Here is a 125,902-nt window from a genome sequence, read left to right on the forward strand (position 1 = left end):
TGCCAAGTCCCCCAGGAGCAGCCCTTGGAGATGGCCCAATTCTGCTTCCCAGATCTCAGCGCCCTTCCACGGCCCCACAGCCACGCAGGCCCTCAGCCCGCCCGACTCACCTCAGTGGCAGAGAAGAAGGAGTCCTCCGAGGTCAGGCTGTTCTCGTCGTCCGCCCGCAGTCGCAGCGAACCCTCGGTCAGGGGCAGCATGAGCGTCCTCTCTGGGGAAGAGGGTGTGGGGTGGCAAGAGGGGCAAGGGCCAAGACGCCCACCCGCACACGCAGGTGTGCCGAGCCCGGCTCCCAGTCCTCGCCGTGTGCTGTGGGGGGCATGAGGATGAGGCAGTGCCTGGGAGCCCAGCATGGAGGGATCCAGCCCGCGGCCGCTCACCAAGGTCCAGCAGCATGCTGTCCGAGGGGAAGGTAGAGCCGAACTCCTCCTGCAGGTGGTAAGCGCGGTGCAGCAGGGCCTCGAGCTTCTCAGCAAACTCCCGGCGCTGTGACTCGGGCTGTGGAAGAACAGAGAAGGTGACCTTCAGGCCCTGGGCTCCCAGGGACCAGAGAGGGCTCAGGGGCCCGAACGGGCCCTGTGTTTAAGCACCCCGGGGGCCCCACACACTTCCTCTTTACTGCGTGTTGAAAGAATCCGATTCTGGATAATCCAAGCTATGTGCAGTCTGTCGGCCTGTTTCCTCTGCTTTTTTGATCACAGGATCCAGAAACCACTCCAGTGGAGGCTCGTGCCGCAGTACAGTCTGTTAGGTCACCTCCCATGACGCCTGCGTCCCCCTGGGTGCTACTCTGTGTTCCAGCTACTCCACTTCTGATCCAGCCCCCTGCTAACGTGCTTGGGAGAGCAGTGGAGGATGGTCCAAGAGCTTGGGTCCCTGCACTCATGTGGGAGACATGAAAGAAGTTCCTGGCTTGGGTCTGGTCCAGCAGTGAACCAGCAGCTGGAAGTTCCCTTTCCCCCTGCTCCAGATTCAAGCACACCCAGCTCCGATTCCGGCCCCGTGCATTCCTGGGCACGCTTGGTGTTTTAGGTGTCACTGGCTTCGGTGACACTGTGGTGTGGCGGATCCCTGTGGATGAGATGTGAGCAGCCAGGCAATGCGAGTATTTATGCTAACCACCATAATCACTCCCGTGGCCAGCTCAACGGAGCAGCCAGGGCAGTGCTAAAATCCACTGTAGGTGCCAACCGGGCTCCAAGGCGCAGCCCTGGGAACCCCGGGGCTGCCCCATAGCTGACGCCAATGACAGGCACAGGCCCAGCATGAGGGGGAGCAGGAGCGCTGGGTGTGAAGTGAGGGGGACCACAGCAGAGACCCAGGCAGGGGCTTGTAGTGTCACTGGGCAGTGTGCCCGCTGGTGGCCTCTGAGGCCTTGGCACTGTCCTGGGGTCCAAGGTCAGGCATGGGAAGAAAGGGGGGTACCCCTGCCATCCCCAGGGAGAGGTGGGTGCTGACCTGGCTTCTCTGTTTTCCACCACAGCTGCCAGGGCCTGCACCTGAACGTAACTGGACTCCGGGGAGGAGACCTAAGCTGCCTCCAGCCTGAGGCCCTGGGGGAAAGGAACCAGGAGGGGGTGCGGGGGAGGCGGCTGGGGCTAACAGTGGCTGGTCACCATGGGCCACCCAGAGCCAGGGAGCTCACTGCTCAGCCTCAACACATCCCTCTGAGACAGGGACCCATTTTGTGAGCAAACCCAAGCAGGCTGGGTGGGTCGGAAGCCACCAGGCTGGCTTCTCTAGCTGGGATGGCCCCCTTCACAGGACCAGCAGAGCCTTACAAGTCCAATCAAGGGGTGCAGCTCTTCCTGCCCCGTGAAATGATCGCAGGGCAGGCGACACACCAGACACACAAACACAAGCAAAAAGTGGACACAGTAAACTTGTAGTTAACGCTTTTGTGTGGGGCTGGCCACGCGGCACAGCAGGTAATGCCACCACCTGTGACACCAGCATCCCATACAGTGCCAGTTCATGTCCTGGGTACTTTATTTCTGATCCAGCTCCAGGTTAATGGCTTGGGAAAAGCAATGGAAAATGGTCCAAGTGTCTGGACTCCTACACCCATGTGGGAGACTTGGAAGAAGCTTCTGGCTGCCAGCCTCGGCCTGGCCCTGCCTTGACAGAGCCATCGCAGTGAAGCAGCAGATAAAAGATCTCTCTCTCTAACTTTGAGCTTCAAATTAAATATGTCTTACAAAGTAAATGAATAACGCCTCAATGTTTCAACATACACAACCAAAAAGGGGATGGGGACTGGTGACCAGATGAGGGGGGCACCCCCAGGCCAGCCGGGCCAGCACTCAAGGCAACAGGGTCAACCCAAACAGGGTCTCTGTGGGTCTCTCCAGGGAGGCCCAAGGACACCCAGGGAGCACGTTTGAAAACACACTTGATATCACGGATGTCCGCCCCACTAACACAGGACGACATGTGGCAGCAGGTGAAGTCACACCCTCGGCCACCCACATCCCTTATGGATGTTTAAGTCCTGGCTACTCCACTTCCTATCCAACTTCCTGCTAATGCTCCTGAGGTGCAGTGCCCGACCGATAGGGGCATGAAGAAAATGCAGTCATGTTTGGCGCACAGGGCAAGAAGCTGGTCACATCAGGCTGTAGATGGCAGACCCGGTCTGAAGAACCAGCACTCAGCGACGCCGCTGGCAGCACCTGAGTTGTACCACCAAGAGGAGTGGACTGGGCCCGGTGCGATAGCATAGTGGCTAAAGTCCTCACCTTGCACATCCAGGATCCCATATGAGCGCCGGTTCTAAACCCGGTGGCCCTGTTTCCCATCCAGCTCCCTACTTTATAGCCTGGGAAAGCAGCTGAGGACAGCCCAAAGGCTTGGGACCCTGCGCCCACGTGGGAGACCCAGAAGAGGTTCCTAACTCCTGGCTTCGGATTGCCTCAGCTCCAGCTGTTGCAGCCACTTGGGGAGTGAATCATCAGACGGAAGATCTTCCTCTCTGTCTCTCCTCCTCTCTGTATATCTGCCTTTCCAATAAAAATAAATAAATCATTAAAAAAAAAAAAGAGGGGTGGATTTCATGGCACGTGGACTCCATGACAAGCAGAAAGCTGCCTGGAGGGAGAGGGGGTGGTTCGGGCTGGCTGCCAGGTGACAGGTACATCCCGTGGTTGCCACTGGGCTCCTCTGGGCATGCGGGCAGCTGACGCCCCACGCTCAGACTAGGTTCTTTCCTACCAGTCGTGTAGTGCTGACCGTTCTCTGAGACTATCTGATCGCTTTTACAGTAACGGGATCCACTTTCCACAGTACATACAATCTGGAGAGACTACCGTCTTCCTCGGTGCCCTATCCCCAGTGCTCCCCTGCAAGTGCCTGTCTGCCCACATGCAGACCAGACACAAAGTCACCATGCCACGGCCACGCATGGGCCGTAGCACATACAAGCCATACTAGGCAGCCCAGGCATTTCCCTGCCCTTCACCCCAGCTGGGGTAGACTGCCTGGACACCTCCAGTCTGTGCCTGTGTGGCCAGCCACATCCCTGCCCTCAGGCTGCAAACGGTTTCCCAGGCTCCGCTGCCAGCTGGCTCCTGGCTCATGGGCAGCTCAGGTGCAGGGGCAAAGGCAGTAGAGGAGAGGGCAGAGAAGCACACTCCCATCCCCACAGGCCAGCCCCTGCAGGCCTGCCCTCACCTGTGCAGCCAGCCCTCGGGGTTAACACCCGACGGTGTTCCCACTCCCTGACTGGCCTCCACTGATACGCTGTGTCCAGCGGCTCCCTCGCAGGTGTCAGGGTGGGAAAGGGGCCGGCGCTTCCTTTCCTTTCCCTTTCAGTACAGAAACACGCACAGAATAAAACAGGGGCTGGCAGTGTGGCACAGCAGGTTAAGTTACCATTCAGGACACCACCGGCATCCCAGTTCAAGTCCTGGCTGCCCATTTCTGATCCAGCTCCCTGTTCACACACCTGGGAACACAGCAAAGGATGGCGCAAGTGCTTGGGCGCCTGCACCCCCATGACACTTCCGGATGCAATCACAGGTCTGACCCAGACCCAGCAATTGTACATATGCGGGCAGTGAGCAAGCAGACGGTTTCTCTCATAACTGTAGCTAAAGTCTCCTGTTCAGCTTCTCCTGGAGACCCAGGCACGCGGAGGGGTCTTGGGAGGTCACATAGGCGCCCCCTCCCCCGCAGCCCTGCCCTCAAGGGTGCCAGCAAAGGAATGCACAGCCCGCTGCTGCCATACCCCCTGGGGCTCTGGCACACTCCCTTGCTTGCCACCCACCTGCAGCCCACAGCCCAGGCAGGCGCAGCTCCATTCCCACCTCTGTTGACTCGTCGTAGCAGAGCTTCCTCATCCGCCACGACATACATGTGATGGGCTTTGCCTATGTTCAGGTGCACTGTTCTTTCCTCATGCTGGGGTACACGCACGCATGTGTATGCACACAGACACCATGCGCCTCTACAGGGCACACCCCACAAGACTGAGGCAGTCAGCACAGCGGGGACCTGGGAGCGCAGGGGCCAGACACCACGGGGCTCCACTCACCAAGCGCCAGGCAACAACACTTCATTAAAACAAAACCCCCAGGGTAGGACAATGACTGCCCCACACAAGTGCGTGCTAGGAGGGCATGGGCCACCTACCTCAGACAGGGCCGCTGACGCAGTCTCAGGGTCCCACCGGCTGTCCCCAGGCGTGGGGGTGCTGCCCCCGTCCCCCTTCTGGCCCACGCTCAGAGCCTGTTCCCACTTCTGCAGGGCCTCCTCAAATAGCTCCATGCCTTTGCAAGGTGGGGGAGAAGGGAGTCAGGCCCCCAGGCAGCGCCAATGTGGGAGCGCCCAGCGGAACCTGGGCAGTGTGTGCAGGATAGGGCAGCACCCAGGCCATGACCCGTTCACTCTTCCCAGCCACCCTGCCCTGCCCAGGCCGCTCGCCCAGCCCGCACCTTGCATGTAGAGGCTCTCAGCGTGGCCATCGCTGGTAGTTATAGACTCCTCCATCCCTCGGGCGTCCCATGACCCCAAACATGTGGGGCTGGAGGAGTTCGCTGCCGCCATCTGGGCACCACGTGGGGCAAGGTCAAGCAGTAAAGCTTTTGCAGACCCAGCCCGCCCAAGCACCAGCCCCGAGCTAGCCCAGCCACTAGGCTCACAGCCTCAGGAGAGCCAGACCCACCAACAACTCACAGAGACCACCAAGTGGGATGGGCTGGCAGCAGCCCCCAACCCATCCCACATTCTGGCTGCAAGCCGGCCTCTCACCCACAGGAATAACCACCTGCCCTGAGCAGGCTGTGGGCCCCCCAGAAGAAGGGCCATCTTTGAGCTGCTCCTGGGTCCCCACGGCAGGGCCTGGCTCGCAGCTGGGATTGGGGGATTACTGAGTGAGGGAAGGAAGGAAGGATGGATGGATGGATGAAGGAAGAAGTGAAAGACAGTAATTCACTGAACAGCTTCTTCCCCAAGGGTCACCCACACTTCCAGGCCAGTGCCAACCCCCCTTCTCCCTGCCAGTCTGGAAGCTCTGGCATGAGCCCCCAGTGCAGGTGCGCAGGCCTGCCCTCACCGAGGCCAGGCTGTGGGAGGAGCCGGAGCGCTTGCTCGGCTCGATGGAGGAGATGCCACTGAGGGTGTCATTGCTCTTGCTGCCCGGGCTCTGCACCCTGCGGCTGGAGTAGCCTGCGGGGAAGGCGGGGGACAGTCAGGGGTCACTCCAAAGGAGGGGTCCAGCTGAGAACCAGGCCTGGCCACTTCCTGCCTCATCGTTCAGCCACCCCGCCCTTCCTAAGGGGTCTAAGGGAACAGCATTTGAAAATGCCCAACTGACAGTATATTCGCTGAGAGGGGAGGGGACAAGACCAAGCAGAACTCAGTGACACAGCACAGCAGCTGCTAACGAGAGGCTGTGGGCTCACGGGCTGCCACAGCTGCAAAGACAGTTCCTCGGTGTGCCTGGGGCCGCTCTCCACCTATCTAAAGTCGTCCCTTCCTAGCCATGGAGGGGCTTTCCTGTGCCATGACAACTGGCATGCAAAATGTCCCTCCATGGGCGCCACTGCTGTCCCGTCACCTACCCCGGGACCCTCCCAGCCTTGGCAAGAGGTGGAGGGGTGTGGAGGTGTGGCCACCAGCTGCGCTACCACATCACCAGGGCAACGCAGGGTGTGGCCCGGCAAGGCTAGGGTCAGCAGAACAGCTCTCTCTCTCTCCCCTGTGAGCGCTGCTGGCTGCACGTGTTTATATGTGCGCGCGCACGCGCGCACACACACACACACACACACCCACACACACACACACCAGTCCAGCAAGCCCTGGCTGCCTGCAACTGACCCTTAGCATAGGGAAGGGAGGGAACAGGGGAGGGAAGACCCCACCCTCTCCAGGTCTGGAGCCACAGCCACAGTCTGACACTCACCAACCCCTCCCCATGCATACCCACCTTTCTTCACTGAGGGCATCTTCCTGGCCATGAGGATGGGCAGGGGCACTGTGCCCAGCTCAGGGCCCACTTGCTTCTTCCGCCTCCCGCGCCTCTTCAGCTGGTGGGCGGCCAGGGCCAAGGCCACGGTCCCGAGGGCAGTAGCAAAGAGGACCTTCCGCAGGCCAGGTGTCAACCGCAGCTGTGAGAATGCTGACTGTGGGGGAGAAGGGGTGGCGGCCAGTCATGTCTCCCTCAGGAAAGGCCAGGGCACCCAGGGACAGGGGACCCTAGCTGAGTGGGTGAGGGACACAGCAGCCTGCCCTCTGAAAGGTGCAAAGTGCCCTAGCCGAGAGGATGGGGGCGTCAGGGGTCCCTGACACCGTCTGTCACAAGGTTCAGAGTAGCCAGAGTGAACAGATGCCTGTTATGCCAGGCCCTGTGCTCCCCCCGAAGGAGGGACCAGTGGCTCACAGGGGGCACACACCCGCTCAGCAGACAGGGACCAAGCTCCAACCAAGTGTGCCACCCCCACTTCCTGAAGGACTCCTCGATGCTCCTGCCACGCTGCCCACTGGATTGGGCTGTGGGAGCACTGGATGTGGGAGCAGCCAGAGGCCTGGGTACCACAAACACTATATATGGCCAGCACAGCAGGGAATCAATCCCCATTATAGACCGAATCTGTGCAGCCTAGAGAGGCAAAGAGCAGGCCCGGCTCTCCAGGACCCCCAAAGACCCAGGGTTCAGAGGATGTACCTGTCCAAACGTCGTGTACAGGAACACGGGGATCTCAGCCACGGTCATGGCGAGGGCCTGGATCACAGACATGCCTTCCGTCCGCCGGAACGCCATGGCAGGCCCAGCACCCCCGGAGACGAGAGCCGGGAGAGTCGAGAGCTGGTCCAAGAAGCCGGCCTTCACCTGGCTGCTGGCTGGGTCTCGGGCACTGGCCACGCCCTGGCACCATAGGAACACGCATCCCAGAAGATCCCCCCACAGAGCTAGGAAACAGACGACCACGTGAGGCACAAGAACACGCACATGCACATGGCAGGGATGGCCTCAGCCGCGGCAGCCACGACAACAGCAGCCAGGAGAGAAGCCCAAGGCCACGCGGCATGCGGAGCTCACCTTAAAGCTGGGGCTTCAGGCCTCATTCTAGCACCTTCCACTCACCCCCTGGTTGGGAGTGGGAAGCATCTGCTAACCCGATCTCAGGCCAGGTGAACCTCCCAGCAAAGTCCAGACGTGTCACCCCAGGAGCGGCTAGCTCCGTCCGTCTTTCCCCCACCCCACCCCCCACTTCCCAGGGAGTCCAAAGTCACAGCGTCAGCCAGTGAGGCCGCACAGCTGGCGTGTGGCCTCCAGCCCTCCAGCGCGGTCAGGACTGGGGCCGGAAATGGGCCCTGCACAGCCAACACAGAGGACCCGGGCACCGTCCCTGGGATGTCCTGGGGCGACAGCACAAGTCCCCGGACCAGCACACAAGGCAGCTTACACAGCAAACACACACAACCTTCCCGTCCAGCTCCGGCCTGAGGGCCGACTCTAAGGTCAAGGAAAGGATTCCAGGAGACACTCCTCCCCCCTACCCCAGCCGGGGCAGCACCCTGAAGAGCCCACTGCAGCGGGGCCTACAGGCTCCCAGTCGCCCCCAGTGAGTAGCCCCACGCTCAGGACACGTACTGAGGACCTCAAGCTTGGGGACACCAAGGAGCCAGTGAAGAGACAGAGGATGTCTCCCGGGGCTGCCCCCTCGACGCCATCCCTGCAAGGACATGGCTGGAATGCAGGACTGGGAGGCGGGGCCTGAGGCCTGATGCAGCCCCTCTCCTCCCCGGCCGCTGACCAGGCCTGGGGATCTGTCCCCTTGAATCCAGGACCCCAGGGGAGAGGTCGCCAGCTCTTCCCCCAGCACGCTGACACCTGTGACGCTGTACGGGGGCTGGCCCCACCTGTCCTAACCCTACACTGGGAAAGACGATTTTCCTCGCGCCACCCCTGCCGCGGCACTCAACACCTCAGCCCCCGGCGCCCGAGACCCCACATTCCACCCCGGACCCCAGGGACGTCCCGGCCCTGGCACACTCCTCCCTTTCATCCCGAACCCTCGCTCGCACCTGGCAGGGCACTGAGCAACCCCGCAAAGGTCCTCAGGCACCCCTGGGGCAGGCTCCGACTGTGACCCCCGCAAAACCCCCAGGTGCACAGGCCCGCACCCCTGCGCCCTTCTCTCCCCCAGCCCCAGGGCTCGGTGCCTGCGCTCCCGCGGTGACCTCCTCGAACGTTCCAGGCCCGGGTATCTCTTCCCTGATCCGAGCCCCTTCTCGGCTCCTTCCGACGGCGACAGCGGCCCGGACAGCTCCGGCCGCTCTTCCAGCCCCGCTCCCTGCCGCCTTGCCCCGCTGCCCGCCCGGCCGCCCGCCGCGGCTCACCCGGGATCCCATCGCCGCGGAAGGGCAGCGTCTCCTTCCCCGGCCTCCGCGCAGCCAACCGCGCAGCCGCCGGGAGGCGTGGCCTCTAGGCGGTAGGGCGTGGCCTCGCGCCCGGTCTGCCCCCTCCTCGGCCAATGAGCATCGTTGAAGCTCCGCGCGCAGCCGCTGGGGCGTGGCCTCGAGCCCTACCTGCCTCACCTCGGCCAATGAGCATAGCCGGAGCTGCCCGCGCTGCCGCCGTGGCCTCAGACCCAGGAGGAGGATCACGTGGCCGGACCCGTCCCTCCTACTTTCTGCCCCGCCCCGTAAGTGCGGTTGAGACGCGGGGTCTCTTCTCTCTTATGATTGGCCACCGGGATTAAATTGACAGGCGCGGCTCACGAGAGGGGGCGGAGCCACCCTGAAAAAGCCCTCCATGGGGGCGCTGTAGAAGGACGCCCTTAGGGGCCAGCTCAATAGGCTGATCCTGCACTTTCAAGCGCCAGCATATGTACGCTGGTTTGAGTCCTGGCTGCTCCACTTCTAATTCAGCTTGCTGGTTATGGACTAAGAAAGCAGCAGAGAAGGGCTGGAGTCCTTGGGACCCTGCACGTGCGTGGGAGCACAGGGGTGGCAGGAGACCCGCTGACTGGGGGTGGGGAAAAAGAGAGCAGGGCACCCAGCATTCCGGGACATGGGAAGCAGAGTCAAAGTCACAGAGAAGGAAGCTGGAAGGAGAGGCAGCAGAGCCAGGTAGACAGAGCATGCTTGTCACAGCTGGGCTGCCTGGGTCCACCCACATCTCCCCATGTGACCTTGAGTGCTGTCACAGCGTCACCCTGACCACCACCACAAACACCACCCCCAAAAATACCAGACACAGTGCTGGGACCGAAGCCAGAAGGATGATAACACGCCCACTGCCCACGAGTGCTCCCTTGCTGTGTTCTGATGTGTCCGGAAAGGGAGAGAGAGGGGCGCCCCAGCACCTAGGACAGCCCCCACAAACAAGTGCCCAGTAAGAGTGAGTGGCCAAGGGCTGCGCAGACGTGGCAGGACAAACAACTGGTGAGGCAGCCAGTGACACGTGTCAACCACCAGCGACACACCATCACCAGGGGTTACCGTGGGGCCTGGCACACTGGGTCAGCATACCTTGCATCTGCCTGGATCCCATATGGACACCGGTTCATGTCCCAGCTGCTCCACTTCCCATCCACTCCTTGCTTGTGGCCTGGGAAAGCAGGCCCCAACCAGCACCCGTGTGGGAGACCTGGAAGAAGCTCCTGGCTCCTGATCAGCTCAGCTCCAGCCATTGCAGACACATGGGGAGTGAACCAGAGGATGGAAGATCTTTCTGTCTTCTCGCTGTAGATCTGTGTTTCCAATAAAAATAAATAAATCAGGCCCGGCATGATAGCGTAGCGTTTGAAGTCCTTGAACGTATTGGAATCCCATATGGCTGCAGGTTCACATCCCAGCAGCCCTGCTTCCCATCCAGCTCCCTGCTTGTGGCCTAGGAAAGCAATCAAGGACCCCTGCACCCATGTGGGAGACCTGGAGGAAGTTCCAGGTTCCTGGCTTCGGATCAACGCAGCTCAGGCCGTTGTGGCTGCTTGGGGAATGAACCATCGGATGGAAGATCTTCCTATCTCTCCTCCTCTCTGTGTATCTGACTTTACAATAAAAATAAATAAGCATTTCATAAATCAATAAGTAAATATATATATGTATGTATATAACTGCAATGCCATGAATGATCATTAACCTTTTGACCTGGGAGCAGCTGGCTGCAAGGTGGGCCCATTCACTGCAGCCTGGCAGAGCACCTCCTCTCCCCTTATGATGACAACCACTGCTCTCCCCAACTCGCTTTTGGGACTGTGATTTAGTGGGGGCCACCCACACTTCCTTGTCTCACTTCCTTCCCCTCAGCCCCACCCAAACCCTGCCTCCTCTGGGTGAAGCCCTGACCTGAGCAATGCAGAGGTGACCCCAGCCTGTGGGGGTGACTCATTATCTGGCCTGTGGTAACCTCACTGCACTTCCTCTGTTCTCCAAACTCCCAGCCCTCTGACCCCACCCCCCAAAACCAGCGTCTCCTCCTCCTTTTCACCCCACCCTTCTGGGCTTCAGCCCCAGGAACCTCCCCCCTCCCTTTTTAAGATTTATTTATTGTTATTACAAAGGCAGATATACAGAGAGGAGGAGAGACAGAGAGGAAGATCTTCCATCCAATGGTTCACTCCCCAAGCGAGCGCAACGAACGGTTCTGTGCCGATCTGGAGCTAGGAGCCAGGAGCTTCCTCCAGGTCTCCCACACGGCTGCAGGTCCCAAGGCCTTGGGCCGTCCTCGACTGCTTTCCCAGGCCACAAGCAGGGAGCTGGATGGGAACCGGGCCCGCTGGGCCTGAATGTGCCCCCGGCCATGACATTTCTGCAGTCCTCCCGACAGCCCCCACCAGCCTGATTTCAGCTTCCCAGAATGCCCAGTGGGAGTTCTAGAGGCAGAGGGCAAGTCCCCAGCTGGCGGGTCCCTGGCTCAGTGGCCCCCAGGCTAGAATCTGGAGAGAAGTGAAAGAAAAGAAGTCCCGTGGGAAGCGTGTGGAGGAAATGGGGAGACAGAAGCAGAAGCGTGCTGCAGGGCCAGGGTGCAGAAGGCCATGGGGACGGGCCCTCCAGGACTGCAAGAACCGCACCAAAGACGACGTAGACGTGCAAACTGCCAAAAGCTACGTGTGTTCTGTAGAATGTCTCTTCATCTTCATTTGAAAGGCACAGTGACCAAAACAGAGATCGTGTGTCCATTGGTTCACTGCCCAAATGCCTGTGATGGCCAGTGTTGGTCCAGGCCCTGTCCAGGCCTTTGCAGGCCCTCACCTGTCCAAGTCGGCAGTCCTGGACTGCGTGCAGGATACCCAACTCCTGAGCTATCAGATGCGTTGGAAATGGGGGTGCTGTGGCGTAGCAAGTAAGGCAGCTACCTGTAGTGCTGGCATCCCATGTGGGCAGCTGATTTCTGTCCTGGCTGCTTCATTTCCCATCCAGCTCCTTCATAAGGTGTCCAGCAAAGCAGTAGAAGTTGGCCCAAGTGCTTGGGCACCTGCACCCACGTGGGAGAAGAGGATGAAGTTGCTGGTTTTCGCCCAGTCCCGCTCCAACTATTGTGCCCATTCAATGTGTGTGTCTCAGTCTCCGAAATTCTTTCACATAAAATCTTTCAAAAAAAAAATATAGGGATGTAAAGAGAGAGAGAGATGTCTACTGTAGTACAAATAGATTTTGAAATCCTTGCACACAAAATCAAAACATCACCGTGGGCCCCATTAAAACATTGAATTATTGCCCACAAGAAATAGAACTCAAGACACCTTAGCAAAATGGCAAACAGCTTCAGCTCGGTGTGCACCTGTAGTGAGGTGTCAGGTGCACCTGTGGTCTGGGGTTTAGTCCCGATGGGAACCAGGCAGAGGCCGGCTCAGGGGCCGGCTCAGGAGGCGGTGGCCAGCGGCAGTGGGCGGCAGTGGGCGGCAGTGGGCGGCAGTGGGCGGCAGTGGGCGGCAGTGGGCGGCAGTGGGCGGCAGTGGGCGGCAGTGAGCTCCTGCGGCTTTGCCAGGCTCAGCCCGGTTCAGCCCGGCTCGGCTCTGTTCGGCTCGCTTCGGCCCGACTCGGCTCGACTGGGCTCTGCCCGGCTCGCTTCGACTCGGCTCGGCCCTGTTTTGCTTGCTTCGGCTCGACTCTGCCCAGCTCTGTCGGACTCGGCTCGGCTTGGCTCGGCTTGCCTCGGCTCGGTTCGGCCCTGCTCGGCTTGCCTCGTCTCGGCTCGGCACGGCTTGGCTCGTCTCGGCTCTGCCCGGTTCGGCTCGACTTGACTCGTCTCGGCTCGGCACGGCTCGGCTGGACTCGGCTCTGCCCAGCTCTGTCCGACTCGGCTCGGCTCGGTTCGGTCCTACTCGGCTTTCCTCGGCTCCGCTCGGCCCAGCTCGGCTCGACTCGGCTCGGCTCGGCCCGGCTCTGCTTAGCTCTGCCCGGCTCTGCTCAGGCCGTCCCTGCAGGCTCCGCCCCAGGCCGCCGCGGCCCGCCCCGCGTCGGCTCCCGCTGGGCGGCTGGGGCGGCGGGCCAGCGCCAGGGACGGCGCGGGCAGCAGGTGGGCGGGGTGCGGGCGGGGTGCGGGCGGCGGCGGGGCCCGGGGCTGCCGGCTGCGCTCGGGCCGCGCCATGGACTTCAACATGAAGAAGCTGGCTTCGGACGCCGGCATCTTCTTCACGCGGGCCGTGCAGGTGAGGCGTGGAGCCGGCGAAGTGCGCCCGGGGCCCGGATGTGCGGCGGCGGGGAGCGCCCTGCGGCGCGGGGCTGGGGATCTAGCCTCCCCAGGGAGCGACCCCCGGGGTCCCCCACCAGGCCTTGTGTGTGTTGTGGGGGGTCGCAGGGGCCCCCATGGGGCCGCCCTGCAGAATGTCCTCCATGGCTGCCCTAGCCCCCAGTGCTGTTCCCGCGGTGGCCCTGACTGGGTCCCGGGACTGAAGCCCCCGCACAGCCTGAAGTGTCAGCTGCTGCCCTGTGCCAGGGGTGGCGTGTGGCAGCGACTCCCCTGAGGACCCGCTGACCCGCTGGGCTGGTCAGGAGTCCCTTCCTAGCGGCTGCAGGATCCGGCCTGCCTCCTCTCCTTTCGCTCCTGGGGCTAAGGGACAGCGTGGGGTCAAGGGGGATGGCGTGCCTTGTGAGGTCCCCTGGCCTCTGATGATAAGGACATTGCTCTATGCCTGTGAAGGCAAAAGAGGGGCTGGAGAGACTGAGGCATCCTCCTGTGACCTTGGGAGAAAGGGGCTTGGGTTTGTGGCACCTCGGTGTCCCAGTCTGTAAAATGGGAGGGGCCGTCTTCCAGGCCGGGTGGGCTGAGCCTGGGACACTGTCCATAGGGAGAAGCAGGTGGTGGCAGCTAATAGGGTTACCTGGGCTGCACGTGACCTTGGGCCAGCCTCCGCCTGCCCCCCAGGGCTGGGCGTGGGCCTCTGTAGGATTTGCAGGCCTGCGGCTGGCCCCTGTCCCTGCTCTGGTCATTGGCTCTGTCCCCAGTGGGCCTCCCTCCCCGGACACCAGCCAGTCCCTCAGAAGCCCATGCATGTGGCCCTGTTTACTAGCAAGCACCCTGGACCTGGTGTCCCAAGCCTTGTAGGCCACCCTTTCCCCTCTCCCCCCACCCAGTCCCTTCCCCCTGGGGAGTGTTGCTATGGCAACCGCACTGTTGGCCTCTGGAGAGAACCTGATCCACCAGTTTGCTGTGGGTGCCCGCAATGGAGCCTGGCTCCGCCCAGCACAGACAGACCCACAGGGTCACTACACACGGGTGGCATGGCTGCCCCGGCCCTGGCTGCAGGGTGGAGGAGGGAGCCACAAGCTTTATAAATAGAGGCTTTCTCCTCTGCACGCCCACCCCCTGCTGTTGCCATCCTGCAGGGAGCAGGCTTGGACCCTTTTCTGCCTGCCAGGAACAGGGAGGCAGGGGCCCTGGAGGGCACCTGCTGAGGGGGCAGCCCCTGGTGGGAGTGCCCGTTGATTCTGGGGTGTCTTTCTGGCCTGGGGGTTCAGGTACTGAACAGAGCCTGGAAAGCCAGAGCGTCGTGGTAAGTTGTGGCACTGGTGCAGGTGGCAGCAGCAGCAGGCCACAGAGGGCTGCAAGCCTCAGGGCGGGGTGCGGATACCGCTAGTAGCAATGGCGGTAATAGTAGGGTGGGGAGGCAGGGTCAGGAACCGAGGGGCTGGAAGGGGCTGGGAGGGGCTGGGAGAGCCTGGATTTCCCAGTGTTTGGGCAATGCTGAGGGGGCAGCAGCCTCCTGAGTGCCCAGGGAAGGGCTTTAGAGGCTGGGGGTGGGGATGTCCCCACACTGACAGTATTCTCTTGGGTGAAACTGAGGCATAGGAACGCGGGTACCACTGGAAAGCCTGAGGTTGAGATGAGTCTGGCTTGGGGGCGATGAGGTGCCATGGAGTCCATTGGGGGCCAGGCAGGCCTGGCCTGAACGGAGCCTGCAGCCTGGGCCAGCTGGCCCCAGAGGGGGGGGAAGTGTGGGAGGCAGGACCCTGTTTGCCCCTGTGCCCAGCCCTGCAGCGAGAAACCCAAGCCCTCTCTGCTCCATAATTGATGGTGCTGAGCGGCCTGGCTCTGCTGGCTGCCGTCTGGACTCCCTGCGGCCTTGGGCTGATTCATGCTGTGAGGCCAAGTACTGTGTCCTTCAGGGAAGGGTCCTCAGACCACACCAAGCCCACCACCATCGGGCCTGGGGTGGGCGGGGGAATCTTTATCTGGCTCCTGCAAGTCTTCACCCTTGTGGCCATGTATGGGTGCTGCTGCCCTTGGTGGTACCCTGTGACCTCCTGGGTCCTGGGTGTGCCCTGATAGGCTGGTGGCAAGCCCAGACCACCCACCCTCTTTCCCTCCCCAGGTGTTCCTGCCCACTAGCTGTATGTGCGTTGGTGGTGCAGGAGCCCAAGGACTTGAGCCAACCTCCACTGCTTTCCCAGTCCGTAAGCAGGAGCTGGGCTGAAAGTAGAGCCACTGGGACTAGAACCAGTATCCAGGGGATGCTGGCACTGCAAGACATTAAATGACCTTGTTGAGCCAGCATGCCGGGCCCTGGGGTGCTAGGTGCGCCCTGAGCCTGTGGCCCAGGTGCTCTTGCTAGCCCCAGCTCTCAGCTCAGCAGAGGAGCCCCACCCCCATCCAAGGTCCCAGAAATAACTCCAGAATCCCACCCCTCCTGCTAAGGGAGCCCCGGGCCTCCCTCATATCCCTGTGTCTCCCAGAGGTCCATTTCCCCTACAGGTGGTACCAGATTGTGGGGCCAGCTGCATGCTCAGGGGGGAGTCAGGGAAAGGGGTCATGATCCCAGGCCCAGGTTCAGCCACGGAGGGCTCCCCAAGGAGCACCCCAAGGCCTGCAGCAGGCCTGCCAGCCTTGGGCGTGCCCTGGGAATCATGTGCAGGCCAAGATCCTTGACTGTCACCTGCCTTCCAGTAGGAAGCAGGGTGCGGGGGACAGAGGAAGCATCCCCTTTTCCCTCCTCCTGAGCCCCTTCCACCCCGCGCCCCAACAGTTCACAGAGGAGAAGTTCGGCCAGGCAGAGAAGACGGAGCTGGACGCCCACTTTGAGAACCTGCTGGCCCGGGCAGACAGCACCAAGGGCTGGACTGAGAAGATCCTGCGGCAGACGGAAGTGCTGCTCCAGCCCAACCCCAGTGAGTGTGCGCCAGCCGGGGCTGGGCTGGGGAGACTCAGGGCTGGGCTCCCGGGGGCTCAGACCGTGGTCTCCCCACAGGTGCACGCGTGGAGGAGTTCCTGTATGAGAAGCTGGACAGGAAGGTCCCCTCGCGGGTCACCAACGGGGAGCTGCTGGCTCAGTACATGGCGGAGGCGGCTGGCGAGCTGGGGCCCACCACCCCCTATGGTGAGCAGGCCTTCCCAGGGGACCAGCACCGTCCCCTGCCAGCTGTTCCCACCACCTGCTGCTGCACCTCCAGGCTGAAGCTGGCGGCTGCCTCCCCTGAGCTCATTCTGAATGTGTGAGGGGATGAGTGAGATGTAGCTTTTCCCGATTCCTTGGAGAGCAGCAACCCAGGCGCTCCAGGGATCTTGTTTGAATTTTTTGGGCATGTAGGTCGTGTACTGTGTAATACACCTGCTTTGGGGGTAACAGTATTTGAGCTTTTCTTTTTTTAAGATTTTTATTGGAAGGGTAGTTACAGAGAAAAAGATAGACAAAGAGGGAAAAATCTCCCGTCTGCTGGTCCACTCCGCAAATAGCTGCAATGGCTGGAGCTGAGCCTTGGGCCGTCCTCCACTGCCTTCCCAGGCCACAAGCAGGGAGCTGGATGGGAAGTGGAGCAGATGGACACGAACTGGTGCCTATAGGGGATCCCAGCGCATGCAAGGATTTAGCTACTAGGCTACTGTATTGCCCCTCCCCCAAAATCTTTTTAAAATAATCCTGTTCCTTTTATTCTGAACCTTAGCTTCCCAGGGCCCATCCTGGCATCAGCATGAGCCCCTGCATGGTCAGAGAGGACTGAGACTCCCGCAGCCACTGGGGCTTGGCCAGGAAGTATGGGAACGGGACCCACAGCTGGAGTTGAGGGGATTGGTGCGTCCGCCCAGCTGTCACTCCAAGGGTGTGCAGGGCGCTGCCCGGCTGAGGGTGGGCACATAGCTCGGACTGCCTCGCTCCTAAGTGTGCTCTGGCCAGGCCCCCCCCCGGTGGCTGTCCCCCCACCCCCGACCTGCCTGCACGGCCACTCTGGCTCAGCCATGTGGGTTCTGTGAGTTCTCTGCAGGGCAGGAGGGCCCGTGCGGAGCCGCAGCCGCCCTGGAGCCCCGCAGGCGCATCCTGCACCCGCAGCCGCCATTTTCTGGAGTAGATGCTTCTCCCTTTGCTTTTGGCCTTTGATCCACTCAAAGTTCAGAAATGGCATTTTTGGCAATCGTTACCCCCCCCCCCATCTTTTTTTTTTTTAAGATTTATTTATTTTGGGCCCGGCGGCGTGGCCTAGCGTCTAAAGTCCTCGCCTTGAAAGCCCCGGGATCCCATATGGGCGCCGGTTCTAATCCCGACAGCTCCACTTCCCATCCAGCTCCCTGCTTGTGGCCTGGGAAAGCAGTCCAAAGCTTTGGGACCCTGCACCCGTGTGGGAGACCCGGAAAGAAGTTCCTGGCTCCTGGCTTCAGATTGGCACAGCACCGGCCGTTGTGGCCACTTTGGGGAGTGAATCATCGGATGGAAGATCTTCCTCTCGGTCTTTCTTCCTCTCTGTACATCTGCCTTTCCAATAAAAATAAATAAATCTTTTTTTTTAAAGATTTATTATTATTGGAAAGCCGGATATACACAGAAGAGGAGAGACAGAGAGGAAGATCTTCTGTTCGATGTTTCACTCCCCAAGTGAGCCGCAACGGGCTGGTGTGCGCCGATCCGATGCCGGGAACCAGGAACCTCTTCTGGGTCTCCCACGCGGGTGCAGGGTCCTTGATTGCTTTTGGGCCTTTTTTAAGTTTACTTATTTATTTTTTATTTGTGAGATAGAGAGGTGTTTCTTTTTCTTTAAAAAATTTTTTTAAATTATAAAGTCAGATATACAGAGAGAAGAGACACAGAGGAAAATCATCTGTCTGATGATTCACTCCCCAAGTGGCCGCAATGGCCCGAGCTGTGCTGATTCAAGGCCAGGAGCCAGGAACTTCTTTCTGGGTTTCCCACATGGGTGCAGAGTCCCAAGGCTTTGGGCAGTCCTGGACTGCTTTCCCAGGTCACAAGCAGGGAGCTGGATGGGAAGTGGGGCTGCCAGGATCAGAACCTGCGGTCATATGGGATCCCAGCTCATGCAAGGCAAGGACTTCAAGCGCTAGGCTACCACGCCAGGCCCAGAGGTGTTTCTTATATCCACTGGTTCTTTCCCATCCAGTATTACAACAACTGGGTGGGGCCAGAAACTCCAAGTCTTGCCCACAGGTGGCAGGGACTCATCGTCCCCAGCTGCCTGCCTGGGTGCTGGCGAGTAGGAAGCGGGGTCAGAAGGTGTCAGCTTGGGTCCCAGGCACTGTGCTGTGTGGACAGGGTCCCTGTCTGCCCCCTGCAGCTCAGGGCAGCTTCCGCATTGGTGTTTGGTGAGCTGCTTTGTGGGACCCAGTCCCCACTGGACACCCTGCTGCTCAGCAGCCCACCCCCTGCTCAGCCGCGCCCATTCCCCAGGAAAGACGCTGCTCAAGGTGTCCGAGGCCGAGAAGCGCCTGGGAGCGGCTGAGAGGGACTTCATCCACACAGCCTCGCTCAGCTTCCTCACGCCGCTTCGCAACTTCCTGGAGGGGGACTGGAGGGCCATCTCGGTGAGCGACCCGGGCCACCTCCTACCTGGCACCCTCAGCTGCCCAGGCTCTGCGCCATGGTGTCTTACCATTCCCACTCCTCCTCCCCGCCCCCAGAAGGAGAGGCGGCTTCTACAGAACCGGCGTCTGGACCTGGATGCCTGCAAGGCCCGGCTGAAGAAGGCCAAGGCTGCCGAAGCCAAAGCCACGGTGTGTGTCCCCGTCCCTTCCTGGAGCTGGGGTATGTGGGGGGGCCCAGTGTGGCATGCCTCTCGCCCTGCCCTTTCTGAGGGGGCTGGACTAGGCTAGCCATTCAGGTGTTCCCTCTTGGTACCTACCCCGAGAGAACTTTGGTGGCCCCTGAACTCAGGGTTGGGGGTTCCCCGCAGGGCCCAGCTAGGTGCAGGCTTCCTCTCTCCCCCAGCAGTAGCTGGGATTCTCGCATGCCATCCAGTTCCCTGGATGCTCCCCACCTCAGCCCGAGCATGGCTGCTGCTCACTAACTCCGCCACCTACTGCTTCACTGCTGGGCCCCCACCTCCCCGCGCTCAGTCCTCCTCCCTCTGCTGGCCCACGGAGACCTGTTCAGCCTGACCAGGTCTAGGGACATGGCCTGAGAGAACGGACCAGGAGGGGAGCGCAGCTCCGAGGCCAGGCTGCAGATGCTGCAGGCTACGTGCTCATTCCCCAAGGAGGAAGGCCCCAGTCTTTGTCCTCCCAACCTGTGAAAAGCTGTGGAGCCCTAGGTTGCCCAAGGGTCTGCAGAGCCCCTAGCAAGAGTGGTCGGTGCTCAGGTCTGACAGCTGTGTGGAAGCCAGACGAGGGCAGCATGGCCAGGGTGACCCCACGCCAGCAGCCGCTCCTCCACCAGCCAGGCCTGCATTGGCACCGCCTCGCCCCTGCCTTCTGTTAGGCCAGGCTGTCCACTCTAGTTAACCTGTGGGCAGCCCCCAGTGTTTTGCAGCCACGTGTACGTGCCGGGGCCTTTCACGCGGGCTGGAGGGCACTGTGTGCCCTTCGTCCACCCGTGTTCCCACTCTTCCTGCCGGCCGGGACTCCTCTCCTGCCTGCGCTGTGGACTAACTCTTTGTTTTGTTTCTTTCGATCTGCTTTGGGTAACATGGCTCAGTGTGAGGGAGATGTGAGTATATGTGTCCCACGTGCTGTGCCGCTTCTGGTCTCCCAGGGACACCTGCCACAGTCCAGGCCTGGAGGCCTTTTGCAAGCAGCTGGTCTCCCCGTAGAGCCCCCGCTGTGGGGAGTCTGGTTTGGGGGTGCAGGCCTTGGAGCCTGGGAGGCAGCTTTTTGCAAATGTTGACAGCCTGTCTGTCCATCCATGCATTTGTCCCCTCTCATTGTGTGAGCAAGGGCCTGGGGCGGGCGGCTGTGGGCGGGAGCCTGTGGGTCTAACTGGGGATGGGGCACAAGGGGCCAGTGCCATGTGCTCCCTGGCACGCCCACCTGCTGGGGCCTTGCTTGGCCATTCTGAACCATTACATGTGCCTCATCTGCAGGTAGCCAGCCTGGGCACGGGGGTCCGCACGGTGTTGGTCCCACTCCCCCATGTCCTGGGGCTGGGCCTCTGCAAGCTGCCCAGGGAGACCCCGGGGCGGCCTCCTGGCCTTGACCCCCAGCCCCGGCCCCAGGTGACCCCCTCCCCTTCCGCTGAACTCTTCCCTGCCAGACGGTGCCCGACTTTCAGGAGACTAGACCTCGTAATTACATTCTCTCGGCCAGCGCCTCCGCGGTAAGCGCCCCGCCCCGCCCCGCAGGAACCTGGCACCGCCCACAGGCTTGGGAAGCAGCCCCTGCCTGTGTGCCCCAGCGCCTCAGCATGCTGAAGATGGCACCTTGGGCAACTGCACACGACAACCCTCTCGCCTCCCTGGGACGCCCGAGTGTCTGCCTAGCACTCCCCCCTCCATACCCCCATCTCCGAATGCCTTCTCTACCTTGTAGCCTCCTAGGCAGGCGATAGGAAACAGGTAGCCAGCTGCTCTGCAGCACTCCAAGGGTGTCAGGGGAGGTCTGTGCAGGCATGGGTGCCTGGGTGGGGCCGGCACACTGTGAGGGCCTGGCCCCAGACACGTGCTAAGTGGTAGGGGCAGCAGTGGGCAGGCCTGGCTTGGGGAGGTGTCAGCCTGGTCGGGGTCCATGTTTAGCTCTCCCTCTGCCTGTTCCACTACACTGCCCCTCCCGAGTGTGCCTGGAGTCCCTTGTGCAGCCACTCTGTGCTGCTAGGCAAGGAGCCGTGTGTGCAGGCTGCTCCCCTAGGGGGCTTAGACGGTTGGGTCTGCCGTCTCCTGAGTTGTGGCTGGGGAGGGGGGTCTTTCTCCTGTAGGACACTGCCCACCCCCCTCCCCGGGCCGAGCGGAAGGAGCAGCAGCCTGGAGGGTGGCGGCCGCCCTGTGGCTTGCTTTGGCCACTGGTCCCCAGTGTGACCCAGGCCCGAGGCTGCCTTTCCCTGCCGGAGGACAGACAGGTTCACACACATCCCGCCAGGATTCTCAGAGGCCCCGCCCAGACGAGCGGGCTGATGCTGAGCAGCAGGACTCCTCCAGCTGTCTCCTCCCTGCATGCGGCATGCCAGCCCCCGCTGCCATGCCCGGCCTCGTGCCAACCCCAGCTCCTGGGCAGGGCAGGGTGGGGTCCCTGGGCCCCAGCTGCCTCCCTGCTGACTGTGCTGTGTGGTCTCTGCAGCTCTGGAATGATGAGGTAGACAAGGTGAGTGGGGCCTGGGCTGCTGGGAGTGAGGGGTGGGGGCCCAGGCATGCCTGCCTGCTGCCAGGCTGGGTGCCAGCCTGGGTTGGCTTTGCATGCGCCAGGAGCTACTGCTGTCCCTCTCTGCCCGAGCCCCCTCTGCGGGGAGTCACCCCACAGCACAGTCAGCCCTTGGGGCATAGCTGGGCATGGGAGAGGGAAGGTCGGCTGCCATGGCTGCCCGTGGGAATCCTCGTAGGACACCGATGTTCTGCAGGGCTCAGGGTTTGCGGGGCACAGGGTCCGCTCGAGCCCTGGGTGGGAAGCCGGTGTCCCACGGCACTCATCTCGCGCTGCCCACCCACCCAGGCTGAGCAGGAGCTCCGAGTGGCCCAGACCGAGTTTGACCGGCAGGCAGAAGTGACCCGTCTGCTGCTGGAGGGAATCAGCAGCACCCACGTGAGTCTACCCTCCACCCCTGACCCGCTCCCGAGTGGGCCTGCCACCCAACACTGGGACGTTGGGCGTTCTCGACCCCTTGGGGGCCCCCCTCCCCACAGGCAAACCACCTCCGCTGCCTGCACGAGTTTGTCAAGTCGCAGACAACCTACTACGCACAGTGCTACCGCCACATGCTGGACCTACAGAAGCAGCTGGGCAGGTGCAGACAGGACCCGGGTCCCCAGGGTGCATCGGGTCAGGGTGGCTGGCTTTGTGGGGGAGCACAGGGACGGGGCAGGACCATCTCACCTCTGCCCACTCTGCTTCTCCCTCCTGCTGCCAGTTCCCAGGGTGCCATGTAAGTACCTGGGGAGATGCTGGGCGTGTGGGACACCCAGGGATCTGGCTCCTGAGACGCCCACCCCACCCCCACAGATTTCCAGGCACTTTTGTGGGCACCACAGAGCCAGCATCCCCACCCTTGAGCAGCACCTCGCCCACCACTGCTGCAGCCACCATGCCCGTGGTGCCTTCAGTGGCCGGCCTGGCCCCTCTGGGGGAGGCCGCACTCTGCCTGGAGGAGGTGGCTCCTCCGGCCAGCGGAACCCGCAAGGCCCGAGTACTCTACGACTACGAGGCAGCTGACAGCAGTGAGCTGGCCCTCCTGGCTGATGAGGTGGGCCTGGGGCAGTGGGGCAGAGGGCTTGCTTAGCATGACCACTAGGTGTCGCTGACCCAGGTGCTGGGGAAGAGCCCAAAGGGCGGGCCAGGTTTGAGGCTGAGGAGTGACAGCCCAGGCGTGCACACACACACCCCAGGAGGACTTGCCCGGCTGTGATTGAGCTGTGGCCAGGGCCTGAGCTGGCCTCTCCGCCCTCCACAGCTCATCACGGTCTACAGTCTGCCTGGCATGGACCCTGATTGGCTCGTCGGTGAAAGAGGCAACAAGAAGGGCAAGGTCCCTGTCACCTACTTGGAACTGCTCAGCTAAGCATTCCCTCCCGGCCTGGGCAGGAGAGCACACGGAACAGCCCAGCCACCCAGGCCCCTGGTCATCTTGCACAGAGGGAACCAGAGGCCCTTCTGCCAGTCCCGCTTCTGACCTGTGGTTCTGGAGCTCGGACCCTGCCTGTACCCCAACACCCCAACCCCCCCAGCTCCTGCTACGGAGGGAGGGGCCCTGGCACTCAATGGAGCAGCTGTCAAGCACCTAGGAAGTTGGGGGATGGAGGGGCGAGGGCATTCTTGTTTGCCAAATGCTGAGAAGGAAAGCGGCAAGGCTGCCAGTGCTCCCCAGGAAGGGACAGCCCCCGGGAGGGGACAGCCTGGCAGGAGACAGGCTGGGTTGGGCCGGAGCCGGCCCCTCCCCCACCTCACAGCGCACGCCAAGCTGGCAGCTGCAGCCTTGGCCTCTTCACTTTTTACCGGATGTTTTTACTTCTGCCTGTCTGCTTGCTCTCAGCTGATGGCAAATAATAAACCATCCTCCGTGTGCAAGTGGCCTGGGCTCCTGTTGGGGACGAGGGTGTACACGAGCAGGGAGCCAGGGCCTCACCCAGGACCTGTTCCTTCTGGCTGATGGTGACACTCAGACTCTGTCGGCTCCCAGAAGCACGGGCCAAGGCCGGGGCTGTGTTCAGGGCTCTGGGATGCTTTCCTGTTCGCCCTTACCAGGCGTGCCTGGGCCTCTGCCCATGGCCTTGCCCAGCACACACAAGAGGCGTGGTCTCCTTAAGGCAGCAAACCAGCTGAGGGCCTAGTAGGCACTCTAGCCCAGGCAGCCTTGTCTGAGATGCCTGCCCCTGGAGAGCCAGGTCCCCAAGCTATTAATAGAGATACCACATCTAGTGACAGGCACAGCCAGCTGAGGCAGGACCTGGGCAGGCCAAGGAAGGGAACATCCCAGGCTGGGGAGCCTACCAGCAGGGCTCCAAGGCACCATCACACAGCTGTGTATGAACAGCATTTATTATCTGTATAAATAGACCACAGTGTTACCAAAAAACCGCAACAACAGATCCTGGAAAATGTCTTTCTACTGAGGCCCCAGCTCGGCTCTGGACGGCTGGGACTGGGGCTGGCTGCCCTGGCTGGCAGCTTGAGGAATGTTCCACGGAAAGGACCGCCCCTCCGTGGTACCCGAGAAGGCCGAGCGAGCACAGTGGACACGTGGCTCCCATCCTGCTGCTGACCTCTTTATGCATTACAAAAATAACTTCAGCAGGCGGGTGGCAGAGTCCTGGCGACTGTGGGGAGGGAGGTGGTGGGCAGGGGCTGCCACCCTATCTCTGCACGTGCCGGACAAAGGCCTGCACCAGCTGGATGAGCGGCTCCTGGCTCTCAGGGCTGCCCTTAGAGGCAGAGGTGGACTTGCCTTGTGGCGAGGGCAGGACGCCAGCAGCAGGAGAGCTGGGAGCTCCACGGCGGAAATAGCGCGAGAGGCTGGAGAGCAGTGTGCTCTGCAAGAAAAGGCCACCTGCTGAGGCCCAGCCCCCCCCCCCACCCCGCCTGGCCCCCTGGGGCTCCTCCCGTCTGCCCAGACCTACCAACTCAGAGCTGAGCTCCTGCTTCATGCGCTGTTTGTCACGAGGGTGCACAGCCGGGTCCCGGAGGTAGCGCATGGCCTGGGAGATGAGCAGGTAGAAGCAGTTCTCCATGGTGAACATCAGGAGGGACCTGGGAGCAGAGCGCTGTCAGGGAGGCCCGGCTGGCACAGCCCCTTAGTCAGCCCAGAGGGAGGCCTTGCTCACTTTAATGTCCTCGTGCCTTCTGCCTGTGTGCCGAGCCCCACAGCCTGGGGCAGGGGCTCCTTCTTCTTGTCCAGCTGGAGGAAGAGAAGCAAGCTGAGAATCCCAGCTCAGTCATGGCCTGCTGACAGCGTGCCCGACTTGGCAGGGCCTGTGCTAAACAGCTTCCCTGTGACCTCATTTCCTCCTCACAGTGACTGTTACAGGAAGGTTGTCAAGTTCATCTTAGGTAGAGCAGCAGGAAGGCTGGATAAAGTGCGCAAGGTCCCTGGGAAGGGGGAGCCTGGCAGGCAAGGCCAGGTGGGGGCCTGCATGCGGCAGCCTCGGCTTACCTCCCCGAGCATGTTGAGGGTCACGTTCACTGTGGCCAGGAGCGTTCCAAAGGAGGGGGCCACTTCCGAGTCAAAGGTGGGAGTAGTGAAACTCAGGGCAAAAAGGAAGTTGTATTCAGCAAGATCCAGCGACTGCAAGGTGAGGAAGCAAGCTGCACAGCCTGGCCGAGCACCTGGGCAGGCTGCGCGGCACAGGGGCTGTGGCATGGCGGGTACCTGATCCAGCAGGATCTGGCAGACATCGGGTGTGAAGTGGCGCAGGGCTGCCAGGGTCCTGCTGAGGATCTTGAGCAGGCCGTACTGGACTGCATGCAAGGCGTGCTGCTCCGAGGCTTCAGGGTCGGCGGCAGGCTGCTTGGAGGAGGGGCAGGAAGGGGCGGCAGTGGAGGCAGTGGGGGGCCGCTGAACTCGAGGTGCAACTGCTGAGGGAAGGCCATCCCCATTTTTGTTCTGGGGAGAAGGAAATGATGAGGTGAAGGCCAGGGAGCTGGCGCGAGCGGCCTGGGCGGCCCCGGGGTGAGGGGTGAGGGGCTACTACCTGCAGGTAGTGCTGCAGCATCTTGCGGCTATGCAGCAGGGAGGTGCAGGCCTGACACAGGTAGCCAAGGTTGACCTGGGACAGTGGGGAGAGAGCGCTCTAATGGCTACAGCCCCAGGCAAGCCAGGAGACCAACGGAACACATCCCTCCACCCGCCCTGGCTCCCGGGTGCTCCTCCACTGCCTCTTCCCCTCCAAGCACTCCAGCCTGCTGGCGCTGGGCAAACCCCGGATCCCCAGGGCTCCAGCCAGGACCGACTCCCTGCGCCTCAGAGTGTGGCACACACCAATATCCTAAGGAGGGAAGATCATGTCTTCATATGACAAAGAAACAGAGGCTCTGAGGGAAGTGAAGTGAGTCAGCCAAGCTCCCTGGGCCAGTAAAAGTCACAAGCCAATGCCCAGGGCCTCTATTCCCCACGGTTTGAAGCCAGGTTTAGCTGGCACAGGCCCTGCTTGCGAGTGAGCCAGCTGCCCTGCATCGTGAAGGGAAAATTCCAGCAGGGGGAGAACAGGGACAAGCAAGAGCCAGAAACCAAACCCTGCGTGCTTGCCAAGCTAAAGACCCCTGGCTCAGGAATGACCGCTAGCCCAGACCCACCGGAGGGGCCCTGGGCATGCCCACGGCCTCCCTGCTGTCGGAAGGACTCCTGTCTGAGGCCTTACCTGGATGTCGCGCATCAGCTGTGGCAGGTGGAAGTGCCACTCCTTCATGAAGCTGGACAGCTGCAGGATGAAGCCCACCGTGTGGTCAGCCTCCTCCAGGCAGGCCAGACTCTGCACCGTCCTGACTGCATTGAGGCACTGGGAACAGAGGGGACATCAGGGAAGGATCGGTAGGTCCCCTCAGGCCCCACACACGATAGTGGCTGTGCAAGAGGTGGCAAGCCTGGGCTCCTGAGGTTTCAGAGCTGACCTGAGCCCAGCCTCTCGCTCAGCAGATGCTCAAAGGCACCTCAGAGAGGAAGGCACACTGGCCCACAGCCCTGGAGGGGGCAGCTGCTCACCTGCAAGGTTCGCTCCTGGTGGACACCCACGAAGTCTAGTGCCTCAGTCAGGAAGTTGTAGCGCAGAGTCTTAAGCAACCGCTCCATCAAGGACATGGACAGGCGATAGACCCCCGGCCACGAGGGGGCATCCAGCGACTTCCGAGAGGTGCTGGGTGCCTAGAACAGATGGCAGGCAAGTTCAGGATATGGCATCAGAGAGGCCTAGCCAACACATGTAATACAGGGCCTGGACTGGGCATAGCCACGGCTGGTGATGGACAGGGCCAAGAGGGGTCCAAGGCCAGCGGATGTAGCACTATGAACATGTATGAACGTGGACATGTCACTGTCCTGCTCTGGCCCTCCTGTGTCTCCTCTTCAAGGTAGCTGCACTGAAAGACCACAGGCTCCATTCTGGGGTATGCAAGGAGTGGGGGAGACGGCTCCTGCAAATGTGGAGTGGCCTGTTCAACTAAGGAAAAGCAAGGCACACAAGAGGCTGGGCACAGAGGCTCCAGCTAGCACTCAGTCACACGCATGGGGCTTAGGAGGAAGCAGGGAGGACAGCTGCCCTGGCCGCGGGCTGGTCCCAGCACCCGCTGCAATCTGGCCTGGTACTCCTTACGGCACTCCTCAAAGCTGTGCCTGGGGACCAGCTGCCGCTGTCGGTAGCCAGTGTCCCTAGAGAGAGATCCGCCAGGGGACTGGAGAGATGTATACCCAACAAGCTGAGGTACCCTTGGGCAGGTGGGAGCACCAGGGGAGGGGCGAGCATGGCCCCTGCAGCGCAGACGTCAGGCCTGCTCTCACTAGGACGGGAACTCACCGAACCATTGGAGCTGAGCTGGTACACACTGACGAGAGGCAGACAGATGCTCTGTGTGACACCAGCTCCAGCCACGGCCGTGGCTCCCTGCGGGGGGAGACAGTGAGCCAGAGCCCGGGGCTGCCGGGGCTCCCTGCGGGGGGAGACAGTGAGCCAGAGCCCGGGGCTGCTGGGGCTCCCAGGCTCGGCCCTCTGGCCCCTGGCTGGCCTCTTACCTGCTGGGTGCGAGCCAGTGTGAGGAGCAAGTGTAAGGCTGCCTCTGCAAAATGCAGGTTCTGCTTCACTCGGAGGCTCACCTCCAGGGCGGTGAGCAGGCTGGGCAGGACGGGGAGCCTGCGGGTCACCTGCAGCCACGAGTCCCCATCCTGGTCCACCTCACACAGCTCTTTGGCCAGATGCAGACCCAGAACACACACCTGATTGAACCAGAAAGGAAATGTGAATTAAAAAGGAGGCGAGCAAGGTCAGTCCGGGCTGGCTGTCCGATCCTCCTGGTCACATAACCCTGCCTGTGTCATCCTGTCAGCAGTTCTGTTCCCCTGACCTGACATTCCACTCTGGCAATGTTGGCCCCTGTCTCCTCAGCCACCCCACCCGGCCCTGCTGCAACCGGAGGACCCTCACCTTAGGCTGCAAACCGCAGCCACACACCTTGACCCCTCCTGGAGCTGTGCACATGCTTACATCTGTCTTCTGTTATGCAAAGCACAACGGGCTTTATAATTTATGATATTTCATTTAAAAACAATGCTGGTTGGAATCAAATGAGCTAATGTCAAGGGCCACGCGTCATGACTTCTAGCTCCACAACCACACTTGAGCACCACATGCAGAATGGCCTCTCAGACCATGGAGGACAGCTCGGACCGCTCTGTCCTGCTGAGCACTGCCAGAGCAGCCCAGAGGCTAGCCCCTGGAGCTCAGCCCTCTCCCTCCGGTAGCCTGTCACATTTAGTCCCCACACGTGTCTAGCCTGCAGAGGAGCTGCCACACGTTCCTCTTGCTCTCCGCTCCTTCCCGGGACCCTCCACCTGCCCTATGCCTCCAATCATCCAGGACTTCCCCAGAGAGGTACTTGATCCTCTCCAGACCCAGGCAGATCCTAAGCCTAGGTTCTCCCAGCACCTGTCTCCACATGTCACCCTGCTACCTGGCTTGGCAGTCCCTAAGCGAAGTGACTAAGCTGTCTTGCTCAGTGGTCACCCAGAACCAGCATGCTGGGACACGCCCTCACCCCGTCACGCTGGTCTCTGTGCGGGGGCCTCGCGCCATCATCAGTCTCCATGCTGTCCTTGTCCTCCGGGGCGCTGCCCGCTGCCAGGCCATGGCGGGTCTGGTCCAGGAGTGCGATCACCTCTTCCTGCAGAGTCCCGCAGACATTCAGCACCAGCTGGGAGTACTGGGGGATGTCACCAACTGTAGGGCAGGTGGGGGAGGGGACAGCCTCAGCTCAACAGGCCACCAGCCAGAAACTGGGCTGCAGCAGGTGCTAAGCAGGCTGGCTGGCTCATGTGTGGGGAAGACAGGTGGGAAAGAAAAGGAGCCCTATGGGGCAAGAATCCCAAGAGTGAGAAAAGTCCCAGAAGAAGCATGCGGTCCCGGCCAGGGCGGCCCAGCAGGCTGGCTGCTGGCAGGCTGGGCTGCCGCTGCCCTCACCGTGTAGCTCCTTCATTTGCAGCACAGTGATGAATGCCGAGAACACCTTGGCCTTGGTCCTCTCCAGGAGCCGTGGGTCTGCCTGCAGCACTCCTTCCAGGATCTCCGTCAAGGGCCCAAGGATGTTGTCCACGGGACCCAACTCTCTGAAAGCGGTCAGGTGTGGCGGGGATGGGATGGGGCAACGATTCAGCCCTGCTCCATCCCAGGACACCCACCTGGCTGTTTGCATGCTATGCTGCGAGGGAAGCCCATGGCAAGGCAGAGGCACGGGAGAGGGCCCTGCCACGGCGCTCACCTCTTCCACTGCCGCAGCAGGATGAGTAGCAGGGTGCACATCATGGAGCCGAGACGCAGGCAGTTCACCGAGGTGGGAACCAGGAGCTGGGCGATGACAGAGCAGTTACCACAGCGTAGGGAGACACCTGGCCCAACCAAGACAACCCCAGGTAGGCTAATGTTTCAGCTGATCATTTTGTGAATGAAGCTGTCAGGACCCAAGGCCTGCTTGAGTGAGGAGAGTGGCTTCCTGTGGGTAGACAGTGGGAGGACTGGGCTCTGGCCACTGGGCATCTGTGGGGTTCATGCTTTCTTCCCCAGCAGTGAGCGCTCAGAGATGGAACACGGGGCAAGGGAGGAGGCTGGCAAGGCAGCAGCAGAGCCCTGAGCTCACCACCTGTGCGGTGGCTGGCCTGTGAGAAAGAGAACATCCCCCAGGGACACTCACTAAGGCTTTGGTCCCATCGAGCACATCAAGAAAGAGCTGACGGCGCACTGTTGAGTCGGTCAGTTGCATGACATCTGGCTGCAAGGATCAGAGAAAGTATTACTGTGGAGACGACGGTCATGGGATTTCTCGGCATTGAAGCTCTGGTCAGAAACAAGTCCCCCTTCATTCCTGTCCTTCCTCTGCTTATAGCACTTCAAGTGCCAACGGGTCATCATCTCCAGCTCGAAGCCCACTGTTCAGCCTCCACTTCCCCGGGTACTGGTTCCACCTGACTGGGGCCCTGGGATCCAGGCCAGGCAGCTATGGCCGCCACCCTCACGCTCACCTGAGCCCCCTCTGGACCTCTGGGCCTGTGAGTCTACCTGCCTAGACGGTCCTGCTCTGTAGCCTGCCCAGGAAGGCCTCCTCAGAGCAGCTTTCTCCGACTGCCTGCTTCTCCTGCCTCACAAGTCTACTGGTGCCATACCTGGACTATTTCCTGCCCACCAAAGGGTCACAGTCTAAAACCATACTCTTCATTTATGAATTTGTTCACCATTTATCTCCCTCACAGGAGGTTGTTATTACATGAAAGACAAATAGAGACAGAGACTTTCCACCTGCTGGGCTTCATTCCCAAATGCTTGCCATCACCCAGAGCTGGGACAGGCTGCAGGTAGTGACATGGTAAGCAGCTCACTCACAGTCATTCAATGAATACATGAATGAGTCATTCATTGATATTCTCGATCTAACTAGCTAGGCTTCTTAGGGAGAAAAAACAAGGTGGAAGTTGGAGAGCTACAGCTTGGAAGGGCTGCCTCCAGAACGGGTGACGGTGCTCACAGCCTGAGGCAGCCCCTGGGACCACACTCCCCACCCATCTCTCCCTCCTACTCTCAGCAGACACACAGGTGCAGATAGTGGCCCTAGTCTTCTTCGGGGACTGAAGTCCAGGTGCTAGAACCAGCGAGAACAATGACTCTCTCAGGTCCTCAGGGGCACACAGGCCAGAAAGGCCATTGCTGGGCAATGGCACGAGTGGCAGATGGAGCGGGAGAGCATTGTCCATCTACCTGAGGTCCAGAGGTCGTTAATGAGGCTTTTGTAAATTACATCTCCACACATCCAGGAGTGTCCTGTTGGAACTGACACCTCTTGGCAAGGAACCAGCAATATTGTGACTCCCACGGTCATGCCTGATTTGCCCTCCCCCTTCAGGAGCTGTGTCCATGGGCACCCCACCACCTCACGGCTAAGAGACCGGGTGACTCACGTGGCTGGCAGCAATGATGAGCAGGGTCCGCCAGGCAGACACCAGCAGCTGGTGCTCTCCCCAGGAGGTGCAGCTGCTGCCCTCGCTGGCAGCCGTGTGGATGGCCAGGGACTTCACGTACCCTGACCAGTAGGCAAAGCGTTTCTCACCGGAGAATCTTTTAAGTGTGTCTGTTAACGACTGGTCTAAGGAACCCCTGGGATGCCGAGAGGAAACAGAACACATGGTGAGGGTCCTACAGCAGACAGGAGCGTGAGGGGCACAGACCCTTGCTGAGGCAGGGAAAGCAACCTCACATGGGCTTAAGGCAGCGGCTCCAGGATCACCTCCAGTGAGGGGGTCACACTTCTTGCTCAACATAATGGGTTAGGCTGAGGCCCTTCCAGGGTTCCTCCTCCAGGAAATCCCGGTCACAGAGAGCTCGCTTCACAATAACTCTTTCTGACAATCACAAATGCCATCAATGGATTGGCCAGGACTCACTGGCCCTCCACAAATGGATCCAAACCAGCTCTCTCCTCTGCCCTGGCTCACACAGCCACGTGCCCAGTGGTAGGCCACTGCTGTCTCCCCCACTGCCCGACCTTTACTGAAACTCTCCCAAGATCAAAGGACTAACTTCACGACATAGTAGATCTCCAAGCAAATGATCTTCATGATGAGGGCACAGGTTTCCAGGATGCTGGGCTGTGGAGGGAAAGCACAACAGTCAGCATGTGGTGGAACCTCGGGAAGGAGCCAGCTGCAGGGCCACACTGCCTCCGAGCCACCCGTCAGATCAGAGCAGACCACTTTCTTCCCAAAGCAAGACAGCACATGGAGAAGCCGCAGGCCCGGCCCTGGGCTGGCTGGGCAGGCATCATTCTGTCCACCCCCGCCCCAGCCCGGCTTTCCCCCAGGGACTCGCAGCAGCTTCCGGCATCCCCTGCACCTCACCTCCGACGTCTCTGAGGGAGGGGGAAGGGTTCCAAACAGCGGACTTGTTAAATTTTCCCAAAACTTGGGCCTAGCAAAAAAAAAAAAAAACACATCTTGGAAACCTCGTCATTTTCCTCTCCTGCAGGCATCTCCCCGTTTGCAGCCACTCTGGTGGGCATCTCCCCGTCTTTACCAGTCACAACCCCCACGTGGCCACAGGGGCCAGCTGTTCCCACACACAGGAAAGGGGTCCCACAGACAACATGACATTTCTCCTCTTAGGAAACAAACCTACTTCTACTGCACATCTTTGAAAGACTCCCAAGAATGGGGAACACAATGACGGCAGACTCCCAAAGCTGGCCCTTTAAAGATTTAACTATATATGCATGTAAGCGCGTATGCATACAGCAAGGCAGAGAGAAGTCTCCCACCCATTGGTTCAGCCCCGACACGGACACACGCCAGGACTGGGCCAGCTCAGAGCTGGGACCTAGGGACCCAACCCAGGCCTCGCACGGGGATACTGAGCCATCACCACTGTCTTTCAGAATGCGCCTCAGCCAGAACTTAAACGCAGGGACTCCACTATGGGCTACAGGCATCCTAACTGCCAGGCCAAACACCTCCTGCCAGCTTTGCCTCTTGTTCATCTTTCCCTTTGTTCCTGTGAGGCTCAAGGCAACAACGTTGAGTCTAGCTCAACAGCTGTGGCCACTCTCACAGGCATGTACTGTTTATCAATGAGCTTTGGGGCGGGTATTGTGGGACAGTAGGTTAAGCTGCCATGCGGTATGCCAGCATCCCATATTGGAGCTATCTGCTTCCAACCCACCTTCCTGCTAACACGCATGGAAACAGGAGATGATGGTTCAAATGCTTAAATTCCCAGAAGACCCAGGGAGGATGTCACTAGCGGCTGGCTTCGGCCTGGCCGAGCCCCAGCTGCCATGGTTATTTGAGGGGGTAAATCAAGGGATCCAAGGCTTCTCTGTCTCTGTGTCACTCTGCCTTTCAAATGAATGGACGAATGCTGTTCACACCAACCCAGCAGCCTAAAAGCCAGTGGGTTTTCATGGGCTTGGGAGAAGGCGGGAACACAAAACCAGTTGAAGAGGAGACTTATTGGTACCATGATTTTTTTAAAAAGTGTAAAACTCTCCTATATTAAACTAGACACCTAGTGCTTTTTAATGCATGTTGTGAAAAAAACTATGACCCCAGACCTCAGAGATGGGCAGTCCTACCGACAGTGAGCAGTGGGCCGAGCCGAGAGGCAGACCTACTTGGTTCTGAGGACCAGCATGGCACTGTCCCGACGGTCCTGCCACAGGGCATGCAGGAAGGCAACAGCTGCACGTTGCAGGAGGGGCGGGCACCAGTATCGCCCCTGTGGCTGTGTGTCGATGAGCTCCAACACAGAGTGGAGACAGCTCCACTCGCCCAGGCTGAATTCCTGCAAGGGAGTAGGGCAGGCTTCAGTCCCACAGCAGCCACCACAACTGCACCTTCTGGGAGCCAACCCTGGCTCCATTCGAGGTGTACCTTGGAGCCGTCACTGCCGTCCTTCACCTCCAGGTTGAGGAACAGCTCGATGAGGCCTGGCTGGGTCTCCACCGCCACGGTGAGGAACTCCAGAATCATGACTTTGATGCGCATGTCCTCCAGCTTGCTGTGCAGGCGGATCAGGAAGGCATCACGAATGGCTGCTGCGTCGTTGCCCAAGCATGCGTACACTGACATTGGGGCCACCTGGGGGAGACCAGGACACACAGGCTTAGGGCTATTTCAGGAAACCTCAAAAAGCTGCAGCAGAAGGGCCCGGAGAGCCACAGGAAATGACAGGAAGACCCAGGAGTCAGGCTCTGGGCCAAACAGGACATCATCCCCGAGAGCAACCAATGGTGTCCATATTCATTAAAGACACAGCATCAATAGAAAAAGGCACTCAACCTCTCATGGTTAAATACAAGGTTAAAAAAAAAAAAAAAAGACAGAAAGAAATACCAGGTAAACCATGAGAAACTGTTTTGCCTACTGGCAATGTCAAAAAACTGTTGCTGTCACAGTGGCAAGGATATAAAATTTGGCATCAAGAACCTGACAGCTGTGATCCTTCCTGGAGGGCAATTTGCAGAACTCTAACAAGAACTAAACTGTCACTTATGTCTGTCCTTGAGCGGCTGTAAATAAAAGCTTACACGGTTCTAAGGTGTGCTGCAGCACTGCTTCTAATGAAAGCAAGCGGCCGGCACAGAGCAGGCCGTCTCCCTTCCACAGCAGCCACGCAAGCGTGTACACACACAGCACTGTGACAGCAGCAGGTCTCGAAACACTCCACGCCACGGACAGCCGTGCTTGTCAAGAGAAGTGCACACGGGCCCGGCGGCGTAGCCCAGCAGCTAAAGTCCTCGCCTTGAAAGCCCCGGGATCCCATATGGGCGCCGGTTCTAATCCCGGCAGCTCCACTTCCCATCCAGCTCCCTGCTTGTGGCCTGGGAGGGCAGTTGAGGACGGCCCAATGCTTTGGGACCCTGCACCCGTGTGGGAGACCTGGAAGAGGTTCCTGGTTCCCGGCTTCGGATTGGCGTGCACCGGCCCGTTGCGGCTCACTTGGGGAGTGAATCATCGGACGGAAGATCTTCCTCTCTGTCTCTCCTCCTCTGTATATCCGGCTATCCAATAATAATAAATCTTTAAAAAAAAAAAAAAAGAGGAGTGCACACACAAACTCCTTTACTGAATGCAAGCGTATACATAAAAAGAGCAACCTGGAGCTATGTGTGCAGGGGACCACAAGGTTCCTCAGTTTGCTGTGTTACATTAATCTACAACGTTCAACTAACCATAACAAGTGTGCATGCCACTGTAATCAAAACACACACGGGGGTGGTGTCCATGTTACTCCGAGTCAGCCTCTGGGGTAAGGTCGTGAAACGTGTAAAGCATGAAAACGCGCCCCCCGAAGGTCTTCCTGGTTCAATGGGACCCTACCGTGGCCAGACGCTTCAGGAGCTGAATGGCAAGTCGTGGCAACGCAGGGTCATGTTTGTGGTAGATGTACTTCGCCAGAACAGCAATGAGGTTGTTTCCGTGGGCACCTAAAGCAGCAGAGGATGCAGGTGAGGCTCAGGGCTGCCTGCTGCAGGCTCCTGAGGCAGTCCCTCCAAGAGGCTCACAAGGCTGCAGGTACTGGCCCTTGTGTACAGGGGCCACAGTGAACCCTGGCAGCCATCTTGTGCTTTTACCAGGAGCAAGGGCAGAGTCAGGATTTGGGAGTCAATAGTCAGATCCAATCCATTAACAGCAAAGATACACTTCAGAGAAAACAGGTACTTAAAATCTTCATTTTCATTTCTTTCTTTAAAAAACAAAACAAAAACAGGCCTGGTGCCGTGGCCTAGTGGCTGGAGTCCTCACTTTGAACACGCCAGAATCCCATATGGATGCCAGTTCTAATCCCGGCGGCTCCGCTTCCCATCCAGCTCCTTGCTTATGGCCTGGGAAGGCAGTCGAGAATGGCCCAAAGCCTTGAGACCCTGCATCCATGTGAGAGACATGGAAGAGACTCTGGGCTCCTGGCTTCGAATCGGCCTAGCTCCAGCCATTATGGCTGCTTGGCGAGTGAATCATCGGACGGAAGATTTTCCTCTCTGTCTCGCCTCCTCTCTGTATATCTGACTTTGAAATAAATAAATAAATCTTAAAAAAAAAAAATATTTCAAAGGCAAAGAGAGACAGCTGTTTCCACATCTCACAACAGCTGGAGCTGGGCCAGGTGGAGTCAGGGCCCAGGACTCGATCTGGACTCCCACAGGTGTCATCATCCCAATGACTTGGGCCACTCCTAGTTGCCTTTGAGAGCGGACATAGCTGGACTCAAACCCAGGGACTCTGATACAGAATATGGGTGTAGCTAGTAGCATCTGTATGGAATGCTTGTCCCCCAAACACACACTCTTAATCAAAATAAAACTTTCCCTGCCTTTGCTCCAGTGCCATTGTCATGGCCCCCTCCGCACCATGAGAGCTGAGTGGAAGAAGTGGGAGCGCAGCATGAAGCGCCACAGGAGGACAAGGGGACCCGGGACGACATCGCTCACTGTCCTGCATTGCCTGCCTATTCTGAGAACCCACCTGGCTGCCCCTCCTAGGGTGTCTCAGCACATGACATCCACACTGCACCCCCGTCGTGGCCTAGCAGCACATGTATATCAAGCCCTCTCTGCAGCTGTCTGGGCCAGAGGATCAAACCACAAACAAACAAGCACGGAAAAATTTCCCCAAGGAGGTCCTCAGGAAGTACTGTGGATGTTGAAACACACTGCCAGAGAGCTGTGCACACGGGCAGGCGTGGTGCTCGCTGAGACACAAGGACATACCGTGCTGCGTGAGCGCCTGCTCCAGGGGGGACACCACGTTGGAAGGAGGTTTCAGCCGAATGACGTTGTTGGTGACGGAGAAGGCCAGCTTCACAGTCTTGATGAGCAGCTGGCCCTGCCCCTGGCCCTCTGCCCCATCACTAGGTTGCCAAATGGAAACCAAAGCCAAGTCAGACAAAGGACCTCATTGGCAACATGGGAGTGCCTATGATTTAGATTCCAGTAACAACCCCAGACCGCGACAGCTTTGTTTGTCAGGGCCCCATGTGACCATGTCAGTGTAATCGACTCCCCCAGCTACGTGCAGCCTACACAGGAGAACTACCTTCCAGAAAGAACAGGGTCATCTTACAGAGCTACTATGGCAAGTTAAACTACACTGGAATTCTAAGAACATGCAGCCGCAGCAAAGGTGGAAGGGAGCCCACCTTCGGGGCTGAGCAGCCATCACCACGTCGATGGTGTCCACGCCGATGCCCATGATGTTGACAACTGTCTGCCCCGCTTCTGTGTAGGCCAAGCTGCAGATGCAAAGGGACTGCAGGCTGGGCGCGTGGCTGCAAGACAGAGGTGTGGTCAGCTACGGCGAGCTGCCAGGGCCACAGCCGCACAGCTGGCTGGCCTGGGAAGTGCACCCAGGACAGGGCTCCTGCACCTCAGCTCTCTCCAGGCAAGAGTTTCTGGGCCAAAGGTCATCCCAGAAAGCAACATAAATGCTCAACCACTAATGGACACACGTACTGAAACAAATTGGGATACATGGACACACGTACTGAAACAAATTGGGATACACCAAACCAGTAAAACAAGACCTATATGTAGTAGCCTAGAAACAGTCACAAAGCAGTCAAAATCAGTTGCCTTCAGGAAGGCATTCTGCACTGAATGATTGTGCCAACTGGGCGTAAAAGTCAGAGACAATGATGAACAATGTGTACACACGTCCAGGCTCATTCCCACTGTATTTGTTCCTATCTTTGCACAGTGAAAAATAACCAGACCAATGGGAAGCAAACCATAATCCTGTAATTACTGAGCTCTGGCCACTGCCAAGTGAGTCTTTAAGAAGAAATGGGACGGCTTCACCCTGCTGGAGCCTGCACCTGACCCTGGCGAACCCCGAGCATTAGCAACCGCCTCCTCATTACCTGCTGTGGAGCTCTGGCTCATGGCACAGGTTCAGGATCGCATGAATCAGCTCCAAGATCAGGCAACCTGAACTCAAAGAAAGCCCCAAGGAATGATGCGGCCCTCATCCCAGGAAAGGAAGCCAAAGCCCCAGGCCTCCCCTGGCCCGCACCTTACCGATCTGCTCCCTCACACCGTGAGAGTTGTAGCGCCACTTGTGGTAGCTGGGAAGCATCTCTTTCAGCACAAACATGACACAGGGCACGAGTCCTTGACTCTGGGTACTACCAAGCTGGCCCTGTAAGAAACCATGCTGTGAGATACTCTGTCATTCAACATAGATTTTACCCCTAAACACCGACGAGTCCAAAGGAAATCTGGGCAAACTATGACCAACAGTGAAAACAAGGACTGCCTTACATCACTGTGGCTCAAATTGTGGGTTCTGGAAAAAGCAACTAGAAAGAAACGCTGCGAAAGGGGACTACTGAAGACGGGCAGTGAAGAAGTCCCCACAGGACTGCTGGGACTGAAGGATGCCAGCTTGGCTGTCAGGACTGTCAGCTGTCCTAGCCTCAAGCCCAGCATGGGTACCAGCTCCCTAAACTCCTCCTCCCAACAGTACCTGCCAATGGCAGTTTGAGCTTAAAAATAGAGACTCCTTGTTTAAAGGCACTCTGTCTCCATCTTTGTCTCTTCTCTCTTTGTAAGCAGCACTGTTCTGCAAGCACAAAGTATTCTGGTGATCTTCACCTGACTCTCAGTCAGCAAGGTGGGGCCCCGATATCAATCCTATGTGAGAGACTCTGAGGTTATGCAGCTAGTAAGCTGCCTTGAAAATCCTGGCATTGAAGCTACACAATATTTTTCAAGCTAAGTTATGATACACGAATTAATTACATGAGCAGCTTATGTTCACAACTTAGAAAAAAAAATAAAACCACACACTAAGAACTGCATGGGAAATGTCAAAGGGGCTGGAACTGGGGTAGTGGTTGAAGCTACTGCTTTGACACTGGAATCCCATACGGGTGCCAGTTCCAGTCCCATCTACTCCACTTTTAATTCTAGGCCCTGCCAATGTGCCAGGGAAAGCAGAGAAGAGGCGCAAGTGCTAGGGCCACTGCCACCCATGAGGGGGACCCAGATGGAGTTCTGGGTTCCTGGCGTCAGCCTGAACACGCTCCAGGGTTGGGACGATTTGGGGAATGAACAGCAGATGGAAGATCAATCTTTAATTCTCTACCTTTCAACTAAATTCTTTTCTTTAAAAAAGTGCATATTAGGGCCCAACATGATAGTGCAGCAGTTAAAGTCCTCGCCTTGAATGCACCGGGATCCCATATGGGTGCCGGTTCTAATCCCGGCAGCTCCACTTCCCATCCAGCTCCCTGCTTGTGGCCTGGGAAAGCAGGTGAGGACGGCCCAAGGCCTTGGGACTCTGTATCCGCACAGGACACGGAAGAAGCTCCTGGTTCCTGGCTTTGGACTGGCTCAGCTCCAGCCGCTACGGCTGCTTGGGGAGTGAACCATCAGACAGAAGACTTTCCGCTCTGTCTGTATAACTGCCTTTCTAATAAAAACTTAAAAAAGAAAAAAGCGCATATTATAGAGGAAATGTGATTCAGACACTTGGCTTCTGAAGCATGTGTGCACACAGGGATCTAATATAGAATGGCTTTTAGTCAAACTATTTGCTTCACAATTACCACACTACCCATATGGTTCTTCAGTTGTACCTCGTAAGTTTCTGAGGACTGAATGAATTCAGCTAGGCAGGACTACAGAAGCCAGTGGCCCTTACCACATGGAAGCTGTTACTGTGACTTCCAGGCACACGAAAGCAGGAGCAGGGGCCAGGAAAAGCCTTCAGAATCTGTCCAGGCCGTACCTTGACAAGAGTGGTGACCAAGCGCAGAAAGGCCATCGTGACCCCGTACTCGCCCTGGGGCTGCTCGCTGTTCATCAGGAGGCTCCCGTACCCTCCGGCATCCATGCCCTCCGCACTGAGAGAGACCACAAGGCAGAGCAGAGAAGGATGGCTCAAGGCTAGGCGTCCAGAGAACAACCAGTAAAATCTGGGTGACTGATGGCCCAGTCAGCATGAAGTACATGCTTTCGTGATGTACAACCGCCAGAAGTTTCAAGTCCAAGAACCGGGCTCTGTGTCTCACGGCACGAGAGGACACGGTGAGAACACTGAGGGGAAATGGGGTCCCACGGACAGGGTACGTACAACTTGAGCCCGGCCGATGCCCTGGGCGCCGCCACAGCAGTTCCCTAGGCTGGAAAGAAAACTCGCACACACCTAAAGTGGCTTCAAGTGAAAAAGAAACGTCTCTCCCCTCAGGCTTTGACAAGGAAACCACCAGAGCTGCCCCAGGACAGCGGCTCTGGGCTGTGTCCTCTCTTCCCCTTCACCTTGTGCACACTCAGCACAGAAGAGATGGAAAGAAACTTCTCTGAAATGAAGTTACGCAGAGCTGGCTCACCTAATCATTTGACTCATGTTGGAGACAGGCTGGGCCACAAAAGGTAAAAAGCCTGTGTGACGAAGATCGGTCCAGACCTAGGAAGAGAGAGCACAGCGTCCTCACAGCTCCGGGCACACAGCACGGCCACGCGTGGCGGAAGGAGGGCCTACGGGCTCACCTTTGCTGGGTTCCGAGCCGCCAAGACAGTCAAACAATTGACACAAGAAGCAATGACATCCACAGGCGGAGAGATCACTGCTGTTAGCCTGGTTGGAGGGCAGGTCATCAACAAAACAAACAATGCCATCGGTTCCAAGCATCTTTCCATTCTTTCTTCCCGAGTCCCTCCTCCAACAGGGACATAAACCAGTAAAGAAGGGGTGGGCTCTGAGCCAAGTGACTTGTGATTGCATCACATGGCACAGGGCAGATACCAGCTCCAGTCCCACCTCCCACTCCCTGCCACCAATGGAGACCTGGGTTGCATTTCGGCGCCCAGTCCCTAGCTTCAGCCAGAGCATCTGGGCAGTAAATCTCCTCAGAAGCTCTCTGTCCCTGACATATACAGAGATAAAAACTAAACACGCAAGCCAACAGCTGTCATGCCAGAGCTTGCCAGCGGTGAGCACACTAGGACATGAGCCCAGCGACTGAGGGCAAGCACTGTGCTCTGCCGGGGGACTCACCGCTGTAGCAGCATGTAGATGCGGGACGTGATGGGCAGGAGGCAGTCCGCTATGGAGAGATCGGTGCTGATGACCCTGTGCACCAGATCAATGATGGGCTTGACCCGCTGGCAGTGCTGAAGCACATCTGGGGGAAAGACGGTCTAGGACTTAGGGCAAACTGCCCCTATCAGATTATGGTGTAAGCAAAGCCAGACAAACCCCAATCTTGTGGCTCCGAACTTCTGACATTCTTCCACTCGGCCCTCGTCCCTCCCGTGGCCATGCCTCCCACAGCAGACCGCACCTGCAGTGGACACAACATGCAGCAGCATCTCCATCTCACAGGTGAAGAGGGTCCAGCTGCTGTATGAATACTCCCAGCGTACCAGGTAAGCACGGTCATCCAGCATGACTTGGCCCACGGTGCCCTGAGGGATGCGAAGGTTGGTGGGACCACCTGAGTGGGGAAGAGAAACAGCTGCACCACCTGAGGCCAAGCAGAAAGAAACGCTTCTTCCTAGCACCAGACAGCCATGTTTAAACACACAGAGATCCACAGACCCTTTCTGAGGAGCTAAAGTTCCTACAGCTGATTCCACTGAAACACCTGGGGAAGCTGAGCACAGAGGGCGGCTCTCCATGGCAGTGACAGCCCCAAGAGGCCCATCCAGGGGGACAGCCGGACCAGCCAGCCAGTCATGCTGACAGGAGGAGCAAGAGTCAGGCTGTGGGCTGGCATCAGCACGGTGCCTTCAGCTACCACCTCAGATGCTGGCACCCTGTATCACTGCCTCTTCAAGTTTCACTTGCTCCACTCCTAACCCAGCTCTCTGCTAACGTGTCTGGGAAAGCAGCAGAGGATGGTTTCAGTGCTTGGGCCCCTGTTGCTCTGACTTTCCAATGAAAATAAATAAATCTTTAAAAAAAAAAAAAAGGTGGGCAGAGGGTGCTATGGTGTAGCGGGTAAAGCTGCCCCATGCAGGCCAGCCTCCCATACGGGTGCTGGTTCAAGTTTCCAGATGCTCCACTTCCTATCCAGCTTGTGCTGATGGGTCTGGGAGAGCAGCAGAGGATGGTCCCAGACCTTGCCCCACCCTGCACCCACCTTTGGAAGAAGCTCCTGGGTCCTAACGTCAGGCCATCGTGGTCACTTGGGGAGTGACCAGCAGATGAAAGGCCTCTCCTCTATCTCCCCTTTGTTTCACTCTGCCTTCCAAATAAACAAACCCTGACACATAACAAGCAAGCACGAGGTGGCCTTGTCACACACCTGGAACACACAGCGCAAGGTGGGAACCCATTCCTCACAGAAGGGAGATATCATGACCTTCTTCTAGAACTTCATCTGGCATAATCTGTTCTGAAAGTTTTTTTTTTTTTAAAGAATTGTTTATTTTATTACAAAGTCAGATATACAGAGAGGAGGAGAGACAGAGAGGAAGATCTTCCGTTCCATGATTTACTCCCCAAGTGAGCGCAACGGGCCGATGCGTGCCGATCCAATGCTGGGAACCAGGAACCTCTTCCGGGTCTCCCACGCGGGTGCAGGGTCCCAATGCATTGGGTCGTCCTCGACTGCTTTCCCAGGCCACAAGCAGGGAGCTGGATGGGAAGTGGAGCTGCCGGGATTAGAACCGGCGCCCATATGGGATCCCGGGGCATTCAAGGCGAGGACTTTAGCCGCTAGGCCATGCCGCCGGGCCCTGTTCTGAAAGTTTTTAATCACTTTTTTTAAAAAGATTTATCTGTTTTTATTGGAAAGGCAGATATACAGAGAGAAGGACACAGAAAGATATTCTGTCCTCTGGTTCCCTCCCCAAGCACCTGCAATGGCAGGAGCTGCGCCAATGCGAAGTTAGGAGTCAGGAGCCTCTTCCGGGTCTCCCATGTGGGTACAGGGTCCCAAGGCCTTGGGCCGTCCTCGACTGCTTTGCCGGGCCACAAGCAGGAAGCTGGAAGGGAAGTGGAGCTGATGGGACACGAATCAGCACTCACATGGGATCCTGGCGTGTGCAAGGTGAGGAATTTAGCCACCAGGATATTGTGCCAGGCCCCCTGATTCTGTTTTTCTGTGGTTGACTTGCTTGCCCATTTCTCAGGCTGCAGGGTGAGCACATCAGCACACGCACACTCGGGCACAGTGGTCACGGTTCAACACTGACTGGCCCATCTGCAGTGAATCTCCGTCCCTTTCGCCACGAGCTCCCTGCTGGTCCCATCCCGAACCCCAGACACCCATCAACTTCCTGTCTACGCCAAGCACTGCATGTGAGCAGTTTGGCATAGTGCATGTCTTTTCCTGACTAGCAGATTCACTTCACGTCTTACTGTAAATCATCTCACAATTTCTCAGGCTGAATAATATTCCATTGTACGTACATGCCACATTTTGCTTAATGATTAATCTGTCAATGGATATCCATTAAAAATTTTTTTAAAAATACTTATTTTTTTTTGAAAAGCAGATTTTCAGAAAAGAAAGGCAAGTCTTCTAACCACTGATTCATTCCCCAAATGGCTGCAAAAGCCAGAGCTGAGCTGAGCTGTAACCAGGAGCAGGAGTCTCCTGCACTGCAGGGAGCCAGATGAGAAGCAGAGCGGCTGGATTAGAACCGGCGCCCCTATGGCATGCCGGCACTACGAGGTGAATGATGAGTCTGTTGAGCCACTGTGCCAGCCATCCTTTTTAAAATTTAAACTGTATATATATCCTACTACCCAAAAATATCACACTGGGGAACTATCTGCCCATAAAAAAGGTACCAGTACATAACAGGGTCTGAAATCCAATGGGGTTTTTTTTTTTTTTTTTTTTTTTTTTTTTAAGATTTATTTGAAAAGCAAAGCCACAGAGTAAGGAGAGAGTGAGCAAGAAAGAGCTCTTTCATCCTCTGATCCTCAAGTGGCTGTAATGGCTGGAGCTGGGCTGGTCCAAAGCCAGGAGTTTCTTCCAGGTCTCCGATATTGAGTACAGGGGACCAAGGGCTTTGTACCATCCTTGCTACCTTCTCAGGCTATTGGCAAGAAAGTGGGTCAGAAATAAAGCCTTTGACAACCCAGTGTCCACATGGGATGCTGGGCCACAGGTGTAGGCTTATTCTGCAACAGACCCAGATAATATGGTATTATCTATGGTGGCAAAAACCCTGCTGCTTTAAAGTTCTTTAGGGGATAATGCCAATTCAGGTCCCAGCTTCCCCAGTCCCGATGTAGTTCCCTGCTAATGCACCTGACCTTGGAGGAGGCCTTTCCAATTTAAACAAAGAAGGAAAGAAATAGTAAAGAAATAGGAGAAAGGACATATACCAAATTCTCAATATTAACTGAAGAAGACAAGATTAAAGAAAGTCCAAGTTTTAGAAACATATTTCTAGGTCAATTACCTTGTTGCAACAAACAGTGTAGTGATATTTTCAAAAGTAAAGAAGAAAATCTCACTCATCAGTCAGCACACAGAGCAGAGGAAGGAGCAGCAGTGATGAGGCTCCCACCAGGGAACCTTTCTCTTACCCAGGGGATAAAGGAGTTTGGGCGTCTGCCGCCGCCAAAGCGTGCCGTCTTCATGCGAGAGGACATCGTGGGGTTTGTGCTTATACAGTTCATTGTAGAAGGACATCTTGTCCAAGAAACTGTACACCTGCCACGGTGCAGAAACACACAGTCAGACCCTGGGCATGGACACAGAGACAAAGGCCAGGTGCTGCTGGCTAGAGCATGTTTCTCTGGGGAAGCCATCCGGACGGTGGGCCTGCCCCTGGGAGCAGCTGTCTCCTGTCCACTGCACAGCCTTCACACGCCCAATGACACACGCCACACATCATTTAGCGACCACCCCTCAGTCTTCCATCTGCTGTGTGCTTCCAGCTGTAGATATACCACACGCACTTGGCACAACAGGGAAGATGCTTCTGGGATAGCCACATCCTACATTACACAGCATGAAAGTTGTTATCCATTTCTGCTTTTAATTTCTTTTAAGATCTATTTTATTTTCATTTTGAAAGGCAGCATTACAGAGGAGAGATAAAGAAATTTCCCTCCAACTGTTTAATCCCCAGATGGTCACAACAGCCACAGCTGAGCCAATTCAGAGCTAGAAGCTAGGAGCTTCTTCCAGGCATTTCCCAGGCAAAGCCTCAGGGCTTTGGGTCAGCCTCGCTGCTTTTTTAGGTCATCTTCAAGGAGCTGGATCAAAAGTGGAGCAGCCGGGACATAAACTGGTGTGTCCACTTGGGATGTCAATGTCGCAGGTGCAGGGTTATCCTATTACACCACCACACTGTAGGCCCTGGTCTCCCAAGGGTTAACTCCACAGCTTAGCTTGTTTCTAAAGGGTAACAGGATGGGCAATCTTGGCCTAATGCATTTTAGCCCCTGGCTTGACTGCAAGTTACTCTTCCCGGCTTCCTCTTTGTTAAGATGCCCCCAGGGGAGCTGAGGAGTTGATTGAGCATTGGGATAATACTGGGAGGGACTAGGCAGACTATAAAAGATGCAGGCTGACCCCAAATAAACGGCATTCTGTTTACAAGAGTGACCCACTGCGTGTTGTCTTGTGTGTTGTCTTTTTGTAACCCTAAGTCCCTCGGCTCCGCTCAGGTTACACGGTGACACGGGCGTTGCCGACACCACACCAGTCCTTCTGTTTCTAATTCTAACTCCCTGCTAATGCAAAACCCTACAGGCAACAGTAAACAGCCCAAGCACTTTGGTCCCTGACGCCAACATGGTGTGAGTGTCAGACCTAGATTGAGGTCCAGGCTCCTGGCTTTGACTTGTCCAAACCCTGCTACATATTAGATATTTGGAAATGACCTAGTGAATTGATTTTCCTCTGCCTCTTATATCTTTGCCTTTCAAAAAAAAAAAAGGAACCAAGGCACTACATTTTTACATTTTAACATCCCTCATTCAGGTTCAGACTAACTCTTGCATTAACAAAACTTCAACCCGGAAGGTAAAATGGAGTCCTAATGAACGCTCCCCAGTACCTCTCTGTTCCCTTTAAGGCACCCGCCCGCACAGCTTACCTTTTTGGCAGTGGACTTTCCAGACACGAGGGCTCGGAGTAACTGCAGGAGCGGGGAGAGGAGGTGAGGAAACATTCCACACACGCTGTCCAGGATGATGCCGAGGCCAGAGGTGGGTTCCTGCGGAGGGAGGAAAGTCGCTGTGGGTCCTGCCGTCCAGCAGTCACTACTCCCTCAGGAACACAGTCCCCTTTCCTATCCACTGGAAAAGGACATTAGACAACTGCTTGTCAGGGTCCCCACTCACTGTCTAAGAAGATAGCACTGCTGGGGTGGACAAGTGCCACCAGCACACTCATCTCCTATACCAATGTGGTTACATTCCCAGCTCTACTTCCAACCCAGCTTCCTGTCAGGCAGCCAGGGACGGCTCAGGTCCTGAGGGATTCACACATAAGCCCAGGCGCAGAGCTTCTGAAGGACCCAGGCCAGGCTATTGGGGCATGTGAGGAGGGAGCCAACAGCACACACCTGTCTGCCTTTCAATTAAAATGAAAATGGAGGGACAACACAATGTCCCACTGAATGACGTCTATACTAAAATCAACATGCACTCAACATACCTGCACACAGGCACCCCACACTAGCAGGTCCCCTATGTACACACAGCCACTCCTCAGGAAAAAGAGAGCAAGACACACAGGAGCACAGGAGTGCAGTGCCGCCGAGCACAGGGAGAATCAGACCTGCTCGCCAGCCAGACCTCAAGGCTGTGGTCACTGCTAGGACCAGGGCCTGGTGAGAATCACTCCTCTCCCAAGCCGAGTCCTCACTCACACATTAGAATACTCTGAGGACTGGTAACATAGCTACAATCCTTTAGGAATTTTCTTTTTAAGATTTATGTATGGGCCCGGTGGTGTGGCCTAGCGGCTAAAGTCCTTGCCTTGAAAGTGCCGGGATCCCATATGGACGCCAGTTGTAATCCCGGCAGGCCCCGCTTCCCATCCAGCTCCCTGCTTATGGACTGGGAAGGCAGTCGAGGACGGCCCAGGGTCTTGGGACACTGCACTTGCATGGGAGACCCGGAGGAGGCTTCTGGCTCCTGGCTTCAGATTGGGGCAGCACCAGCTGTTGTGGTCACTTGGGGAGTGAATCATGGAACGGAAGATCTTCCTCTCTGTGTATCTGACTTTCCAATAAAAATAAAATAAATCTTAAAAAAAATTTATGTATTGCCCGGCACGGTAGCCTAGCGGCTAAAGTCCTCTCCCTGTACACGCCAGGATCCCATATGGGTGCCGGTTCTAATCCTGGCAGCCCCACTTCCCCTCCAGCTTCCTGCTTGTGGCCCGAGAAAGCAGTAGAGGCTGGCCCAAAGTCTTGGGACCCTGTACTCGCATGGAGACCTGGAAGAGGCTCCTGGCTTCTGATTGGCTCAGCTCTGGCCATTATCGCCATTTGGGGAATAAACCAGCGGATTTGTTCCTGTCTCTCGTTCTCAGTAAATCTAATCTGCCTTTCTTCTTTAAAAAGAAGAAAACAAAAGTGGTGGAAACAACAACTGGTTAACTGGTTAATGACGTGGGCTGGAGACTGATGTCAGGTGGAAATGGCTCCCGGCTGGGTGGCCCTGGCTGAGCGAGCCACAGCTCCTGGCCTCACCTCTCACCACAGATTTTCTTGAAGCTCCACGGGGAAGACACAGAGTGTAGCACATAGTAAGTGACAAAAGCGCTGGCCCCAGGGGAGTCACAGCACACCCCACCACACTTACTGTTCCCCAGAAGAGTTCTGGAAGAGAAGGGTCTGCCAAGACTTCACAGGCTGTGTCGATCACATCCTGTTGGAGAAGGGGAGAGAAGAGTTCACTTTCCCTGGCTACATCAGTCTACTTTCTTGTTCAAATAAAACCACCAATAAACACCTTGATATGGTATGAGAAAGAATTCTGAATTTATAGGGTTCACACTTAATCAATCTAGAATATACGCACTGTTGGTTAAATGACCACGTCAAACCCACCTCTTAGAACTTCAAATTTTGTCTATAAATGAGGACAATAAAAGCAGGTAATATTCTGCTTTAGCGTGTGAGAGTGAGACATCAATTCAAAATGCTACACAGCAGGGACAACCTCATGGTGTGGTGCCGGGGTCCGTGTGGTGGATGTGGAACACAGGAAGGTGTGAAGAGCATTGTTCCATTGCAGCAGGGCAGCAAGGAACTTCCCGCTGAGGCAGGGCTCCGGCCGGATGTCGCTTTGACCACCTGAATGCAGCCCGCTTCCCATTGCTGGACACCGGACTTCCCCACTGAGTCTCCAGTAATCTATCTAGGCACTGTCTGCCCCTGCGGAGTTAACGTGTCGTATCTGAGTGAGCTTGAAAGTTGATGTTGCTGATATTCGCTTTTAGCAAAAAGGTTTTTACCAATTGCTGTCACAGCTGCCTTCACTGGCAATATACTGACCAGGGTGTTAACTCCCCCTTTGATCCTATGCTAACCAGAGGCACAGCAGTTACCTTTGCTCAGAATCCTCTTCCCCTATTGACCATATGCTAATCAAGGATGCTAACCCTCCAATGTAGAGAAAACCCTTTCTTTCCCTCCTTCCTTGATCTTCAGGTCCTGCCTCCTGGACACATTTCTCTCCTTAGCTGATTCTAGAGATACCTGCTGATACTTTGCCTGCCCTAAGTGAAACATACGGCAGAATTAGCCATAGTAACACCCACTTGACCATGACATAAAAAGTCTGAGCCAGAGTGACTGATTCTGTATAAATAAAGCAGACAGCTTTATTGCATCATCCACTATCATCAAGGAATCCTGGTGGTCTGTCTCCTTCCTTATTCTCTCTTTGCGCCAACTCCACGCACCCTTTGCGAGTTCCGAACCTCGGCGGAGCTGGACTCCGGCAGTGTGGTTGAGTTAACTCTGCTGTGATTCATCCAGGCCCAGCCCCAGCTGCTGCAGCCATCTCTGGAGTGAACCAGTGGATGTAAGGTACCCTCTCTCTAACTCAAATAAATAAAGCTTTGGGCCTGGAGCTGTGGCCTGGTGGCTAAAGTCCTCGCCTTGAACATGCCCCAGGATTCCATATGGGCGCTGACTCTAATCTCGGCACCTCCACTTCCCATCCAGCTCTCTGCTTGTGGACTGTAAGGGCGGTCAAGGACGGCCCAAAGCCTTGGGATCCTGCACCCGTGTGGGAGACCTGGAGGAGGTCCCAGCTCCTGGCTTCGGATCAGCACAGCACCAGCTGTTGTGGTCACTTAGGGAGTGAATCATCGGACAGATGATCTTCCTCTCTGTCTCTCCTCCTCTCTGTATATATCTGACTTTGCAATAAAAGTAAAATAAAATAAAATAAAATAAAATAAAATAAAATAAAATAAATAAATAAGGCTTTAAAAAAAATAAAATAAATGCTATGTAGATCAGGGTAATCCCCTAGTCACCCAGTGGCTAAGACACCCAAAACCTGCATAGGAGTCCCAGGGCTTAACCTGCCCAGTCTCCTGGTTCCTGCTAATGCAGACTCACGGGGTCCCTGGTGATGGCCCGGGGGCGAGCTCTGGTTATCACTCCGGAGATTTGGCTTCCCCAGTTCCTGGTTCAGGACGCTAACCAGACCACTGCAGGCACCTGCGGGTAAACTAGCAGACAGGAACTGTCTGCCTATCCCTGCCTCTGTCTCTCAAAGCAACACATTAAAAAAAAAATTCAAAGCTATGTAAGTCAAAGGCATTACTAGATTTTTCTCAGCAATAATGGGGAAGCTTTCTTCTGCCAAGAGCCACTTGGATACAATAATATTCTTTGTGGGCCACTTAGAATTATCATCAATTAGGGGTTGGCATTCTAGAGGAGCAGGTTCAGCTGCCACCTGTACACCACATGGACAACCTTTCAACCCCGGCTGCTCCACTTCGGCCCTCACTCCCTGATGATGCACCCAGGAGAGCCATGGAGCAGAGGCCACTGCTCTCACACGGGAGACCCAGGGGAATCTCCTGGCCAGGCCAGGCCAGGCTGTAGCAGCCATCGGCAGCTCCCAATTTTGAACAGCTCAGCTCTGAGCATTGTGGCCATTTGGGCAGTGAATCAGTGGATGAAAGATCTCTGTCTCACACTCCAGAACTCTTTCAAGTAAAAACAAATCTTTTGAAAAAAAAAAAAAAAAAGGAGCTGAATTAAAACATGGCTACTATGCTTCAATCTGTGAGTTCACAATCAAAGGAAAGACACTGAAAAAGTAAATGGGGGTAAACATCTTTTCTATAGACATGTTCCCATGGGCCTGGCAAAGTAGCCTACTAGCTAAAGTCTTCACCTTGCATGCACTGGGATCCCATATTTGCACTGGTTCATATCCCAGCTGCTCCATTTCCCATTCAGCTCCCTGTCTGTGGCCTGGGGAAGCAGTCAAGAACGTCCCAAAGCCTTGGGACACTGCACCCGCATGAGAGACCCAGAAGCAGCTCCTGGCTTCAAAACAGCTCAGCTCTGGCTGTTGAGGCCACTTGGGGAGTGAACAAGTGGATAGAGGATCTCTCTCTCTGTCTCTTCTGTCTATAAATCTGACTTTCCAACAAAAAGAAATAAATCTTTAAAAGGAGAGAAAGAAATGTTCCTATGAGCAGACAAAACACAAAAGACAGAATTCAAACAGTGGTATTCTTGAGCCTAGGAATTAATAAACTTAGACAATGATTTTTAATGGCTGCTAACATGACGAATGTCATACACCAGTCTCAGTAATGTCTTATTTTTACAAACTGTTACAGAGGGGCCAGGTATGACACCCCCCTGAGATGCAGGGACCCCACTGAGCCCCAGCTATTGCGGAAGTGTATTTATTAGCTCTCATAACACAACAGATGTACTGTAAATGAAGCACAAGCCTGCCAACAGCAGATACACTGTGATCCCACTTGGAGCAAATTATATTTATGAGTGTGCATTTCCTGGTTTTTCCAAATGAATACGTATCACATATATAACACCATGGAAATGAACAGCAATACCCAAATACACAGGCGCAGGGAGCTCCTATAGGGAGCTCCTGCAGCCAGCCTCAGGAGAGCCGGGCACTGACCTGCTGATGGCCCAGGGTGTGCAACTCCAGCGAAGTCAGGACGAAGGACAGGAGCCCGTAGACACACATGCATGCGGTGCTGGTGGTGCACTGTAAGAGCAGAGGAGGCAGCAAGTCCCTCTCCACCCACAGCACCTCCCAGCACATCCCATCACACAGGCACCAGGCTCATCCACAGGTGGCAGAGCAGCTGGAGCTTTCCAGCGATCCTCACTGACTCACAGGATCAGAACCCAGATGGATAAGAAAAGAAAGAACCACAGACATTACAACACACAACGGTAAAACCAAAAGTACTTCCAAAGGATCCAAGCGAATGTGGTCAAGAGAAGCATAACCAGCAGACATCGGTGCTGAGCAGCGCGCTCTGGGCTGCCTCCCGACACCCTTGGTCCAACACGTACACCGGCCCAGCCACCCCATCTGTGCAGTGTGGGCAGTCCTATGTCCACCATCACAGCACAGATAAAGTGCCCATTCCTCAGAGTTGGCCCATCGCTCCCACCCAGGCCCTAGCAGGCACAGTTATGTTCTGTGGAAGTCACCTGCGACACCAGCATCATTGCTATTGTACTAATGTCCACGGTTCTGTCTGCCCCTTCTCATCCTCAACCTCCAAGAGCTGTAGACTCACATTATTTCCCCCACTGGCAAGCGAGCGGAGCAGTCGGGTCAAGTACTGGAACACATTCTGTTGGATGGCAGTGCCTCCCAGCTTGCGCACCACAGCACTGCATTCTTCTGGCTTCAGGGTGTGACGGAGCAGAGCCCAGGCCAAAAGCACTGGGGCATGATGGGGAATGTCCCCAAAGGTCAACATCAAATGGTCCATGTCCTAACAAAAGGAGAAAACACATTGGTGTCTCTCAACAAGAAGGGTTCAGATTGCTAAAGCAGGGACAGGTACCTGGTGTGGCATTTGGGACACTGGCAGGGGTGCCAGCCTCACACAGTAATGGGTTTGAGTACAGGTCCTAACTCCCCATTATGGCTTCCCATCAATGCATGCCAACGCAGGTCATCAACGGCTCAACTGCTGGAGTCCCTGACACCCAAACAGATTCAGTTCCTGGACCCATTGTGCATCTGGCCCAGCCCCCGCTTTCATAGCATTTGTGGAACTTCTAGATGGAAGATGTCCATTTCTCTGCCTCTCAAATCAAGAAAATAAGTAAAAATTTTTAGAATCCCTCAACAGGATTCTCTATCCATCACTCACAAGGCCTTGCTCTCGGACTGTGCTAGCTCCCTCCTCACACACCTGCAGCCACGTCACCAATAAACCCCGCTAGACTCTTCCCTTTACCATCATAAATACATATTCAAAAGGAGACAGTAGAAATTTTGCCCTGCTCCTTCCTGAATTTTCTGACTTGCCCTCCTTTTCTTCCTGATCACCCCATCTCGATGCATTTCCCCTTTACTCACAGGTGCCACCCATGCAGACAGGACCCAGAGCTTTGTCCTTGCACCGTTCTCCATGAGCGCCAGTGCTTCCCCACCCACGGAGCCACCGCCTCTGCTCAGATGACTGACAAATGAGGTTTCCCACCACATCTAAACCAGCTAATCCTGTAGAACTCAGTGTCTCTTTGGCCTTCGGCAAGAACGTAATTATGTACAAACAATCGTGTGACACAGTTGTTCCCAATTCACCTGGCAAGTCAGTCCGTCCCGAGCAAACTGGTGTAGCTCCCTCCTGTCATCCAGGGCACACTTATGCAAGGACTCGATGTCCATGCCTTCCACCAGGATCAGGGCACTAAAGTAGCTGGGAAGGAAAGCGGGACCATGGCTGCAGGTGCTTCCTCAGCCTTGGTGGATAGACACTCAGCTAACACACAACACTGTCCTCTCACCTTCCCCTTCAGGAAAGTATTAACATGTTGTTCAATACTGCTTTTTCATAGACAGGCTTCTAAATCCACTACCTATTTAGCACTGGCAGCACATCTGACCAGCCACTTTGCAACCACCTGTTAGTCATATACAAAGCTCTGTCGATCACAGTGGGCTGAGCTAGCCAGCACTGTAGGTCTCCACAGCCTCCACCCCCACAGAACCCAGAGAAAGTCTCTGAGTTCTCAACAGGGAAATGCAGCTTGCCTAAGCAAAGAGGGAACAAACTGGGGACATACAGGTGTTGATAAACAGAAAAGCCTGAGAGACTCAAAGTCCGTAGCCTATGGCTGGCACCAAGGCACAGAAGGTATAGCCACTGGCTGTACTGTTGGCATCCCATTTGGACACCAGTTCTTGTCCGGACTGTTCCATTCATGATCCAACTCACTACTAGCCAGAGAAAAGTAGCAGAGACGGCCCAAGTGCTTGGGTTCCTGCCACCCACGTGGGACTTGGAGGAAGCTCCTGGCCTCAGTACAGCCTTGCTCTGGCCACTATAGCCATCTGGGGAATGAAGCCATGGATGGAAGATCTCTGTGTCCCAAGGTCTCATGAGAACCTGCACGTCTCAGCTATCGCTCCCTTCTTAGCATCCACACAGTGCCTTGCCTGTAATAATTGCTCAACAAATTCATCTCTATTTAGAAGAAATTCAGTTAAAGGAACAAGACGATAGCTCTTTTTTTTGAGAGTTTTGTTCCTTGTATGATGCAACATGCTGGCACACCCATTTCTTTTCTAGCTCACCCTTTCCCCTTCATCCATCGAACAATCAACAGCACCAATGCTCAATGTTCAGTTCATTTGGACTTACCCAATCCGATCGATAAAAGGATCCATAGTCTCATCCACTAGATGCCTGTTGATTTGCCGACTACCAAACCCTTGCTCTTTAAACATCTTGGTGAGTACCAACAGGTCACTGGGTGACATCTCAAAGTAGGCGTAATAAAGGAAGATGATCTCCAGCAGCATGCACTGTTCCCGAAGGCACTGAGCAAACCAGCGAGACACCTGACGCTCAGTCTGCACAAGTGGAAGCGAAAAGGCCGAGGTAAAAAGCACATATGAAAACGTTCAAGTTATATTAAACAATACATACGGTAACAAAAATGAAAAAAAAAAAAAAGACAACGGAGTGAAAAGGCAGTTTCTGTTGCCCTGTAACCACCCCCTCCAAAAGCAGCCAATCCTGCCTCTTTCACCATGCCACGTATTCATGCATCAATGCAAGCTAAATCCCATCCACCTTAACCACAGGTACCTATACTACATGTACTACGTGGCAACTTACTATTTTCACTTAACAATATCTTGAAGGTTACTTCTTAGAACAGCAGACTCACAATTTTCTTCTTTTATTCCTTTCTCAGCTACACGGTAATCCATTGTAATATTTAAGCCAGTCCCTTTGTCACTTATAATACTACATGTTACCGCTGTACATAAAAGGCTATAATTATTTTATTCATCCCGTTTGGATGCACATTTAGGTAACTGCCAAACTTTCATTAACAGAATCATACCATATAACTGATAGACAAAAAACTAGCAACACATAAAAGATCCCAACAATATTGAGCTAGCTAATATTTATACACTAGTACACTCCACTACTGCCAAACATACATTCTCTTCCAACACAGAGGGAATATTCATTCACCAAGAAATATCAATTGTGGGAAAGCAAATTTTTAAAAAAATATTACAGGGGTGGGGAAGAGCTGACATTCTGTCACAGCAAGCTAAGACTCCGCCTGTTGCACTCTCCTCCCACATGGGCACCAACTGAAGTCCTGGCTGCTCCACTTCCGATCCAACTCCCTCCTAATGCACCTGAGAGCAGGGGAGGATGGCCCAAACCCTCGAGTCCCCGTGCCCACGTGGAAGATCCAGGAGAAGTTCCAGGCTCCTGGTTTCAGCCAGGCCCAGACCTGGCCGCTGCAGCCATTTGGGGAATGAACAAATGGATCAATGTTATTGTGTGTCTATCCTTTGGTCACCACCTTCCACATTGGTTACTGCATTTTATTTTCTATTTTCAGTTTAAAAAAAGAGAGAGAGTATTTATTTGTTCAAAACTCAGAGTTACAGAGAGAGGAAGAGGCAGGAACACCTCCCATTTGCTGGTTTGCTCTCTAAATGGCTGCAATCCAGGGATGCACCAGGCCAAGCCAGGAGTCAGGAGCTTCTCTGGTTCTCCCACATAGGCATGAGAACCCAAGCACTGGGACATCACCCAGTGAGTTAACAGGGAACTAGATCAGAAGTGGAGCAGGCTGGGTCTGGAACCAGTGCACATATGGGATGCCGGCACTTCAGGCAGGGGCTTTACCCACTATGTCACAGCACTGGCCCCTTTTAACACAATCTAAAGTTCAATTATTTTATTTTATTTTGCTTTATTGTAACTGCTTTTTTAATTTGCAAAATGATTTTTTACAGAGAAAGAAGGAAGCAGAGAGGTCGGTTTTCAATCCACTTGTTCCCTCCCCAAATGGTCACAACGGCTGCAGCTGATCTGATCCAGAACTCAGAGCCAGGAGCTTTGCCCAGTCTCACACATGTGAGCAGGGGACCAAGGCTGCAGGTCATCCCCCACTGCTTTCCTAGACCATAAGCAAAGAGCTAGATGGGAACTGGAGCAGCTGGGACATAAACCGGCGTCCAGATGGGATGCCTGCACTTGCAGGTGGAGGATTAGCATGTTACACCACCACACCGGCTCGAAGTTTAGTCATCTGAGATACTGGATTGATTTAGGAAAGTTACCACCTTATTGCTGCTTTCCTCTTGCTGGTAAATTTTCTGGGAGGACATCAGAAATCTATATTCTGTATTTTTTTTCTTGAGATTTATTTATTTTTATTACAAAGTCAGATATACAAAGAGGAGAGACAGAGAGGAAGATCTTCCGTCCAATGATTCACTCCCCAAGTGAGCGCAACGGCTGGTGCTGTGCCAATCTGAAGCTGGGAACCAGGAACCTCTTTCAGGTCTCCCACACGGGTGCAGTGTCCCAAAGCATTGGGCCGTCCTCGACAGCTTTCCCAGGTCACAAGCAGGGAGCTAGATGGGAGGTGGAGCTGCCGGGATTAGAACCAGCGCTCATATGGGATCCCGGCACGTTCAAGGCGAGGACTTTAGCTGCTAGGATACAGCGCCACGCCCTATATTCTGTATTATAAATCATTTTTCCTCTCTATTAAATATTTTAACTAGCTTTTTTGTTTTGATTGGCGTGTTTTAATAAGAATGTGTTACTACTCTCCAAACAAAAAGAGATTTCATTATAACCTACATTTAGAAACTGCCTTAGGATTTAGCATTAAAAAAAATCAGCTCTACTCCACACACGTAATCAGGACTGATGACAGGAACAGGCAAGGAGGCACAGCAGGTTAAGCTGCTGCCTGTTTAGCCTTCATCCCACACTATGGTGTAGGCTGCAGTTCCAGCCACCTGTCTCCAAATCCCGTTTCCTGTTATTGCGCCTGGAAGGCAGAAGACGACAGGTGCTTGAGCTCCGAACCGCGTGGGAGCTGCTCTGGCTTGGGGCGGGCACAGCCCTGGCCGCTGCGGCCATTTGGTGTATGAATAAGCAGTTGGAAAATCTCTCATTTGCATTCCAAATAACCAAACACATATTTTGTAAAAACCAGAAAGTGACTAGAAAGATGAGATCTTGGGGTTTAGAGTTCCATTAATCACTAAAAGAAAATACTTCGGTAAGGAAAGGATAGGAGCTGGATGAACAAAGCCAAGGCAAAAAAGTCCACAGGAACCAGGCGCTTCAGTGCGGTGCTCAGCTGAGCTTGATGTGACAGACTTACTGAACAGCCACTGCACCTACTGTAAGGGGGTGAACGAAGCCCACTGCACCTACTGTAAGGGGGTGAACGAAGCCCACGGCCACACAGTTTTGCTCGAGCAGCCCCCACATACCATGAGGGTGCCGTGGGTCTCCCACGTGGGTGCTTCAGTCTGACACAGCTCTTCAAACTGCTGTCTATATTTTGAAACCAGCTCCTTCTCCAACTTATCAACACAGTCTGCGTATTCGACCTTAAAAAGAAAATCAAACAATAACATACGTGGAATAAAAGGTAAAAGTCACATGATTATGGATAGCAAAATTATTTTCAGTGGCTGAGTGACAGAGGGATGAAATGACCTTACCCTATACGGGTGTCGTTCATCTTGGAAATAAGTGAGAAGGTGTAAGACGCAGCGCAGAACACAGGTTCTCTCTTCATAGTAGTAATCTGCAATCTGGGAGGAGCCAGGACGGGGATCAGTCCCTCGCCCAGCACAGAGGGGAACTCACCTATACATTTCCTGGTGACCACCACACCTAATTAAAAGTGTACATGGAAAAGTCAAATTTATAAAAGCAATCGCAAATATGAAACACAATAAATTAGGCCAACAGAAGCAATATATCTTCACAGATCAGGATATAAATCAAGTGATATAATTATTATTTAAGAAGCTCCAAAAGTTTTTTCCAGGATTTCTTAGGGCACAATGACAAGCAAAGTACCTGAAAACAAATACAAAAATATCACTACCATACATTCTACTGAAAAAGTTGCTGGCGGAAGAATGGGAAATACAGGACCCGGACAATCAAATTAATCCTGTTGGACTGAAATATTCCCAAGCCCGTTCTCATCCAGTTGCGGAAGCAGTATGCTGGGCAGGTCTCTCGGCTGCAACCAGTGCATCCAGCGGCTTGCTTCACAGGGCACCAGGAAGCTTCTCCACAAGGAAGCCAGCACTCAAGTAACACAGGTCAACAGGCCACACAGGTGCACAAAGCAGGTTAAGAACTTTACCTCCGAGAATGGAAACGGGGCCCGACACTGACCTTCAAGATTAAAGTCTGGCTCTGCCGCTCATCCTGCAGCACCACCTGCACAAGGAGAGAACTCTGAGAAGCCATCCTTCAGGTGAAACCTCCTACGCCAAGCAGTTCCAGCCTGGCAGCTCCTTGCTCAGGACCCTTAGCATAGGGAGCCTACGTCCCTTATCAGAGAGCCGGGGCTTGACTGGGCTCCTCCTACATGCACGGGGACCCTGGACTGAACCTCTGGCCCTCAGCTCCGACCACAACTGGACCCCCGCCTTTCTAGGCATTTAGTGAATGCACTAGAGCTTCCAAATGAAAAATAAAACTCAGGTGCGGGCATGAGTGTACAGCCTGCAATGCTAACATCCCGTGTGAGAGACAGTTTGCATCCTGGCTAATCCACTCCTGACCCACCTACCTACTTATGGCCCTGGAACAGCAGCAGAAGACAGCTCAACTCCTGAGGATCCTGTACCCTGAGAAGCTCCTGATTCATTCTCCCCAAAATGCCCCTGTTACTGTACTCTTCTTTTTTTTTTTTTTAAGATTTATTTATTTTATTACAAAGTCAGATACACAGAGAGGAGGAGAGACAGAGAGGAAGATCTTCCTCTCTGTCTCTCCTCCTCTCTGTATATCTGGCTGTAATAAAATGAATAAATCTTTAAATAATAATAATAATAAAAAAACCTGAACTGTGTAAAACTCTAGATTTTCCAAACCATCAACAACAAACAGAGGTGCCCAAAGTGCTGGGTGCAACCACAGACCTTCAGCGAGTCCCGAGTGCCCCTGTAATCCTCTTGAAGGTAACAGTGAAGTAACTGCACACTCTGCTCTTCATCCAGACCCTGAGGCACACAAGTGAAAAACAGCAATTCAGCTCAGAAATCAGACTAGGACTCAAAGCATTCTAAACTCTGTCCTCTGAGATGAGCACAGAACCTCAATGAATACAATCCTTGGAAAGATTTCACATAACGTAACAAGTTTAACTCAAACAGGAAAAGAGCCAGTGAAGTGACCCACAGTTACACCTGCAACAGCTGTGCTCCTCTGCCAAGTCCGGAGGTTCAGCTCAGCGACCAGTGCTGCGGTGCAGTGCATCAGACTACTGTGAGCCAGACATCGCAAACAAGGGCACCCGTGGAGGTCCTGGCTGCTGCTCCCATCCAGCTACCCAGTCACGGGCCTGGGGAGGCAGCAGAGGACGCCCCAAGTCCTGGGCCCTGCACGGCCATGGCTACCATTTGGGGAATGACCCAGTAGCTGATACTTCTCTCGGCCTCTCCCTCTCTGTCACTCTGACTTCAAATAAATAAAGCTTTCTTTATTATTATTTTGAATTTGAAAGGCTCGTTCCATCTTCAGACAATGAAGGAAACTGTGCTGGTCACTGAGTGAGTCCAGCAATGCGCCCGTGATCGGTGCAAGCGTCACTAACATGCTCAATGTAACCCGCCAAGTCGCAATCAACTCAGTTTTCAGCAACACTAAGAATAAAATTCTGCACGTTCCCTGCAGTAATGTCTTAAATCTGAGCTGATTTTTACTTACCAGAAATTTGCTGATCCGTAATCCCAGCTCTTTCAGGGGAGAGGCCACGTCCTTATTAGCTTTCACTTTTTCAGCTGAACTTGAACTACAAAACAACAATCATTTTCTCACTCTCATTGACTCGGGTTTCAGATAAGTCGCACTTTTTCCTGTTCTTTCAGTACTTACAAAACATTAGATAGCACAAATTCACCTCTACTTTAAAACACAGAGTTGGTTAGCTGTAGCTCATAAAAAATATGTGGTGGGTTTTTTAATACTCTAGTCATGTATATTATTGTATGCATTTTAAACAAAAGGCCTTCAGGCATCCCAGTCTTCATGTGCCAAAGAGTCAAAGGCACAAGAAAATACTACGGGGTGGGCTTCGTGGCGTAGTTTGTAAAGTCATGACCTATAATGCCAGCATCACACTGGGCGCCTGTTCACATGCCAGCCACTCCACTTTTTTTTTTTTTTTAAGATTTTTTCATTTTCATTGAAAGGTATATTAACAGAGGAAAGGAGACAGACAGATCCTCCATCCATTGGCTCATGTGACTACCAGTTAAGCTGAGCCAATCCAAAGCCAGACACTTTCTCCAAGTCTCCCACGTGATCACAGGTGCACAAGCACCATCTGCACTGCTTCCCCAGGCGCTCAGCGGAGAGCTGGATCATAAGTGGAGCAATCAGGACACAAACCAGCATGCAAATGGAATGCTGGCACAGGCAGGGGGAGAATTAACCTGTTGAGCCAGTGCGCAGGCCCCCAGCTACTCCTCAGGTGGTGGCAACTGCCGGAGTTGAGCTGACTCAAAACCAGCCAGGAGTCAGGAGCCTCTTCCTGACGCAGGTGCAGGGTCCCAAGGCTTTGGGCCGTCCTGACTGCTTTCCCAGGCCACAAACAGGGAGCTGGATGGGAAGTGGAGCAGCCGGGATTAGAACTGGTGCCCATATGGGATTCCAGTGCTTTCAAGGCAAGGACTTTAGCTGGGCCCGAGTTTATCTACCTTTCAAGTAAAAACATATCTTAAGTATTGTTTTTGAAAGATTTTAGTGGCTAAAATCTTTTCCTTGCATGCCCCCAGGATCCCATATGGGTGCTGGTTTGTATCCCTGCTGCTCCACCTCCCATCCAGCTCCCTGCTTGTGGCCTGGGAAAGCAGCCGAGGACGGCCCAAAACCTTGGGACCCTGCACCCGTGTGGGAGACCCGGAAGAGGCTCCCTGGCTTTGAATCTAGCCATGGCAGCTGCTTGGGAAGTGAATCAATGGACGGAAGGTCTTCCTCTCTGTATATCTGTCTTTCCAATAAAAACAAATAAACCTTAAAAAATTAACAATAAAAAATTAATGATAAAATATGAACAATGATAAGAGTGCCTAGATATGATAAAATAGTGGCTATCTTCTTTCGTGAAGTTACTGATTTCATCAAGGTAGTGATGTAATCAGGGAAAGGGCTAATACAAGAACAGAAAGGTCATTAGCCTAAGAAAATCAAGATGAAGGTAGAAAATTTAACAGATACTCAGAAACCAGACATGAGAGCAACTTGGGACCCTCATGCAATCAAATGGCGCCTGGAACACACGGAGATGAGTAACGCTAGCTTTACAAGTTGTGTTCTCTTCTGAACCCCTTTTTAAAATTAGTGTTTTCGGGCCCAGTGGCGTGGCCTAGCGGCTAAAGTCCTCGCCTTGAACACTCGGGATCCCATATGGACGCCGGTTCTAATCCCGGCAGCTCCACTTCCCATCCAGCTCCCTACTTGTGGCCTGGGAAAGCAGTCGAGGACGGCCCAAAGCTTTGGCACTCTGCACCTGCATGGGAGACCCGGAAGAGGTTCCTGGTTCCTGGCTTCGGATCGGCATAGCACCGGCCGTTGCGGCTCACTTGGGGAGTGAATCATTGGACGGAAGATCTTCCTCTCTGTCTCTCCTCTTCTCTGTATATCTGACTGTAATAAAATAAAAAAAAAAAAAATCTTTAAAAAAAAAAAAAAATTGGTGTTTTCTTCTGCTCATTAAAAAACAATCTATATATTTATTCTCCAAAGCCTCTCTGATCTCAAGAAGGCAGACGAAGCGAAGAGGAAGGGAGCTGGCATTATGGTACAGCAGGTCAAGCTGTCACTTCCCACAGCAGCAGCACCCCATACTGGTTCAAGCCCCAGCTGCCTGCTTCTGATCCAGTTTCCTGCCAACACACCTAGTAAGGCAATGGAACTGTAATAGGGTGTAGCCATCGATGGCTGACACCTGCCTGTCAGGTTAATTAATAGCGGTCTGCATCTTACCCCTCCTACCTCCTCTCCACCATTCAAGTTAACTGAAGGCGAACCGCACACACACAACCCCTTCCAGTGTTCCTCACCATTCAGAACACCTGACAAGCTGAAGCTTACTCTGCAGGCTCCAGGCACCCGGCCCCTCCTGTCTCCATTGTGCTAGATCGGGTTAATTAGCTGCAGGAAAACTTGGGGCTCTAGTAACTCCCTTCCTGTCTCCTGCACGAGGAAGCTGTGTCCTGTATGGCTCTCACCCAGACCTGAAGACGAGAGCTTAAAAAATCCTGACTTCAGGACCCGGTGCAGTGGCCTAACAGCTAAAGTCCTCACCAGGATCCCATATGGGCGCCAGCTCTAATCCCGGCAGCCCCACTTTCTATCTAGCTCCCTCCTTGCTTGTGGCCTAGGAAAGCAACTGAAAACGGCCCAAAGCCTTGGGACCCTGCAGTCCAGATGAAGCTCCAGGCTCCTGGCTTCAGATGAGCTAAATTCTGGCATGAACCAGTGGATGGAAGATCTCTGTTTCTCCTTCTCTCTGTAAATCTGATTTTCTAACAAAAAATAAGTAAAATCATCTTTAAGAAGAGGTCTCTGCCATTCATATGGAAGACCCGGATTGAGTTCCAGCTCAGCCATGGTCACTGAGAGCAAACCAGCATATGGAAGAACACTGTGCGCTCCAATAAAAATGCCATAAGCAGTCACCATGCTGAAGGGTGTCAGGCACACCAGGGGCTCAGGATACTAACTGCTACACAGAAAATCCACAGTAAACAGCCAGCATTCAGTCCTCACACAAACACGGTGGAGTTTAAATAACTAGGAATTTCAGTTGAATATTTACAAAATCCTGATCACCACATATAACATTACTAATTGGATTTTTATAATACTGTATTTCACGAAGAAATTTTACTCCTTCAATAGATGGGGGAAAAAGCCCTACTGTCCTCCACTGGTAACCAAACGGCATCCTGACCTCCTCACGCAGGGACAGCAGGAAGGACACCAGGACAGCCTCCTCACGTAGGGACAGCACCCCAGGACAGCCCACTCCATGCCAGGTTGCCCGAGGTGGGAGTGGGGGGAACCCTAACCAGACACGCAGAAGAGCCTCACCTGGGTAGTTTGTAGTAAGAAAGCCCCTCCAGCAACCGCTGCCAATGTTTATTCAGTTCTGCCTCAATCTGATTCTGAAAAGAAAAAGGTAATTATGTAGGTATCATTTTCATCAGACTCCGTGACCATGCTCTTGAAGTCTTTTTAATATGCATTTGGGGCCCGGCAGCGTGGCCTAGCGGCTAAAGTCCTCGCCTTGAAAGCCCAGGGATCCCATATGGGCGCCGGTTCTAATCCTGGCAGCTCCACTTCCCATCCAGCTCCCTGCTTGTGGCCTGGGAAAGCAGCCGAGGACGGCCCAATGCATTGGGACCCTGCACCCGTGTGGGAGACCTGGAAGAGGTTCCTGGTTCCCGGCATCGGATCGGCGCGCACCGGCCCGTTGCGGCTCACTTGGGGAGTGAACCATCGGACGGAAGATCTTCCTCTCTGTCTCTCCTCCTCTGTGTATATCTGGCTGTAATAAAATGAATAAATCTTTAAAAAAAAAAAAATATGCATTTGTCCCTCAGCTCAGAATCCTTTCCCAGACACCAAATTATTAATGATTTAACGTTATGTGACAATCCTGATAAGTACACCTTCTAGTGGTTGTACAACATTTTACCAAGTGGCTAGACAAAAATTCATCTGCCATTCCTTTCATATTAACTACTTCCACTAACCGTAATTCTTTATTCACTTATATAATCCTGAGCTTTCTAGGTGGCTCTCGGCTCCGCTCACGATCTAGCCTCCTGCTATTGCACCCTGGAAGGCGCAGGTGAGGCTCGCGTGGCTGGGCCCCTGCCACCCATGTAGGAGACGTACATGGAGCTCCAGCTCCTGCCTTTGGTGTGATTTAGGCTCAGCTATGTGGACAACTGAGGACTGAACCAGTGGATGGAAGATTTTTCTCTGTTGCTTTGCCTTGCAAATAGATGAAAATAACTTTTTCTTAAGTAAGGCTTTAAAGCAGATGTAATACTCACAATGTCAATTATAGTAAGCACAGCAGTAACTGAACAGCTCTGTAAGCACAGAGAGAAGGTTTGCAACTGCTCATCTATCCCCAGATGGCCACAACAGGCCCCTCCCTGGAACTGAAAACCACCCCTGGTCTCCCACGTGGGCAGCAGGCCCCAAACACACGGGCCAGCACCTGCTGTCTTCCTAGACATATTAGCAAGCAGTTGAACGAGACGGAGCACTCAGACCTGGAACCAGAGCTCCGACACAGGACGCCAGTGCTGCTGGTGGCTGCAAAAGCCTAGGGGCCACAAAGCCAGCTCCTGGACGTCATCCTGACACTTATCCTCAGAGGACAAGGCCACCCAAGGACCGCTGGGGAAATTGCCCTCTACTGACGATATACTTGCAGGTGCTCTGTGAGGCACAGTAGTTGTAAGCTGGAGGAGGCCAACGAAGGAAGAGCATGATGAGTCCTCCAAGTACTGGCCAGAGCGCAGGCCTGAGGTGGCAGCAAAGTATGCATATCTGCTCTGAGAGCGCGGACGACCAAGAGAAATGCCACCCATGAGATTCCATTCTTCACAGATAGAGGCTCCAGAAATGCCAGCAGCAAAGCTGGGTCAGGGTCCCACGCAGCTGAGGCCGGCAGTGCACGAATGCTCCCCGGGTCATGGCAGTAAGAATACACTTTCCCAGGCCTGGCGGCGTGGCCTAGCAGCTAAAGTCCTCGCCTTGAACGCCCCAGGATCCCATATGGGCACCAGTTCTAATCCCGGCAGCTCCACTTCCCATCCAGCTCCCTGCTGTGGCCTGGGAAAGCAGTTGAGGATGGCCCAGAGCAATGGGACCCTGCACCCAGAAGAGGTTCCAGGTTCCCGGCTTCAGTTCGGCACAGCACCGGCCGTTGCACTCACTTGGGGAGTGAATCATTGGGTGGAAGATCTTCCTGTCCTTCTCTCTGTATACCTGACTTTGTAATAAAAGTAAATAAATCTTAAAAAAAAAAAAAAAAAAAAAAAAAAAGAATACACTTTCCCTTCTGGCTTCAAAGCCAGTGCAGGTAGCTCTGCAATACAAACGGCACAAAACCCACAGAAGCCACACAGGGACGCCCCCTTACCAGTTCTCTCAGAGCTGACCTTCCAAGCAGGATGGTCCACAGCTCTCTACTGCTCCTGAAAAGGGAGACAGAGCACATGTCATTTTACACCTACTACATCTACTCCCTACAAAGCAAGCAAGTAATCATTCACATTTAAAAATGACCATGGAATATAATTCTCTTAACATTTTAGAAAGGAATTCTGTGAAAATGTTCTGAGAAGTTTGATGACCAAAATAAACTAAGATGCAAAATTTTAATCTAAACCAAAGAAATGTATTGAAAAAACAGACAACAGGGGCAGAGTCCTGGCTGGTGAAGCCATCGCTGGGTTGCCTGCACCCCACGTCACTGCGGCCACCTCAGATCCTGGCCCCGTGCTCTTCCCTAGGCTCCTGCTAATTGCGCCCTGGAGCACGAGAGCTGACAGCAAAGGCACTGAGGCAGCACCCCCCCCCTTGGGAGCCTGGGGTGCCCTCCTCGGCCTGGGGTGTCCTCCTCGGCCTGCAGCCTGGGGTGTCTTCCTCGGCCTGGGGTGTCCTCCTCGGCCTGCAGCCTGGGGTGTCCTCCTCGGGCCGATCCAGTGCCAGCTGCTGCAGGCAGCCACAGGGCATTTCCCTGTGTCACAGTCTGTCTTTCAAATAGCCAGATAGAAAATTAGATAACCTTCAAAAGGAAAGAAAACACCTGCTTATCTAACTCCTCATTGCCATCTTTAAAACAAAGAAAAGTTTGTTTTTTGTTTTTTTATTTGAAAGGCAGAGTTCCAGAGAAGACAAAAGAGAAATTTTCCATTTACTGCTTCTCTCTCCAGATGGCTCAAGGAGCCAGGTCTGAGCCAGGACTGGGACAGGACAAAGCCACAAGTTTGGGACTCCATCAGTGTCCCCCTCAAGAGTGGCAGAGCCCACACATTTGGGCCACCTCTGATCGCTTTCCCAGGTGCACCGTCAGGGAGCTGCACTGGGGGTGGAACAGCCAGGCCTTGAACCAGCATTCCCCTGTGATCACCCCTGACAGAAGCTAACACACTGTGTCACACCAATTCCAGACAATACACTAGAGTGTGAAGTGCAGAGGGATGCCATTAGATACCATTTCTTTTTCTTTTCTTCCTATTTTTTTTTAAATGGTCTGTGTTGTGGCGTTAACAGGTTAAGCTGACGCCTGCACCGCCGCATTCCCTTGGCTGATACAGGCCCGACTCCCGGCTACCTCACTTCACAGGCAGCTCTTTGCAAACGCAGCTGGGAGAACAGCGGAAGATCGCAGAAGTGCTTCAGTCCCTGTCCCCATGCAGCAGACTCAGATGAAGCTCCTGACCTCAGACCTCTGGCTTCTGCCTGGCCCAGCCCTGGCTGCTGCAATCAGAGGGGGATTTTTGTCTCCCTTTCTCTGTAACTCTGTCCATCAGATAAATAAAACCTTAATAAAATAATAATAATAATGGGGGCCACTGCTATGGTGTATTTGGTTAAGCCTCTGCCCACGATGCCAGCATCCCACACAGTCAGATTGGAGTCCCAGCTGCTCCACTTCTGATACAGCTCTCTGCTAACATGACTGAAGTAAGATGGCCCAAGAACTTGGGCCCCTGCATCCATGTGGGAGGCGCAAAAGCTGCTCCTGGCTTGGCCCTGGCACATCCTGGCCGTTGCATCCATCTGGGGAGTGAGTCAACAGCTGGAAGCCACTCTGTGTCTCTCTTTTTGATCCTGCCTTTCAAATAAACAATATTTTAAAGTAAAATTATAAAGATCAGATAAAGCTCTGGCCATTTCCATTGAAAAGGCAGATATACAGATAGGAAGATCTCCTGTCTGATGATTTACTCCCCAAGCAGCCGCAACAGCCAGAGCTAAGCCAATCTGAAGCCAGGAGCCCGGAGCCTCTTCCAGGTCTCCCACACGGGTGCAGGGTCCCAAGGCTTTGGGCTCTCCTTGACTACTTTCCCAGGCCACAGGCAGGGAGCTGGATGGGAAGCGGAGCAGCTAGGACACAAGCCAGAGCCCAGATGGAATGCTGGCAGGAAGGCAGGGGAGCCTGCAGTCCTGGCCACTCCCGAGCCAAGGCTGCCACAGCTCTGCGCACTTCTCCAGCACACTGAAAGGTTCTTTCCTTAAACCAGGCACTGTGCAGCGGTATAACCTAGAGTCCAGTACAGAGCTGAGTGGACTGCTCAGCCTTGGGGCCTGAGATAGGACCCTGGACCCCACAGACCCCAGTTTACATGTGGGTGGGAGGCCATCAGACTGTCCCACAGACTTGGAGGGTCCCGACTGCGGCAGTGGCCCTGGGATGCAGCTCCATGGCTGCACGAGGGACCGGTGCCCAGAGCGGGGACTGGCACTGTGGCATAACAGATTAAGCCTCACTTGGGTGAATGCAGGCACCCCATATGGGTACTGGGTTGAGTCCCAAGTGCTTGGGTCTTTGCACCCATGTGGGAGACCCAAAAGCAGCTCCGGCCCAGCTCTCACCATTGAGGCCACCTGGTGAGTGAACCAACACATGGAAGATCTCTCCCTCCGCGTACGCCCTGTAACTCAGTCTTTAAAGTAACAATAAAATAACATAAAGCAAAATAAAATAAAACACAAGGTTCACCAAAATGCCAATATTCAAACTAACTTTCAGACAAATCAGGCACAATCTTCCCCAAACTGAGTAGCTGAAGGCAGACCTCGTTTCTGATCAGGGACCAACGTGTCCTAACACATAAATAAATGCCTTTTTATACCAGGGTTGGCGTCACTGTTGTTTCAACACTGCTTTTCACGTTCAGAGAAACAAACGGGCTGCAAAAGAAGTGACTTGGCTGAGGTCAGCTCACGCAGCTGCCTCTTGGTGCCCACCCCTTGGGCATTCCCTGCAGTGCTGATGCAGGCCACACCACGCCATCACGGAGGGATGCAGGGACGCCCCCTTCCTTCTCGCAGGCAGGAGCACCCCTCCATCACCCTGTGGGAACCCCACCTTCTCCACTGCAGACTCCCCCGCCCAGTTCCAATGACCATAAAACAACAGCCACAACAAAAACACAGCCTGGGAAAGACAGGTGCCGTGGCGCCGGAATCCTGAGACACACCAGAGATGTGGGACACCACAGATCCCGCGGGAGGTGGAAGAGAGCAAAGAACGAGATCCCCCCCCAAAAATGGCTGGGATACCACGAGGAGGGCTGCAGGAGGGGCAGGCAAGGGACAGCAGCAGGGGTGCGGCGAGGGGACCGGGGCCACCATCTCCCGCAGCTGGACACTGCTCCCTGCAACCTCCAGTATCGCCCCTGGCCGTCCCCACACAGCCCGCCCGGCGGCTCCGGGCAGCCTCCGGCCGTGTCTCCCTCACCCCGAGGCGGCCACGGGCGATGGTCACTCTCCCATGCCGGACCACCCGGGGCGAAGCGGGGAGAGGTCCTCCCGCCACCGCGACGCGCCGAGGTGAGGGAGCGCCCGGGGGGTGGGCGGGCAGCGGGGAAGAAGGAAAAAGGAGGGCGCCCAGGGAGGAGAAAACGAGGCAGGGCGCGAAGGGCAAGGGCTGAGGAACCGGCCTCCCCGGACAAGTACCCTCAGATCCCGGCGCGCGAGGACCGTTTGGATCTAGCCGCCCTCCAGCCTCAGCTTCCCGTCCACGAAACCCTGGGCTCGGCCCGCCACATCCCTGTCCCCACCGACTCCCGCTTCCGTCCGGCTTCCTCCCAGCACCCCGCAGCCCACCGAGGCCACCCCGGTGCCGCACCTCACACTGTGCCCGCCGGCGGCCGCCGCCATCTTCGCGCGCGCGCGCACAGACACACGGCGCCTCGGCCCCGCCCCCGGATGCTGTGCCCACGTGATCGGCCGGCCGCCTCCAGGTCGCGCCGTGTGGGCGGGGCCTTTCCGTCACGTGATGGACGGACCTGTTCAAGATGGCGAGGCCCGGGGAGGGAAGGGCTCGGCCGGGGCGTGCGCGCTCTGGATCGTGAGCCAGACGGAGGAGGAGTGGAAACGCTTTCGCCGGAGGGGCCGGCGGTGAGGTGTGACCGCGCGGCAGCTTCTTTCGCCACAGGGAGTGTGAGCTCTCAGCTCTCGAAGCTGGAGCAGGTTGCCAGCTGGGTGAAAACGGCCGCCTTCAGCTTGGCGGGAGCGAGCAGCCCCGACTGCAAGGGCGTCCCTGGTCACCCCGGCTTCCCCGCAGGCCCGGCCCCGGAGTGATGACCCGGCAGTGCCCCCCAGCCCCAGAGCCCGCCGCCCCGCTGAGCGGGTCGGTGCTGGCCGAGGCAGCCGTGGTGTTCGCCGTGGTACTGAGCATCCACGCGGCCGTGTGGGACCGATACTCGTGGTGCGCCGTGGCCCTGGCCGTGCAGGCCTTCTACGTCCAGTACAAATGGGACCGGCTGCTGCAGCAGGGCAACGCCGTGTTCCAGTTCCGCGTGTCGGCCAACAGCGGCCTGCTGCCTGCCTCGGTGGTCATGCCTTTGCTCGGGCTGGTCATGAAGGAGCGGTGCCAGGCAGCAGAGAACCCTGCCTTCGAGCGCTTCGGCGTGGTCGTGGCGGCCACGGGCATGGCGGTGGCCCTCTTCTCGTCGGTGTTGGCGCTGGGCATCACCCGCCCTCTGCCCACTAACACGTGCGCCGTCTCGGGCTTGGCGGGCGGCGTCATCATCTACATCCTCAAGCACTCGCTGAGTGTGGGCGAGGTGATCGAGGTGCTGGAGGTGCTGCTCATCTTCGTGTATCTCAACATGATCCTCCTGTACCTGCTGCCACGCTGCTTCACCCCCGGGGAGGCGCTGCTGGTGCTGGGGGGGCTTAGCTTCGTCCTCAACCAGCTCATCAAGCGCTCTCTGACGGTGCTGGAGAGCCAGGGGGACCCCGTGGACTACTTCCTGCTGGTGGTGGTGGTGGGCGTGGTGCTGCTGGGCGTCTTCTTCAGCACCCTCTTCGTCTTCATGGACTCGGGCACCTGGGCTTCGTCCATCTTCTTTCACCTCATGACCTGCGTGCTGGGCCTGGGCGTGGTCCTCCCCTGGCTGCACTGGCTCATCCGCCGGAACCCCTTGCTCTGGCTGCTGCAGTTCCTTTTCCGGACCCACACCCGCATCTACCTCCTAGCCTACTGGTCCCTGCTCGCGGCCCTGGCGTGCCTGGTGGTGTTGTACCAGAACGCCAAGCGATCCGAGTCCTCCGAGTCCAAGAAGCACCGGGCTCCCGCCCTGGCCCGCAAGTACTTCCACTTCATCGTAGTGGCCACCTACGTCCCAGGCATCGTCTTTGACCGGCCGCTGCTGCACGTGGCCGCCACCATCTGCCTGGCAGTCTTCCTCATCCTGGAATACGTGCGCTACTTCCGCATCAAGCCCCTGGGTCACACCCTGCGCGGCCTCCTGTCCCTCTTCCTGGACGAGCGGGACAGCGGACCGCTGATCCTCACGCACATCTACCTGCTTCTTGGCATGTCTCTCCCCATCTGGCTGGTCCCCAGACCCTGCACACAGAAGGGGAGCCTGGGGGGTGCCCGGGCCTTGGTCCCCTATGCCGGCGTGCTGGCTGTGGGGGTGGGCGACACCGTGGCCTCCATCTTCGGCAGCACCATGGGAGAGATCCGCTGGCCCGGGACCAAGAAGACCTTCGAGGGGACCATGACGTCGATATTTGCCCAGGTCATTTCTGTGGCACTCATCTTGATCTTCGACAGCACCGTGGACCTGAACCACGGGTACGCGTGGATCCTGGGCTCCGTCAGTGCCGTGTCCCTCCTCGAGGCGTACACCACACAGATAGACAACCTCCTTTTGCCTCTCTACCTCTTGATATTGCTGATGGCCTAGTTGGGGTGGGCAGAAAACAGGGACTGACCAAGGTCCCCATGGCAACCAGTCATGTGGGCGGGAGGAGCCAAAGAGCAAAGAGCAGGTGGGGTTTTTCCGTGGACTCAGATTGAAAATAAAATTTAAAAATCATAGTAATAAAGCCAAACCCTCCCAGTTTTAGTATGGCTGCAGGTTAAAGGGAGGAGGGGGCCTTTGGAGCCCGTGCAGCAGCTCAAGTGTCTAGTCCTCCACCTGCCAGCACCAGCATCCTGTAGGGGTGCTGCTTCCTGTCCCAGCTGCTCCACTTCCCATCCAGCTCCCTGTTGATGTGCCTGGGGAAGCAGCAGAGAATGGCCAAGGCCTTGGGACCCTGCACCCACATGGGTGACCCGGATGAGGCTCCTGGCTTCAGAGCGGCTCAGCTCTAGTCATTGCGGCCATTCTCTCTGTAAATCTGCCTTCCAAATAAATAAATCATTACAAAAAAAAGAGTGGGAGAGTGTTCAAGGATAGGACAGAAACTCAGAGGACAAGGACCTAAGTGTACCCAGGCACTCTTTGTTCCCTCATGCTCTGTGGCAGCCAGAATGGACACTTGAGGCAGTAGGACCTAACAGTTACTTCCGGTTCTGGTGTGTCCCTCATGTAAGCAGAAGCCCCAAGAGACACGGCTTCTGCTCTGTGTGACCAGGGGTGGGTGACGGGACCCTCGGAGCCTCGGTTCCCGAGGGGACATCAAGGACAGGCAACCCCTCAGCGTGAGTGGCACAGAGTTCCAAGGAAATGGGCTCTGCCGGATGAGCAGGTGGTGGGGAAGCGTTGGCTGTTTGCCCAGAGTGGTCACTATCCTGTCAGAGCCCAGGGCAGTAGGAGCAACTTTGACTTTCTGGCTTCCTGAACAGGAGGAGGAGAGAGCGCAGGGGTTTGAGGGGCTGTCAGTTGACAGTGCGGACAGCCTCAGCAGTGCCCACTCCATGTTGAGCGGCCCACCCATGGCCCTGACTCCCTCCGTCCTGTCCAAGTCCCAGCAGTCTCTTCTGCCAGAGCAGCACTCTGTTTGGGTCCAGGAGTTTTTCCTGTGAGACCAACAAGACCCCCCCAGAGGGCTGTGGTTCCTGGCCTTGCTTTCTTGGGGTGGGTCTGGGTCCCCCAGAGCTGACACAGAGCAAGGAGTTGGTGTGATGGTCGCAGAGGAGCATTTACGGCAGGACTCCTGAGGCTGGGCAAGCTTCCTCTCCTCACCCAACCTGGCAGGGACAACCAAAAACACAGCCCCTCCCCCCCCCCAGTGCCAGAAGCTGGGAGCAGAGCTCGGAGGAGCTGGGAGTGGCAGCCACCACCACAGCCTTTGCCTCAGAGCCGGGGATCCAGACATTCCCTCTAGGGCTCCGCGGGGACTCAACAAACCAGTCCCGTTACTCAGGATGTCCTCTGCTTGCCAAAGAAAGTGTCTCTGTTGGTCAAAGGGCACCAGCTTTGCCCAACCAGCTCCCTGGGTGGCCTCATCAGGGCCTGGCTGTGGCCATGAGTGTACGTGGATCCAATCAGGGGGATACACTCAGACTATGGAAGCCAGGCAGTGAAGGAGGCCTGGGCCCCAAGGGAGGGAACTCCAGGCTACAGGGGTGCCAGGACGGGGGCTGACAACGTGGCATAGCAGCAAAAGCCATCACCGGGGACCCATCCATACAGCACGAGTCTGAGTCCTGGCTGCTCCACTTCCCATTCAGCTCCCTGCTGATGCACCTGGGAGAGCAGCAGAGAATGGCTCAAGTGCTTGGACCCCTGCACCTACAAGGGAGACCCAGAAGTTAGGCTCCCAGCTTCGGATCGGCCACCTCTGGCCGTTGGGGCATTTGGAGAGTGAACCTTTCTGTAAATATGCCTTTCAATAAAAATCTTTAAGAGAATAAAATAATGATTAAAAAGAAGATTCACTTATTTTTTTAAAAGAGTTATTTATTTTTATTATGAAGTCAGATATACAGAGAGAAGGAGAGACAGAGAGGAAGATCTTCTGTCCGATGATTCACTCCCCAAGTGAGCCGCAACGGCCGGTGCTGCACCGATCCGAAGCCAGGAACCAGGAATCTCTTCCGGGTTTCCCACACGGGTGCAGGGTCCCAAAGCATTGGGCCATCCTCAACTGCTTTCCCAGGCCACAAGCAGAGAGCTGGATGGGAAGTGAAGCCGCCAGGACTAGAACCGGCGCCCATATGGGATCCTGGCGCGTTCAAGGCGAGGACTTCAGCCGCTAGGCCACGCCGCCGGGCCTAAGATGCACTTATTTTAATTGGAAAGACAGAAAGAGATCTTCCATTCACCCATTCATTCCCCAGATGGCTGCCAGAGCTGGCCTGGTCCAAAGCTGGGAGCCAGGAGCTGCTTCTAGGTCTCCCATATGGGTACAGGGGCCCAAGTAGCTGAGCCATCCTTTGCTGCTTTCCCAGGCCACAAGCAGCTGCATGGGAAGTGGAGCAGCCAGGACACAAATGGGTGCCCATATGGGATGCTGGTGCTTGGGTGCTGGCAGGAGGATTAGCCAGATGAACCATTGCACTGGCCCCCAAAATAAGCTTTTAAAAAAGAAAGAAACCTAAGACCTGGGCCCAGCGTGGTAGCCTACTAGCTAAAGTCCTTGCCTTGTATGTACCAGGATCCAATATGGGCACCGGTTCATGTCCCAGCTGCCCCATTTCCCTTCCAGCTCCCTGCTTGTGGCCTGGGAAAGGCATAGAGGATAGCCCCTGCACCCACATGGGAAACCTGAAAGAAACTCCTGGTTTCTGGCTTTGGATCAGCTCCGGCCACTGCAGCCACTAGGGGAGTGAACCAGCAGAAGGAAGCTCTTTTCTCTCCGTCTCTGCTTCTCTCTGTAAATCTGCCTTTCCAATAAAGATAAATAAATCTTCAGAAAAAAAAAAAAAGAAATCCGAGAACCCAAGAGAATCTGTCAGTGGCTTGGAACCTCAGTGTTGGCCCTCAGGACCAGTTCCCAGCTCCATAGGCTTCGGATCTGGAAGTTACTCAGGAGACTGGATGCTCATGCCCAGACAGGACTGGCCCTGAGCAGCCCTGCACTGGCCCCGTTGTGGGACAGGTGCGGAGACCAGTCCTGAGGCACAGCCCAGTCTGAGACCGGAGATTAAGATGGGCCACACAGAGCGGGCACGGGAATCTGAAACTCACTCGTGACCTGGGGCTAATTCACCCTGCCTGAGACCGGAGAACAAGCTGGGCCTTGCAGAGCAGGCACAGGAACCTGGGGCTCACTCCCGACCCAGAGGCTGCTCACCCCTCACCCAGCAGCAGACAGGGGAGGAATCCGGGCCTGGATCAGGCTGAGCCTGCCGGGCCACCTGACAGATCCCCTCCCCTTGCCTGAACTCTGCTGCCTCCACCAGGGAGTGAGACCTGCGTGTGTGTGGATCCTCCGTGAGAAAGCGACGCAGCCCACCGTGACGTCGTTAACAAAAGCAGGTGTGCCACATCGGGCTGGGGTGCCAGCAATGGCTTCAGCAGGTGGCAGGCTGCAGAGCAAGGAGAGAAGCAGCCAGAGAAGCTCAAGTTTATTCTTCGCTCTAGTGGGGAGGGTGTGTCGGGAGGAAGAGAGAAAAGATCTTGGGGGAGGGAGGAAGCTTCATCTCCCGTGGAGTCCGCAGGGCTGAGATGGCTCAGATAGTCCCAGGGAGGTCAGGGTCGGAGCAGACACTGTTGTCCCACAGCTTTGCTCAGGAGGGGGCAGGCCCCAGCTTCAAGGGCCCTTAGGTGTACAGTGGGGGGAAGGGCAGCTCAGCTGTTGGCTGCAGCCTGCAGAAAACAGAAAAGATGGCCTGGTTACTGCTCACAGCCCCCAGCCTGGGGAGGGGACTGTCAGGGTACACATCACCCACCTGCCACCTACCAGTTCTTGGCGCTCCAGAGGGTGCCTGAGGCCTCCATGAGGTGGACGGTGTAGGCCTGGCGCGAGCGCTCAGAGAAGTTTTGCTCACTCTTATGCACCACCTCGCCATGGATTAAGACCAGAGCCCCTGTGGGAACACAGGCACTGAGAGGACCTTCTCATCCCTAGAGTATCCTGCTGTCTCCATCACAGCCCTCGCCCCACCCCCACACCTGCAGGTGGCTCCATGAAGGCGGTGCCAGGCTGCACTGTTTAGAGCACACATCTCTTCACTGGGGCCTGAGGCCTTAGCAAGGGCCATAAAGTTTGCCCTGCGCTGGTCAGCCAGCGCCCTAGCCCAGCCCTGGGCTCCACACACCTTCCATAAGGCAATTCCACAGCAATTCGCTCCTTTGCCCCGAAAGCAGCCCGTGGTCAGCAGCCCTCCTGGACCCCAGCTGGCCCAGGGCTTGTCAATGCCCATGTTGCCTCTCACCTTCCCAGCACCCTCTGTGTGGCTTCCCCGCCTACCTTTGCACACTGGCATGGGTACAAACAAACTTTCGTCCCATTCTGGCTCTGACCCAAGGAACTTGGTACCTGTGGGACCCCGCACCATCCTCCTAGACACGCCACCTGCAGGCCCAGGTGGAGCTGTCAGCCCTCAGCAGGAGGGGCTGGGGCTGGGGCCGGAGGCTGGGCAGGGAGAGAGCAGGGGTCCTCACCAGTGTGTGAACCCGGGATGAACCAAAGGCAGCCGTTGTCCAGGGTGGCGTCCTCCAGCGCCAGCCACAGGCCCAGCACCCGGCCCAGAGGTTCCGTGTACAGGAAGGAGGCGTCCTGGTGGGGGGTGACTACACAAGACCACCTTGGGTGAGGAACGGTGGGGGGCGGGGGGCTGTGCTAGTGCCCCCTCACCTCGGCCTTGGGCTCTCAGAGCCGTCCAAGGCCAGCTCCCCCCAGGCAGCATCCAGAGGAAGGTCTCTCCCCTAAACTGCTGGGATGGGGGTGCTTCAGGCCTTTTGGGAAAGGAATCTGAATAGATTGGAGTGCGGGGTGCAGTGTGGGGTGAGAGGGCGGGGTAGACGTGTGGCCATCCCTCCCAGGGACTGCCCGCAGGCGGAGTGCTAGGGGGAGGGCAAGATAGGAAAGGGCCTCCTGTGAGGGGTGAGCTCCCTGCCAGCAGGCATGCATGGCCCACGCAGACGTGGCCCACCTGCCTGCTGGGGGTGGGGGTGTAAAAGCATCTCTGTGCATCCAGAAAGGTTTGGAACCAGATCAGCAAATTCAATTCTGAATTCGTCCTCCAGAGAGTGTGTTTAAAAGGCAGATTCCCAGGCCCTATAGATCCCTGTTGACTCAGGCCCTCCAGCAATGGGGCCCAGGAATCTGTATTTTGAAAGGGAACTATCCATCTCCCCAAGCACTAGGCCAAGCGCTCCCGGGCTCTCGCAGGAGAGGAAGGCAGACCCGCTGCGCCTCCTCTGACCCACAGTCCTTAGCAGGTGCTTTTCCTCCCTCCAGAGACCTGACGCTCCCCACGGCAGTCCCCGAGCTCCCCCAAGGCCTTGGCAGGACCCCTCAGCAACTCCCAGCTCACCTTCACCGCCCAGGTGAGGCTGCTGCAAGAGAAGGGAAGAACAGGGTGAGGAGAGGAGTTGAGGGGCATGGGGAGTATGCAGGAGGTCCAGTCCCAATTGCCCATCAGGTGCCTCCTGGGTGCCAGGCCCAGGAGGGACGCCAAGAGCCAACCATGCTGCCCACCCAGGAGCTTGCAGTCACTGTGGGTGACAACGCTCAGCAGAGCCAAGTGAGGGCGGAGAAAAGGCCACAACACAGACTTCTCAAAGGATCTGAAGGCCTCGTGAAGGCGATGGCACTGAGCTGGCCCTTCAGTACTTCCGTAGCCAAGAAAGAGAGGCCAGAGCCCTGGGTGGGGGTGGAGTCTTATCACCAGCTCTTTTTAAGTTATTGGTTTCATTTCTATTTGAAAGCTGGAAAGAAAAATCTTTCTCCTCTGTGGGATCAATCCCCAAAAGGCCTGCAGCAGCTGAGCCTTATCCAGACCAAAGCTCCATCCCAGCCCGCCACGCCAGTGGCAGGGGCCAGGTGCTGGAGTGGTCCCCATCCCAGCCCACCACACCAGTGGCAGGGGCCCAGGTGCTGGAGTGGTCCCCTCCTGCCTCTCAGGGTGGACATCCGTGGGGAGTTGGAATCCCATGGAGGGAACAGCTGGGACTCGAATGCCCAAGCAGTAGCTTCAGCTCAGTGGTAAATACCCATTCCCTCCCACATACAAGCTTTCACAGAGCACCCACCAGAGGAGGAGGCCCACTTTACCAGCTCTGCAAGAATCCCAGGAGCTTTGGGCAGGAAGAGGGTACTATGTCCATTTTACATAAGGTGAATCAAAGGCCTGGGAGAACCACATGCTCACCTTAAAGATGTACATGCTCTGCACCACCACCGGCTTCTGGAGGCCCAGACTTCTGGCCACAGCCTGGAAGGAAGCAGAGGTCATGTCCAGGCTGCGCACCTGCCCACACCCACATCCCCTAGCAACCCCCATTCCTGCTTCGCACTCACCTGCACCTTGGGGGAGTGTGTGATGCTCTTGAAGACTGGGTCGTGGGCATGCAGAGCTGTGGGGCAGAGCTGAGCTGAGGCACCAGCTTCAAGCCCATGTGTCCCTTCCACACCCAGGCTTGGACATTCGTATCTACTTGCTGTGCATCCAACCCCCCGCTTGTCTGTGACTGGTTGAGGGCCCACCCATGATCTTGTTCTTGACACTTCTGGTCCGTCTGGAAACCTCACTCCAGCCCGCCAGCTCCTCACCCCTCACAGAGGGGCTTGTCCCTTATTCTGTGTAACCTCATGTCACCACTTCTTGCCTGCTAGCCTCCATTTCCTCTGGTGTAAAATGAGGGTTACAAAGACAGTCCTGCGCCCCAGGAGGTGGGAGGGAGGCACTGCTGTGGCAGTCAGTCATGAACTAGGAGCTTCTTCCAGATCTCCTATTTGGTGGGTGCAGGATCCCAAGGCTTTGGATCATCCTCCGCTGCTATCCCAGGCCATAAGCAGAGAGCTAGATGGAAAGTACAATAGCTGGGACATGAACTGGCACTTGCATGGGATGCCAATGCTTGGAGGTGGAGGATCAGTCAGCTGAGCCATTGCGCCAGCCCCTCAAGTTTCAAAATCAGCAGTTTGGGTGGGCTTTGGAGGCCGTGGTAAACACACCCTATGGGACACCCACACCCCCTGTTGGAGAGCCTGGGTTCATGTCTGAACTGTGCCTCCCACTCCAGCTCCCTGTGCGCCCTGGGAAGAAGGCAGGTGACAGCTCAGCTAGGTGACTCCCTGCCACCTGTGTGCGAGACCTGGCTCAAACACTGGGGTGGACCAGCAGAAGGAAGCTCTCTGTGAATGTATGTGTGTGTAGCTTTGAAATAAAGAAAAGATAAAGACATTTAAATTGTTGGAAAATAACCAGTCAACAAAATTAATGACAAATTCCAATCCTTTAAAAAAAAGAAAAAATAAAGAGGCAGAAGAGGACAGGGAGCATGGCACCATGCCAGCCCCTGTGGGAGGCACCCCACCGCCTGGGGCTTCCAAACTAGACCAGGTGAAGGGGCCCTCCCCCTGCCCAGGGCGGGACCTCCCAGGGCTATGGTAGCACCTGCAGGAGACAGACAGGTGTAGGGACCTGCCCGCTAGAACCGCCGACTGCCTGCCCTCCAACTGCGCATGGGGCTTTCGGTAAGGCCTCTCCAGGGCCTCCCGTCAGCTCCGTGCTACCCTGGCCCCGACTCACCATGGCCGATTTTGTTGATGGCTTTCTCCGGAGGAACCAGGAATTTCCCTGCGGCACAAAGCACAGGTAAAACCAGGAGAGGTGGTCCAGCCCTTGGAGGGTGGCAAGTCCCAGGTCCAGCCCCACCCACCTCCTCACCCCACGTGGCTCCCACCACATCTCTGCTCCCCTCTCCTCTGCACCAAACCTTTCTCATCAAAGACACATTTCTCAAAGAAGAATCGAATCTTGTCTCCGCTACTTAGGAAGTAGTCCTTGTCACCCTGTTGGGGAGAAGATCATGGGGACAGGGAGGGAATCCAGGGCCAGAGCTGGACCTGGCCAAGAAGGGGAAGCTGAGATGCCCCCCTCCTCTGCCTCCCAAGGGGCTCCTCAAACTTGCATGCAGGGGCTCAGGCCGTGAGCCCCCCACGCCTGGCATCACAGCCAGAAGCTAGCAATGCAGCGTTCCTTGGACTCCTCTGATACTGCAGGGCATGTACTCTTTGGCTTCCAGTGGGGTTAAGACCACGTGAACACACCAAAAAGTGAAAATACTGAAGGCCTGGCAGTGCGGCATTGTGGGTAAGACCACCGCCTACAACGCCAGCACTTCCTATGGGCGGTGGTTCAAGTTCTGGCTGTTCCACTTTCCTTTCTCTTTTTAAAAAAGATTTATTTGTTTTATGGGATGGAAAAAGCCCAAATCCTACCCTGCAGGAGCCAATGTCATCAGAACAACGGCCAGGAGCCCTGAGTGGTCCGCGGAAACAGAACAGTACATTTCCTTCGGGAATTGAGAGAGGAGCTTTCTCTGGTGCTTACTTAGTTTCAACTTTGGATCCCACCCTCTCTTGCAATGACAATCAGGGTCGCTCCAGAAGCCCCCCCTCAAAAAAAAAACCGGTTAGCCTGGACTCACGTATACCTTACTAGGTGGGACACAAAGATAAGTTACTCCTCACTAAGGCATTGAAGATTTCTCTGCACACCCCTCCTAAAACTGTGCTGCTCCTCAACTGTTGACATATGCCTTGTTATAAGCCAACATGAACTATCCCCAAATCCACCAAGTTCAGTCAAAATTATGCTTCAACACTATAAACTACTAAATAAAAAAATGAAAATAGACACGAGACAGCTGAATAGTACCCTATAGCCATTTTAAGGTGTATAGCAGCCGGTTGTGTATGAACTACAATTGAAATGTCAATGAAGTAATCACAGGATGTGGTTAAGATTTTGCATTTTCTACCCGGCGGCGTGGCCTAGCGGCTAAAGTCCTCGCCTTGAAAGCCCCAGGATCCCATATGGGCGCCGGTTCTAATCCTGGCAGCTCCACTTCCCATCCAGCTCCCTGCTTGTGGCCTGGGAAAGCAGTGGAGGACGGCCCAATGCATTGGGACACTGCACCCGCGTGGGAGACCCGGAAGAGGTTTCTGGTTCCTGGCATCGGATCGGTGCGTACCGGCCCGTTGCGGCTCACTTGGGGAGTGAATCATCGGACGGAAGATCTTCCTCTCTGTCTCTCCTCTTCTCTGTATATCTGGCTGTAACAAAAGGAATAAATCTTTAAAAAAAAAAAAAAAAGGCTGATGATGTTCAAGGCGTGTTAAAGCTTTCATTTAACTGTGTAGGAGGGAACCAGTAAGACATTACAGCTGCTCAGGCGTATCCAGGTGCCATACATATGACATATGTCTAGTTCCCAAATGCCTGCAGCTGTGAGAGCTGGGCCAGGCCAAAGGCAGCAGCCTGGAACTCCATCCAGCTCTCCCACATGGACTGCAGGGGCCCTAACGCTTGGGGCATTTCCTGCTGTCTTCCAGGTGCAAAGTAGCAGGAAGCTGGAGGAGGAGGTGAAGGGAGCCGGGATTCTTTAACCATGTATCCCAAAGTCAGACACCAAGTGGAATCTGAACCGTCACACATTAGCCTGGCCTTATTAGAGTTTGTGCAGTTTACAGATAACTCAATCAAGGTGGACCCACGTGAAAGGGAGATTGAGGCAGGAATGTCATTTCTTTCTCTTTTTGAAAATCCATTTAAATATTTTTTTTGCAATTTCCATTGTGAATTTTGAATTTCACCATTTTTCTTAATATTCGTCATGAATTTCGACTTTCACCGCGGACCAGGCACAGGGCTGGGTCATTGCCAGTGTTACTCACCAAGGCACACACACCTTCTCACCTGGTGCCCATCTTAGTAACCAATATTCTCTGGAACATTTTGGCAGGTGGCTGAGGAAGTACAGACTCGGTGCCTCAGCCCTGGAGCCCTTGGTGACCTGGCTCTGCACCCCTCACCTGCAAAGCGGCTGTGCAGGCGCAAGAGGCCAGCTGGCTGGGGGAAACCTGTTTCCTGCAAGACACCTCACCTGCTTCGTGGCTTGCAGATCCCCTCATGTCCACCAGATGGCAGTAGCTCCTCGCCCTGAGCATGAATTCAGTGAGTATACCTGGCTGCCTGCACATACTCATGAGTTCAGACCATGCAAAATCCTGGTGTTCCATCTATAACTGTACTGAGTCTCATCACGTGGCCTAGGAGGTTGCTGGGCCTTGGTGGGGGCAAGAGAGGAATCAGAGTTGCTGGTCTGATTGGGTTAAGATTCACACAGGCAGCCCAGCTGGCTCTGGGTAGCTGGCCACAGAGCAATGCAGCTGAGCAGTGAACAGCATGGACTTGCAATTGGATGAGTCTGATGCCAAACCCTGCCTCAGGTGAGGGGAGCACCCTGGTATGGTGGGTGAAGCTGCTGCTTGGGACATCGGCCTGCCACATGGGATGCAGGTTTGACTTTGAGTCCCGGCTCCTTTGCTTTGGATCCAACTCCTTTTTTTATTTATTTTTATTGGAAAGGCAGATTTACAGAGAGAAGGAGAGAAGGAGAGAGAGAGAGAGAGAGAGAGAGAGAGATCTTTCATCTACCAGTTTACTTTGCAAATGGCTATGATGGCTGGAGCTGAGTCGATCCAAAGCCAGGAGTTCCTTCTGGGTCTCCCATGCAGATGCAGGATCCCAAGGCTTTGGGCCAACCTCAACTGCTTTCCCAAGCCACAGGCAATGAACTAGAAGGGAAGTGAAGCAGCCAGGACATGAACTGGCATTCATATAGGATTCTGGCACTTGCAAGGTAAGGATTTAGCCACTGAGCCATCGCACCGGGCCCTGGATCCAACTTCTGAACCTGCTAATGCACTTACAATGGCAGAGGATACGGCACCTGCCATTGCACGCAGTCATTGGGTGCAGCGCAGATCGGGCCACATCCACCAGCACATACAAGGGCCAAGACTGGGGGACAGACTATGCCAGGTAAGGGCCTAACACCCACTGGCACGCATGAGATCTGGGTCTGGGAGTGGGCCTGGTGAAGGAACTAGGGGTACTCCCCTGGTGGGCTGCCGCTCTTGCTGGTGAGCACATAAGTTAGAGCTGAGTGTTGGTTAGGCCAGGCAAGGCTGCTCCACTTACCAGCAAGTGTGTGAGTTGGCTTTGGGGAGACAGATTGCACAAGACCACAGCACACTGGCATAAGCAGGAGCCAGGATAGGGTACAGGCCATGCCAGGCCACAGGCTATCACACCTACCAGTTTGCATGAAAGCCAGGGATGGGGTAGGGCTAGGCTGCAGCACACACCAGTGAGACTTGGGACTGGAGATGGGCCAGGCTAGGCTGGAGTATCCAATGGCAAAGGCCAAGACGGCGCATGGGTTATGCTGGGCTGGGTCAGAGCAGTCCCTGGCACATGCGAAATCTGTGGCTGGGATCAGATCTGATGGGCGGCTAAGGGAATGTCCTGGCTAGGCAGTGACTCCCGCTGGTAAGTGTGAGAGCTAGAAGAGGGATGGCAATCAGGGCTGGACACAACTGCAATATCCCTCAGCATGACTGTGGACTGGGCTGCGCCAGACTGGGCTGGGCTCCAACTCCCTCTGCTGCTCACAAGAGTCAGGGTGTTTTTATAAGATAGGCTGGGCTAGGTCTTGGCACTCACTGAACTATGTGAGAGCTGGGTCTGGGGTTAGGCCAGGCAGGGCTGGGCTGTAGCATCTGAAGGTAACACCCAGAATGGGTGTGGGCCAATCGGGCACAGCCACTGTACCTGCCAGGACAGGAGGAAGGGCAAGAACCCACCCATGTACATGAGATCTGTGACTGGGAGGTGACTTGATAGAGGAACTTGGGGAACTCCTCCGTCAAGATGCAGTTCCTGAAGGTGGATGCAAGAACCTAGTCTGGGAGCAGTCCAGACCACGCCAGGTTATAGTACTTGCCAGCATACTTGTGGATCAGGTCTGGGTATGGGCTGGGCTGGGACAATTTATAGCATGCACTGGCAGATATGATAACCAGGAAGGGGAGCAGGACAGGCTGTGTTGGGCCACAACACCAGCCAGTTCACATTAGAGCTGGGACTGGGAGCAGTTCAGTCTGGGCTAGGCTATAGCATCCACCAACATCAGCTGGAACTGCAAGCAGACCAGGCCAGGCCAGGCTACAGCACCCACCAGCAAATGCTGAGGTGAGCTGAGCCATGGCAGGCTGGGCTGCCACACTAACCAGCACATGCAAGACCCTGGGTCAGGAGGTGAGACCAGAAGCAGGGCTCTGGGGGCTCCCCTGCTGGGCCACTGCTCCCACTGGTGAGTGTGAGAGCTGAGATTTGAGGCTAACTATGTTGGGTAGGGTTACAAAACCCATTGGCGTGCATGTGAGTCGGAATAGCAGAAGAGACAGGCTGGACTGAGCGACCGTAGTCACCGGGGCATGCGTGAGCCAGAGTGTGGGCTGCTCGGACTTTGTCGCAGCATCCCAGCTGGCAAGTGCTGGGAACAGGGGAAAGTCCTGTCAGAATGAACCGCAGTACCACCTGGAAAGTAGAAGATCTGGGACCGGAGGTGGGCCTAGCTGGAAAGCTGTGGGCACCCCTTTAATGGACTGCAGTTCCCACCAGTAAGCAAGAGAACCAGGGTTGAGGTGGGTCTGGTTGGACAGGTGGTGGACTGGAGAGTGGAGTCAATCGGGCTGAGCTAGGCTGCAACACCCAGTGACGTGTACAAGAGCCAAATGGGATGCAAGACAGACTGGATCAGTCTGCTGTACATACTAGCATGTGCACGAATCAACGCTGGGGGCAGGCATGGTGGAGGTTATTGGAGGTCACTTTGACTAGGCGGAAGTTCCCACTGATGTATATGAGGGCCAAGTGTGTGGCAGGCAGTGTTGGGCTTGGCCACAGCATTCATTGGTTTGCATATGAGATGGGGCTGGGACAGAACTGACCGGGCAATTGCAACCACCATTTGTGTGTAGGCTGGTGTGGGTGACAGATTGAACTGAACTCTGCACTGGCTGGCACACATAGAAGTCAGGTCTGGGGTCACCTCTGGTGAAGTTTCTTTGGAGATCCCCAGAACTGGATCGCGGGACTCAAAATTCCAGCCATGGAGTTGATCTCCAACCATCTGTGGTCTGACCATACAGTGCATGTGTCAGAACTAGGCCTCCTTGGTTGCTGAAGGGCTCAAGGGCTCCGACCCTTGCCACCACCTGCGTCTCAGAAGCAGCCTCCGGACTTGTGGATCAGGCCAGGGACTGGGTTCCTCCATCCCAGACCACTGTCCATCCTGGCTGCCCCAGGGACCTACCTGGACTCGAAGCTGCTCCTCTTCTTGAGTGGAAAATTCTGTGCGGCAGTGGAGAGGGACGTCCATCTGGGCCACTATCTGGCTTATCTGCTGCCGCAGAGCCATACATTCTTCTGCAGACAGGAAGTCTTCGAGTACCAGGAACCCATCTTTCTGGAACTTCAGGGCAGGAAGGAGCCTCAGGCTTTGGCTTGCCCTGGGGGCTCCCCAAGACCCACCTTAGGGGAGAAGAGATGCCCCCCAACTCAGGGGGTGGAGGTTGTTTCTCCTGGGTGAAGAGCAGTAACTGCTGGCTGCTTGGATCTTAGGTGAGAGCAAGGGGTGGGGGATGGCAGTCCTCACTGTGTTACATAGAACAACCTGACTCATTTATCCCATTGACAGGTGTCATATAGTAGTCGTGGGGGACCAGTTGTTCCTGGTCTGTAGAGTTGTGGCTCATTGCAGAAGTTAAAAGTTTGAGGGAGACAGACACACAGAGAGACATATTTGCCAGAAGCAACAAGTGCTCCCTAAGTAAATGAGGGTTCCCAGAGAATCCATCTGTCACCTCCACGGGGCTGATTTTCTCCCTTTCCAGTGTTTTCTCCCCTTGACTGTGACAAGCTGACCCCAAGGTAGTAGGGGCCTTCTACAGACTGGCTCCCCCACTTCTGTCCATGAGGTGGAGAGGGGAGAGTAGCAGGGTCCTCTGGGGGTCAGTAGTTGACTAACATTTTCCATACCCCTCTCTCAGGTGCTGAAGCGCCCCTCTTCCTCCCCCTGGCTTTGAGTAAATCCTATTGTCTTGACACTATTTTTCCCCAGAGGGCTAGAAGTTTCCAGAAACATGCCCAAAGTCCACCCTCTTTGTCTTTCCCACATGGCCTGGGTTCCTGGGCATGAGGTGGTTTTAGGCGCTGGAGAGACTGTTAGAAGCAAAGCCAGTGAGTGGTAGGCTGTCCATGGGGAGACAGCGTTGCATCCCTTGTTGCCAGGCCAACACTGTCCTGGGCTGGGTCCAGAAAAGCTAAGGGCAGGGGCTCGGCTGACCCCGCCAGGAGGGGGAGCATTCTTGGGGGAAAGTGACATTTAAAGGACATGGGGACATGGCATGGAAGGGGAGAGTGTCGCAGACGGAGGAGGGAACAATATATGTGAAAGCTCCTGCTGCAGTGCCCTGGGTCCAGCAAGACAGCAGGGCTAGGGCAGGCTGGCCTGGGGACAGAGCGCACCTGCCAGGTTACAGGAAGACAGCAGGGCTAGGGCAGGCTGGCCTGGGGACAGAGCGCACCTGCCAGGTTACAGGAAGACAGCAGGGTTAGGGCAGGCTGGCCTGGGGACAGAGCGCACCTGCCAGGTTACAGTAGAAAGCCCGTGTCTTCTTTTCCAGAAGCTACTCTGAGGATCCCTAGCAGAGCTTGAAAAGCAGCCGTAGCAGTAATGGGGTCACGGGAAGGCAGCCCATTGGCCCACCGCAAAGCACTGAGCCTCAGCCCCAGTAGGAACTGGTTCTCACTTCCCACTGGACACTGTGGGGCATTCACAGCCACCCACCACGGGCCAAGGCCCTGCTCTCTTCCCAGGCAGGGCAGTTGTGTGCTGCTTGGGTGATCAAACTAGAAAGGACTTCCTTGAGACAGTGCCACCTGCTATGCCACCTGTAGCAGCCTGCTCAGGGAGACTCCAGCAGGGGCCCAGCCCACGAGTTCTCAGGCTTAGTGAACAGGCGAGCAGGGCCATGTGTCTTTGTATTTGCTGGGCCCTGCTCCCTGAGGGGACTGCAGGGCACCTTCAGGGGTCACAGTGGCGCCTGTGTTAGAAACTGCCCAGTAAGACAAGGGCTGTGGTCACAAGATCTTGAACTAGATAGAGATTCTTGTATCTGGGAGACCGTATCAAGTCCCAGGGCAGGAATTTAAGGGTAATAGCTTTGAAGTCTGGGTCACTCCACCTTCGGGTGTTATATAGCCTTTCACGTTGACCGACCTCCTCACGGCCAGGGCCAGGGCTAGGCTGGCTGATCTGGACACCCTGGGGCAGTGTACAGAAATTCAGGGTTGACTCAGACCACAGGCTTCTGGCTAACAGTGGGTTGTTTGGGGGAGGCGCTGCTGGAGGATGAGACGACCCCTCCCCACCAACCTGACTGCCCCCCAGCACCGCACCCTGTAGTTCCCTACCTTCTCTAGCTGTGAGGGGCTGAGGTGAGCCATTGCAGGCAGCGCTGGGTGCTGTGTCCAGGAGGAGGGGAGGGCAAAGTTCAGGAGAGGAGATGGACAGGAGCCTGGGAGGTCCAGGAGTACTTAACCCTTTCCTACCCAAAGAACATCGTTCCTACTCTTCACCCCATTACACACACACACACACACACACACACACACACACACAGAGTGCGGCCTGGGCTCCCTGCTGGCCTGTTGGCCTGGATTTGCTGTGCTCTAGCCCCATCCTCCACTAATCCAGGATTAGCCTTCTCCTGCCTCCTTCCTGGAACCAAACAACTCCCTCTGGGGCCCTTTCCAGAAACCACTCGGGTTTACCGTGCCAGGACTCCTGCTAGCTCGGACAGCCCTGCCTGGGCAGATGGGGTGATGGGTGTGGGGGCCATCATCCGTGTCTCAGCTGGCTGTGATCCTGAGGGCTGTCTGTCTGCCCTCTGGGGTCCCCTGGTGTCACCATGTACAGGGGGTGGGAGGCAGAGTGGGCCAGGGTGATGGGGGGCCAGCAGGGCAGAGCTAAGTGAGTCAGAGCAAGGCAGAGAGCCTAGGGCTTTCCTAAAGGGGAAGGGGAGGTGGTGGGAGGGGAACCAACTGGCAGAGCAGCGCAGGCACACTGCCCTTCTCCCACTCTTGGGCTCTGGAAAGCCGGCTGCTGGCCTTCCCAGAAATGACGGTGTGAATGGCGAAGGGACAGTGTCTCCAGGACACAGGAGCCTTGGCCCCAAGTCAAGCCTTATTTTCTGGGCCAGGGCACTGGGCGGTGCTTTGTCATAGCTTCCGGAGAGGACCTGGGGGAGGGGCAAACCAGGGGACGGGGTGGGGGTGGGGGGGAAGGTCGGAGGCCTAAGTCCTGCCCAGCTGGTTACAACTCCTTCCAATGCAGCACTCTAAAAGACGCCCAGAGGGTGCCAGCGACACAGCCAGGCAACAACCCCCACCCCCAGACCCTATCCCAAGGCTAGTACGAGGCAGGCATGGGTGGCCTGACTTGCCCGATCTGTGACTTGGGCAGAAGACACCGGAGAGGCTCGCTGCTGAGGAGGACCCTGGCCTGGGGCTGGCTCTGCCACCCTAGTGCCCACAGGGGCTTATCTGTTGTGAACATGTGGTGTTTCAATGTATCTCGGTGCAAAACCGTTTTCTTTTTAACACGCTTCTTTTCCACGCACTTTTTGAAGACTTTTCACCTAGACTTCAACAAACTTCTGGAGCCTGCCCACGTTTTCCAAATTGCTATGATCAACAGAGATCATGGCTGGGGCTTCAGGCAGGGGGAGTGTGTCGTGTACGTGTGTACACGCGCGCTGAGGGGGACGGTCATGGCCTGGCCTCCGCTGTTTGTTCAGCTTTGGGAAGTGGGTGGGTGGTGTTCCCAGTTGTTTTTTCCAAAAGCTAACCAGTTCCAGACCCAGCCCTCCGGCTCCGGGTGCTGGGCTGAGGAAGAGCGGGGGCGGAGGCTGCTGAGGGGGCAGGAACAGGCCAGGCGAGAGGGGATGCCCTTCTCCTGGGGTCACTAAGGGCAGGGGGGGGTCTTAGAGGCAGGTTACAGGCCAGCTGCTCAGCAGCGGCAAGGGCACAGAGAGTCCTGGCCCAGGTCCCCAGCAGGGAAGGGCAGGCTGTGGTTTGTCAGAGGTGCTCAAGCAATCTGGGCCTCACTGCTTGGCCAGAGGCAGAAGTGCCTCACCCAGGCTCGGTGGCAGCAGGCTCCGTGTCGGAGAGAAGCTGTAAGGTAGCTGAAGGCCCCTGCCACTGCTCCACCCACTGCCATAGGCATCACCACTGCTTGGGGCCAAGGGCATCTGAAGGCAGCTCTGCCCACTCCGGGTTTCTGCCCGGGGCTCCAGGACACCCTGCAAGTCCCTCAGGACCTTGAGCGAGGCCAGGCCTTCCTCTACTGACCCTCAGTGTAGGCCTGCCAATCTGCCAAAGGGGACATGCAGACTCCGGGAGGGGGTCTGCCCAGGCTCACGCATGGACTGACTGGGCTGTGAACCCCAGAACGCTGCAGGGAGGACCCCTATGACACACACATCTCCAAGGCTCTTATCTGTCACACATTTATTTGATATTTGAACCAAGTCTGTGAATTCAGACCCACGCCTAACGGATGCTCTGTGGCCGTCACTGGCTAGTGTGTTATTCTGAGGATTATATCCAAGGACACGACGCAGGAAAACACACAGATGGACGGACGGACGGTGAGACAATAGACGCTAAAATGGGCCTTAGTGTGCGTGTGGTTGATCTAAGGCGGGGACCCCTCCTCAAGCGGGGACCCGAGTGACTGAGCTAAAGCAGGGAGCTTCCTGTTTCCCCCCAACCCCCGGGCCCTGACGGGGAGCAGGTGCCACGTGCAAGAAGGCCAGGTGCCTGGGACGGAAACTGGCTTGGAACCAGATGAGGCAAGGCTGTCCCCCTGCCCCGGCAGTGACCACCTGTGCCTGTCCTGCTTCTGAGCACTGTCTGTGAGGGTCCAAGTGGTGACAGGGGGCGAGTGGAAGCAGAGGGGGCTGGTGGTGGCACTGAGCAAGCCCAGGATGCATGGGGTGGGGTGGGGGCAGGGGACAGACCCTGGCAGAAGCAGCTCCTGTGTCTCCTAACACTGTGTGTGTGGAGATGGGGCAGGGTCGGGGGTGGCGGAGCACCGTCCATCCTGGGACCAGCCACCCCGAGTCTCCTCCCTTCTTGGCAGCTCTAGAACATTCTGTTGGGCTGACAGCCACAGAAACGGGTGTCCGCCAAGACATGGACGAGAAGGAAAACAGGACGCCAAAACTGTGCGCCCCCTCCGCAAAAAACCCCAATAACAACGGAAAACAAAAACAAGAAATCCCCCGCCCAGGAGGAGGAGGAGGAAACAGACAGTGCCTGGAGCACCAGGTCACGGCCAAGGGGAGACATCCTGAGCCCACACCCCACCCCGGACCTTCCACCCCACCCTGGGCCTTCCAACCAGCGCCCCCCCCACTGGCCTATAGTCTTTATTTTTTAAGTTTTTTTTTTTCTTTTTAATACCCAAACTATCCATTTCCAAAGCTTAAAAAAAAAAAAACATAATTTTTTACTTAAAAAAAAATCAAAACCTCTATGAGGCCAGCCCCCGGCCCAGCCTTTCCACAGGGGGTATGTGTTGGGGGGATGTCCACCTGCAGCTGGGACCCTCTCTGCTCGATGCATGTGACGCTGCCTCGGTGGGAAAAGGGAAACAGCCCACGCGCGTAAGCTCAACGGTCTCGGGAATGTACAAGTTACCCAGAGGGCGACAACACACTGGGAGGTGGACAAAAATAAATACTCTGAGCTCAGGGGGAGGCCCTGATTGTCCAAATACTGCTAGTCTGATCAGATCTCTGGGCTCCCCAGCTGGCGCCTGCCCTGAGGTGGGGGTGGGGGCATGAGTCTTAGAGGGAGCAAAGGGCCCAGCCCCTCACATCCTGTCCTCTGGCGCCTGGCCCTGTGAGGCCAAGACTGGTGGGGTATCCAGGAGCCTGTCCAGCAGCCGTCGGGGCCTGGCTGCCCGGCCCGAGGCCGTGACCGAGTCCTGCCAGGGCTGCAGGGGCTCAGGCCTGCTCCTTGTCCGCCCTCCAGAGCCGCTCCTTGACCTCGGGTGGCAGCGTGTTGAACAGGTCCTCCTCCACCACCAGGCCACTGCGCTTGAGCAGCGGGCACTCGCCCAGCTCCACGGGCAGGCACTCGAGCCGGTTGCCCCGCAGCTCGATCTGCGTCAGGTTGGTTAGCTCGCCCACCCGTGAGGGCAGTGACTGTAGCACGTTGTTGCCTAGATGCAGTGCCCGCAGCTTCCGGCACTGGAACAGCTCCGGGGGAAGCGCCTCGATCTGTGGGGAGAGGCAGAGGGACCGAGAGTGAGGTGGGGGCGGGGGGCAGCCAGGCCACAGTCTGTGTTCGCCTCCCCCAGGAAGCCTTTCCTCCAGCTTCCTGGGGCCCACGCTACTGACTCTGGCCTCTGCTGCCTCCAGCCTGTGGGCTCTCAGAGGCTGACAGGGGTGGCAATACCCAGGACACTGAGAGATGAGGCACAATGCCTCATCGTTTCCCAGGCTGTTGGGAAAGCAGAGGGTGCACTCATGTAGCGAGAAGTAGGGGAACACTCTCTAATGGGGGTGAGCACCGCAGCTGTGCTGTGACTCCCTCCTGGAGTCCCAGCCACCATGGGGCAGGCCACACCCACATGTGTCTTCCTCCAGGCAGGCCCCCTCTGAGCACTAACACTGTGAGGTCCCTGGAAGGATGCTGTAGGCATCCTCCCATTTTACAGGTAGGGTTACCAAGGCCCTGAAGACACTAGCGGTGGGTGCACAGCACAGGCAGGATTCAAAACAGTGTGGTGGAGCCAGAGACTTGGGGCCCTTTTCCAAGAAGGTGCTGCGGAACCTGTATACAAGCGCCCAAGGGGGTGCCTTGCCTACCACCCCGACTTCCCTGCTGAGCTGAGCTGCAGCTTGCCTGGATGCCAGCCTTACTTCTCCGTGGGGACACACAGGCCAGGAAGCGTCTCCTGTCCCACAGCTCCCCAGCATGGCCACACATGTCCTTTGAATCTGTCCCTCTGTCCCTGAAGGTGTAAAGCCACTTCCCATCACCCCAGCCCACCCGCCCGACTTACTTCTTTCCCTCATCAGCACCCAACCACCTGGTATTTCACTGCAAGCCGGCTTCAGCCAACACAAACACACCCGCCTTGGCATCTGGTACATGCTGTGAGCCTGGCTCCCCATTGAGCCACCCTGAGCCCACCTCCGTGAACACCCTACGTGCTGTGAGCCCGCCTGTAACAGGGCACCTGGCCTTCCTTGGCCACCATCCCTACCCTGAAGGCTCTTGGCCTTCGCTCTTTTCCCCCTCCCTGGCGAGGTGGAAAGGACCCAGCAGCTGCTAGGAACTAGAGAGGGTGCCACCTCAGGCTTGGGTAGGTTTAAAGTGGTCCTCTGATGTCCCAGGGACCCCAGACAACTGACCCAGGACACATGCTCACCTCTCTAAAAACTTCTCACCCCACCTCTCACATTCACCCCAGGCCACAGCAAGAAGGACCTCTGGGAGCTGCAGGAGGTCACTTCATTCATTTACTCATTCCTTCATTCTCTCCTCCATTTGCTCAGCAGCAGTGTGGGGAACCTGTTAGGCATAGAATCCAAGAGTCCAGGCAGCTGCCACATGGAGATGCCAGGGGTACCCATCCTTGGGGGGGAGTCCACAGTTCAGGGGCTCGGTTCACTGCCCCTCTGCAGCAGGAACCTCTCCCCCTGCCCCAGCTGGAATGGCCTGGACTCTCAGCTCCACCTGGCTGCCTCCTCCCCTACCTCTGGTCCCTCTGCTACCGAGCACTGGGTGGCCCAGGGAGCTCTGGCCGCACCATATGGCCACTGCTGCAGCACCGTGGGCCTTGTGCTCTACTGCCCACTCTGCAGCCAGATCCTATGGGGTCCTTCGAAGCCATCCGCCAAATCCGTGAGCTGATCCATGCAGGAGCGAGTGAGCACCTGACCCACGCAGTGGGCTTCGGCACATGTGCTTTGAGGGCTGCAGGCAGGTCTCCTGCTGCTCCCCACCCACCACAGAAGCCAGGGCACCTGAGAGGGGAACGTGGGGTGGGGGGAGAGCTCTTTTCCACAAAGGCCTCCACAGCCCAGGGTCAGGACAGGACATGATTCAGCAGCTGTGCTAAACGTGGCATCCAGAGGGTCGCCTTCCTCTGGGACGGAGGCTGTCGCCAGCTGCCTTCCTGAGGGGTGACCTCAGCCACCAAACGTGACACTCACAGGCGAGCCTGGTGCTAGAAGCTGGGGGTGCTGGACAGGAAGAGAGCTAGCTGGAGACTCGAAAGACAGCACAGGCCCTTTGGGGAGGAAAGCGTAACTGAGCCCACCCCACCCCAAGTCACCAGAGGGGTGCATTTGGGGCTTCCCAAAGGTGGCTTCTCCTCGGGCACTCGGAATTCCCTCCATGGGGGAAGGTCACAGGGCTTTGCTCAGACCCCGTGGGAGCCAAGCCCCCAGAGTGCATGCAGGCGGAGAAATGAGGAGCCCTGGCTCCAAGGAGGAGACAGGTTGGTGTGCAATGAGAGGCGCCAGAGTAAGGAGGAAGGGGGCAGGCATCGAGGTCAGTGGAGAAGGGGAGTGGCCTCAGCTCTGCAGGGTGCATGGGAAGCAGAGGATGGGGGCAGGGCATTTCAGGTGCCCCTCTGCAATCTGCTGTGCCCAAGCCTGCCACAGAGAGCTCCACTGGGATGATAGGTATGTCACATAACGTCACACCCCAGGGGCTGCTGCTCCAGTAAGGTTGCCCAACCTCCCAGGTCTAAGGCTGCTCCTGGCATGCATGCCACTGCAGCAGTCTCCCCTCAAACCTAGGACAGGAGGAGGCACCCCGGGGGCTGGGTTTGGGTTATACACAGGAGGGCAGACCACCAAGCCACAGCACTACCCTGCTCTCCACTCCAGCCCACCTATCTCTGCAAGAAGCACTGGATGGGGGCTCTGTCCAGCCCCTGACAAGAGCCTGGTGCACACGGGCACCCCGAGGGCCTGGCCTTCTACACCCAGCCCCTCCCACAATAACAGGGGTGAAAACCCAGGCCCATCAAGCCCCCCTCTGTCCTTCCCCATCCTCAAATGCAGAGAGAGCAGCAGGCATGCGCAACACGGTGGGCCCAGACTGACCCCTTGACTAAATCCCACAGAGGCCGACGGGAGGAAGACTCCACAACTCCAGGCTCCCCTGTGTCTGCTGGCTGGCACTGGGAGAGGACCATCCACTGGCCTTGGCCCTGCCCCTGCCCAGCACCCATGTGGCCCAGCGTGTTCCTGGGGACAGGCCCCCCGGGCAGCCTGTGGCCAGCACAGCCCTCGGGGGCTGGGAGAACCCTCCCTCTGAGGGTGGTGCCCACTCACGCGGTTGGCGGTGACAGCCAGGTTCTGCAGGCTCTGCAGTAGGCCGATGTCGGCGGGGAGGAAGGTCAGGTTGTTGTGACTGAGGTCCAGGTGGCGCAGCTTGCGGCAGTAGAAGAGCTGCGTGGGGATCTTGTCGATCTTGTTCCGGTTCAGGTAGAGGCGCTCGAGGTTGGTGAGGTTGCCGACCTGGATGGGGATGTAGGCGATGTGGTTGTACCAGAGCTTCAGGCAGGTGAGGCGGTGCAGGTGCTGGAAGCTGATGATCTCCTCGATGGTCTTGAGGTTGTTATCTTTGAGGTCGATCTCCTGCAGGTTGTGGAGGCTGAAGATGGAGTGCGGGATGCGCTCCAGGTCGCAGCGGATCAGCTCCAGCTCCGTCAGGTTCACCATCTTCTTGAGGCTGTTGAGCACGATGAGCTTGGTGCCCTCGTTGTTGATGGAGAGCTTCTGCAGGTGCACGCCCACGTCCGTCACCACCTGCGGCAGCTTGCTCAGGTTGCTCTTGAGCCGCAGCACCTTGAGGCGCTTCAGCTCGCGCAGGCCATCAATGACGATGTAGCGGTTGTTCTCAGCGCTCAGGTTGCCCGTCAAGTGCAGCTCCTCCAGCGTCTTCAGGCTGTAGATCCACAGTGGGATCTCCTTGATGTCTGTGAATTTGATGTGCAGCGCCCGCAGGTGCTCGCGCAGGAAGGCCAGGGCCGGAGCCTCGATCTTAGCTGCCGTGTGGTACAGCCACAGCTCCTTGAGGCCCGTGAGCTGGGCGATGCTGGGTGGGATGGTCACGTCCGGGATCAGCTCCAGCTTTAGCACCTCCAGCTCGGCCAGGTCGAACACAGTGTCCGGGATGCCGCTCAGCATGAACAGGTGCAGCTCCAGCTTGTCCTGCGCGTTCTTGGTGAGCCGCTGCCGCAGCTTGTCCAGCGTCCACTCATTGTTGAGGTTCAACTGGCGCAGCTTGTTCTCGCTCACCTCCGACAGGAAGACGGCGAAGCGCTTCGAGTAGAGCGGGTCGTACTGGTCGATGAGGTGCAGCATGAAAGCGAAGTCGTTCTTGACGTCAGGGATGTCGCTATAGCTGCTCTCCTCGCGGATCGACTCGAATGAGTACTTCTTGAGTGAGCGCCGCAGCATCCACCACAGCGTGTACATGCAGATGAGGCCATAGGAGATGACCAGGCTGATGTAGAAGGACGCGAGGATCTTGAAGAGCGTGGCCAGCGGGTGGGCGCAGCGGTAGGTGCGGTAGCCTGTCAGGCTCTCAATGTCCACTGTGCAGTCCACGTCGAACTTGATGTTGTGCACGTAGTAGACGGTGTAGCAGATGATGAGGATGAACTTGATGACCTTGATGATGGTCTGCCGCATGTACAGGCGGTACACGATGTCGCCCTCTTCCACGTGAGTCCGGAACTTCTTGACTTTCTCGAACAGCGCCTTGGCCTGCTCGCCCTCCTTCTTGTCCAGCACGCCTGTCTCCGAGCGGTCCACGATGCCCTGCTCGATCCGTGACTTGGTGCGCTGCAGCATCGGCATGGTGGCCTCCACATCCTCACTCACAGTTGATGACTTCTTGTCAGCGGAGCCGTTCATCTTGCTGAAGGCTGGCTTGGGGTCGCTTTCCTCCACCACCGTCTCCGACAGGGCCCTTGTGGTCCAGGGCGAGTCGAAGCACTTGAGCAGGATGGACACAAAGTGCTCCAGCTTTGAGCTGGTGCGCGGGAACTTGAACCAGAAGTTGCTGCAGGCCAGGAAGATGAGCGTGTGCAGGAGCACCAGGTATGGGAAGTACTTGGCGAACCAGTGCAGCCGATTTTCGTAGCACACAGCATCCACGTAGTTGTACTGGTGCCGGTCCAGGTCGTACTTGATGCCTGTGGGGCCTGTGTCGGGGGTCGGCACGATCGTGGAATTGGGGTAGGCGGGCTCTGGGCTGGGGGCTGCCCAACTCCGGAAGGAGTCATTGCAGGAGTCCTTGGTGACCCACTTACAGGGCAGGCAGATCATCTTGTCCTGTGTCACCTGCAACGTCCCTCCAAAGACAGCAATCATCAACATGACGATGGATATATAGTCGGTGAACACGTCCCACCAAGGCTTCAGGATCCGGTATGCTGGCTGTGTGTCTGCGAAGTAGCGGAGCTCTGTCACCGGGATCATGGTTCACCCTGCAAGGGATACGGGGGTTGAGGGGGAGGGAGCAGGTGAGCACGAGGAAGGAGATGCAAAAAGCCCACCAGCATCCAGACATGCCATCTGGCCACTCCATGGGGCAGCCAACCGCCAGCCCTCCTGTAGTGGCTGTGCAGTCACCTGCTGGCCAGGAGATCCGGCAGTAATGGGGGTGTAGAGCACGGAACAGATTGGGGGGGGCGGATCTGTGGCACAGGCCTGCCCTGCCTTGAGCCATCTGGTGGTAGCGTTTGGGGTCCTGGCTGAAGTCACCCACCTGGTGAGCACAGAGGCTTATTGAAATGCCTGTCCACTGGGGCGTTCTTGCAGGGTATTGGTGAAGCAAATGTAGGCATGCCTCTCCATGCGTGCACACAGGCACACATATGAGCATGTATGTATAGGGGCTCCGCGCGTGGGACAGACAGGAAGGTCACACAGCAGCCTACTGGCACGCTTCCCTCCACACCTGTCCCTGCTGTCCTACCTGCCCCTCCAGGCCTGTCCTCTTTGGTGGGAAGTGTAGGAAGGGACAGGACAACAGGGCTGCCTCTGTCCCTGCACTCCCATGAGAAGCAGGGCAAGCCTGGGAAACTCTGGGTCAGAGGCCACAGGCAGGAAGGGCAGCCCAGGTCACGTGGGATGCCTCTGGTCACCCAGCCTGCAGCGTTGCCCTCACAGCACCCTGCAAAACCATCTCGAGGGAGGGGGAGAGACTGTGTATTCCCAGGGGAACATCTGGAAAACCAGATGTGGGCTCCAGGGGGCCCATTTCCCCATGTAACAGCCTCCAGGCCTCCCAGTGCTTTCTTCTATTTAAAGATGTATTTGTGTTTATCTGAACGGCAGAATTACAAAGACAAAGAGGCTGAGAGACAAAGAGGCAGAGATAGAGATCTTCATCTGCTGGCTCACTCCCTAAGTAGTGCAATGGCTAGAGCCGGGCTGGTCCAGAGCCAGGAGCCAGAGGCTTCCTCTGCATCTCCCATGTGAGTGCAAGCGCCCAAGGACCTGGGCCATCTTCCCCTGCCCTCCCAGGTGCACTAGGAGGGAGCTGTGGAACAGCTGGGACCAGTGTGGAACCAGTGACCATATGGGATGCCAGCGCCACCAGGGGGTAAGCAGCTTTCCCTGCTACACCATAGCACCAGGTCCTCCTGAGTTACTTTACTTATTTATTTATTTTTAAAGATTTATTTTTATTGGAAAGGTAGGTACATAGAGAAGAGAAAAGACAGAGAGGAAGATCTTCCATCCACTGGTTCACCCTCCAAGTAGCTGTGATGGCCAGAACTGAGCTGATCCGAAGCCAGGAGCCAGGAGCTTCTTCCAGGTCTCCCACGCGGGTGCAGGGTTCCATGGCTTTGGGCCGTCCTCAACTGCTTTCCCACGGCACAAGCAGGGAGCTGGATGGGAAGCAGGGATGCCGGGACATGAACTGGTGTCCCTATGGGATCCTGGTGCATGCAAGGCGAGGACTTTAAAGGCTAACACGCTGGCCCCAAGTGACTTCAAAAGCACAATTGTGCTTTTACCTTACACTGATTTCCAAGCCAGTCTGGAGCTTTGAGCCATGTGGTGAATTCCCATATTCCTTGGGATAGGGGCCAGCCACCTCTAGTTCACTGGCATTAGTGAGGACCACAGCAAGGGGCTCTTTCTCAATGGGATCCTCTGCTAATGCCATACACCTCCTGGCCCAGGCTGGCCAAGGACGGGCTGGGTGGGTGGGAGCGACAGTCCAGGCCCATGATGGGGAGGCAGCACCGGGACCTTCAGGAGCAACCACAGCAGCCACTGGGGACCAGGACGTGGGGCATTTGTGAAATCTCTCTGATGTCTGGGGCAAGAGCTTCTAAATTGAGACTAGTTTCACAGACAGGGGAGCAAGCCTGAGGTCACTGCTGCCCTTCCTGCCCCTCACTCCTGCTGGGTTCACGCCTCTGCTTGGGCCTTGCCTGGCACTTGCCTGCAGGCTCACCAGAAAACCGGCCCAGAAGGCCAGCTTCCCGAAGCTCAGGTCAAGGCAGGGCCAGCAGACAGCACCCACCACTCCTGCCTGGGGCCAGCCCTCCTGGGGAGGCCAGGGCTGCGGCCCGCCCCACAGGAAGGCCTGGGCCCTCTAATGACAGGCTGGGGCTGCACCCCACCCACACTCTGAGGAAGCAGAGCGGTGCTCAGCGGCCAGAGCCCGTGAATCACGCAGCTGGCTGCTAGGCTGCGACGCGGGACACCATTTCCTGGCTCCCAGAGTCCTCCCTCATCCAGGGCGGGGCCCAGGCACTGGAAGGAAGGAGGTGCCTAGTGTGAGAGGCAGCCTGCCCCAAGCCACCCAGGTGGTGTGGGTGGCTGGCCCTGGGGACAGGGAGTAGTGTGTGTCCAAGCAGGAGGGCGGAGGGCAGTCTCCAGGTTGTCCAGGGTAGGAAGGACCTCACCCCTTCCCCATTCAGTCCACTCTCAAAGCACACCCTTAACTCCCTTCCACCCTGAGCTGGGTGGGGGGCAACAAAAATGACCACCGAGTATGCCTTGCCTTCAGGGCCCCTGGTACAGACGCAGAGCCTGGGTTCCTCATGTGACCATGAAGGGCCAGGGTTGGATGTAGGCTCGTGCCAAGGCCAGCCGCTGTGAGGGTGACCCGTCCAGGGCATTCACCCGCTCTCCTCTGCTGTGTGATTCTGGACAAGTTGTGGCCCTTTTCTGATCAGGTTTAGAGAACACCAGGGGAGGAGCATGAGCAAAGGCAAGGCCAGGCTGAGACAAGGTGCTTACACTATCAGGGCGGCCTGCTGGGCGTCTCTCAGTGAGGAAGCAGGGAGGGTCTGGGCTCTGGGTGGTCTCACCCAGGCACTCTGGGCTCCTGCTGGGTCAGTAACTCCCAGGGTTGTGCTTAGAGTCCCTGCAATGGAGTGTTCTGATAGTGTTTTGCTCAAGCAGCCTGGGCCCCCTCCTGGCCAGGCCATGCTGGGGGCGGGGTGCCTGCAGGGTGTGGGCCAGGGTGGGGCAGCAGTTTCAGGTGGATGTGGCCTAGGCTGTCCCTCTTCCTGCCCCAGGCAGGGACCTGCCCAGGTGCCTCCACACCCAGCCTAGAGCAGCTTCCTGCTCCGCTGGAGGACCCCACCCAAGAGCCTCGCAGGAGCAGAGGTGCCTGCTGTGTGCAGGCCTGTGTGGTTTCTCGGCTTGCTTTGCACTGTGCTAAAATGCCCATGAGCCATCATACTCGCCTCACACAGAGCACATTCGTGGCTGTGTAGCTGCTGTCGCCAGGGACACCCATCTCCATCTCTGCTTCCGGCTCCCCTCCGTCAAATCTCCCTCCTCAGGATGAGGGTGGGAGCCCTGAGCGTGGAGCCCACAGCCCCAGGCCCTGGGACTGGCTTCTCTCCTTTACAGCTAGACTGTCATTCTTCTCTCAGGCCCATGGCATGTGCATGGGGGACCGAGAGGGCAAAGGAGGTCCCACCTATCGGCTCTCCTGGGCACACCCAGGGCGTGGCCAGGGAGCAGAAGCAGGTGCCGGAAGAGGAATGGAGAGGCGCCACATCCCAGGGAGTCCGGGCTGCTCTCTGCTGGCCAGGCTCCTGGGAAAGTGGCAGGTGACAGCTCAGGCACTTGCCCACATAGCAGACCCAGGCAGAGCTCCAGGTTCCTGACTGCAGCCGGTCCCAGCTCCAGCCATTGCAACCATCTGGGCAACGAACCAGTGGATGGAAGATACCTCTCCATGCATCACTCTGCCTTTTGAATAAAATAAACAAATCTAATTAAACAAACTGGAAATGAGGCAGAGGGCAAGCAGCACAGGCCTCTAGCCAGCCTGGGTCTTCCTTCCCAGTCCCCCTCACAGCAGGGTTCTGGCCCCTCCATCTGCCACCGCTACCACAGACACTCCATGTCCTGACCACTGCTACCACCAGCCAGCAGAGATGGCAAGCTGGGCAGCACTGCCTGGTGAGACCTCCTCGGTTCCTGACCATCACACAGGGACGATGACAAGTGCCCACAAGGACCAGAAAGAGGGCTACAGGGGGTCTTCAGGCAGGTGACAGCAAGTCTCACATAGCAGTGACGGTATGAACAAAGGAAGGCTGGGGTCAGTCTGGGCTCTGCCACAGGTGAGCAGAGTGGTCCTGGGCAGGTGACACCACCTCCCTGAGCCCTGGGTCCCCTGCACCTGCTCCCGTTCCTTGATGCTCTTGTGACCGCAGCCAGGTGTGCCCAGCAGCGTGAGGTCGGGCCTCTGTGGGCAGCTTCCCTCACCTCTGGCTGAGGGTACAGACAGGCCGCTGGGCTCAGGGCTGGAGCCCGGGAGTGGAGTGAGCAAGAAAGGCAGAGAGTGGAAGCAACCCGGGCCTGGCTCCCTGGGTGATTCAGCAGACACCTGGAGAGTGAGCCGCAAGTGTGTGAAAGGCAAGGAAGCGGGAGGCCATGAGGAGCCAGGTTGGGCTGGCACAGAGGGGGCCATGGAGCACCCTGCAGGACGTGGCATGGGACAAGGTAGCCCTTCGATGGCGCCAGGAGCAAGCCAGACGTGCACTGGTAGGCACAGCCCCACTGCGATAAAGCAGCAGCTGACACTTCCTGCACCAAGGGGAGGGACTCTCCTGGAAGGTAGAAATCTAAACTGCCATTGTAATTTTTAACCAGCGCTGTGCACTGTCTCCATGTCTGCAACCCACAGCCAAGGCTGTCAGACGAACAATGTGGCCTCGGAAGGCAAAGAGCAGACAGCAGCTCTCAGGTGGTCAGCTCTGTGCAGCTCAGTCGACGGGGGCAGAGGGAGGCCAGGTCAGGTCACTGCCACAGGTGACAGGGAGTTGGGACCCTAGACAGATGGCAGGGCCTGAAGAAGGGGTTGGCTGAGAAAGGACTAAAACCATGTATGCCCCCTACCCCTCCCCGCCAAAAACAGGAAGAAGAAATAGAAAATTTGGAAACAATGACCACACCCACTTTTCCCTAACCCTTGACCCTTCCCACCCTGATCAATTACGTTAACATCATCTAAATTTTTTTTAAAGATTTATTTATTTTTATTGGAAAGGGAGATACACACACAGGAGGAGAGATAGAGAGGAAGATCTTCCATCCAATGACCACAACAGTTGGTGCTAAACTGATCCGAAACCAGGAGCCAGGAGCCTCTTTCAGGTCACCCACACGGGTGCAGGGTCCCAAGGCTTTGGGCCATCCTCAACTGCTTTCCCAGGCCACAGGCAGGGAGCTGGATGGGAAGCAGGGCTGCCGGGATTAGAACCGGCGCCCATATGGGATACCGGCATGTTCAAGGCAAAGACTTAAGCCGCTAGGCCACCATGCCGGGCCACAAAATTTTTTTAATTAAAAAAAAAACAAAAAAAACAAACAAAAAAAAACGTGTGCGTTCTGCTGTCCCGTGTGAGTTCCTGCCTCAGTGGGCAAGAACTCAACTGAGGGACCCAGGTGCCCTGGGGAATGGGGCCACTTCAGGCCCCTGCCAGGCTCACTATGGAGAACCCAGGATACGGAAGCAGAGGAGCGACTGTAGGACTGGGCTCGGCCAGAGAAGGAGACAGCAGATATCAGGCAGATGCCGGGCTAGGGAAGGCTCTAGAAGGAGGATTTTGTCACCTGCAGCGTCTACCCATGACATTGGGCAACTGCTCACTCACTCAGGAGCCAATGACAGAATACCTTACGCAGTGACGCAAACGTGACAGCAAACTACTCAATAACATGAAAAAAACATGCAGAGTGCATGATGAACACAAAAATGGAGGAAACAGGGCTGGCGTTGTGGCTTCTGCCTGCCGTGCTCGTCTCCCATACAGAGCACTAGTCCAAAACCTGGGCGCTCCACTTCCCGCCCAGCCCCTGCTTGTGGTCTGGGAAAGCCGTCCCTCGGCCCTTGCCCTACCACTCATGCGGGCGGCGAGCAGCTCTGGCCTCCTGGGTTCAGCGTGACCCAGCCTTGGCTGCGGCTGCCATCTGGGAAGTGAACCAGCAGATGGAAGATCTCTCTCGATGTCTCTCTGGGTGCCTTCTCCCTCTCTTCCTGAATTCTGCCTTTCAAATAAATAAAAAATAATTTTTGCTGATAGAGGTGTCTGTACATGGCAGGGGCAGGGCAACAGTGACCCTCAGTGAAGTCGTGGCAGGTGGCAGAGCCACCCCAGTAAGAGGTTCAAACCTGGGGCAGGGATCAGCGTCGTCCTGTTTCCTGGGCCCCACCCTGAGTACCCTCCACCAGCAACACAGGCCTTGAGGAGCCAGCCCCAGGACGACCCAGGATCTGCCCAGAGGTGGGACAGAGGGGCGTATGGCCGGGTGAGGCGGGGAGGAATAAAGGGCTCTCGCCCCAGTGGGGGTACAGTGGCCATTTACAGCCTGATGATGTCAGCTGTGGTGCTACAGCTGCCCACATCTTGAGTCTGCGCCTTGCTGGCTTTGATCCAATTGTGGCCGAGAAATCCTAGGCTGATCCTCCACCTCCAAGTGCGAGTATCCCATTTGGGCACCACTTCGCGTTCCAGCTGCTCCACTTCCCATCCTGCTGGTGCCCTGGGACAGCAGGACAGCCCAAGCCTGGGGACCCTGAGAGATCTGGATTGAAGCCCAGGCTTCTGGTGTCTCAGCTGTGTGGAGTGAGGCTGGTGGACAGAAAACCTGCTTCTCTACCTTTTAAAGCTAAAAGGAAGGAAGGAATGGAGAGAGGGAGGGCGAGAGGAAGGAGGGAAGAGAGAGAAGACCTCTGGGGGGGGGGGGGGGTAGGGCATTTAGCAAACAGTTAAGGCCCTGGCACCCCCGATGGAGAGCCGGGTTGACAACTTGGCTCCCACCCGATGCTGGCAGGCAGCAGCAGCGGCTTTGTGGCTGGGCTCCTGCCACCCACCCACCCACAGGGAAGACCAGAACGGAGTTCCTGCCTCCTAGGATGAGGCCCGTCCAGGTCGGTGGGGAGGGACCAGCCGGTGGGAACGCTCCTGTCTGGGACTCTAAACAGCCAACTTGAAGCAGTGTGACAGCAAATCCAAGAAACAGGGAGGAGACATCATGTACACACAAGGCAAGGGAGGATACACACCACGCACAGGAGACGGGCACTTGGAACACATCAGAGGGAAAACACAGCCCCGGCCAAGGCAAAATCGTGAACCCAGGCAAGGAGGAAGCGTTTCCACCAAATGGCTAACACGCAGCCTAAGTGCAAGCAAGAGGCGAAACATGCGAGTGGCAACTCACAGGGAAAAAATGCGAATGGAAATTCATGCCTAAGAAAATTCTTAGCCTCGTTAGTAATCGAGGAAGGCCAATTCCCACACTCAGATGCCAGGGACGCTGCTCCTGGCCCCTGGTTGGTCAGCGAGGACTGGGAAACTCCCCGGGGGGGGGGGGTGCACCTCCCACAGCCTGCAGGCTTGCGTGACACTCCGGGCTGTAAGGCTGGTTCTACCAGCTGCCTCCTAGCGAGGCAGAGGGCAGGCCGCTGGCTCCCACAGCGGAACGCTCCCAATCAGTTAGGGCTAACCCCGACATAGCCCCGGGGACCAGCTGGAGGGACAAGGCAGAACCAGACAACCTGCGGAGGGAGGACAGGGGTCACATGGGGGGGCAGCGAAGGGACAGCCTAGGGTACAAAATCCACCAGATCACTTCAGTAAGGAAGGGGTGGAGGGAAGGCAAACCCATGGCTGTGCTAGTGCTGGCTTAGTGCGGCTGTCGGAGTCCAGCACGGTGCCTGTGGCTCACGCAGGCCTGACGGGGTGGGGTTCTGGACAGAGGCGTCTGTTCTGCCTTTACGCTTCTCTGAGCACCTAAACACCCCATCACACAGCCTTCACAACACCTGGCCAGCACACACAGCTAGGCCCCTGAGGACACAGCAGCGCAGGGGGCATCCCCTAGCTCTGGCCTGCTCCTGCAAAGGTGGGTGGGGGCTCAGAGGGCTTGGGGGATGGGCTCCCATCCAGCTTTAGTGCTGGGGCAGTCCAAGGAGCCAGACAAGCCTCTGCTTCTGCAATTATTCATCTTCTATATTTTTTAAAAGCTGTTTTACCTATCTGAAAGGCAGTTACAGAGAGACACAGATCCCCCAAACGTTGATTCATTCCCTAAATGACCTCAATGGCATTCACAGGGAGCCGGGCTCTCTCCCACTGACTGCGGGGAGTCTTCAACCATCCCCTGTGGGTGAAGTGGGTGAAGCCCCCACCTGCTGGCATCCTGTACGAGTGCCTGCCCCACCTCTTCTGATCCTGGGAGAGCACTGAATGGCAGCTTGAGTGTTCAGGGCTCCTGTTGCCCACACCCAGGTAGTACTCCTTCCACACAGATCCCTATGCAGTGAGGCAGGAGGTACCCAGGACCCGTTAACTACAGTCCCTGGAAAGGACACGAACCACATGACCCAGGGATGGAGCCATCGCTACAGCAGATCCTCTAGGCTTTGAATTTCCCATACATAAGCAACACTTCTGCATTTTCTGGAGACACAGTGTAAGTACTTCAGAGCAAACACACAGGACCAATCAGTAACTAGGGAACTAGCCTTTCCACTCAGTTTCAAGCTTTTTCGCTAGTTTACTGGTTTCTAAGTTCTTTTTTTTTTTTTTTTTTAAGATTTTTTATTTTCATTACAAAGTCAGATATACAAAGTCAGATATACAGAGAGGAGGTGAGAGAGAAGATCTTCCGTCCGATGATTCACTCCCCAAGTGAGCACAACAACCAGTGCTGTGCTGATCTGAAGCCAGGAGTCAGGAGCCAGGAACCTCCCCTAGGTCTCCTGCGCGGGTGCAGGGTCCCAAGGCTTTGGGCTGTCCTCAACTGCTTTCCCAGGCCACAAGCAGGGAGCTGAATGGGAAGTGGGGCTGCTGGGATTAGAACCGGCGCCCATATGGGATCCCGGGGCATTCAAGGCGAGGACTTTAGCCGCTAGACCACAGCGCCAGGCCCTGGTTTCTAAGTTCTATTAATGTATCTGAACGGCAGAGACAGAGAGTTCTTCCATCTGCTGCTTCACTCCTCAAGTGACCTGCAGCAGCCAGGGCTCCACCGAGTCTCCCACATGGGCAGCAGGTCCCCGAGGACCTGGGCCACTACTCGCTGTCTTTCGTGCATGTTAGCTGGAAGCTGGACCAGAAGTGCAGCTGAACTTGATCTCAGGCACAATGTGGGATGCGGGCATCCAAGGAATGGCTTCACCTGCGGTACCACAACAGCACTCACAGGATGCTGGCAGCCCACAGGAGGTGCCCAGGTGTCCAGCCGCGCTCCCTGCTAAGGGCCTGGGAAAGCGGTACATGATGTCAGCTCAGGGGGCAACCCACACGGAGATCACCTGGAAGTTCTCGGCTCCTGGCTTCGGCCCAGCCCAGCTCCAGCTGTTGCTGGCATCTGGGGAGTGAACCAGAGGATGGAAGATCTGTCGCTCTCTCTGTAACTCTGCCTTTCAAACACACAAGTAAAAAAATGTAAAGTAACAAAAGCATATCCCCTAAGTACGTCCTCTTAAGCAGGCCTCAGAAAGCATCAAGGTGGCTCAAGTTAATGGGGTTCCTGCTGCCCACACGTGGCCCACATCCCCCAGCGACTGTTCCTGCCTCCCAGCTTTGCCCCCAGCTGCTGCAGGCATTCGGAAGATCAACTGGCCAATGGGAGCTCTCTGTCCCTCCAACAGACACACAAAAAGATGAGCAGACCTAGCTATGGGCTGAACCACATGGAGGCCCCTGGACCTCTTGGAATGCTGGAGAGAACAGTACCCTCCCCCACCTATGGCACCCCACACTCACAGGGGCCCCTTTCTGCTGCTGCCTCTGACGGCAGGGAGCCAGAGATGCCCCACCATGCCGGCAGCCCACAGGGGGACCCTGCCCTGCTCCATGCCTGCCCCGACCCTACACGGGTGGCAGGATTTGGCAGCTCCCACACCTGGGTGCCTACAGGTGGCAGCGGGTAAACAGGGCACAGAGGGCCTTTTGTTGAGGCACAAACAGAGCCGCAGGGAAACCTTCCCAGGCGGGGGTGGGGGGAGGCAGGCGCCCTCTCCATGCTACAGGGCAAAGCTGTCCCCGCAGCACTGTCCAGGGAAAGGGGTGTGTGTGGGCAGCCCGCCACTCCCAGCAGGCCCCAGGCCCTGTCTCCAAAGGGCTGCAGGCTGGCCCAGGGCCACCAGCTTCCTCTGGTCCCCAAGGCGGAGGGGAAGGAAAAGGTCTCACCCCTCATCTGGCACGCACGGCACCCCCCCTCCCCCGCGGGACACTGCCTGCCCGCCTGCGCCCACACCCAGCCGGGTGAGTCAGCGGCTGCGGGATGGGGGTGCTGCCTGCCTGGGACTGACCCCCTCACTTCCTGAGGAGAGGCCCAGGGGAGACAAGGGCTGTGAGGAAGCATGGGGTCAGCTCCTCTCTGATTAGTGCTGGGACTGGGCTTCCCAGACAGGCTGGTCCTTGTGCAAACCTGTCAGGGTGGGGCCTGCCTTCCAGATGGGAGGGTGACAGCGAGAGACCCTGGCCACAGAGTGGCCCGGCTCACCCTGCCCAGCACCCACCACGCGCCAAGCATGTCCTGTGTCTTGGTCCAACCTACATACAGACCAGTGAAGCAGCCCTGCTTCGCCAGGGTGGTCCTGGGCAGTCACTTGGCCTGGCCAGGCTGTGGTTCCTGCTAGACAGCAAGCCAACGCACCCATTCCTCCTGGGGTCCAGCCCAAAGCTCTAGGACCAGCCGGTCAGTCATGGTGAGAGCCCGAACGCTTCACCAGCCCCTGACCAGCCGGAGATGGAAGCCCAGGGGAGGAGGCCACACAGCTGGAGGTGGCAGAAGACACACCCTGGGGCCTGGTGACTCCAGGCAGGTCTCCAGTGCCCACAGGTGCCCAGGTGCTTGGAGAAGCCCGTTTCCTGAGGGGTGCATGCCCAGATCTGCAGGGGCCCTGGCAGGCCTGACCCTGGGGCTGATCTCCCCGGATGTGTCCCAAGGGAAGAAAGCTCAGTTTGGTATTGGGTCCAGCGCAGGGGGCCTTGGAGACAGGTCCCGACCTGCCAGGACTCCAGCGCTGCCTTCCTAGAAGGTTCTGAAAGGTGGGCATGGGCACCCTGGATGGGCTATAGGCACGCTGTGCTAAGGGCCCCGGGTGGGGAGGGGGTTTTGAGGCTGTCTGATTCCCAACTCCCCACCATGGGCATGCTGTCACACTGGCCCGGCGGCACGTGAAAGCCGTGGAATTTTACAGCCCGTTTCTCTGGGGGAGTGTCGCGTCAGGCAGCAGCAACACCACAGAGGGCGATTTAATCCTGAGGTTTTAAAAGCCCTCGAGAGAGCGGGAGACGCTGCAGGGGTGTGAGCGCAGCAGACAGGCGCGGGGAGGGCCTGTGGTTGGAGTGAAAGCCCCGCAGCCTGGCCGGGGAAGGGTAACTGCTCACCCCCTACACACACACACCTGTGCAAACGGCACTCAGTTACTCACAGCATCATATAACCCCATCCTGGCCGGCAGCTCAGCCCTGCTCCCACCCTCAGGGGCATGGCTGGGGGGAAGATATGGTTCCACCACTCCCACCCGTGCCAGAGGAGCATCTGTGAAGTGCAGGTTCCCAGGCCCAGTTCCCCAGACCTGACTCTGCCACACCCCCACAGGCTGAGAAGAAGCAACAAGGAGGCCACGGGACAGGGAGGATGCAGGCCCTCGAGCACAGGCAGCTGGGTTCAAGGCTTGGGCTCCAAACTGATCTCCATACACAAGGCTTGGCAAGAGTCAGACGGCACGAGTCAGACACTCAGCCCCAAGAACAACCTGGGATGCCAAGACTGCTGGGAAGGAGGGAGAAGTTGGGCATCCAGCGTGGAGGGGCTGATGCCTGGGGCTCCCTGCCAGGCAGTGTCCCATGGGGCAGAAAGGGACCAAAGGGCAGGAGAAGGGCGAGGCAGGACAGCAAGCCTAGAAAACACCCGGCGAGTTGTCAAGTTGTCAGCAACTTGGGGAGACCTCACGCCCAAACCTGGCCCCACGCTCTCCCAACTGCCAGCCTGACCCTGAGGGTCCTGACCAGCTCAGGGCAGAGCTGCCCCTTGTTGTCTCCTGACACCCTGCCCATCCTCTGGGCTCAATCCTCAACAGAGCTTTGCAAAAGGACCAAGGCCAATGCCTCCTGCAGGCACAGCAAAGGGCAAACTAAGTCAGGACCAGCAGAACTCTGCAAATCAGGCTGGACCCAAGGTGCTTTCTCCCAATCGTACTAAGTGGGGCCCAGTGGCCTCCGAGCCATCAATGCCCAGCTGCCCAGCGGGGGTGATCATACTTCTGGTCTTCCCCAGGCCGGGTCGCAGCTCCTAGAACCAATGGGAAACTCCTACAGGGCCACACAGGAGTCTGCTAACCCCATGCAATAAACAAAGAGAGCCAACAAGATCACACCAGGCCCTTCCTGTGCCCCACACTGCTGCGAACACTCATCCCCACCTGGGCACACAGCCCTGAGCAGGAGGGAGCTGGCACAGGCCAGCCTTCTGCTCACTGGGGATGCAGGGACACCCTGAATGGAATACAAGCAAGCAGCAGGCGGGCAGCCTGCACGTGAGCCGGCGTGTGTCAAAGTCGGCAGTCACACACACACACACACACACACACACACGGCGGTGCTGCCCCCACCTCACCCATTCCTGGTGACCACAACGGGGACCCAGCAGATTGTCCAAGGGATGCTACCGACACAAATGTCACTGAGACTACCAGCTGTGCCACGAAGGTCTCAGCCTCCTTCAAACCCTGCCGGGGAGGCTAGTGTTCTCCTTCCTGGGCAGGGGTGGTCGGTGGGCGAAGGGCGTAGAGAGCTCTGAAGGGCAGACCCAAAGACGCCAGGCCACAGCCCCAGCAGCCTCTCGGTCTCAGCCTCCGCTCTACACTTCCCGAATGTCCCATAGTGAACATCAGGGAGGTGGCAATACGAAGGGCCACGCCAGGTGGGACTGTGGACCACATGCAAGTGCCTCAGTGACACCAGCACATGTACGTGTGTACTTGTTCATTTTTTAAAACGCACTTATTTGAAAGGCAGAGTTACTGAGTGAGAGAGAGAAAGATCAAGAGCTCTTCCGGGCCCGGTGCCGTGGCCTAGCGGCTAAAGTCCTTGCCTTGAACGCACCAGGATTCCATGTGGGCGACGGTTCTAATCCCGGTAGCTCCACTTCCCATCCAGCTCCCTGCTCGTGGCCTGGGAAAGCAGTTGAGGACGGCCCAAAGCCTTAGGACCCTGCACCCGTGTGGCAGACCCATAAGAGGTTCTTGGCTCCCGGCTTCAGACTGGCTCAGCTCCGGCTGTTGCACTCACTTGGGGAGTGAATAATTGGACAGATGATCTTCTTCTCTGTCTCACCTCCTCTCTGTATATCTGACTTTGTAATGAAAATAAATACATATTAAAAAAAAAAAAAAAAAGAGATCTTCCATCCGTTGGTTTACTCCCCAAACAGCCAGGGTAGGGCCAGTCTGAAGCTAGGAGCTTCTGGCTCTCCCATGTGGGTGCAGGTCCCAAGGCTTTGGGCTGTCCTCTACTGCTTTCCCAGGCCACAGGCAGGGAGTGGCTGGGAATCAAACTGATGCCAAGATGGGACGTCAGAATTTCAGGCAGTGGCTTTTGCCCACTATGGCACCACACTGGTTCCAACACTCTACAAGGGATGTAGTGCTAACCCTTTCGGTGAGATGAGAAAAACCAAGACTTGGAGAGATACCAAGAATGGCCAGCACACGACAAGTTGGACTCACATCTGGAACCAGCTGCTGTGCCCAAGTCCTGACCAGCACACTCTGTACCTTGAGGGCTCCTCTGCCCAGTGATCCCACGCACGTGGGGAGACATACTAGCCCACCTCAAGAGACACCCCATGCTCAGCTTAATGCATTCAGGCTTTGAGAAGGCCACTTCCCCAAACCATCTATCCACTGAGGCCAGGGAGAGTGCAGTCCCACAAAACACACTTTGGGAACTGGCCGCCTGACCCGCAGCCCTGGACTAACAGGGCCTGGGGCGAGGAAGGCAAAGCAGGCTCATGCGGAAGCAGTGTGAGCACCCAGGGAGAGCCAACCAGGCACAGAGCAGCCGGCCCTGTCCCCCACCACCCCCAGCCCCACAGGGAGAAGGGCAGAGCCCAAAGGGGAAGATGCCTGGGGGTGCCAGACGCTGCGGCTGGCAGGGCGAGGCACGGTGCTTACCCTGCGGCCGGCTGTGCTATCTGCGGGTCGGTTGTCGCGGCTGAGGCTGGCCCACGTCTGTCTGGGCTGGGTCCTGGCATTCCTGTTGCTCCATGGACACTGCCTGCCTGTGAGAAAGCGAGAGTGCCCATCAGTGGGCCTGTGTGTAACTGTCAGGGCTGTCTGCTGTGCTGCCAATGGCCTGTCTCTGAGGCAACCAGAGGGCCTGTCTGCTGAGGGGGTGCCCAGTTGGCAATCACAGTGTGGGAGACATCCAGTGCTCTGTTGGGGGTCCAGGGAGGACTTCCTGGAGGAAGAGGTGCCTACTGAGCATTCCGGCAGGGGAAACGGCACCTGTCTGGCCGAGACTGCAGGTAGCAGCTAGGGAAGATGTCATGGCTCAGAGTGATCAGGCCGAGAGGAGTTCCCCAGGGCAGCAGGTGGCCCAGTCAGGCTCCCTGCCCGTCTATTCACACGTGCACTGAGTGTCGGCTTCAGGTCAGGAGGCCATGCTGGGATGGAATGCCAGGCTGAACAAGACGGCCAGCAGGTGCAGGGGGTTGGGGGGCACGGGCGGGGCAGACACTGGGGACAGCTAGGTATTGGGTGGAAGAATGCCACGGCCAGACAGCAGGGCAGGCCACAGACCCTGAGCCATTCTGGGAGCTAAGGGTGGTTTCCACCCTGACAGAAGGGGAGACACACCAAGTGTCCAGTGACTCCATGTGTGATGGGAGCCAGAAATGTGACGGCCAGGGGTTCTTGGAGCCATCCCTAGCCTGGCCCAGCCCACTCTACCCTGCTCTTCCCACTACCCTCAATCAGGCTGGACCTCTGACCACCCCTGGCCTCTGGCTGCCTCTAATAGTTCTACCATGCTAACTGTGCCCACTACCCCACCCCCCATGGCAGCTCAAAGCGGGCCAAGGGCCCATGTCTGCCCAGCACCACTGCTGCCCACTCCCCCACCCTGATGGCTGCAGGAATGAATGAAGGAAGGAGCCAGGGATGGAGAAGCCATGTGCTGGGTGGCATCTGTGCCTTCAGAATGCCCAGACTGCCTGCACCCATCAGCCTGGGCCTCAGCGCCCCCCCAGGCCAGCTCCCAGTCAGGTCTGGTAGCAAAGCAAAGCCTGGCCACCACCCTCAACTGGGACCATTCAGGAGCCCCCACTTCCCAGAAAGGCCAAAGTTGGCCAAAAAAACTGGTTTCCGGGTGGGTGTGAACAAACTCATGTGATTAAGTCTGGGGTCAGTGCACAGAGAGACGGGGGCAGGCAGGAACATTTCAAGAACCCAGTCCCAGAAGGTGAACCAGCTCACTGGGCCCCTGGGAAGGGGGCTCCTCCTCCCAGCCTGGAGGGGGAAAGCCAGGGCCAATGGCTTGGCCAGAACACCTGACCTTCACTAAGGCAATGGCGGAGAGACCGGGCCACTGCCACTCCCCTCCGCTGGCCACAGGAAGCACGGGCAGCAGCTGCCCTCCTCCCCCTTCCCACCGTGCCTGGTCGGGCTGGCAGCCACCCCACCCTTCCAGCCATGCCCCACAACCCCCCGGCCCATCTCTCCTGCCCAAAAAAGGCAACCGCTGCATCGGCCAACAACCAGCCCATCTCAGACCAGGCCGGTCTGGTCGAGCGAGGCGGGAGTGGGAGCGAGAAGCGCGGGGACCCCAACACCACCACCAGCAGGAGGGGAGACCCCCGGCCCACGGGAGCCAACCACACGGGCCCCCAGAGAGGCGGCTCTGGGGCCCATCTGTACGCCAGGATCCCCGGAACCCCAGCCCAGACAGGCCCCTTCCCCGAAAACTACGTCAGGGCCCCCTGTCCACGCGGGATGCAGAGGAGGCAGGGGTCCCGGAGAGGACGGGAGGCCGGACACTCAGCAGGCAGAGAAGCTGAGGGGTCTTAGGATCCAACGTGGAACCTCTAGCAAAGGGGGGCGTGCGTGTGGAGGGGTGAGGATCCGGGGGGCACCGGGGCGAAGGGGGGTTGCTGGCACTAGGGAGTCGGGGCGGAAACACCGGGGCTGCGGGTGCCGGGGTGCCTGGCGGGGGGCTCGCGCGCCGCGGCACCGAGCAGCGGCCGGGGGGGAACCCCCGGGGGACCCAGAGCGCGCAGGCCGCGGGCACCGGTCGGCCCGAGGCGGCCGGCGGCGAGGACGCCCCGCTTCCCGCCGGCCTCGGGGGGCCGGCCCCGCCGGGCACAGCCCGAGCCGCCCCACGGGCGCCTGCGGCCGGGCGCGCGTCCACGGCGGGCTCCCAGCGGTGACAGCTCGCGCCCGCTTCCCGCCCGGTCCTGACTCACTTGGGCTTGCCGCAGCGCTCCGCCCAACAGGCCGCCCGAGCCCCGGCCGCTCCGTCCCGCCGGCCTCCGCCGCGCTCCCCCGGCGCCTCCTTTTGTTTGTCCCTCACTGCACCACTCAGCATCCTCCGCCCCGGAAGTGACGTCACGCCGGGCGCGACCGCTGTGGCCAGGGCGGCGCCATCTTTGTGAGGGGAAATTGCTCATTCTACCCGGCTTCGTGTCCGGCCGTGACGCCGCCCTGTTGCTTTGGGGCGGAAGTAGTGGAGCCTGGGGTCGGCCCTCTTAAAGGGACAGGGACGGCCGTAACCTTCGGGGCGTGCTTGGGGACGGCAGGTGAAGGCGGCGGTGGTTGACTAGGGTGAGTAACTGGTACCGGAGCGTTGCTGTGTCCTGAGACGGGGTGCAGAGAGCTAGGCGGGCTTGACTGTGCCGGAGTGCTGGGTGCCTCTGATGCTGTTGGTAGACGCGGAGAGATTGGGGTGCCGCGGAGAGGCATTGCGCGCGCTGCCCTGCGCCAAGCAGCCCCCGATCCCTGGCCAGTTCCTGCTGCACCCGCGTCCCCTTCCCACGATCGCACCGACGGGAGGTGCCCAAGGGACGGCTAGTTCGGGTGTGGGTGGTGTGGGTGCCCGCAAATGTCAGCCCGGGGGAGCCGGATTCTGGGGAATGAGCATCGCTGGTGGAAGCTGGGTGCCGTCCTGCCGGTGCCCTAGCTCGTCTCACTCCCCACGGAGAGCACCACGAAGCTTCTATTTGGGTCACCCCGCTTGGGGCATGGCGCGTGTTACAGGTGGCTGCACGCACCGACCAGACCTGGGGTTGGGTGGGAACCAGTCAGGGTGGGCGGTGGAAAGCAGTGGGCTTGCAGGGCAGAGGCCAGGCTCCCCCATACACCCACCTGCAGAGCAGGCAGCCCCCTTCCCCCAGCCCCATTTTACAGGTGAAAAAAAGAGGCCAGCAGAAGTGGGGGGAGTAACCCCAAGGCAGGAGCAGGATGTACGGGTGGTCCTCACCTAGGCCTCACTGTCCTGCTCCTGGGGGTGTGGGGGAAGGTGGCCCTACTGTGCTGGGCTGAGGACCTGGTGGAGGGACAGGGTGTGTTCTGAGAGTGTGACAAGTACTACACAACACCAGCGGTTGGCACCTTGTCGGGCGGGGGAGACGGGTTTAGGACTCAGCCTGGATGGGGCCAGTGAATGCTTCCCCAGGAAGTAACTTTATGCATGTATCTTAGAGTGTTTTTATCTGAAAGGCAGAGACAGACACACAGAGGTCTTTATCCACTGGTTCTGTCCCCCATGTGTCCACTGGGGCTGTAGCTAGCCGCCTGTAACCCATCTCTACCTCCCACACGGGTGACAGGAACCTGAGCCCTCGGACTTTCACCTGCTGCCTCCCAGGGTGTGCGTGGAAGGCGCCTTTTAAGTAGAGGCTGTGCCTGGGGCCGCTCAGGGGCTGAGGGTCAGTCCCAGTTCTGCCTCACCAGCCGCGCAGGGGCTGAGGGTCAGTCCCAGCTCTGCCTCACCAGCCGCGCAGGGGCTGAGGGTCAGTCCCAGCTCAGTCTCCCTGCCCCTCACCCCAGCATGCCTCCCTCTGTTGCAGTGGAGCAGGGGGTGGGGAGGGGAGCTAAAACCCTCCTCACACTGAAGCCCCTCTCTAAACCCATTCTGTTGCCTGTGCAGCAGTGCCTGCCCATGCATATGGCGTGCCGGGTCAGGCCTGGCATGGCCCGTGCTAGATTAAGCCTATACCTGCCTCGCTGGCATCCCGTATGGAAGGTGGTTCATGTTCTGGTTGCTCCACTTGCTATCCAGCTCCCTGCTAATAGCCTCGGAAGCCATGGAGACTGGCCCAAGTTCTTGAGCTGCTGCACCTGTTGTGCTGGATTTTGAAATCCCCAGAAAATCATCAAGTCTGAAGTCGATGCTAAGGCATAAAGGTGGTTTATTCAGGTTAGCCTATGTCTCCCAGCCACCTCCCGCAACAGAGCAGGGCTGGGCGGGGGAGGAGCAGCCGTTGCAGGATCCGCAGGGAGGGCCAAAAAGAAGGAGAGAGAGAGAGCCCCCAGGTTGAACAGCCCAGGGTTCTTATACATTTCAGGCTATTTAATTATACAGTCATGATTTGGCAGGTTTCTATTGGTGGGTTTGAAGCAAGCAACTTTCAAAAGGTACAAATTGATGAGCTGTAGGGCGGTGGATCTTATCAAACACCAGGGACCTCCTTCCTGAGGAGTGGTCTGCCTCCGTGACCTGCCGGGTGTCACGTAGACTGTCAGGCCTGGAGTTCACACAGCCCCCAGCCAAGCCATTAAGGCAGAATCGCAAAAGCAAAAAACATCCAGGTGCTTCACACCCACATGGGAGACCTGGAAGAAGTTCGTGGCTTCATATGAGCCATTTGCTTGAACTCTTTAACGATTTATTCATTTTTATTGGAAAGTCAGATTTACAGAGAAAGGAAAGACAGAGAGAAAGATCTTCCATCTGCTGGTTCACTCCCCAGTGTGGGGCCCAAAAATAAATAAATCTTTAAAAAGGGAAAGCAAGTCAGGCCCTTCACAGTAGCCTAGGATCCCACATAGGCGCTGGTTCTAATCCTGGCAGCCCCACTTGGGACACAGGAGGACTTGAGGGGGTCTGAATTGCAGTGGGGACACTCTATGCTGGGGGAGCTGTGATTTCTCTCCTTGAGCTAAATAGGGGCACCAGTACCTGCAGGGAGGCTGTGGTGAGGGCCAGGGAGTTTAGCCCCTGGGGGCCCGGTGTGCCAGGCAGGTGCGCTGTGGTTCACCCAAGGGCCTGGGAAGATGCAGAGACAGAGGCAGGGCCAGGAGATCAGAGGGGCATAGGCAGGGACACAGCCCTAGCCCAGCTGGGCAGGCAAAGGGTTTGTACGTCTCAGGGGAGACGGGCCCTGGAGCCTGCACCGTCTGGGTTCAGGCCAACTCCAAAGGCCAGGCCAGGGTGGCTTTGGACTTTATCCAATGTCAACACAGGCCGTTCCGCTGAGCCAGCCTGCCACGGGCTGGGCACGGCTGTTCTCAGCCCCTGCGGGATTGTTGATCAGGCACCCTGGGGCTCTGGCCAGGCAGGTGACGGGTGGCTGCCCAGGCTGTGTTTGGGGAGGCCCCCGGCCCCCGGCTTGGTGGTGAGATGACCTAAGCTCTCCCGTACCTGGCTGGCCAGGGTGGAAGGGTGTGTGAAGCCATGTGGTGCTGCTGCCCAAGGCTCCTGCCCAAGGACTTGCTTTTACGTAACAGTAATGCCGCCTGTTGAACATGGGCCCAGGTCTGGCTGGCCAGGTGGCACACCGCGTCCTCTCCTCATGTTATCCATTTCTGGCCCCAGCCCTGGGAGGTCAGGCTTAATCGTTTGCCAGAAGTCACGTGGCTCGCAAGTGGCTCCAGTCCTGTGTCTGACTCCAGAGCCTCTCAGCCTCATTGACTTTGAAGAGGCAAACTCACCCTGAGTGAGAAAGGTGGGGCTGAAGGCAAGAATGAAAATGTCCCAGAGGAGGCTACCTGGCCACCATGCCTCACAAAGCACCCTCAGAGGTGTCACAGGACACTAATGGCACAAATGGTCAGATACAGGCAGCCAGCACTGCAGGTAAAGCTTACCACCTGCAACACCAGCACACCATCTGAGCACTGGTTCAAATCCTGGCTGTGCCACCTCTGATCCAGCTCCCTGTGGGTGCACCTGGGAAGGCAGCAGAGGGTGAGAAGAGGTGTACTTGGGACCTGTACCTGCGTGGGAGACCTCGAGGAGGCTCCTGGCTCCTGACTTCTGCCTGGCCCAGTCCCCTCCCCCCCACCCCCGCTGTTGAAGCTGTTTTGGGGGGTAGAGATATTTTTGTCTCTCCTGCTGTCACTCTGCTTTTCTTTTTTTTTGTTCATTTATCATTATTATCATTTTTTTATACAGTTCGGTAGGCTCCTGGCATTTCCCTTATCCCAGCCCCAATTCCCACCCCCAGCCTAGTTCCTCTATATCATTACTAACATATAGTTCTTTTTTCTTTTTTAAAGATCTTATTATTATTATTGGAAAGCCGGATATACAGAGAGGAGGAGAGACAGAGAGGAAGATCCTCCATCCGATGTTTTCACTCCCCAAGTGAGCCGCAGTGGGCCGATGCGCGCCAATCCAATGCCGGGAACCAGGAACCTCTTCCGGGTCTCCCATGCGGGTGCAGGGTCCCAAAGGTTTGGGCCGTCCTTGACTGCTTTCCCAGGCCACAAGCAGGGAGCTGGATGGGAAGTGGAGCTGCCGGGATTAGAACCGGCGCTCAGATGGGATCCAGGTGCATTCAAGGTGAGGACTTTTAGCCGCTAGGCCACAGCACCGGGCCCTAACATATAGTTCTTCATACACAGTTATATGTCCATCACTGCGGGCTTGGACAATGGCAGAGAGTCCAGAATCCTATTGTCAAGATATAGTAAGCAGTTTCATTATAAGTCCATCTTTGTCTGGAAGTAGAAAGGCATACTGCATTGTATCCTCACATCTGGATATTAGTCTCCATTTCACAGCTACTGTACATCTCCTCAAATAAAAAGTCATAATACAAAATCAACAATAGAAAGAAAAATAGCAATTTACAATGCCATGATGTTAAATAACGTGTTACTAGATATGACAGTCTCCATTACACAGCTACTATACATCCCCTTAAATGAAGAGTCACAAAACAAAATCAACATCAGGAAGAAAAATGAAATTAATAACACCAAGAAGAGGGGCCCGGCAGCGTGGCCTAGCGGCTAAAGTCCTCACCTTGAATGCACCTGGATCCCATATGGGCGCTGGTTCTAATCCCGGCAGCTCCACTTCCCATCCAGCTCCCTGCTTGTGGCCTGGGAAAGCAGTTGAGGACGGCCCAATGCATTGGGACACTGCACCCGCGTGGGAGACCCGGAAGAGGTTCCTGGTTCCCGGCTTTGGATCGGCACACATCATCCGGTTGCGCTCACTTGGGGAGTGAATCATCGGATGGAAGATCTTTCTCTGTCTCTCTTCCTCTGTGTATATCTGCCTGTAATAAAAATGAATAAATCTTTAAAAAAAAAAAAGAAAGAAAGAAAGAAAATTAAGAACCTTCTTGAAGAAAATGATGCTACTCTATGATCTATGAGTCATTGAATGATTTAATCAGAAGAAAGTGTTTTGAAGAGATGAAACTAACAGAAAACATCAAATCCCATGTGATATAGTTTCCGCTGATTTTTGTTGGTGAAGTGTGTCTCTTCTAGACAACAAATAGATGAGTTTTGGGTTTTTTTGTTTTTTGTTTTTTGTTTTTAAATATTTATTTATTTTTATTACAAAGTCAGATATACAGAGAAGAGGAGAGACAGAGAGGAAGATCCTCCATCCGATGATTCACTCCCCAAGTGAGCCGCAACGGCCAGTGCTGAGCCAATCCAAAGCTGGGAACCAGGAACCTCTTCCAGGTCTCCCACGTGGGTACAGGGTCCCAAAGCTTTGGGCTGTCCTCGACTGCCTTCCCTGGCCACAAGCAGGGAGCTGGATGAGAAGTGGAGCTGCCAGGATTATAACCGGCGCCCATATGGGATCCCGGTGCATTCAAGGTGAGGACTTTAGCCACTAGGCCACTCCGCCGGGCCCGAGTTTTGTTTTTTAATCCAGTCTACTAATCTATGATGTTTAATTGAGCTTAAGCCATTTACATTCAGGGTTAATATACATGGGTGGTACTTCGGTCCTGTCATTTTAGGAATGGGTTGTTCATTGGTTAGTCTTCTGTTGTCGTTTTACTGGGATGTTCTTCCCATTTGCCTTTGGTTTTGGTGGGTGCTATTCCTCTTCTTTGTCAAGAGAATTTCTTGAAGTATCATTTTTAGGTCAGGTTTGGAAGAGGCAAATTCTTTTAACTATTCTTTAGTGTGGAAGAGTTTTATTTCATTTTCTAAGACAAAAGAAAGCTTTGCTGGATATGTTATCCTAGGCCGACAATTGTTTTCTTTTAGAATCTGGAATCTGTCACTCCATTCTCTTCTTGCCTGTAGAGTTTCCTGTGAGAGATCTCCTGTGAGCTTAATTGGCTTTCCTTTATATGTCAGCTGATTTTTTTTCATGTACACATTTAAGGATCTTTTCCTTATGTTCAATTGAAGAGAGCTTGATGATCATGTGTCTTGGTGAAGCTCTCTTTTGGTCAAGTCTGTTGAGAGTTCTGTGCCCCTCCTGGATGTTGTTTCCCAATTCTTTCTTTAGATTAGGGAAATTTTCCTTTATTATTTCATTAAATAAAGTTGTAAAACTTTCTGCACCTTCTGGGACTCCCATAACTCTTACATTTGGCCTCTTAATAGTGTCTTTCAATTCTTCAGTACTTTTTTTGGCCTGATCCAGTTCTGCTTCCAGCTTTTTGTTTGCTTCCCCCTGATGACAGGAAATACCTTCCAATTCTGAGATTCTTTCTTTTGCTTGCTTCATTCTACTTTGGAGACTCTCCACTGTACTTTTAATTTGCTCTACTGTGTTCTTAATTTCTGATACATCAGCCTTGATTTGCCTTATTGCTTCCTTAAATTCTTTGAACTCTTGTATGTGCTTCTCATTGTTGAACAGAAGCTTTAAAATGAGTTTTCTGAATTCTCTGTCCCCTATTTTCTCGATGTCTTTCTCAGTTGACTCTGGGGTTGGCAAAGGGTTTTGCTCCTTTGCAGGAGAATTTTCAGTAATATTCATTGTGCCTTTGTCTCTTCTTTTGCTCTTGGTCATTGTACTTCTGGTTAGCAGTCTTCTCCTTGGGGCAGGTTTCTAAGCTCTGTCACCCACAGGTCTACAGTTTGATTTGGTACACAACTCTTTGCTTGCAGTCAATTGTGCCACTCCCTCCAGCGAGTTCCAGGTCTGGGTTCTTATGTTAGATTTCCACAAAGAACTCCATAGCACCAACACCTGGCTCACCAATCTCCACCTCCTGTGATACTGTGCTGTGGTTGCACCGTTGTCTCTGCAACCTTTCTCCCACTTCTGGTTGGAGCAGGTCCCAGGATTAGAGAGATACCAGGTGTCCTATATAGCTAGGTTGTTGGTGGCACTGATCTTGCCAGAACCTGTTGGACGTTAGGTCTGGGTGCCACACGGGCCTATTTTGACCCGTACGATGCCACAGTCGGTATTATTTTCCTGTGGGACCAGTGCAATCCACTGAACTCATTGAGTTCTTGCGAGCTCAGCACATGCGCAGTTCACTGTTGTGGCCTGCAGTCCTAAAGCTATTGCCTCAGTGTGCAAAATGGCACCTGACATACCACTACTTCAGTTCTTGATCTGCTGGCCATCAGATCCGAGGATTACCCAGACCTGTCTTGAGTGGAACCTGTAGAATGCCACGTTGCAGTTCACTGAGTCAGAAATGAGTTCACTCCCAGCTCAGTGTATGCTCAGTCCTTTCCCTTGCCTTTACCTGCTTAGGCAAAATGGTGCCCAATTCGGCTCTAGGGGGCTGACTGGGCTGTGAAATCCACCCTGTTCTCGCACTGTCCATCTGGGATCTGCTGCTCTGTCCCTGCTCCTGGTTACATCAAACAGACCAGCAGGACGGACAGTCCTTTGTCTGGTTTCACTTCTCAAACTCCCGGTGAACAGCCCTTCCCTCCACCAGAAGTTCCGGCTGCTGGTGGAGTTCAAATGACCTGTTAGCTGAATGCTGCTGGAGCATTAGTCACTGCAACACCACACCGTTGTGTCCGCTGCTTTCCTGTGTCTGTCAGTCTCCAGGTGCCCCTCTGCTGTTGTTCTGTCCTTTCCTATTTCCTGGAATGTGTCCTCTCTGCTTTATCCTGATTAAATGTTTCTCCGTCCGTTTAAATGTGTCATATTCCGCCATCTTGATTCTCCTGTCACTCTGCTTTTCAAATAAATATATCAATGTGAGAAATATCAAAGCAAACAAATAAGTAAATCTCTCAAAATGCAAGTGGATTGGGCCCTCTGCAGTGAGTCAGTTGGCTACCCCTTCAAGCACCAGGATCCCATAGAGGTATCAGTTCAGGTCCCAGCAGCTCCACTTCCCATCCAGCTCCCTGCCTGTGGCCTTTGGAAGCAGTTGAGGACTGCCCAAAGCCTTGGGACCCGGCACCCACATGGGAGACCCAGAAGAGGCTCTTGGCTCCTGGCTTTGGATCAGCTCAGCTCTGGCTGTGGCAGCCACTTGGGGAGTGAACCAGCAAATGAAAAATCTTTCTCTGTCTTTCCTTTCTCTGTAAATCTGACTTTCCAATAAAAATGAATAAAATCTTAAAAAAAGAAGAGAAACGTGACTCAGCCTGCCGTGGTGAATGGAGACTCGGTGGCTTTTCATGGACTCACAGCCTTGTGCTCCTCCACCCCAGTTCAGTTCCTAAATTTTTTCACCACCACAGTGATACCACACCCTGAACCCATCAGGAACTACTTTCCTTGAGTTATTTCTAACCCCCAGTCACCACTAATCCTCTTCTTCCGGATCTCCCTTGTGAATGCAAGGATCAAACACTCAGTCATCTCCCACTGCTTTCCCAGGAAGCTGGATGGAAAGTGGAGCAACTGGCACCCATATGGGATGTCATCATTGCAGACCGTGGCTTTACATGCTGTGCCACGGCCCTGGCCCCAAAGGCAGCGCTGTGTTTGAATTTCATAAAGATCAAAGAATTGCGAGCCCCAAGGAGCGTGATGAAATGTATCATCATGGTGGGCATTTGGCAGCGCCATCTAGCGGCTGCCCAGGATACCTCCATTTGAGTTCTGCCTCCACTTTCATTCAGCCCCTGGGCTCCTGCCCCTCGCGTGGGGGGACCTGGCCAAGGCCGTGGGCTCCTGCACCTCACTTGGGGGGCTCTGGCTGAACCCCTGGGCTCCTGCCCCTCGCGTGGGGGGCCCTGGTTGAGCCCGTGGGCTCCTGCCCAACGCGTGGGGGGCCCTCGCCACATGGGATCCCGGTGTGTTCAAGGCAAGGACTTTAGCCGCTAGGCCACCGTGCCAGACCCACCAAGCTGTTTGATGTAACCTGGGTATTGCACCCCACTATCAGCAGTGGCTGAGCCACACAGTGACCCCATGTGGAAGCTGTTCCCAGCTGATGGACATGCGGGTGTTTCTAATTCATTACCTCTTCCTGAGTGTGTGTGGTCCTCAAAGATCAACTTCCAGAACTGCTGGGTCAAGGGATAAGGTGTGGTTACTAAGATGCTAGTGGGTTGTGGCACCAATTCTGGGGACCCAGTGATCCCCATCTCGGCCCATTCTACTTCAGCTTGTGTTTCATTGATGACAAGCACGGGTGGACAAATGCTCAAGGTTATTGGCTGTCTCCTTCTTTTGCGTGAATTCCTATTTAACTTTCATCCACTCTTTGCTTTGGAGATGTTGGTCTTTTGTTATGGATTCCTAGGTACCCAATGTACATTCAGGCACACATTATTTCTTTACTTTCATTATTGATTTGAAAGGCAGAGATGTAGACAGCAATCTTCCATTCACTGATTTCCTCCTCACATGCCCACAACAGCCAGGGCTGGAACGGACCAGAGCCAAGAGCCTACAGGAGCACAGTCCAGGTCCCCCTGGGACTCAAACCCAGGCACTCCAACATGGCATGCTGGCGTCCTGGGCAACATTGAGCCACTCCATGAAACCCTGGTCTCAGAGGGGTTCCCCTCCCCCAAGGCAGGCCCCATCCAGTCTTTGCCTCCTGTAGGCTGTACACTCCTTGGAGGAAAGTGTCCTGTCTTTCTGTCAAGTGCACAGGGGTAGTCCATGGCCAGGCTGTGTGCCAGGAGCCTGGTTCTCACAGGCTCACAGCATGCAGCCACTCGCAGGCAGTGGAGGTTCAGGCAGCAGCATGGGCTGGGGTGCCCGCTGGGAAAGCCCACCTGCTAAGAGCAGCTCCCGGGAAGTTCTGGGTGTCCCGGCCCCCTCCTTAACAATGTCTCTACGTGGAGAGTGTGAGCAGCCAACAGAGCACCCAGCGGTCTGTGCGCTTTTACAGGAGGCAGACATATCCGGCCCATGGGCCATCCTGTCCCCTTCACAGTGGCAATGAGTTAAGGCTTTGAAGTCTCTGAGTTTGAATCCCAGCTCTGCTCCTTGTCAGCTTGGTACAGCCTTCTTCACCGTTTGTGTGATGAGAACAGGACAGGTTAAAACCCTGCCTACAGCGCTGCCACCCTCCGTGGGCACCGGTTCAAGGCCTGGCTGCTCTACTTCCGATCCAGCTTCCTACTAATGCACCTGGGAAAGCAGCTGAGATGGCTCAAGTGCCTGGGCCTCTGCACCCACGTCAAGACCGAGAAGAAGCTCTGACTTCAGCCTGGCCCAGCAACTAGCTGTTAGGATAGTTTGGGGAGTAAACGTCCACCAAATGGAAGGTCTCTCTCACTCTCCCTGACTCTCTCACTTTGGAACTCTCTGCCTTTGGGAGGAAAAAAAAAAAAAAGAAGGAATTAAAAAAGAGAAATCTTCAAAAAAAAGTCATGGGAACAAAACTAGAATGGTTGGAATCATAGACACAGAACAGAGCTGGGTGGTTGCCAGCGGCCCAGGCAGGTGGGGAGGCAACAGGACAGCAGAACACGGTTGCTGCTCCTGGCATCTGAACGTGGCAAGGTTGGTGAACTATGTAGCGTGTGTCTTTTCCCTAACAGCAAGCCTGGAGAGGAGTGCAGGAAGTGGCAGAGGCCATCACCCCAGGGCAGTCCCCAGGGCCCTGGAGGGAGTTGGAGATAGGTGTGACCTGGCCAAGGCTGTCCCCCTGGAGCCTGCCCAGGGGCCTGTGAAGGAGGTCCCAGGCCAGGCCCCAGGTCTGGCTTTAGTGTTCCGGGAAGTCCAGAGCAGGACTGCAGGCCTGCCCCCCACCCCCCACACCGCTGGTTGTGAATGGGTTAGTCTTCCCAAGTTGCCCCGTGCAGAAGATTGGCTCTGTGCACCTCCTGCTGGCAGCTACAGGAACAACAGGCCTCCCAAACTGCCTCCCCAGCACCACCAACTTCCTTGTATCTGGAGAGGGGTTGAGTGGGACAGCTTGGGGAGAACCCTATGCCCTCTTTTGTCTGAAGTTCAGAACCCTTCCCACCCCCTCTCATGGCTTTCCCTTCCCCCTTACAATCCAGAAGCACGCCCTCTCTAAACCCCCCTGCTCACACACAGCAACAAGTACAGACACAGTCTTCACAGATGGATTGTGACTTTCAGGAGTGTTTGTCATCATGTCTAGCCAGTAAAGCCAGGATCCTATATGGGTGCTGGTTCGAGAACCAGCTGTTCCACTTCCAATCGATCTCTCTATTACTGGCCTGGGATCAGAGCAGTACTTTCAAGTACTTGGGCTCCTGTCACCCGCAGGGAAGACCCAGATGAAACTCCTGACACCTGACTTTAGCCTCTGGTCCTTGTGACCGTGACCGGAGAGGGGACGGGGAGAGGGAAACCAAAGGATGGAAGATCTCTCTCCTCTGTTATTGTCACTGTCCCGCAGCGATGGACTTGGTGCACGGAGCCGATAATAACACGCGTGGACTCTGATGGTCAAAAGCCAAAGTTTATTAGTGGCATCAGACTTTAGACACCGAGGGTCGTACAGGACAGGGAGGTATTGAGCTCATCCATGGAACCCATCAACTGCTTCTCTACTTTTGTTTGGAACTCCTTTTGTTTTGTATATTCTGCCAAGTGTTTTCATACACCTACTGTCCACTCAACTGTTCTTACACAAATGATATCCAATCAGGTATACAAAAGGTATCCATTCGGTTGTTTTCATGCAAATATTATCCAGTCAACTGTAATCCTGTGCTCTCTGACCACCTCCTCCTCTGTAATTCTTAAGAATGAATTAATTTTCAAAAAGCAAAAACAAAAACTTCTGGAGCCCACGTAACTCATTTCCAAATAAATAAATTTTCTAAGCCTTAAAAAAAAGGTAACATACTAGAAATCAAAATGTACGATTTGGAGACCAGAGCAGGCACGTGACAGGGATGTTGGACTGATGAGACAGGGAGGGATTGAAAACAACGATGATTAACTTGCTAAAGGCTCCAGCGGAAATAGCCGGCTGCTGTGGGAGCAGGTGTGTGGGGTGGGCAGAGCTAAGAGGGTATCTAGGCGCTAGAGATCAGAAGCACTGTAGCGGAAATAACGGGCACCGATCATGAAGGTGGGACTATAGAAATTTCCAAACTGGAAAGTAAAGAGAAAAAAAAGTATAGCAGTGTAAGAAGTGTGAGACAGCTGTGCAAGGGGTCACGTCAGGTCAGGGGGCCAGCAGAAGGAACGGAAGAAGCAAAGGGGACAGAGAGAGATTTTAAATCTGATCTGCCTTTCCAATAATAAAACAAGAAAACAATACACTCCTATTCCACATCGCAGATGAGCCCACGGATGAATGCTTCACCCAAAAGCCAAACCAGAAATGTTCGCTGTGCCTAGACATAGCAGTTAAAGAAATCAAGCTGGGGCCAATACAATGACTCAACTGGCTCATGCTCCAACTCCTAGTGCTGGGATCCCAGATGGGCACCAGTTCATGTCCCAGTTACTCCATTTCCCTTCCGTCTCCCTGCTTGTGGCCTAGGAAAGTAGTAGAGGGTGGGCCAAAGCCTTGGGACCCTGCCCCCACTTGGGAGACCCAGAAGAGACTCTTGGATCTTGGCTTCGGATCAACTCAGCTCCAGCCGTTGCTACCGTTTGGGAGTGGATCAGAGGATGGCAGGTCTTTTTCTGTCTCTCCTTCACTCTGTAACTGCCATTCCAATAAAAATAAATGAATCTCAAAAAAGAAAAGAGGTCTAAGGGGGCTGTCACAGCGGCAGAGCAAGTGAAGTTCCTAGTTGCCATGCAGACCTCCCCAATCAGCTCAAGTTCGAGCCCCAGCTCCTCCGGTTCTGTTTCCAGTCCAGTGTCCTGCACCTCACAGGCAGCAGAGGGTGATTTGAGTACTTGGGTCCCGTACTACCCCTGTGAGATTCCTGAACAGAGTTCTTGGCTTCAACCTGGCCCAGCTTTTGGGGAGTCAACCCAAAGAGAAGATTCTCTCTGTGTCTCTGTACTCTGCCTTTCAAATAAATACGTAAATCTTGAAAAAGGAAAGAGTTGGAGCTTGCTGTGTGGCGTCAGTAGGTGAAGCCGCCTGCTGCCTGCCATGCCAGTCATATGCCATGGGTGCTAGTCTGAGTTCCTGCCACGCCACTTCTGGTGCCATGGTCCAGCTGTCCACTAATGGCTTGGGAAAAGCCTGCAACCCTCCTGGGAGACCCGGATGAAGCTCCTGGCCCCTGCCTTCAGCCTGTCCCAACACTGGCCATTGTGGCTGTCTGGATGGAGAATGAGCAGATGGAAGAGAGAATATTTCCATCTCTCTTTCTCTTTTTTTAAGATTTATTTATTTTAGGGCCCGGCGTGGTGGTCTAGCAGCTAAAGTCCTCACCTTGAACGCTCTGGAATCTCAAATGGATGCCGGTTCTAACCCGACAACCCCGCTTCCCATCCAGCTCCTTGCTTGTGGCTTGGGAAGGCAGTTGAGATTTATTTATTTTTATTGGAAAGGCAGATATACAGAGAGAAGGAGAGACAGAGAGGAAGATTTTCCATCCTATGATTCACTCCCCAAGCGGCCGCAATAGCCGGTGTTGAGCCGATCCAAAGCTAGGAGCCAAGAATTTGCTCCGGGTCTCCCACGTGGGTGCAGGGTCCCAAGGCATTGGGCCGTCCTCAACTGCTTTCCCAGGCCACAAGCAGGGAGCTGGATGGGAAGTAGAGCAGCTGAGATTAGAACCAGTGCCCATATGGGATCCTGGTAAGTGCAAGGTGAGGACGTTTACCACTAAGCTACTGTACTGGGCCCTCTGTAAGTCTTTTAACATAAATTTTAAAAATCGCAAGAGAATTGCATGTGGTTTCTGTGGATAGTGAAGGCAGAAGAGAATGGAGCAATCATTTATAGTTTTATTTTATTTCTGAATAGTGCATGGGGACTTTACGATTATTGCTATAAAAATGATGTTGCATCTCTTGGAATCACACATCCCTGTCCCCAGGGATGACGCTGAAAGGGAGGAAGAGGTATTAGAAGACCAGAGAAGTGAGAGTGCTGGATTGGATCATTTAGCAGGGTGTGTTTGGGCCAGCGCTGTGGTCCCCAAGGGATAAGACAGATAAGTCCCTGTGCCCGGCTGCCTGCATGGCCACAGAAGGAGAAAGAGACCGCGCGGCAGCTGCCGGCAATGTGTGCTGAAGAAAGCAAAGTCAAGGCTGGGGCGGGGGTCCTATCTGTGTGTAGGGGGCTGGAGGCAGGTTCTGGAGTCAGGCAGGAGTGTGAGCATCCCTGGCAGGGGAAACAGCAGGTGCACACACCCCAAGGTGGACCCTCAGTAACGATGCAGGGCGGATAGCAGACCCCTGAATAGAAGCAGAGACCCTAAGATAGAAGGCGGGGTCTTTGTTTCCATGAGAAAGGTGGAATCTGGTGACCTCATTAAGAAATGCTGACTTCATCACCCATTTCTGCCTCAGGAACACCCCAGAGTACAGCGCCAAAAACAGCAACCTTCCCTCCTGGGTTCAGACCTGCCACAGGATGGGGCTGGGTGGAGCCAGTCTTCCTCCTCTTCACGTGCAGTGGCATCAGCCGGGTGGCCTGGCTGGGCTCCATCACATGGCTGCGGGCTGGGGCTGTAGCCCTGGGCTCTCCTCCCTGCGGGCTT

The 125,902-nt window shown here is 56.0% G+C and overlaps 6 protein-coding genes across 9 annotated transcripts in view; 2 read left to right on the forward strand and 4 right to left on the reverse strand.

The window, feature by feature from the left end:
* MIGA2 (mitoguardin 2) overlaps window positions 1-8,921 on the reverse strand; it is a 14,561-nt gene extending 5,640 nt beyond the window's left edge. Inside the window, exons 1-8 of the mRNA XM_004593500.3 lie at window positions 8,842-8,921; window positions 7,163-7,407; window positions 6,425-6,620; window positions 5,552-5,664; window positions 4,932-5,043; window positions 4,630-4,766; window positions 381-498; window positions 111-211 (exon numbers count right to left, since the gene is read on the reverse strand). Of these exons, the coding sequence (XP_004593557.2) occupies window positions 111-211; window positions 381-498; window positions 4,630-4,766; window positions 4,932-5,043; window positions 5,552-5,664; window positions 6,425-6,620; window positions 7,163-7,258 (873 nt within the window). The 5' untranslated portion in view covers window positions 7,259-7,407; window positions 8,842-8,921. The remainder of the gene's footprint in view (window positions 1-110; window positions 212-380; window positions 499-4,629; window positions 4,767-4,931; window positions 5,044-5,551; window positions 5,665-6,424; window positions 6,621-7,162; window positions 7,408-8,841) is intronic.
* Window positions 8,922-12,919: 3,998 nt separating this feature from the next.
* Window positions 12,920-23,313, forward strand: SH3GLB2 (SH3 domain containing GRB2 like, endophilin B2). 3 transcript variants are annotated; one of them, XM_058672960.1, is made up of 12 exons: window positions 12,920-13,100; window positions 15,915-16,056; window positions 16,137-16,265; window positions 18,561-18,694; window positions 18,791-18,883; window positions 20,358-20,420; window positions 21,015-21,155; window positions 21,374-21,397; window positions 21,743-21,832; window positions 21,934-22,034; window positions 22,250-22,490; window positions 22,698-23,313. In XM_058672960.1, exons 1-12 carry the CDS (start codon window positions 13,038-13,040, stop codon window positions 22,803-22,805), a joined length of 1,329 nt encoding a protein of 442 aa, XP_058528943.1. In that variant the 5' UTR covers window positions 12,920-13,037; the 3' UTR covers window positions 22,806-23,313. The 3 variants fall into 3 exon arrangements, with proteins under 3 accessions (XP_058528943.1, XP_012784810.2, XP_004593558.2); XM_004593501.2 differs by lacking the exon at window positions 21,015-21,155 and having other exon boundaries at window positions 12,923-13,100; XM_012929356.2 differs by lacking the exons at window positions 20,358-20,420; window positions 21,015-21,155 and having other exon boundaries at window positions 12,922-13,100.
* A 453-nt stretch (window positions 23,314-23,766) lies between these two features.
* Window positions 23,767-68,123, reverse strand: NUP188 (nucleoporin 188). The gene is made up of 44 exons (XM_058672961.1): window positions 68,024-68,123; window positions 64,304-64,358; window positions 62,233-62,306; window positions 58,843-58,927; window positions 58,056-58,136; window positions 57,304-57,348; window positions 56,613-56,705; window positions 56,379-56,498; window positions 53,248-53,459; window positions 52,188-52,302; window positions 51,166-51,366; window positions 50,532-50,621; window positions 47,205-47,270; window positions 45,488-45,607; window positions 43,968-44,094; window positions 40,762-40,914; window positions 40,476-40,602; window positions 39,968-40,055; window positions 39,808-39,884; window positions 39,207-39,321; window positions 37,493-37,613; window positions 37,336-37,402; window positions 36,616-36,744; window positions 36,188-36,327; window positions 34,800-34,906; window positions 33,351-33,557; window positions 33,092-33,261; window positions 31,824-31,893; window positions 31,507-31,574; window positions 30,888-31,083; window positions 29,630-29,707; window positions 29,201-29,286; window positions 28,903-29,048; window positions 28,481-28,662; window positions 27,462-27,662; window positions 27,247-27,333; window positions 26,439-26,597; window positions 26,098-26,235; window positions 25,432-25,506; window positions 25,110-25,343; window positions 24,894-25,025; window positions 24,565-24,638; window positions 24,361-24,490; window positions 23,767-24,273 (listed from the first exon to the last, which is right to left on the reverse strand). Exons 1-44 carry the CDS (start codon window positions 68,053-68,055, stop codon window positions 24,097-24,099), a joined length of 5,250 nt encoding a protein of 1,749 aa, XP_058528944.1. The 5' UTR covers window positions 68,056-68,123; the 3' UTR covers window positions 23,767-24,096.
* Window positions 68,124-68,188: 65 nt separating this feature from the next.
* DOLK (dolichol kinase) lies at window positions 68,189-70,563 on the forward strand. Its single transcript, XM_004593503.2, has one exon. It carries the CDS (start codon window positions 68,478-68,480, stop codon window positions 70,092-70,094), a length of 1,617 nt encoding a protein of 538 aa, XP_004593560.1. The 5' UTR covers window positions 68,189-68,477; the 3' UTR covers window positions 70,095-70,563.
* A 3,237-nt stretch (window positions 70,564-73,800) lies between these two features.
* PHYHD1 (phytanoyl-CoA dioxygenase domain containing 1) lies at window positions 73,801-85,723 on the reverse strand. 2 transcript variants are annotated; one of them, XM_058672514.1, is made up of 11 exons: window positions 85,580-85,723; window positions 83,418-83,576; window positions 77,967-78,042; window positions 77,780-77,827; window positions 76,546-76,601; window positions 76,397-76,459; window positions 75,560-75,578; window positions 74,685-74,813; window positions 74,491-74,595; window positions 73,981-74,107; window positions 73,801-73,886 (listed from the first exon to the last, which is right to left on the reverse strand). In XM_058672514.1, exons 1-11 carry the CDS (start codon window positions 85,610-85,612, stop codon window positions 73,841-73,843), a joined length of 861 nt encoding a protein of 286 aa, XP_058528497.1. In that variant the 5' UTR covers window positions 85,613-85,723; the 3' UTR covers window positions 73,801-73,840. The 2 variants fall into 2 exon arrangements, with proteins under 2 accessions (XP_058528497.1, XP_004593562.2); XM_004593505.4 differs by having other exon boundaries at window positions 75,560-75,581.
* A 2,975-nt stretch (window positions 85,724-88,698) lies between these two features.
* On the reverse strand, window positions 88,699-111,534 carry LRRC8A (leucine rich repeat containing 8 VRAC subunit A). The gene is made up of 4 exons (XM_004593507.3): window positions 111,181-111,534; window positions 108,893-108,999; window positions 92,530-94,694; window positions 88,699-89,454 (listed from the first exon to the last, which is right to left on the reverse strand). Exons 3-4 carry the CDS (start codon window positions 94,684-94,686, stop codon window positions 89,179-89,181), a joined length of 2,433 nt encoding a protein of 810 aa, XP_004593564.1. The 5' UTR covers window positions 94,687-94,694; window positions 108,893-108,999; window positions 111,181-111,534; the 3' UTR covers window positions 88,699-89,178.
* Between the last annotated feature and the right edge of the window lie 14,368 nt (window positions 111,535-125,902).

This window comes from Ochotona princeps, chromosome 14, assembly GCF_030435755.1.
Source record: "Ochotona princeps isolate mOchPri1 chromosome 14, mOchPri1.hap1, whole genome shotgun sequence".
Classification (NCBI taxonomy): domain Eukaryota; kingdom Metazoa; phylum Chordata; class Mammalia; order Lagomorpha; family Ochotonidae; genus Ochotona; species Ochotona princeps.

What these genes read in the sequence shown, in the direction of transcription:
- PHYHD1 (XM_004593505.4), bottom strand. Translation starts at nt 85,612, where the DNA reads ATGGCTCACCTCAGCCCCTCACAGCTAGAGAAG. An exon ending in ATGTGTCTTTGATGAGAAAG is followed by an intron (nt 77,828 to 77,966) that starts GTTTGGTGCAGA and finishes TTTGTGCCGCAG; the next exon opens with GGAAATTCCTGGTTCCTCCG. An exon ending in ACCCATGCCAGTGTGCAAAG is followed by an intron (nt 74,108 to 74,490) that starts GTAGGCGGGGAA and finishes GTGTTCCCACAG; the next exon opens with GGGCTCTGGTCTTAATCCAT.
- NUP188 (XM_058672961.1), bottom strand. Translation starts at nt 68,055, where the DNA reads ATGGCGGCGGCCGCCGGCGGGCACAGTGTGAG. An exon ending in TACGGATCAGCAAATTTCTG is followed by an intron (nt 58,137 to 58,842) that starts GTAAGTAAAAAT and finishes TGTGTGCCTCAG; the next exon opens with GGTCTGGATGAAGAGCAGAG. An exon ending in GAAAGTCCACTGCCAAAAAG is followed by an intron (nt 44,095 to 45,487) that starts GTAAGCTGTGCG and finishes GCACCGTGGCAG; the next exon opens with GTGTACAGTTTCTTGGACAA.
- SH3GLB2 (XM_058672960.1), top strand. Translation starts at nt 13,038, where the DNA reads ATGGACTTCAACATGAAGAAGCTGGCTTCGGACGCCGGCATCTTCTTC. An exon ending in GGGGCCCACCACCCCCTATG is followed by an intron (nt 16,266 to 18,560) that starts GTGAGCAGGCCT and finishes CCCATTCCCCAG; the next exon opens with GAAAGACGCTGCTCAAGGTG. An exon ending in CCCTGCCGGAGGACAGACAG is followed by an intron (nt 21,156 to 21,373) that starts GTTCACACACAT and finishes TGGTCTCTGCAG; the next exon opens with CTCTGGAATGATGAGGTAGA.
- LRRC8A (XM_004593507.3), bottom strand. Translation starts at nt 94,686, where the DNA reads ATGATCCCGGTGACAGAGCTCCGCTACTTCGCAGACACACAGCCAGCA. An exon ending in TGGCTGTCACCGCCAACCGC is followed by an intron (nt 89,455 to 92,529) that starts GTGAGTGGGCAC and finishes CTCTCCCCACAG; the next exon opens with ATCGAGGCGCTTCCCCCGGA.
- DOLK (XM_004593503.2), top strand. Translation starts at nt 68,478, where the DNA reads ATGACCCGGCAGTGCCCCCCAGCCCCAGAGCCCGCCGCCCCGCTGAGC.